The sequence below is a fragment of the Talpa europaea genome, assembly GCF_964194135.1.
Source record: "Talpa europaea genome assembly, chromosome: 11".
Taxonomy (NCBI): domain Eukaryota; kingdom Metazoa; phylum Chordata; class Mammalia; order Eulipotyphla; family Talpidae; genus Talpa; species Talpa europaea.
Window position 1 is genome coordinate 72,335,296 of NC_140078.1, and position 115,336 is coordinate 72,450,631.

Below are 115,336 nucleotides of genomic sequence, written 5' to 3' on the forward strand. Positions count from 1 at the left end.
GGACCTGCCTAGCTTTCCTCTCGCTCACGGCGCACCCATAAATTTGCATTCCCAAGTAGTGTCGAGAGCCAAGGAGATCTGGGAGTGGGCGGGCGAGCCCGTCCTTGTGAGGTGACTTGAAAACAGCCCTGAGAGTGCTGCCCGGCCTGAAGGAAAACGAGGCCTGGAGGAAAGGAAGGGTTTTCATCCCAGGGTCTTGAAGGCTTTCGAGCTTTGAAACAGGATGACTGGTGGGAGAGGCACAGTCGGGGTCTAGCCTGCAAGACAGGGCAGTAACTGACAGAGACATCTATTGTCATGATGGGAAAAGAATGCCTAGATTGAGCGTAAAGCAGAGAAATGAAGGCCCAGAGCAAAGTGGGCAGACAGGTGGGGGTAAATACCTACTGCCACCTGAGCACACAGTTGTCTCCTCTGGAGAGCGGGCGTGTTTAAATGGTGGGTTACCTAGCTTTAGAAATACCATAGCAAACAGCTTGGAGGTAATGAAGGCAGAAGTGGAAGCAGGGAAGCCAATGGGAGGCTTACATAGTCTTCCAGGAGACTGTGATGTGGTGTAGGGCAGAAGGAGGTGAAAATTATGCAGATTTGAGAAATGATTTGAAAACAAATGTCAGCACTTGGAGTGAATGGATTTTGGAGACTGAAAATGCCAAAGATAATTTCTAAGTTTCTAGCTGGTATAGCTGATGACTGCGGGGCTGTTTACCAACCTGAAAAACTGAAAGGTTTGATGGGTAAGAGCAAAGGTTCAAATCTGTCTGTGCTAAGCTGCATATAGATGCCTTTGAGTCATTCAAGAGGAGATAAGGAGAAGGTGGGATGTAGGCTCTGGGCCCAGCAAAGGTTTCACCCACACATACCAACCAGATCCCCTTTGCTGTGATATCCAAAACTCTTGAAGACTCATTCATGCCAGTTGGGAATTAGAGCAAAAGAAAACGCAAATGTACCAATGTTCATAGTGCAATATTAACAATAGCCAAAAGCTGGAAATAAACCAAATGTCCATCAGTGGATTAATGGAAAAATGAAATGTGAGATAGCCATACAATGGGATATTAAAAAGGAGAAAAATTCTGGCCTCCCTGGTGGTGCAAGGGTTTAAGCACGGCCCTATGAAGCAATCTGCAGCCTCTGCAGCAGGAGTTCAATCCCCGCAGGCCAGGGAGAAAGCACATGCGAAGCAGACCTCTCCTGTCTCCCCCGCTGCTCCTCGCAGCAGTGTATTTCAGTCAGTCTGCCTGTTCTGTTCCCCACTCTGTCTCTGGTGAATCACCTCCCACATCTATGGCCTGTACCCCAGCTCTTGTATGCATAAATAAATAAATCGTTAAAAAAAAACGAAAAAAGAAAAATTCTGATACAGGCTGCAATGTAAATGAACATTCAAGACATTATGCAAAGTGAAAATAGCCAGCCACAAAAGGACAAATTGTGTATGATTCCACTTATATCAGGTACCCAGGGTAGTCAAATTCATAAGAGACAGAAAGTAGAATGGTGCTTACAAGAGGCTGGGTAGGGGAGAATACGGAGTTATATTTAATGGGAATAGAGTTGGCATGGCATGGATTAATAAACATGTTCTGGAAAATGTGGTGATGCACAACAATGTGAATGTACTTAGTGCCACTGAACTGGACACATAAAAATGGTCAATGGTAAACTTTATATTAGATATAGCTTATCACAATAAACAAAATTTAAATGCAAGACCTTGCATATTTTTTTTTTTTAAGGAAAGAGAAAATTTTACCAGCATCTTAAAATAGCTTATTTCCGGGGGACCATTTTGGGCTCCCCTGATTAGAGAGAATAATTGATGAGAAGAGTAGGATCCCAACCATGAGGAAGTGAGAAAGTTTCCTTAACACAATTTATAGTAAATGAAATACAGAATCATAAAGCAGCCCATCCTGGTATTCTCTGATGATGAGGTCTCCCATAAGCGAGTCACTAGACATAGATACAGTAGCTAGGACTGGAGCAGGCTGGAGGGTAGGAGCATTACTGAATATGAAAGAGGCAAGAATGAAGACATGGGGCTAGGACAGCCAGGCAACTGTTATGCCATGTGGACACGAGACAGCCCAGGTCCCAAGCATGAAAGTAGGAAGGGTCAGGATTAAACACAGGTCTGTAGGGGCTGGAACAGTAAGGAAGAAAGAGAGAGTAGGAGTAGAAAACCCTAAATTGTGCCTTACAAGACATAGCAGACCTACAGAGGCAGGTGTTCCAGGTGGGTGTAAAAATGCAGGTACAAAAATGAGCCAGGCAAATGGGTCCCTATGTCATGAACTTCCCAGACCAACCCTTTTGGCCCTACTGTTTTTTCTTCCCCTAACCTCACTCTATAGAACGTGACAACCTTGGCTCCTCATGGTGTTTGTAGGGTTGAACTACAATAAACACCTTGTGAGTGTAGGGTGTAGTAATTTGCTGGGGCTGCCATAACAAAGTGCCACAGACTGAGTAGCCTACCAAGAGATATTTTGTTTTCTTAACAATTCTGGTGACGCAAGGGGTTAAGCACAGGACTGTGAAGCTATCCGCAGACTCTGCAGCACAAGTTCAATCCCCAGCAGGCCAGGGAGCTGACCCACATGGGACAGCAGACCTCTCTTGTCTTGCCCACTGCTCCCCTCAGCAGTGTATTTCATCAGTCTGCCTGTTCTGTTCCCCACTCTGTCTCTGGTGAATCCTCTCACCCCCTACACCTCCAGTCTGTACTCCAGTTCTTGTATGCATAAATAAATAAATCTTTTAAAAAAATAAAGATTTTCTCCAAATACAGTCACATTCTGAGGTGCTGGGAATTAGTACTTCAACACAGGAACTTAGGGTGACACAAAAGTCAGCCCATAACACAGGGTCCCAGTGACATGATGGGCAATTGATGTGAGAAGCCTCAAAGATCAAGAGGCCTATGAGGGGGCCTTGATCGCTTAGCCAATGGGGTAGAGATGGGCCAGTGGAGGTGAGACTGAGAAAGGGTGTCTGGGGAAAGGGGAAGCCTCCTTACGCACATATTTCCTCACAGAGACAGAGGAAGTGTTAGGGGAAGCATACTCCTGGATTGTACTGGAGAATAATAGGAGCCATCACCAGGGGGCAGTACATACCTCATTCAACTAGGCTGGTCCACCCTTTCTCAAAAGAACCCTCTTCTTGTCACACTCAGTAGAGCTAGAAAGCCTCAGAGACACACAAGCATCCTCCCCCATCTTACCAATACAGAAACTGAGGCCTGGCCTGGGGAGGGGACCACTAAAGTCTCCCAGCAAGAGAATGGAGGAGTGAGTGTAGGCTTAGCATGGGTCTCCTCCCTCCTGGTTCATTTATTCAACAAATATTTATTCACCCTGTGTCCTAGGTGCTGTTAAACAAAGCAAGTAAAGATCTCTGTCCTCATAAGGTCACAAGCTAGTGAGAGACAGGCATTAACACAATAAAGAATAAGCAGTATATTAGATAGCAAAAATTAAAGTACGGAAAGGAGGATGGGAGAAGGAAACATTTGCAGAGTCATACTGGGTGGTCATGACAGACTTCACTGAGAAATTACTGTTTGCTCAGAGAGATGAAGGAAGTGAAGGAGCAAGCCAGGGCCTAGTGGAGGGTATAAGCAGTGGGGACATTCAGAAGGTCTCAGCTGCCTGTGGTGCTGGCTCTGTCCTAGAAAGAGCGAACATAAAATGCAAAGGCCCTGAGCCAAGACAGTACTTGCATGCCTGAAGAATAGTAAGGAGGCCAGAGTGGGTGAGGCTGAGCCTGTGTGGAGAATAGCAGGAGATGGGGTGGAAAGGCAATGGGTAGGGTGAGGTTGGGGGTTGCAGATGGAATAGGGTCTCAGAAACCATGGTGAGAAAAATGAATAAACATGATAAAACCATGATAAAAATATGAGTGTTTCTCTGGATGACCTGGGGAACTGTGGTTCCTAGGACCCCCGATCAGGATCAGATGTGGATCAGATGACCAATGTTTTTGTAAGGGTTACACTGCTGTTATATTGATTAACTAGGCGTGTGTGTGTGTGTGTGTGTGTGTGTGTGTGAAAGAGAGAGAGAGAGAGAGACAGAAAGAGAGACACTAGGAAGAAAAGCCCATACCAAGGACTATGGAGTCCCAGATACTGTCCTGGGCACTATGGGGGCAGGCAGGAGGGTAGAGGTAGAAAAACTACCCTTCAGATGACTATAACATTCAGATCCTGCCTTTGGGGTCATCATATCACACTCATCAGGATATGGAAACAAACAGAAAATATGTAAGGAAGACTTGAGAAAAGAATATTTCACAGAGGCAGAGTAGGGCTGGGGTTTCGTGTGCTTAGGTCCGGAAAGCAGGCCAAATCAACTCCACAGAGTGAGGTAGGAAGAGTGTGAACCCAGAGGGAGCCCAGAGCCTAATGAGGTTAGTAGAGAGAAGGCTTCCTGGGAGAGAGGTCATCCATAGACTCAGTGCAATTCCTGCTAAACTCCCAAATCACTAATTTTTTGTGTGCAGAAGTTGACAAACTGCTTCTCAAATTTATATGAAGAAACAATGGCCTTAGAAAAGCCTAAGCAGGCTGAAAGAAGAAAAACAAAATGAGAAGACATGTTCCACGAAATATCTAGACCTATTAGAAAGCTGAATGGTTGAAGCAGTGTGGGGTTTTGTTCAGGAACATAGCCTTAGATTATCAGAACTGAATCGAGAATCTATGCACAGGCTCAGGACTTCCACGTCCACTTAAGGGGTTCCTAGAGCTTGGTAAGGGGGCTCTGAGGCAGCCCCTTCGTCTCTGTCCCACAAAGATGAGAAGCTGCTAAGTGGTATATAACCTTCTCCTTCTGTTACAGGGCAGGGAGAGGGGCACGCCAGACCCCGCAAATCTGCCTGCTCTAAATGAGTTCTGCCATCTGCCGCATCAACACAAAATGTATGAGACTTGAATGGGAAGGAACTTTAATACAATTAGGAAACAATACAGGAAGGGCAAAGAATATAGTTTCTAAATCAAGCACCCAAGTTACCCATCCCCTCATGGGTAAAAGTCCACCCAAGCAGGATTGGCCCAGAGCAAGGCCCCAAAGCCTGCCCCAAGTCGAAAGCATCTTCCAGTGGGGACTCACAGAAAAGGATCAAAAACAAGCAGACAAGTCTGGAAGGAAAAGAGCAAAATCAAAATCAAGACAAAAACCACCATTGTCACCTCGCCACGGGTCTCTCACCCACATCTGTTTCAACCAGTCCACGGCCTTTTTTTCTGTTTCAACCAGTCCACGACCAAAAGGCAAGTGTAGTTTCTTCACGTGTCTCTCAGCTCCATGTGCCTCCTCCAAGTCTCCTTCAGGCTCCATCCTGCTTTCTTTCTTTCTTTCTTTCTCAGTCTCCTCTGCAGCTTCTCTCTCTGCTCAGTTCCACCCTCCTTTTGGGTGGGGCAGGAAACCTGGAACCTCCCCCTTTCCTAGGGACCACCCTGTTACACTTCCAGAGGGTCCCAATTTTCCAGGAACCCTTAAAGCATTGGTTACTTTCTCCCTAAAAGGCTCCAACATGACCAGGTTACAAATATGCGAAAAGGCCCGAAACCAGAGGTTGTTCTCACCTACCCACTGATAACCCCTCCCTTGGGCGCGAGGTCACCCAGCCAGCAGGTGGCGCCAAAAGCCAGAATGTTGCAACAACACAACCGGTATTTCCTGGTGCCCTTGGCTGCACAAAAACCCTGTAAGTTTGAAATTGCGTCCTGTTTTTTGTTTTGCTCAGGACCAGATTTAACTTTGGGATGAGGAGCCCTCCTGTACCAGTATCTGTGAATATAAAGAAAGCAACAGAGAATATATCCCTTCTATACCTAGGACAACCCTCCGTTCTGCCCACCCCCACCCTTTTCCAGGCCATTGAGTGGGAGGGCCCATGGAGTAGATGATGCTTTTAGGATTGGCCAGATACACTCTCTTGGATTGCCTGGTGTGAGGCAGTTAGCCATTGTACAGTGGGAGAGCCTGGAGGCGGTGCAGCACCCCCTGGGATCAACTTGAGACTCTCAGATACCTGGGCCTTTCTAGTTGAGGTTTTCGTTTTTGTGGGTAGTAGGATAACTTGTGTCCACACTGCTGGTTCTGAAATATCAAGTATATGTCTTCATGGGACCAATGTGGTCACAGTCACCTTCTCCACCCTACTCGACTTGTACAACCTACTTGGGCAAGAGACAAGATTTCCTGAAATCTGTGTCCCCTCCCTGTGCAGTTCCATTACAAAAAGGGGGCTTGCCCAATGACCCACTGGGCTTTTTCACAATTCTCTTACCTTTGTGAAAGTTTTTTGCTTCAACCATCTTCCCAAGGAGTCACAGAAGCTGTAGGGACATTCAGGAGCCACAGATCTCAGCTGCCCGTGGCACTAGCTCTGAGCTGAGTGGATGGAAAGTAAATAATTGTGGAGTAGAACCTTCACCTGAATGGGATCTGTGGGCTCAGTTCCTGCACCTTGCACTTTCCAATTGCCCTTCAGAGCCACACCAAACCCCTGCCCCAACCTCATACCCCAGGGTTAAGTCACATGCTCAGTGGGTCTTGGAGAAACCTCTTGTTGGGACACTAGGAATCCTGCCCTTACCCTCAGCAGCTCAGCTTCCAGCTGATGGGTTTCAGACCCACAGCCTCCCAACCTGAAGCAGAGCAGCATGGTGGATGACCCTTCCTTGTGATGGAATCTCAGCACCTTCAATTTCCAGCTCTGTGCCTGGACCCAGTATAGAGTAAGTTAAAAAGTATCAGGCTTGGGCCTCCCCTGGTGGCTCAGTGGTTGAGTGCTGGGCTGCGAGGCTGCCCGCAGCCTCTGCAGCGCTGGTTCGATCCCCGGCCACCTGCGAGGGTCCCACATGGCGCGCAGACCTCTCCTGCTGCCCGCGCACCCCTCAGCAGTGTATTTCGTCAGTCTGCCTATTCTGCTCCCCACTCTGACTGTAACCAGTGCTTGTATAAATAAATAAATAAATCTTTAAAAAAAAAAAAAAAAAGTATCAGGCTTTTCCGGCCTCCTGCCATCAGATTGAATGCATGCCTGATGGCGGGCACCTGGAGTAGGGTATTATAGGTATTGTGGGTATTATAGGTATTTTGGGCATGTGTAAGTGGGTACACCTGGGCTAAGACTGGGCTTCTAAGGGCGGCATAACAGGGATGCCAGCGGAGCAAAAAGAATGAAAGAGAGACCAGAAGGGGAACAAGTTGGAGAGCAGCGCCAGCAGAGAAGCAGAGGCCACAGGAGACCTCCCGAGAGCTCAGGAAGAGTGAAGATTCGCCTGGGGCTGGGAGGGCTGCCGGCTCCCCCCTCCCCCCCCAGCATCCCCCCCAGCCACGGCCGCCTGCTGTGTACCTGGTATAAACTCAATAAAAGCCTGCAAAAGCCACCAAGGGCTCCAAGACTCCTACTTTACCCGTCTGCTCCTCTGCTCGGGTCATAGAGATCCTTCCCTGTGTTCTTCCTTGCACTACAGACCCTGAAGCTGAGACAGGGTTAAAGACACAGCCCTATCAAGCTATCGCCAGCCACTGCAGCACGAGTTCAATCCCTCTCAGCGTTTCTCTGGCACTCTCCTCTCCTCTCAGAGTGACGAGCCCTTTTAGCCCTCGCCACTGGACAAAGGTGTGCACATCCGTGATCTCTGGGCACAGGTGTTCATAATCGTAGGCGTGCAAGACCACAGGTGCTAGCCAGAGAGGCTCATGGTGGGAGGTTGGAAAAAAGCCCTATTTTTAACTCATTTACCCTACACTATCATTCTACATTGGATACAGCTGTGTAACCTAGAGCAGTTTCCTAAGCTTTAAAAATCTCATTTTCCTCATTATCAATGTGTTACAGGGCAGGGAGAGGGGCACCCCAGAAACCCCAAACCTGCCTGCTCTAAATAAGTTCTGCCATCCACCCCATCAACACAAAACATATGAGAATTTAATGGGAAAGAACTTTAATACAATTAGTAAACAATACAGAAAAGACAAAGAATATAGTTTCTAAATCAAGCACCCAAAGTTACCTGTCCCCTCATGGGTAAATGTCCACCCAAAAGGGATTGGCCCTGAGCAAGGCCCAAAAGCCTGCCACAAGTCTAAAGCACCTTTCAGCAGGGACCCACAGAAAAGGATTAGAAACAGCCAGACAAGTCTGGAAGGAAAAGAGCAAAATCAAAATCAAAATAAAAGGTGCCATTGTCACTTCCCCACGGGTCTCTCACCCACATCTGTTTCAGGCAGTCCAGGAACAAAAAGCAAGCGCAGTTTCTTCACATGTCTCTCTGCTCCATGTGCCTCCTTCAGGTCTCCTTCTGGCTCTGCATCCTGTTTCCTTCCTTCCCTAGTCTCTTCTCCAGCTTCTTTTTCCTGGTCAGCTCCACCCTCCTTTTGATGGGGCAGGAAACCTGAAACTTGCCCTTTTCCTGGGGGACACCCTGTTACAAATGCTGGGGACAATCTGAGCTCCTCAAAGTGGTGAGGAGTCCTGTGATGAGGGTCTGCAAAGCCCCTGGATAATTATTCTACAGAATTTTAAGCCTTAATTTCACTGGTGGTTCCCTTTCCCCAATGGAAATTTAAAACTTGAGAGGAAAGTGCCAGAGAAACGCTGAGAGGGATTGAACTCGTGCTGCAGTGGCTGGCGATAGCTTGATAGAGCTGTGTCTTTAACCCTCTCAGCTTCAGGGTCTGTAGTACAAGGAAGAACACAGGGAAGGATCTCTATGACCTGAGCAGATGGGTAAAGGAGTCCTGGAGCCCTTGGTGGCTTTTGCAGGCTTTTATTGAGTTTATACCAGGTAAACAGCAGGCAGCCAGGGCGGTGGGCAGCGGGATGTTGGGGGAGAAGTCAGGGAGCCAGCAGCCCTCCCATCCCTCTGGGAGAACCTTCACTTTTCCTGGGCTCTTGGGCATTCTCCTGTGGCCTCTGCTTCTCTGCTGGCGCTGCTCTCTCACTTGTTTCCCTTCTGGTCTCTCTTTCATTCTTTTTGCTCCGCTGGCATCCCTGTTACGCCGCCCTTAGAAGCCCAGTCTTAGCCCAGGTGTACCCACTTACACATGCCCAAAATACCTACAATACTTACAATACCCTGTTCCAGGTGCCCGCCATTTTAATGGGGCCTCCCTGGTGGTGCAAGGGGTTAAGCTTTGGGCTTAACTGTGAAGCTTTGGGCAGCCACTGTGGCACAAGTTCGATCCCTACCAGCCAGGGAGCTAACCCATGTGGCGAGCAGACATCTCCTGTCTCGCCCGCTGCTCCCCTCAGCAGTGTATTTTGTCAGTCTGCCTGTTCTGTTCCCCGCTCTGTCTCTGATGAATCCACTCACCCTCCCGCACATCTGGCCTGTACCCTGGTTCTTGTAGAAATAAAATAAATCTTAAAAAAAAAAAAAGATGGGATGTGACTGCTGATGAACACAAAGTTTATTTGGTGGTGGTGATAAAGATGTTCTGAGTTGTACACCTGAAAAGGGTAAATTTATGATATCTGAATTTTATCTCAATAAAGAGTTTCCTTGCACTTAAAACAATTAAAGACGTGTCATGGAATACAATGCAAACTTCATGTGGGTATTTAAAAATACTTACGTATTTTTTTTATTTATGCACACAAAAACTGGGGTGGAAGCCAGAGATGCAGGGGGGTAAGAGAATTCACCAGAGGAAGAGTGGGGAGCAGAACAGGCAGATCTATTTGAAGTACACTGCTGAAGGGAGCAGCGGACAAGACAGGAGACTCGAACTCACAGTGGCTGGGGATAGCTTGTCAGTGCTTAGACTTTAACCCCTGCACCACAAGGGAGGCCCTATATTGTTTTTGTAAAACTCAAACTTAAGCTTTATTGTAAAAATAATTTCAAATAATAAAAAGTGGAAATAATTTCAAATAATAAAATATGTAAAAATAAATAAAGAAATGGAAAGAGAAAAAAGTTGAAAGAAGAAAGTAAATATCCTTTGCCAATTCCATACAGAGAAAAACACAGAGATAATCATTATGAACATTTTAGTGACCATTCTCTTAGGCACCTTGCTTGTGATATTGTTAGGAAGCTGATAGATGCACCATTTTCCATATAAAGAACTACACCTTACACTGGGGTTGTATTGGCACCATTATCTTCCTTGGCTTGTGCAAGCCCCCTTTGTACTTCTCCCCCATCCTGTTTCCTACCCCCTCAACCATCAATCATGCTTACCTGCCTTTTGATGGGTGTTATAAAATGTGTACCAGCTTCAGAGATGTATTCTAAACTATAAAAACAGCATGAAGTTACATATCTCATTCTGTCTCTTCCCTTTGTTACCAAACACCATGTGTTGCCTTTGAGATTGATCCATCCAGTTGCTCTATTTCATCTGGTCTGTTGCTCTATTTCAGAATTTCTCAGTCTTAGCACTACGACATTTAGGGTTGGACCATTCTTCATAGCAGCTGCTTGTGCATTGTAGAAAGTTTAGCAGCATCTTGACCTCTAGCTATTAGATGCCTGTTGTACCCACTCTCCAAATTGTGTCAAAAATGTCTTTAAACATTGATAATTTTCCTGAGGAGCAAGGGGGAAATTGTCCCAGTTGAGGACCATGGCTTAACTCCTGCATAAAATTTATGCAGTTTCCTTATCCATGCTCCCTGCGATGGACACAAGACCAACTCCTACCAGACCAGCCACAGTAGAATCCTCATTCTTTAGCTAAGAACCTATGATGAGGGGCCTCCCTGGTGGCGCAAGGGGTTAAGCACAGCATTGTGAAGCTGTCTGCAGCCTCTGCAGCACAAGTTTGATCCCCGACTGGCCAGGGAGCCACCACATGGCACAGCAGACCTCTCCTATCTTGCCCGCTGCTCCCCTCAGCAGTGTATTTCAGTCAGTCTACCTGTTCTGCTCCCTACTCTCTCTAGTGAATCCTCTCACCTCCCATACCTCTGGCCTATACCCCGTTCTTGTATGCATAAATAAATAAATCTTTTTTCCTAAATAAATAAATCTTTAAAAAAAAAAAAAGAAAGAAACCTATGATGAACACAACCACCAATCAGTGGTAGCAGTATTTAACAGGTGGACATGCCACAAAGGTACTAACAATGCGGCCCTGCAGCAAATTTAGTTTGTTTCTAATTTTTCACCATTGTGCATCCTGCCTACAAGTATTTTAAGATGAGACTTGGTCTTTGATGACCTGTAAGTCTTGGCAGATTGTTCTTGCTCTGCCCTCCTCCCCACTTCTGGCTCTGGTCTTCTCAGCACTACCTCAACTTTTGGAGGAAGGAACATGGGCTGCTCTCTGTCTTGGTTTCTCCACTGATGGACTTTAATGGGAACAACCTATTTTTTTTTTAAGATTTTTTAATTTTTTTTAAGATTTATTTATGCAAAGCTGTGTGGAGATTTCTGGACCTACTAAACATAGAGCTTCCATATGATCCAGCAATTCCACTCCTAGGTATTTACCCAAAGGACACAGAAACATCAATTCCAAACAACACCTGCACCCCTATGTTTATAGCAGCACTGTTTACAATAGCTAAGCTTTGGAAACAACCCAAATGCCCAAAAATAGATGACTGGATCAAGAAGATGTGGTACATATACACCATGGAATATTACTCAGCATTCAAAAAAGATAAACACATGCAATTTGCAGCAACATGGATGGCGCTGGAAGGGATCATGCTCAGCGAAATAAGCCAAAAAGAAAAAGAAAAATACCGGATGGTCTCACTCATAGCAGGAATCTAGAAAACTTAAATAAGGGACCAGGAAAATGAATAACTATAAGAAAGTGAAAATCAAAATCAACAAAAAACTATGAACCAGAGACACTTTTAGGGGGGCGGGGGCGGGAGGGGAGGGATTGGGGTCAGAATGGAGGGGCTGCAATTGTATGGGGAATATAACAATAAAATTTATAAAAAAAAGATTTATTTATGCATACAAGAACTGGGGTACAGGCCAGAGGTACTGGGGTGAAAGGATTCACCAGACAGTGGGGAAGAGAACAGGCAGATCTACTGAAATACACTGCTGAGGGGAGCAGCGGGGGAGTCAGGAGAGGTCTACTGTGCCATGTGTGTTGCTCCCAGGCCAGCTGGGGATTGAACTTGTGCTGCAGAGGCTGCGGACAGCTTCACAGTGCTGTGCTTAACCCCTTGTGCCACCAGGGAGGACCTGCTCAGCTATTTAAAACAGATGAAATAGTGCCTTTTGGGACAAAATGAATTGAGGTAATTTGTTAAGTGAAATGTCAGAACATGAGAGACAGATACCAGAGAGTTTCACTTCTCTACAGAATATAAATAACCCAAAAACATACACTGGCAAAGCATGGCAACAACAATTCTTAGACTCTGGGAAAAATAGGTTACCAGAGGGAATGTGAGGGAGGGGGAGGAGGGAGAAAGGAATAGTGCACTGGCACAGGTTTGGTGGAGGGTGAGTGAAACGTAGGATACAAAAATGTAGCTAACCCCAAAGTTATACAGATATGTAAATTAATGAAAAAATGTTTTTAAAAAGGGGAGTCCTGGGAGGAAGGCGAGGCTCTGGGAGCAACTCAGAGGTCCCCTTCTGAGCTGTTGGGGCTGCCTGTTCCAGCAACCAGGAAGCTTCACCTTGACCCTGTCAGGGACAGACTCCCATCTTTGCCTTCAGGGAGTAGCCAGGGAGGTGGAGAGTGAGGCTCTCCCTAGATGGTTTGCCACCATCAGTCATGAGGCACTGTGAGCCCTGGTTGGAAAGACATTAGGGCTTTTTTCAAAGTAAGTCAAGCATCTGGATGTTTAAGGATTGACAGCCAATTTTGTCAAATATAGGTAATTTTGTGGGTGTCAACCTAAGCACTCAGTTTTGACCATCTCTTTGTACATGTGGCTGAGGAACTATCCTATACAGAGTCTGAATTCTGGCCAGTTGTTTCAGGATCAAACCAGAACAGCCTGGCAGAAATGACAGCATGCTAGATTGTCAGAGTAGAGGCAGCCTTCTCATGGCACAGTAGGGGACATTGAGGCCCATAGTGAAGGGACTTGCCTAGCCTTACACAGGTCTCCCAGGACTCTGGCCTCATTATTAGGCCTTGGCCTATTGCCTAAGCTTTCTTGCCTCTTAGCTAATGATATTTAGGAACACTGGTCAATACTGGGTGTCTAGCAAGGGAAAGGAGAGGCCCCCCTCAGGAAGGCACGGGCTTTACATATTGCCAACAGCCCTTGGGTAATGTGGCTATTGCCAATATAAAGCCCTTAAAAGGGCTGTAAGTGGCAGTGGATCAGTGAAGGAACAATGGCAGGGGCTTGGCGGGTACTAGTGCTGGTAGTAGGTTTAGCAGCGGTGGCCTGTGTGGCCCAGCGTCGTCGTCAGCTGAGCTATGACCAGATTGTCACCCTGGCCTTAAGGCGCTTCAATCAAGGGCGACGAGGACAGTCCCTCTTCCGCCTGCTGGAAGCCACTCCACCTCCTAGTTCAGTGAGTGTTTGAGGGCCCAGGCTGGGGAAGCAGGTAGCACCTGCCTTTTAGCAACCTGTGAGGGCAGGCAAGAGAGAATGCCAGGCATAGGTATGAAATGCTTGGCTAATATTAGCTATTGTTATCATTACAATGTTTTTCCATTGTAAGATAAAACACAGATTATAATCTTGGGCCTGACAGCTGGCTGACTGATAAATTCAGGGCTCTGCCTAAGGATGAAATGTGGAGTCTGGGAATCCAGCCTGCAAGCAGGTTCGGGGACTGAAGGGAAACACAGAGCTGTTTCAAAGGAGAGACAGGAACTGAAGGTGCCTTCAGTGTCCCCTCCCTGCTCCATTCCTCTCTCCAGGCAGCTGAGCATTCAAGGCAGATTTTATTGTTCCTGTATCATGGAAGAGGAAATTCAGGGACAAAGACAGGAAGTGATGCCTCAAGGTCATATAGCTACTGAATGGTATCCTTCCACTGGCTTCCCAAACCTCCCCAAAACTGAAATCTCTACTGAGTTCACTGTTTTGGGGGTGAAAAGAACAAACCTGGGCTGAGCCCCTTCTAACTTGTAACTAATTTCTTTTTGCTTTTGTTCCCTCATCTGTAAAAGGGAAATGATCAGGATTTTCTCTTGTCTCTTTAGAACTCCACCACGACCCCCATACCGCTCAACTTCAGGATTAAAGAGACTGTGTGTATTGTAAACCGGCTGAGACTGAGACGGCCCAGGCAATGTGCCTTCAAGGAGGGCGGGGTGAGTCTCCCATTCCTCTTCTCCCAGCCCCAGTGAGCAGGAGGCCCTCTCCTCTCCCCCTACCCCAGGGGGCGATGTGTGTTTGCCTGCACCCACCCCACCTGGTGATGTGAGGTTTGACTTTGGAAACCTTTTATTTAGTAAAAACTTATTTTTATTTATTTATGCATACAAGAACAAGGTGTAGGCCAGAGTTGTGTGTGTGTGTGTGAGTGTGTGTGTGAGTGTGTGTGAGAGAGGATTCACTAGAGACAGAGTGGGGAGCAGATCAGGCAGATCAATGGAGATACACTGCTGAGGAGAGCAGTGGGCGAGACAGGAGAGGTCTGTTGCGTCATATGTGGGTCACCTCCCTGGCTGGGGATCAAACTCAAGCTACAGTTGCTGGCGATAGCTTGATAGGGCTGTGTCTTTAACCCCTGCGCCACCAAGGAGCCCCCTAAAAAATCTTTTTTCCTCATTGTTCTTTCCTAGTTTAAGCTATTATAAATCCTTACTGTAAAAGCAATACATGCTAAAATATTACTAAATATAAAAAGAGACAGCACAAAGCAGGACCATAATCCGTGTAAAAATAATTGCTTTGGGCCTCCCCTGGTGGTGTAGGTGGTTGAGTGCAGCACTGTGAAGCTGTCCATGGCCTCTGACCTGGCCAGCCAGGGATATTCCCATTTGGCACCACAGACCTCTCCTGTCTCCCCCACTGCTCCCCTCAGCAGTGTATTTCGTCCACCTGCCTGTTCTGTTCCCTGCTCTGTCTCTGGTGAATCCTCTCACTCTCCAGCACATCTGGCCTGTGCCCCGGTTCTTGTACACATAAATAAGTAAATCTTTAAAAAATATATATATTAAAAAACCTAAAAAATAAAAATAATTGCTTTTATAAACCTAGGAAAATATCATTTTTTTAAAGATTTATTTTATTTATGCATACAGGAGCTGGGGTACAGGCCAGAGGTGTAGGGGGTGAGAGGGTTCACCAGAGACAAAGTGGGAAGCAGAACAGGCAGATTAACTGAAATACATTGCTGAGGGGAGCAGTAGGTGTGTCAGGAGGGGTCTGCTGTGCCATGTGGGTCCCTCCCTGGCTGGGGATAGAACTCCTGCAGTGGCTGTGGATAGCTTCATAGTGCTGACACTTAACCCCTTGCACCACCAGGGAGGCCCCATATTTGTTTAAAATATAAGGATCTCCTGCCAGGGAGCAACCCACATGGCACAGCAGACTTCTCCTGCCTCCCCCACTGCTCCCCTCAGCAGTGTCTTCTGTCAGTCTGCCTGTTCTGCTCCCCGCTCTGTCTCTGTGGAATCCTCTCAACCCTCACATCTCTGGCCTGCACCCCAGCCTTTGTATGCATAAATAAATCCGTAAAAAAATTAATATGACTTCCTCTGATGAATGTTCCTTTTCCCATTTAATATTTTACACGAGTATCCTTTCTCTTCATGGGTGCTCATGCAGTCCGCTCAATGTCCTTTCCAGCTATTGCTCTGGGAACCCTCAATTTGCATCTCTGGTTTGAGGAGGGTTAGTGGATATGCCTTGGTGGGCAGGAAGGCGGGGTCGTGGGCGCATCCTCTTAGGGCTGCTGAGGGCTCAGGCCTCAGGGAAGCCACCGAGCTGGGCGCTAGGGCGGTGCTGTGTCCTGGGGAGGGCGGCAGGAACGCTTTCAGCCCCGTGCTCCCTCCCCGGCAGGAGGAGCGAATCTGCACAGGCACCTTCTTGAAGCGACGTCGCCGCATCTCGGAGCTCGACTGTGTTCTGGTCAGAGACAGCGACCCCACCAGCGAGCCCACCCGCGAGCCAGAGGTGAGGCGCGCCACCCCCTTCTCCTGGTCCCCGGCCTGCCCGCCTCTCCCTCCACCTCTCTCCCCCTCGGCTCCCTGCGCGGGCTGCTCTCCACCAGTTTACTACCCCACAACTGAGGTGCTTCTGCCTGGGCCCTACATTCCCATGGTGAGGCCTCAGTTTATTCATATGGAAAATGGGGTTGATTAAACCCTTCTTTTTTTTTTTAAGATTTTATTTTATTTATGCAAGAACTGGGGTACAGGCCAGATGCGCGGGAGGGTGAGAGGATTCACCAGAGACAGAGCGGGGAACAGAACACGCAGACTGACAAAATACACTGCTGAGGGGAGCAGCGGGAGAGAAGGGAGAGGTCCGCGCTCGCCATGTGGGATTCTCGCTGGCTGGCTGGGATCAAACCAGCGCTACAGAGGCTGCGGACAGCTTCACAGTGCGGTGCTCAACCGCCTGCGCCACCAGGGAGGCCCGATTAAACCCTTCTTAATGCAAATTGTCGGGAAGGCAGAGGCTTATGGGGTATGAGGAGAGGTCTTCATGACAGCTAGCCATTTGGGAGGAGGAGAGGAGAGGGAACTACTGGGGCTGGGGTGGGGGGCACTTATGTTCTTAAGAGTTCTGCTGGAGATCTGAGCTTCTGCGAATCCCAACTGCTGGGGGGAGGGGGAGGGTCGTGGCGGGGTGCAGGGGTGCCCATTCTACATTTGGGAAAACTGAAGCCAGATATGGAGCCTCCTTGCAGTGAGTGGGAAAGCCTGTAATTCCCACAATCCAGACCTGCCCAGGTCTCTGGAATTCAAGGGGAAGGGGCTGATTGAGGATCACCTCTCAGCTCATCACCAACCTACTTGTCCGTGCCTCACTCTCCTCACCCGCCTGGAGAGAGGCCCAGGCAGGACAGAAAAGGGGATCAATCTTGGGCATGAGAGTGACTATTCAGTGTCACTTCTGCAGGTGCCCTCCATGAGGCCTTTTGCTGACCCTGCTGCGGGACAGTCTCTGGGGGCTGAGAGCCCCAAGCCATCATCAGTGGCCGAGGACATGTATGAGAGAGCCAAGTACAACATCATCGCCAATATCCTGAGGAATATGTAGAGCTGGAGAAAGAAGGGATGGTACTGCATCTCCACCACAAGCTCCCCTTCCGACCTGATGCCCTCAGCACCTTCTTTACTACTGTCTGAATCATCCACATGCTTCTGTATTTACACACATGCTTCCTTTGCCTGGAATTAATTCCTGTCCTATCCTGTGTTTGTCAAACCTACTCTTCTCTCAAAGCACAAATCCAAAGTCATGTCTTCCAGGAAGCTTCCCTGCTCTACCCTAGAGAGAGATCCTTTCCTCATCTGTACCTTCATGAACCTCAAATCATGCTTGTTTTACCTGCTGGGCCCAGCCAGATAACACCGTCTACTCACAGCTGGTGCCCCTGAGCCAGCTGCAGGGGGCTGTGGAATGAGTTTCTCAACAAGGTGGTCCAGGGAATCCTGAGAGGGCAATTCCTTTTGCATAGGACCCTGAGCACTGCAGCTCCCTGCCCAGTCACTGTGACAACTAAACTTCCCTTCACATATCCAGGCACCTCTAAATAGGTCAGTCCACGAGGACTGGTCCTGGTGCGAACCACGGAAAAGAGGTTCAATAAAAGCTTTCTGAAATAAATGACTAAGAGAATGAATGAGTGATTACAGTGTTAGAGGTTGTATCGGCTAGACTCGGGTGATTACACCAATGAGTTAGTTCTAGGGGCATTCCACTGGGCATCATGAGAGCTCGATTTTCTTGATGTCAGGGCACAGATGATGGGGAGAAATAGGGGATGACAGAAGGAGGCCATCCAAGGGCCACACTGAATGTTAAGGAAGGCAGAGTAATCTGTCTCAATCTCCTTATCAGCCTTTAGTTCCTTTATGCCTCCTCCTTTATCACAAAGCTCCAACTAGACCTGCACCCTAGATGTGCATTTGACTTCCTCCTGGACATCTGCTTATGGAAGTCCAAAGGGTATCAAGCACTTAGTTCTTTCTTCCAAACCTGCTATTTTACAGCCAGCCTCAGTTTCCCTGAAGGCAACTTCAACCACCCCAACACCTGAGAGTCATCCTTGATTCCTAGCCCTCTCTCACAAACTGCATCTGGTCCACTAGTAAGCCTGTTTTGGTCACTGATGAATCCCCAGCCCTGAGAACATGTGCCTGGCACATAACAAGTGCTCAGTAAATACTGGTTGCATGGATGAAGGGCCCTTCCTTTCTTTTTTTTTTTTTTTTAAAGATTTATTTTATTTATACAAGAACCAGGGTACAGGCCAGAGGCACGGGAGGATGAGAGGATTCACCAGAGACAGAGCGGGGAACAGAACAGGCAGATTGACTGAAATACACTGCTGAGGGGAGCAGCGGGAGAGACAGGAGTGGTCTGCTCGCCATGTGGGTTGCTCCGAGGCCGGCGGGGATCGAACCAGCACTGCAGAGGCTGCGGACAGCTTCACAGTGCTGTGCTCAACTGCCTGTGCCACCAGGGAGGCCCCTAAAGGCCCCTTTCTTTTCTCTACTGTGTTCCTTCTTTGCTACAGCAATATTTCAGTGAAATTCTCATTCGAGGGCTATGTAGTATAGCCCCTTGGAGAAATGATCTTTTTAGTAATAGTCAGAGAAAAGCCAAGGGCGCCTCTGCATTAATGTTACTTATAGCCATCATTTATGAATGGCACTTCCCGTACATTCTCTGTTCGCAGAACTACCTTGCGAGCTGCATGTATGATCCACAACTTTTTGGGACTCAAGTGAGGAAAGTAAGGAAATAGGCTGACTTATTTACAGTCAACATTCTAGTTCCATGGCACCTAAATCCTGGGTAACGCAGTCACACATGTGAATATATTTCTAGTAATAGCCAAGAAAACTGTGAAAAAGAACAATGAATTGGGACAAAGTGACTACAGTCCAGGAAGGGGGACAAAGACGAGCCCAGGGAACAAGGGAGAACCTGGAATCAGGTCGCTATATATATACGAGAAGGGAATATATGACTGAAATGGTAGTCACTCAGTTGGGGAAGGAGGTTTGCTACCAGGAGTAAAATGTATATCACCTCTTAACAATCCCAGGTAGATTAAAGACTCATGTGTAAAAAATAAAACAAGTAACATCTTTCAAGAAAACCAAAGCATGAAACCAAAAAGGAAACCAGCTGAGGAATGACTCAATAAAAGGGAGAGAATTTTAACTCCCTGAAACATTACACCACCTTTATTTTTTTTTAAAGATGTTTTATTTATTTATGCATACAAGAACTGGGGTGGAGGCCAAAGGTGTGGGGGAAGGGTGAGAGGATTCACTAGAAACATAGTGGGCAGCAGAACAGGAGGATTCACTGAAATACACTACTAAGGGGAGCAGCAGGAGTGACAGGAGAGGTCTCCTGCCCCATGTGGGTTAGCTCCCTGGCCTGGGATAGAACTCTTGCTGCAGTGGTTTCTGATAGCTTCATAGTGCAGAAACTTAACTCCTTGTGCCACCAGGGAGGTCCCCATACACCACCTTTTTTTTTTTTTAAAAAGATTTATTTATGCATACAAGAACTAGGGTACAGGGCAGAGGTGTGGTGGGGGGGTGAAAGGATTCACCAGAGACAGAGTGGGGAACAAAACGGGCAGAATGACTGAAATACACTGCTGAGGGGAGGAGCGGGTGAGTCAGGAGAGGTCTGCTGTGCCATGTGGGTAGCTCCCCGGCCAGGGATCGAACTTGTGTTGCAGAGACTGCGGATTGCTTCGTAGTGCGGTGCTTAACTCCTTGCGCCACCAGGGAGGCCCCTTGCCTTGGTTTTTACAGAACATTTGTCAGATGTCCCTGACAGTCTGGACGAAGAGCCAGAAGAGCTCTCCCATCTTACAGATGGGCAATAAGGCTGAGAGGGAAGAAGACCAATTCAAGGTCTCTCAATAATGAGCAACACAGGGCCTCCCTGGTAGCGCAAGGGGTGAGGACGCAGCCTATGAAGCTATCCGCAGCCATTGCAGCATGAGTTCGATCCCTGGCCAGGGAGCTACCCACATGGTGCTGCAGACCTCTCGACTCGCCCGCTGCTCCCCTCAGCAGTGTATTTCAGTGACTCTGCCTGTTCTGTTCCCTGCTCTGTCTCTGGTCAATCCTCTCACCCCCTGCATCTCTGGCCTGTACCCCAGTTCTTGTATGCATAAATAAATAAATCTTTAAAAAAAATAATGAGGGACACAATTTGCCTTAAAGTTTCACAATTTCACTCTGGCTGCTCTGCTATTTATGGACTACAGAGGGCGCAGGGTGGAAGCTGGGAGGCTACTGTAGTGATCCAGGTTCTAAGGGATATGCTGATGATTTGGACTACTTGGAGGCAGAGGAGAGAACAGAATTGAAGCAGAGTCAACAGAACTAGGTTAAGGTTTGGTTGATGGAGAAAAAGAGAAATGAACACCTCGCTTCCCTCTCCTTCCCTCCTAAACCCTGAGTTCTTTGAGTGAGCAATGGGAAGAATGAAACATGTACTAGGAGAATGGGGGAAAGCTGGGGATAATCAGGTTTAAGGTCCTGTTTCAAATATGGTCATACTGGGACATACCCAAGTGAATGTAATTTGTACAGATCCAGAGATAAGACTTCAGACACCTTCCTCTTCTATGGGAAAGGGCAGTGTCGGCTAGGTGGATTGTATAGAATGAAGTCTTTTACATGAGGAAGTTAGAAAGAGGTGGTGATGGGCAGCACAAAAGGGGAGATCAGAGATGGTCTTTGAGCTAAGGAGAAGTGAGCATACCCAGTTTAGGGTGGGAGGGAAAGTAAGGGGCTTGTGAGGGCACAGCCTGGGCTTTACTCTGGTAATCGTAATCTCTGCTAGTGGGGTAAGAACAAATGAAAGGCATCCAGATTGGAAAGAAAAAGGAAAGTCCTTAGTCACAGATGATATGATCACATATGTAGAAAATTCCTAGAAATACCACATACACACATGCACACTTTTAAAAAAGATAAAAATGAATAGATGAGTTTAAGCAAGGTCACAGGACACAAGATCAAAAAACAAAAAGCAATGGTATTTCTATACTAGCACCACAAAAATCTGAAAATAAAATCAAGCAATTCCATCCATGATAACAAAAATTAAAGAACATTTTAACAAAAGAGTGCAGGCTAGTGTGCAGAACATGACAAAATGTCACTCAGAGAAATCAAGGAATATCTAAAACAAGCAACAAACATTCTACATCCATGGATTGGAAGACCTTAGAGTGCCAGGATGGCAATTCTCCCCAAATTGATCTGTAAATTCCACATAATATCTATTAAATATCTATTAATATCCAGAAGTCTTTTCTATAGGAATTGCCAAGCTGATCATAAAAGTTCAATGGGAATGCAAAGTACCTAAAATAATTGTGGAAAAAAAAAAAGTCAGGGGACTTACATTATCCAACTGTAAGACTTACTTAAAAGATGGAGTAATCGGGCCTCCCCGGTGGCGCAGTGGTTGAGTTCTGGGTTGCGAACTGCCCGCGGCCTCTGCAGCGCCGGTTCAATCCCCAGCTGCGGTTCAATCCCCAGCTGCGGTTCAATCCCCAGCTGCGGTTCAATCCCCAGCTGCTCCCTGGCCACCGGAGGAGGGTCCCGCATGGCGCGCAGACCTCTCCTGCCGCCCACTGCTCCCCTCAGCAGTGTACTTCGGTCCTTCTGCCTGCTCTGCTCCCCGCTCTGGCGAATTCTCTCACCCTCCTTCTGACTGTACCCAGTGCATGTATAAACAAACAAACAAACAAATAAATAAATGCCTCTTTAAAAAAAAAAAAAAAGATGGAGTAATCAACACCATATTATCAGTATGGTGCTGGCTCACAGGCAGGCATATAAAGTAATGAGACAGAATTCAGAAACTAGAAATAAACCCTTATATATACATTTTTTTAAAAAGATTTATTTATTTATTTATACAAGCACTGGATACAGTCAGAAGCACGGGAGAGTGAGAGAATTCACCAGAGCCAGAGCCGGGAGCAGAGCAGGCAGACTGACAAAGTACACTGCTGAGGGGAGCAGCGGGCGGCAGGAGAGGTCTGCGCGCCATGCGGGATCCTCCTCTAGTGGCCGGGGAGCAGCCGGGGATCGAACTGGCGCAGCAGAGGCTGCAGGCACCTTCGCAACCCAGTGCTCAACTGCTGCACCACCGAGGAGGCCCTAAACCCTTATATTTTGGTCCACTGATTTCAACAAAGGTTCCAAAGCAATTTAAAAAAGGAAGAGATCGGGCCTCCCTGGTGGCGCAAGGTGTTAAGACACAACCTATGAAGCTGTCTGCAGCCACTGCATCACGAGTTCGATCCCCTGGCTGGCCAGGGAGCAACCCACATGGTGCAGCAGACCTCTCCTGACTTGCCTGCTGCTCCCCTCAGCATTTCACTGCCGTCAATCTGCCTGTTCTGTTCCCCACTCGGTCTCTGGTGAATCCTCTCACTCCCCACACCTCTGGCCTGTACCCCAGCTCTTGTGTGCATAGATAAATAAATCTTAAAAAAAAAAAAGGAAGAGATCATCTTTACAGCAAATGTGCTGGGACAAATAGATATCCATGTGCACAAAGGTAAATTAAAAAAAAAAAAGAAGCAAAATGGATCATACAACTACGTAAGAGCTAAAATTATAAAACTTCTAGAAGAATTTCTTAATAAACTTGGGTTGGGCAAAAAGTTCTTATGACATCAAAAGCATGATGTATAAAAGCAATTGATAAATTTAACTTCATCAGAATTAAAGCCTCTACAATTCAAAACCATTAATAAAATGAAAAGACAAGCCACATCTGGGAGAAAATATTTGCAAATTATATATCTGATAAAGAATTTGTATCCTGACATACATAAAGGATTCCTACAAACTCAAAAGACATGGTCCAATTCATAAGTGGGCAAAATTTGAATATATTTTCCCTAAAGATATATGAATGGTTAAAAAGTATATGAATAGAGAAATGCAAACTTACACTCAGTATAATCGATGGCTATAATCAAAAAGAGACAATTCCAAGAACTGGCAAGGATATGGAGAAACCTGAACCCTCATACATGGCTGGTGGGAATATAAAATGACACTGCTACTTTGGAAAAGCATGTCAGTTTCTTCAGAAGTTAAACATAAATTTACAAATGAAATTCCACTCTCCTAGGAATCTACCCAGAAGGAATGTATGTCCACAGCACTTGCACATAATAGCTCCAAACTGGAAATGATCTAAATATTCATCAATGGGATAGGGGCCTCCCTGGTGGTACAGTGGGTTGAGCACAGCCAGGGAGTGTGAAACTGTCCACAGCCCCTGCAGAGCAGGCTCAATTCCCGGCCAGCCAGGGAGATTCCCACAGGCCAGAGGTGTGGGAGGGTGAGAGGATTCACCAGAGACAGAGCAGGAAACAGAACAGGCAAACTGACTGAAATACACTGCTGAGGGGAGCAGCGGGTGAGACAGGAGAGGTCTGCCTCACCATGTGGGTATCTCTGAGGCCAGTCAGATTGAACTCGCACTGCAGAGCCTGCAGACAGCTTCACAGCACTGTGCTCAACCGCCTGCACCACCAAGGAGGCCCCAAGGAGGGAAGTTTTTGAAGTGATGAAAACAATCCCAAATGGGATAGTGGTAATGGGTGCACAAACTCTGTACATTTATTAAAAATAATTGATTTGCATACTTAAAATAGGTGAATGACAGTGGATATAAATTACACCTTAATATAACTATTAAAAAGTCAGTGACCTGAAATGATGACAAGGAAGTGTGATTAGGCGAACTTAAGTCTGATGATACCTGATTACCCTCAAGTTCTCCAAGAAACATTGTCTCTTCTCTGTACCCCATGTTGGGTACACAGTTACAGAGACTGCCGTCGCTTACTATCCATAGTAAGACAAGCAAACACTCCCATTGCCTTGGTGGGGTAAAGTCACCAACAAGCACAGAAGAGGGGCACCAGGCTGACCAGAGATGCTTTCCTGCCTGAGTAACATCTAAACTGAGACCCTGAAGCACTGTAGTAGAGAGGCAAAGTGGGAGGAAGTGCCAGATTATAGTAGTTTTCTATGCCATGACATAGAGTTTAGGTTTTATCCAGAACTACAAATCTAGAAAGAGAATTAAATATGGAACTAAGCTCCAATAAAGAGAAAAGAGACATGTTTACACTAGAGAGGAGATTCGTAACAGTAATTCTGGAATAATTTTTCTTTTTAAACAAATCCAGGGTCATTCATTTTTATTTTTACGTAGAACGGGGGTGTAGGCCAGAGGTGTGGGGGGTGAGAGGACTCACCAGAGAAAAGAACAGGTGGATTTACTGAAATATACTGCTAAGGGGATGAGCAGGCGAGACAGGAGAGGTCTGCTCCTCCATATGTGGGCATATCTCCCTGACCAGGGATGGAATCAGGCTGTGGCGGTGATAGCGATGAGATAAACCCATAGGCCAACAGGGAAGCCCCAAGTTTAGAATAATTTCTATGAGAGCTGTGTGACTCTCATACCATTCTTCAGTTATGTAATGTTATGATGAGCAGCAGTAAAAACCAGTAGGGCTCCTCTCTGGGGTGAAGAGGAGTGGGCTCTGCTCCCAACTGTTAGAGGAAGGTCCAAAGAACAACTGCCAAAAAAAAAAAAGAAAAAAAGAAAGAAACTGAAATGAGTCTAGTTGAAGTTCATGGGTCCCTTCTTCACCCATGGACTCACTGGTTCTGAGCAAGGGAGTGTGGCTTACATGGAAAGGGCTGTTACTACTTTATAGGCATATGGCTTTTCTCGCACAGGGGAGCCTGCATATGATCTGGCTTCCTATTTCAGCACAAAGGTACTGTTTCTGTAATGCCAACATAGCTCCTCTTGCCCTCCCTGCAGTCTGCTTCTCCAAAGCCCATCACAGTACCAGGCACCAGACCTCCACACACCAGGGTGAAGGCTGATGGGTGAGCTGCTTCAAAGGTTGAACACCCTGCTCTACTCAGGTGAATGGGCAGTGAGTACGGAAATCTGGTCTCAATTCTTTACAATATTACCAGTTAGTTGAGTCAGGTCAGTTTCTCAGACTGAGGCAATTTATGTTAAAATGAGCTACACTGCTCAGTCTGTGGTGACCATGGAGTAAACCAGCTGAGAATCAGTAGTGTTTATGTGCAAAACACATGCCGGGGAGTGACATACCCTTCTAAAACTTCAAAGATAAGGTTATCACTTGAAAGTATAATCAGTACCTAATGGATGGGACTGACTATAAGCTGACTTTTGAAGAGTGTGATTAAAGAGTTTCTTAACATCCACAAGCACAGTAACCAGGGGGTAACCTCATCAAGGCAGATCTGAAATGTGGCTGTATCTAAAGTGGACACTAAACACTTAAGTCCAACTCTCACACTATGATAAACACATACAACATCAAGGAAAGTTGCCTGCACTCTAGCGCCTGAGCAATACCCCAGCCCTCAAGAGCGCATCTCTGGGGAGGGATCTACAAATGAATGTGATTTAAAATTTTTCTAGTGGGGCCTCCCCGGTGGCGCAGCGGTTAAGCGCTGGGTTGCGAAACTGCGCGCGGCCTCTGCGGCGCCGGTTCGATCCCCGGCTGCTCCCCGGCCACCAGAGGAGGGTCCCACATGGCGTGCAGACCTCTCCTGCCGCCCGCTGCTCCCCTCAGCAGTGTACTTCGGTCCTTCTGCCTGCTCTGCTCCCCGCTCTGGCTCTGGTGAATTCTCTCACCCTCCCGCGCTTCTGACTGTACCCAGTGCATGTATAAACAAAACAAACAAACAAACCAGCAAACAAATAAATAAAGCATGCCTCTATTAAAAAAAAAAAATAAATAAATAAAATAAAATTTTTCTAGTGAACTTCATGTGTACCAAAGTTAAGCACCACTGGTTCAGGGCATGAAAAAGTAGCTGGGGGGTTTGGTTCCAGGCAAGTCACATTTCTCTGGGAATCCAGAGTTTCATGGCAGTGAGAAAAGAGAAAGAGGAATCTAAGAGAAGATGTGATGTGGTCACAGGAGCAAATATGTAACTTGCAAATGGAGTCTGGCTTTTCCCTTGTTTTCACAGGAATATTTACACTTTGCTCAATACATTTTTTCACTGAATTATAATAGAAATATTATTTACTTCTAACATTTAAAAAATAAATCAGTAAAGGGCAAGATGTGAGGAGTGCACTCTTTATTTCTCTTTGGTTTCTTAACATGAAAGACATGCATTCTATAAATAAAACCAGATTTTCTTGGGAATAATAAATTGGGGAGGGCAGAATTTCTATCTAGTCTTAGTTCTGTGGTCAAGTTAAAAGGCCGGTCTTCAGCTCCCATTCTGGCATTGATGTCAGATGTAACCCAGGACAGAAGGTTCTGTATATTTTCTAAGGGAAATGCCAAGGATAGCAAATGCCACATTCCTATGTTCAGAGCTGGGCTAGGCCCACTGAGCACATCTGTGCTACCTATTTATTACAGCCTTTTTGTAATACCCTTGGGTGATGTCTCTCTTCTTCATGGTGCTATTGGAAAGGCTCCAACACCAAAGGCCAGATTAGCCACGTGCAAAGTTACCCATATCAGTTTGGGGAGCCAAGTGCAAAGTATATGAAAATCTTGACATTTGCTCATTTTTGCTCAGAGCCCAGATTAAAACACTGACCTCTGGCGCAGCAGTGTAACTTCTATACCAGGAGGTGAGAGTGGACTTAAGGAGACTACAAGAGCAGCAGGTCATGGGAGGAGACCTGTCATCCAAATGGCAAAATCCAGGATAGTATCCTAAGGACCAGTGGAAGGCTACTCAGCCCAACTGATTCTTAACACTTTCACAACCCAGGTTCATCAGTGCTGCTTCAACTTCATACACAAAAGGGGCTCATAAGATGATACACTCCTTCTCTCTAATAGGAAATGCAGACCCCACCTCCGAGTCTACTTCTGCAGGCAAACCTAGGAGTGAGAAATGCTGGAGCGCCACCATAAGCCCAGCCTAAACTATATCAGACTATTGTCTTTCAATATAAAAACATCAATTTCAAGTGCTTGTAGCAGAGGTCCAGCTGTTAAGTGGCAGGTAATAAAGGTACTGGCCTCCAGGTACATGGCGACTACACACACTGCATCTTTCTGAATAGGCTTCCAGCTCACCCCAGGTAGGCAGTGACGGACAGGAGACCAGTCAAGTGGAGACTTGGACACTAAGACTGAGTCCTGTGTTAAAGGAATTGTATCCTCTTTTAGTCTCTAACTGAAGAATTTTAGAGAAGCAGATTTTGGCAGTAGCCATGGAAGGACAGCCCCACTGCCCAGTGTACTGGTAGCAGAATGTGTCCTCCTGTTGGGATCCTGTTGTGCTACATTAAGGTCCCATCCAAGGAGAAGGAAGGAGCACAGTCTCTTCAAGAAGTCATTTCCTAAGATCAGAGGGAGAAATATAAAATCTGTACTTTGCAGCAGCAAGAGATTCATTTTAGCCTTTAGTTCTTTACGTCAGAGAGCCAGCTTTACTTGAATGTAAAAGTCCACCTTGCTGGTTGGTCTTCCAGGGGCCAGAGGGAGGGTGGCCAGACCCCGGGAATTGGTGAGTAGATGGAGGAGAGCAGTGGACTGGTACAACAGAGGAGGTTATTGGGTCAAACAGCCCATGGCTGGTGGAAGGAACAAATCCCTGGTTAGATCTAGAGGTACAAATGGTCAATGTGCCCCAGAAGCATCACAAGGAAAGCTATCCAAGAATGATAGATGGGCAAGTGAGAATCTGGCCAGACCTGCTGTTAACCTGCTGGTCAAATAAGGAAGGATGAAAGTGAGGGTGAGGAATCTGAGTGACTGCCACAGTGGCAATGGGAGGTAACCATAGGGACAGCTGAGCCTCCAGCCACCAACTGGGAACTCTTCACCTAGAAGAGCGGCAGTAATTTAGCCAACGGGCTAAGCCTATGATTAAAAAAGTCCTCTGATAGTGGGTATGAAGACAAACCCCTTGAGCACCTTGCTACTTGTAGGACCAGTCAAGAGTGCACTGATTCCAACACGCTGGGGCTCAGAGGGAACCCCAAGTGCTAGGTGAGGCATCAGGACCCTGGGATCCGAATGTGGGAATGGATAGTGCCCTTTTTCATGTTTGGTGGCTTTCCATTTAAACACATATTTGCTTTTAGTCTTTTATGTTCTTCTTGCAAAAAATGTCTACTTAAAGTAGTTTTCTTTCCAGTTTCTTTCAAGTGTTTGTTTAAATTTCCTTCAGTTTTTTTCAAGTATCTTTATTTCTTCTTTTACTCCTGAACAAGATGAAAAAGGTCTCACTGAAATCCCCAAATTAGAGCTGGCCTTGGATGGTGCCTGCGTATGCGTGGACCAGCAGAGCAGTCCCGTGTCACCAGCTGCAGGACCCAGAGGGGCTTCTGTCCCATGCTGTGCATCTTGATGACCTGGGCCTGAAGGTCACCAGGGTAGCACAGTGAGGGAAGACTTAAGCACCTGGAAAACTGTACCTCCGGTGAGCTCACCTTTCATCCCGTCTTCTGGTCCACCACCTTCCCTTGAGAGGGACTGTCCCTGGAAGGAAGTGTCTCTGTTTGTACCAAATCCCAACCCCACCACAACCCTCACTCTGCCTTAGATGGTAAGGAGAGGGATGCAGCCCACGCCGACCCCTCCTTCATGACAAGCCATGGGGGCCATAAATGTCCAGCAGTCCAACTCTGGGTCATACATCTCCACGGAGCTTAGGTTGGACTGTCCATCATACCCGCCCACAGCGTAGAGGCGCCCACAGCTGGCCACCAGGGAGACGCGACTGCGGCGTGTGTGCATGGGAACTATCAGGCACCACTGGTCCGCCACAGAGTTGTACATCTCGGCGATGCTGAGGAAGCCAGAGCCGTCATAGCCCCCACACACAAACATCTTGCTTCCCAGGGAGGCAGCTCCATGCCGGCAACGCTTGTTGAGCATGCCAGCTGCTGGGTGCCAGGTGGCTGTGTGGTGGTTGTAGTGCTCGACCTACAGCAGGGAAAGAGGCACAAGTACAGGACAGTCAGCGCCCAAGCTCTGTCCACAGGTGACGTCACAAGGTGCCAAACTGGGGGGGGGGGGGACACGGAGAAGGGGTCAGAGCTCTGGCAGTATACGCTCTGCTGACGCTCACGTTCTCAGATGCACATATGCCCTTGGGTTTATAGGGACGGGTGAGGGGTCACCTAATCCAGCCCTCTCTGTTTACATCTAAGGAAACAAATGAAGGAGCTGCCCATGGATGCAACTGCTAAGTAGTGACAAAGCTGGGAAGAGAGCAGGGTCTCCTAAAATCTGTCCAGAGTATGTGCCACCCCAGCAATGACTGACTCTGCTGAGGTTTTTTAAAGAATGAATTTCAAACAAATTAGCCAGAAGTATAGGACTAATTGCAAATTCACACTGTATGTAACTGAGCTTACTTTGAGCAGGAATTATCACAGGTCACATGCAGCATTTGATGGAGAACTGAACAGGGTGGGGCGGTGGCAGCATGGCTACTCTCTACTCCTCCTTTGTGCACACTAGCTCCCATTCTTGGGGGAATTCCAGGGCACAGAGTAGATGGCCTGACACCTCACTAGATGATATCTTACCCAACAATGGCAGGGTTAAAGTTTTCCCAAAGAACTGTCTTTTAAAATAACTCTCAAAAATGGAAGGAGTAAGTGCCCTCAGCCCCAGAGGAGCCCAGACTTACACTGTTGAAGATTTGCAAACCGTCGTGGCCACCTGACACATAGATCCTGCCCTCAAAGACCGTAACCCCAGCAGCACTGCGATTCGAACTCATGGGGGTCACTACTGTCCACCTTTAGGAAAGAGCCAAAGCAGGAGGCAGTCATGAGATTTGGTGTTCTGTTCTCCCAAAATAGCTGAGAAAGGGTTGGGTGATTGCGCTGTTTCCTCTTGTGCTGGACAATCTCCCCACCTCTATCCCGTCTCCCACCACTGCTGCTGACAGCTCTCTGGCTGCTCCCTCTCACCGGCAGCTGGTCTCTGCTCATCTCTTTAGGCATGCAAAATCAACAAGTTCCAATAAGGTCTCTCTTACAGATAGATCGTCCACTCCCTTGCACTTGTTAATGGGACCACCAGCTGTCTAGCTGCCAAACCGATAAATTCAGCATGTTTATGGTGTCTCCTCCCTTGTAGTTACTAAGGCCCCAGTGGTATGCCTTCTAGTCACTGCTTGTTACCATCCCATTCCCACTACTGCCCTAGCTCTGGCCTCTCACCTGAACCACTACAGTGGTCTGGCCTTCAAATCATGTCCTATTCATTTTGGAAAGTTCCAGTTTATTCCTTAATCATTTTCATTAAAATAGGCTGATTTAGATAAGAGATATAAAGCATTAAATAAACATTTCCAATATGGAGGACTAGGGAGGCCAGAATCATACTCTCCCTTAAAAACAACTATAAAGAATGATTAATATGTGCTCATAGGAAAATCCAGATGCTTCATCCCAGCTATACAGCCACAACTTCCCCAAGGAGTTCAAGAAGTAAGATGGGTGGCTGCTGAGGGTAAAGAATAGGAGGAAGGCAAAAAGAGAAGGGGAGCGTGTCTGGCCTGGGGATGTACTAACCAAGCCACGACATGGGAAACCCGGGACACTGTGAAATTCCATGGAGAGATTTTGCTGACACAAGAGTGGGCCCAGGGCCTCCCAGGTGGCGCAGCGGTTGAGCACTGGGTTGCGAAGCTGCCCACAGCCTCTGCAGCGCAGGTTCGATCCCCGGCCACCGGGCGAGGGTTCCACATGGCGCGCAGACCTCTCCTGCCGCCCGCTGCTCCCCTCAGCAGTGTACTTCGTCATTCTGCCTGCTCTGCTTCTCCCCTCTGATTCTGGTGAATTCTCTCTCCCTCTCACACTTCTGACTGTACCCAGTGCTTGTATAAATAAATAAATAAACAAACAAACAAATAAATAAAATATTAAAAAAAAAAAAAAAAAAAGAGTGGGCCCAGTCCCAGCCCAAGGCAGTGGGAACTCTGCAGATTCTGACCAGGGAAATTGGGAACTCCCAACTGGGATGGCCTGGGCACTGAAAGCTCCCTTCCCTCTCTACTCCCAGACAAGATCAAAGATCAAGCATCTGGGCCTCCCCAGTGCCGCAGCGGTTGAGCGCTGGGTTACGAAGCTGCCCGCAGCCTCTGCAGCACCGGTTCGATCCCCGGCTGCTCCCCGGCTACCAGAGGAGGGTCCCACATGGCGCGCAGACCTCTCTTGCGGCCCGCTGCTCCCCTCAGCAGTGTACTTCGGTCCTTCTGCCTGCTCTGCTCCCCGCTCTGGCTCTGGAGAATTCTCTCACCCTCCCGCGCTTCTGACTGTACCCAGTGCTTGCATAAATAAATAAAAATATAAAAATAAATCTTTAAAAAAAAAAGTCAGTGTATCAAAACTGAAGATAATCTTTAAAAAAAAAAAAAGATCAAGCATCTTCACTGACCACAGTGCTTACATATAAAGCTAGAAATTTACCATAAAAGAATCCTGGAACAAACCAAAATATGTGGAAACTAAACAAAGTGCTTCTGAACAATTTTTGGGTCAATGAAGAATTAAAGAAGAGATTAAAAAAAAAAATCTAGAGACTAATGAAAAGGAGATAAGCTAACAGACCTAGTACTATGTGAGAAGTCTGTAGCAATAGAGGCCAACATTAAAAAAAAACAGAAAGATCTCAATTTAACAATCGAACGCTGTAGTTGAAGAAACTAGAAAAGAATGACAAATCACCCCAAAATCAGAAGGTAAGAAATAATAAAAATGAGAGAAGAAATAAGAGACAGAAAACAAAAGACAATCCAAAGGATGAGTGAAACAGAGATAAATCTACATAAACATGGAGAGCTCGTCTTTCACAAAGGAGTTATGGTCACACACTGGAAAAAAAAAATAGCCTTTGTGATAAATGGTGCTGGGAGGGAGGGAGGGAGGGAAGGAGGGAGGGAGGGAGGGAGGGAGGGAGGGAGGAGGAAGGAAGGAAGGAAGGAAGGAAGGAAGGAAGGAAGGAAGGAAGGAAGGAAGGAAGGAAGGAAGGACCCATGTTTAACTCCATACACAAAACTTAATTTAAAATGGATTAAAGGGGAGGGATTGGGGTCAGAATGGGGGGGCTGCAATTGTATGGGGAATATAACAATAAAATTTATAAAAAAAAATAAAATGGATTAAAGAAAAAGAAAATAAAATGGATTAAAGATTTGACTATAAGAACCAAAATCATAAAGTACTTGAAATAAAATAAATCCAGCAACAAAGAAACAAACAACCCAATTAAAAAACTGGCAAAGGACCTCAATAGACACTTCTCTAAAGAAGACATATGAAAAACTCATAAGAGATGCATTATTAAAACCACACTGAGATGCAACCTTACCCCTGTGAGAATGGGCCATATAAAAAAGAATGGAATTAACAAGTGTTGATGAGGTTGCGGTGAAAAAGGAACTCTTATCCAGAGCTGGTGGGAATGCAAGTTTGGTATAGGCCCTGAGGAAAATGGTATGGAGATTTCTCAAGAATATAAAAATGGAAATTCTATATGACCCAGCAATACTGTTATTAGGTATTTACTAAATGACATGAAAAAGCTAACAGGAAAAGATCAATCTATACCTACATTAGCAGCACTGTTTATAACTGCCAAATCATACAACCAACCCAAGTGGCCTCCAGCAGATGAATGGACAGAGAAATGGTGGAGCATATATTTAATGGAATATTACAGAGCCATGAAGAAAGATGAAACGGTGGCCTTTGGGGCACCAAATGGGACATTGAGGTGATCATGTTGAGTGAAATCAGTCAAAAAGTTAGAGATTTTGGAGGGTTTCACTCATCTGTGGAATACCCAAAAAACCAATTTTACAGAAACAAATTTGAACTGAGCAAAAAGAAGATAATGGTGCCCAAAGCGGGTCAGGGAAGGAGGTAATTGCGTATGGGCATGGGTGGTTTGGTGGGGGTAAGGTGGGGGTAAGAAACAAGAAAATAAACATACATTTCCCAATATCCATGTAGATAATTTAACTAGAGGTTATTAAGCAGCTATTATATATAAGATATTATGAAGCTAAAAAGGTAAGCTGTTCTTCATGCCCAAGAAGTTTGATCATAAAACTGAAGCTCTAACTTTTTTTTTTTTTTTTGAAGCTCTAATTTTTATACACTTTGTTTAATGAGCTCCAGTTGCCCCAAGGGAGCTCAAGTCCTTACTTGTCCGTCTCAGGTGAGTACATCTCCACAGAGTTGAGAGAAGAGTTGCCATCGTAGCCCCCACAGACATAGATCTGCCCATCCAGCACGACTGTCCCCATGGCACTGAAAGAGACAGAGCTGTCATCTCAGATGGGGCTCACACTTCATGCTCACTGAGAAATAAACCTAACCACCAACTGCCTAAATTTCATGTATGTTACTGTGAAGGTGAAAATCAAGGGGAAAGAAGCTGCCCTGAGGTTCCCTTGGCTTCCCCACCCAGGGTTACCTCCCCACTCACCCTCTTCTCAGTCCCTGATCTATCTGAAAAGCTCATCTGCCACCTTGTCAGATTCAGGATCTAATTTACTTTTTACCCCCAGGTTAAAGTCCTCCCTCTCAAAAACCCATTCCAGATCTCTCCAAAATTACTCTCTCCCAGCCCCACACTGCAGCACTTGTCAGTTATTCATTCATCAGATTTTTTTTTTAAGACAATGAAGAGGCATGCCCTCTAGGTAAAAGGTTTAAAGTGGTAGGGAGGCCAAAGCTCCTGCCCCAGGTGCTATGTTCTGGCACCATGGAGGTAATGGGGATCTACCTATCACCTCTTTAACAAGTTGAGATCTCCTCGAAAACAGCATTCTTCATCAGCGTGATCCTGACAGTACTTAGTGTGGAGCTTTGTGTGTCCCTCAACATATGTTATTGTGTTACCTATATTTTCCCATTCAATTCACTACAAAGTTCCAAATGTCTTTTCATTACATATATGGCCCTGCATGGCCCCTAATTTGCCTTATCGGCTAATGTAACATTAGCTCCTGTTTGTTGTGCAGTTATGACAGCTACCAAGTACATTATACTTGCTATTTTCTACCCTCACCACACCCTGCAAAGAAGTATCACCATCCTTACTGCATAGACAAGCCCCTCACAGCCTGGGCTCTCTTTTCAATGCTGCCCAGAGACAAGCCTCAGATTTCAATGAGAAAAGCCCGACTCCCACACTGCTCAGCATACCAAGTTCAGAGACCCAGGAGTCTGGTATAATATAAACATCTGTTCTACACAAAGCTTCATGAGAAATTAAACACAAATGCCAAGCTGCCCAATTCACTGTTTTCAAACCTGATGCTGGAGAAGATTAAACATAAATCTGATGGCTAACAAAGAAGAAAATAAAATATACTATGTTCACCACAACCTTTCAAATGCATGTAACAAATCAAACTGATCCACATACTGTCCCTTGAAGGGATGTAGTTGATAATAGACCCAGGAGCCAGCAGACCTCTTCTGTCTCACCCGCTGCTCCCCTCAGCAGTGTATTTCAGTAAATCCACCTGTCCTGCTCCCCATTCTTGGTGAATCCTCTCATCCCCCTGCACCTCTGGCATACACCCCAATCTCTCTACGCAAAAATATAAAAACAAACAAAAAAAACCAATACAACCTTCACATGTCCATGTCTTATCACCCTAAGTTCCTCAAAAACAGGTATTTCACTTTTAAGCTGATGGGGCCTTGCTCCCATGGTATGTTGGCAGTGGCTGATTGCATGAAATTCCTAGGCCAAAGCTTGTGCTTTACTTTATTATGTGCCCCTAATTGTCTAGCATGGCACTCCTCAGAAATTCAGTGCATGCTTGTGCTGCACAAATGGCTTCTAGAATACCTTCTCTTGCTATTCATGCTCCCCACTCTGGTCCACGAATCCGTCTCTGGGTTGTAGACCTCCACAGTGCTCAGCCGGAGTTGGCCATCATACCCCCCAATGGCATAAAGAAGCCCGTTCACCACAGCCACACCAACGCGGCTGCGGGCTGTTGTCATGGGATGACACTTGTCCCAGCGATTGGCGATGGGGTCGAACACTTCCACCACATTCAGGGAATCACCTGCATAAAAATTTGCTACTCAAATTAAAACAAATGAGACCACTCGTTTAGATCACAGCTGTTGATTGTAGGCATTGATTATATGGAACATTTGACTTGACTCTAATAGCTCTTCCCACAGAAGGGTCAGAAGGATCCTCTAAGAATTTTCAGCTATGATAACCTCAAATCTAATTCTTTGAGGAAAATCAGATTTAGACAGGTTGCATCTACTTTCTTGAAAAGCAGTAATAAGGTACTCTACATGCTCAAGCTAAAAATGAACATGAGGACCTCCCCGGTGGCGCAGCAGGTTGAGCGCAGCTTGTGAAGCTGTCCACAGCCTCTGCAGCGCGGGTTCGATTACCAGCCAGCCAGGGAGCAACCCACATGACACAGCAGACCTCGCCTGTCTCTCCCGTTGCAACCCTCAGCAGTGTATTTCAGTCAGTCTGCCTATTTTGCTCCCTATTTTGCCTCTGATGAATTCTCTCACCCCCCCACCTCTGGCCTGTACCCCAGTTCTTGTATAAATAAATCTTTAAAAAATAAAAATAAAAAATAAAAATGAACGTGAATGGATACACTGTTTTCCCAAGGCAGGAGGCATGACCAGAGGGAAGGCTGTGGGCTCCAATGTTGATTTCCACTTACTAGTGAGTGAACCTGGCAAGTTACTTTGTGTCCCGATCTTCTATTCTCACATATGAAATGGCAATAAGAAAGTGCGCTGGCTCAGCAATGAGGGCCTGAGTTTGAGACCTTGTTCTGCTAAAACTTGATGGAACATAATTCTCTGGGTCTCAATTCCCCCAAATGTAAAGTAGGCCTATTTAGCTTTGATAGTCTGATTCACTGGTATTAATAGCTTACGTGTACTAACTGCAGAACAACTGCATAAAATCAAGAGGGACAAGGTAGTGACACATAAAGAAGAGGAACCAGAGAGTCAGGCTAGGTCATTTAGTGCTTCCTCAACCACAGAGTCCAAGATGGGATTCTACAAAAGGGAGTTGCAAGATACCTGCTGAGTTGAGGCCTCCCACAGCATAGATAAGCCCAGCGATGGAAGTGCAGCAGCGAGGCCGAATTCTGAAAGCTGGTAGGTAGGGCCGGCGCTGCTCAGGCATAAAGTGATAGTCCTTTGCTTCATCTACCAGGTCCCTGGAATAGAGCAAGAGGTTAGGACAGGAGGTACCTTCCCCATGTAGTCCATGTTTGCATTTCCAAGTCTAACGCTACCATCGCCAGTTACAGGGGAGACCTGGGAGGAGAAGCCTGCTGGAAGTTTGTGGTCTCAAAGAACCCAGGTGAGTCCAGTGGAAACCACATACGGTTACTGAGACATACTCAAAACTGAAGGGACAGGATGAGCAGAGCTCACCTCGGCTACTGTGATCAGAATGAGTATCTTCTCACAGGCATGTACCTGACTGGAAAAAAACAGGGTTGTCACTAAAATTGCTAGCGTTGGGAGATTCAACAAGCAGCCTGCAATCCTGTGGCCACTGAGGTTCAGCTCTTCCTTTCCATCCCTATGACTCACATTGATGCAATTAACTGCCAATCACCTGGACTGTGGAAGCAAAAACCAACAGCTTCTGAAGCATTTCTCTACCTCCAGTCCTACCCTTCTATTTTCCCCTCCATATTATAGTCCAAGCTATCTTTCTAAGAATCTTTGCTAACTACCCTATAGATAAAGTCTATAAAGTTCAAACTCTTCAACAGTACCCTTGAGACTGCTCATCAGAGTTCCAGCTACCTCCAGTCATACCTCCACCCCTTCCTGACACATAATTTCTCATCCCTTGCAATAAACAACTGACATTCTCCATAACCAGTTGTGAATGACAAGCAACCTGGGGAAAGATGAACATTCTTTTCTGTTGCTCGATTTACATAATGATCCTCCTACAGGGCTTCCATCCTCTGAGCTGTTTTGGTAGCTGTGCTATGCTGACATCACTGATTTCCTCTAGGTAAGTTTCACATGTCAGTGAATGTGCTCTCGCTTGCCCATTACTGTAGATGGGCAAACCTTCCCGAGGCCAGCACACTGATCAATGAGGGCAAGGAGCCCTGCAAAGTCACTATTAAGTCAACTCTATAGACAGACACCTTACAAATTCATAGAACTCAATGAATGGAGATGCTAAAAAACCTCAGACAACTTAGAAGAGGAAGCACCTTTTGCTTTGATGCTTCTACATGGCATTTCTCTGCCCGAGGGTTAAGACTCTGGCTTTCCAGGTTCTAGGCAGAAGCAGATTAAACTATCTGCCATAAATTAAGACTGGCCACTCCAAATCCTCCCTTCCCTGAGCTTGGACAGAAATGGTCTAAGTGGCCAAGTTCTCTTCTTTTGCCAAGACCATTAGGAGGATTCTGTGAAGCCCACTCTTGCTCACCTGCATTTGTGGCAGCAACGCACCAGGTCATCCTGTTGCACTCGGTCTGACAGGAACTGGGGTCGACAGAGGGGTAAGCGGATATTGGACAACAGCTCAGGCAGGCAGGGACCCCTCTGTTCCCGGTCATATCTGACCCAGGCCAAAGCAGCTTCGAAGACCTGCACAAAGCAAAGTAGAATCTCTAGCTGCAACTTCTCTCACTCAGAGGCCGCATCCCTGTGTCCCACCCAGAACGTTAGCCCCCCACTCCCTAGGCAGTACTTTGTGTTCATCCATCTTTCCTCCTAGTTGTCTCCTGAACCCACTATTTCCTCTCTGCTTCCCCACTTAGCCTAAGCAAAAGCCTAAGAACACAAAAGCTTTCCGGCTTTTTAAATTACTTCCTAATGAAAACCTGTCAATGGCTCCTTATTCCTTTCCATATAGCAACTAAGTGCCTGTGACCTTCCGTCCTGATGCTCCTGTACCTTATTCTCAAATTCCCTCCACCACCCTCTTCTCTAGCCAAGCTGTCTATCCTCTACACCTGTGATACCCACTTCTTAACTCCTCTTCTTCATCCCAAAATCTTCTCCCCTTTCTTTAAAGTCTGGCTCCAGATCTATGTTCTCTAAGGAAACTTCCCTAATGGCTCTAGCTACAAGGATATCACCGTCTAATACCTACAGTCTTTATAGAATGTATCACACCAATAAATGTGGCCACCCAGGTCATATAGTAGAACCAGGGACAGAACTCCTTGTTCTTGGGATGAGACTCCTCAAAATTACACTGCCTACACAACCAAGTACAGGATCTACTTTTCTACTAGTAACTAATATTCAGGGGTAAGGGCTTTTCAGAGATTAAGGAAAAGATCTGAATGCCCCAGTGGCTTGTCTCCTGGAGCCTGGGACTCCTCCCATCTGAAGCACAGCTTCATGATAGTCAGAACTCTTGATTTCAAATATCCTAGGCTGCTCTGCTATGGACTATGGTTACATTCCCAACTGTCCAAATAGGCAGAGGCCTGGCAGCAGCAGGGATCCCACTGCTGTGCGGCAAGGTCCAAACTCCCCATCCCCACATTTGACACCCTTCAGTGCATGGCTTCTCGTCTCTCTGCTCAAACAGCAACTTACTATCCTCTTAAGACAACTTGCACCACAACTTTGTTGGACAGAAAGGGTCGTTTTTTTTTTCTTCTTTGCACACCAAACTAATAAAGCTCCCCTAAAACAAAAGCCTAGGGCCAGATGGCTTTACAAATAAATTTTATACAAATCTTCAAGGAAGAGTTCATGTCCATCTTATTCAAATTATTTCTAAAAATCCAAGAAAAGGAAATGCTCCCTAGTACATTCTATGATGTCAAAATCAGACAAAGCACAAGAAAACTACATAATAACATTCCGATATTGATGCAAAAATATTCAACAAAATGGACCTCCCTGGTGGCGCAGCGGTTGAGCGCTGGGTTGTGAAGCTGCCCGCAGCCTCTACAGCACCGGTTTGATCCCTAGTCGCCAGGCGAGGGTCCCACATGGTGCGCAGACCTCTCCTGCCTCCCGCTGCTCCCCTCAGCAATGTACTTCATCAGTTTGCCTGCTCTGCTCTCCCCTCTGGCTCTGGTGAATTCTCTCACCCTCCCGTGCTTCTTACTGTACCCAGTGCTTGTATAAATAAATAAATAAATAAATAAATAAAAGTAAAACTGCAAATGCTTTAATAAAAAAAATCTTCAACAAAATACTAGCAAATCAAATTCAACAATACATTGCAAAGATTATATACATCATGATCAAATGTGATTTATCCCAAGGTTTCAATGACAGTTTAATACCCATAAATCAATGTGATAAATTACATCAACAAAAGATAAAAACCATAAGGGAATATCAATAGATGCAGAGAAAAGATTCGATAAGATTCAGCATCCATTTATGATAAGTTTAAACAAGATGGGCATAGAGGTAAACTACCTCAATATGAAGGTCATACAGGGCCTCCCTGGTGGCACAAGGGTTAGGATGCAACCTATGAAGCAATCCGCAGCCACTGCAGCACGAGTTCGATACCCAGCCGACCAGGGAGCAACCCACATGGCGCAGCAGACCTCTCCTGTCTTACCCGCTGCTCCCCTCAGCAGTGTGTTTCAGTCAGTCTGCCTATTCTGTTCCCTGCTCTGTCTCTGGTGAATCCTCTAACACCCCCCCGCATCTCTGGCCTGTACCCCAGCTCTTATGAGCATAAATAAATAAATCTTTAAAAAAAAATAAAGGTCATACAGCACAAACCAATAGCCAAGATAATACTTAATGGTGAAAAACTGAGAGCTTTCCCTTTATCAGGAATAAGACAAGGATGTCCACTGTCACTTCTGTTTAGTCTTAAAGGTTTTAGCTAGAGCAATCAGGTAACAATGGGAAATAAGGAAATCCAGGCTGGGAAAGAAGTGAAATTATCATTACTTGCAGATGATATGAAATTATACATAAGAAATCCAAAAAACAGACCTCCCTGGTAGCACAAAGGGTTAAGTCTCAGCACTATCAAGCTATCACCAGCCACTGCAGTATGAATTCGATCCCCAGGCAGGCAGCTAACCCACCTCTCCTGTCTCACCTGCTGCTCCCCTCAGCAGTGTATTTCAGTAGATCCACCTGTTCTGCTCCCCACTGTGTCTCTGGTGATTCCTCTCACCCTCCCCCACACCTCTGGCCTACACCCCAGCTATTGTATGCATAAATAAATAAATATTTAAAAAAATTATAAGCTCTACAAATGTTTATTGCAGTGCTATGACCAATAGCTAGGACAGAGTGCCCACTAACAGAGGACGGGATTAAGAAGATGTGGTATATCCAACAATGGAATACTATTCAGCCATAAGGAATGATGAAATGTCATTTATAGTAAAATGGAAGGAGTTTGAGAGAATTATGTGCAGTAAACCAGGTCAGAATGACATATACTGGACACTTACATACCAAACCAATTGACAAAGCAAAATATTTAAAACAAACCTAGCAGACACTAATGAACACAGTGAGATGTAGAAGGTTAAGAGGAAAGAGGGATAAAGAGAGGGTGAAAGGAATATATGGAATGATAATAGGGAAAAAAAAGTAACAACAATATATAGTACATTTTTATAGTCAGCAGTTTTTGTTTTTTTAAAGATTTTTATTTATTTATGCATACAAGAGCTGGGGTACAGGCCAGAGGCATGGGGGGGTGAGAGGATTTACCAGAGACAGACTGTGAAACAGAACAGGAGGACTGACTGAAATACACTGCTGAGGGGAGCAGCAGGCGAGTCAGGAGAGGTCTGCCACACCATGTGGGTTGCTCCCTGGCTGGCCAGGGGATCAAACTCGTGCTGCAGAGGCTGCGGATAGCTTTATAGGTTTTGTCTTAACCCCTTGTGCCACCAGGGAGGCCCATATAGTCAGAAGTTTAAGAAAAGCCAACACACTTCATGATCCTTATAATTATTTTTTGTTGTCATACTGGTTAAGTGCCTTAGCCATTATGTATCTTAAAAAACAAACCAAAAAATCAAGATACTCACATTGATTTCATATGCCTCTATAGGGACTGCCCAAATATTCTACTCCTTTAAAATGTTACTCTTTTTAAAGTTATCTACACTTATTTCCAATTCACAACAACATTATTTTTAATAGTAAATATTGGAAATAACCCTAACATCCAAAAACAAGGGTCCCACAGTCAATAAAAACAACTTAGTATTATTTAGACACTAAAATGTATAAAGGTTTTCATGAAAAATGTACATGATAGAGTAAACCCATAATTAACAACATGTGCATACACATCATGATCTTTGTTTTATAAATAATAATAAAGACTAGGAAAAGCAGCAGTCACTAATCCACACACTGCTACTGGGCTCTACAGACCTGTTCCTCTGACTTTACATTCAGCTCATCCCGAGACACCAGTTCAAGTACGTCCTCCAAGGGCAGGGCCAGGAATTCCTCTGACATGGACACTTCCACAAAGTGTTGGTGGATAAAGCTGTTGGCCGCATCGTACAGCACAGCACACATCATTGTCTCAGCAAACTGGCGCACACCCAGGCAGTTTTTTGGATGAAGCCTTTTGGATAAGAAAAAAGAAAAACTTTAGATGAACTAAGAATGTTCCATCATCCTCATGATGGTTATGGGTAGAGTCACAGATGACAAAAATAGGCTTTGTCCTCTGCTTTGTTGGAAACTCCCTGAATGACATCAGGCATACTTCTTTGAGACTCAACTTATGAAAGCGTAAAATTGAAAAAGATTATTCTCAAAGGTCGCTGCCTCTCTGGCGTTGTGCTCCATATTTCTAGGTGGAATGAGTTCTCTGGGAAGTCCAACCAAGCAGCGATCAGAAAAGAAGAATAATGGAAAACCTGTCTGTTTTCCTTCAGCTATGGACATTCTTGGTTGAGTATACACCTATGATTACCAGAAGAGCACTGAAATTGTAGAATGAGAATTTAAATCATGTGGAGAGATGACTTCTCTAACATGGGAACCCTTATATTTTTTCCTTTCCTCAAAAACAGGGAAAGGCTTTGTAAGTATACTTATTCAAATATTTAGAAACAGTGCCTGTTGCTATTTAGCACTATCAGTGAGGTAAGCACTTTGACATGCCTTTCATACGTATTTTTCAGAATGTTTTTTTAAAGATTTATCTTTATTTATTTATACATATAAGAACTGGGGTATAGGCCGGGGGGATGGAGTGGTGGTGGTGAGACAGAGACAGAGTAGGGAACAGAACAGGCAGATCTACTGAAATACACTGCTGAGGGGAGCAGCAGGGGAGATAGGAGAGGTCTGCTGCGCTATGTGGGCTATCTCCCTGGCTGGGGATCAAACTCATGCTGCAGTGTCTAGTGATAGCTTGATAGTGCTGAAACTTTAACCCTGGTGCCACAAGGGAGTCCCCTTTTTCAGAATGTTTTTTAACAAGCCAAAAAGTAGTAACTGCTCCCATTTTTAGCTGGAAAAGTGAGGTTCAGAGAAACTAAGAAATGTGCTCACAGTCCCTCTACAAGCAAATGGTGGTACTGAGATTAAACAGCAACTTCTTGTATACATCCCCACATCCTCACTGGGAAACCAGTGTAAACCCTGGCCTTACTGCTCACTGGTGGCTCTGGCACCTTGGCTCCTCAAGTGTCAGTAAGAGCCTCACCTGGAAAAAAATAATGACAACAGCTACCCTCCTCCTAGGGCTGTGGCCAGGATTAAGTAAGAATGCAAGAAAACATACTCATCAAGGTGCCTTGTATGAAGTTACTTGCTGTTTTAATTTTTGACCAAGGTTATTTTTCTTACTACTATGACATCCAAGAAAATTCCAAACAAGCTCATATAGTTCTGAAATCTTGGTGACAGCAGCAGCCCCTCGGGGGTCATGTGACTCATAATCTATGGCAGGAGATGGTATTTATCAGATTAGAATTACCCAGTCTTAATTCTTTTTCATTCTTTCTTTCTCCTTCATGTTAATTTAAGGTTAAAGGCCCAGAATTTTACTTACTAATCAGTGTTCACCACTGTCCCCTAGCAACAGACCTGTCAACGAACTGAAAGGGTAGAGCATCGCAATAGCCTGACTTTGTGACAAATCTAAACTCTACACAGGTATTTTCATTCCAGTCTCAACTGACCCTGTTCATTGTTTTGGAAACCTATGTGAATTTCCAAAGACCAAAGACACATAAGCACTGAGCAACACACAGGCAAGGCAGCATGGCCAGTAAGGAACACAGGGATCAAGAGCACAATGTGGGCCTCCCTGGTGGCGCAGTGGTTGAGTGCTGGGTTGGGAAGCTGCCCGCGGCCTCCGCGGCACCGGTTCGATCCCCTGCTGCTACCCGGCCACAGGAGGAGGGTCCCACATGGTGCGCAGACCTCTCCTGCCGCCTGCTGCTCCCCTCAGCAGTGTACTTTGGTCCTTCTGCCTGCTCTGCTCCCTACTCTGGCTCTGGTGAATTCTCTCACCCTCCCGCGTTTCTGACTGTACCCAGTGCATGTATAAACAAAACAAACAAACAAACAAATAAAAATAAATAAAACATGCCTCTAAAAAAAAAAAAAAGAGCACAATGTCAGCTCAGTCATGTGTCAAATAACATATGTCATGGGGGAAAAAAAAACAATCAGCAGACTAAGGCTCTAGCAGACAGAATAGTCTCAAGAACTATGACATTTTTGCAGCTTCTCTTTATTTTGCTGGGGCCAGCCTTTTCCTCTACTCCTCAGAATGGTTCCCCTCAAATCATTAGTAAACAAATCTTAAGACCAAAGTGTACACACACTTGTCTTTTCAAGGGCACAGAAGAGGAGGGAGAGAGTTCCTTTGCAAAGACATCATCATACTATGCAGGCAGGCACAAGGGAGAACCACCCCAAAGGACAGACATAGTGATGGTAACTGCTGGAGGGAAAACAGAAAACAGACCAAGCCCCTGGGGCCTGTGGCAGGGAATAAGAACAGAAATCAGGTGTGAGTTTAGGCTTTAAAAGGGATCTTGAAGGGTTGAATGAAAAAATGTCAAACAACAGGTTTTGTGTGCTTAAGTATCTTTTCCCAAAATGTCACTGGTGCATATAAAAACTGCACTGGTCTAAAAAAATCACTCTTCTAAGCACCTTTAGGTGACACTTCTTTATAGGAGAGATTGAATCCAGAGTTGACAATGAAGGCCTCAAAGGCCCCTAGGTGGAGCTGTTATCCCCTTGGTGAGAATGGCCAATATAATCCTTTCCAGAATGCCTACTTAAGCATTCTCCAAAGTTCTGTGGGAACACAGAGATGAACCAAGTCGAATCTGTGTTCTTAAGAAGTTCACAAATGATGGGCCTCCCCTGGTGGCACAGCAGTTGAGCACTGGGCTGCGAAGTTGCCCACAGCCTCTGTGGCGCCGGTTCAATCCCCGGCCACTGGCAAGGGTCCCACATGGCGCGCAGACCTCTCCTGCCGTGCCCACTGCTCCCCTCAGCAGTGTATTTCAATGGATCTGCCTATTCTGCTCCCCACTCTCTGGTTAATTCTGTCACCTCCCCCCCGCACCCCTGGCTTACCCCCCAGTTCTTGTATGCATAAATAAATCTTTTTTTTTAAGTCACTGGCAAATACTAGACACAGGTAGGGGTACAATCCATGATTCTCACCCTACAAGAACAGTGAATTGTTGCCAAGAGACTGAGAGGGACAGAGAATCCCAGGGGGTGATTTGGGTGGTTTTTTAAAGAGCTAACATAAAAAGGTCAAGAAATCAAGAAGGAAGGAGGATCTAAACAGAGAGAGATGTATATGGAATAGTTAGTGAGCAAGGAATAAACTGGGTTGGTGAGAAGAGTCAGTTAATTCAGTGGCTGGTCAGACTGAAGAGAGGATTAGAAGAGGTATATGTCAGGCCAAGACACAGTGCAGGCAAAGCTCCATAAACCCTAAAATGTCAAATGTTCATCCCAAAGAGGTGGGCACTAGATACTGATTCCAAAAATATGTCATTTCTATAGAGTGACCTCAGCCCACCACCCTCAAAGAAGTCTAGGTGGCTCAAAGACTCAGCAACCAGGGATTCCAGAAAAGAAATGGTCATGCTCTGCACCACAGGTCAGGCCCATCACACCTCACCTTTCTCGGAGGAACGTGCAGCATGCATCTTTGATGCTCTGCAGTTGCAGGAAGCTCGCTCCCATCAGCAGTGACTGGACATTTTGCTGGTCAATGGCAAGATGACCATTGTAGGCAAAGTTGATGAGAGCCTCCAGCGCACTGAGGTAAAAGAAAATGATATTCTTTAGAGATGAGTCTTGGCTCATAGGAGACTCAGGCCCTAAGTGAGCTAACATTATTGCCTGGGGAATGAGTGTGCCCTACTCTAACATCCACTCAACATATGCCCTTTAAGAATTTACCTGAATGGAATAAGTGCTTCATCACAAAGACTCATGCTAGTTTGTAAGTTGTCTTTATATCAAAATAATTCTATTAAATTCTACAAGAGAAAGTAATTTTTCACAAACTTGCTATTGAATGAATCAAAGGTGGTTATTTCCCCATTTGCTTGCATCTATAAATTGTATGAATATAATCATATAAAATTTATGCTCTTTCCAGTGTTCTACACTGTCTTCATGTTTAACATTTTTAATGGCTGCTATACAGCATTCCAACATCTAAATATGCTAAAATGTATTTCCTTTATTAGTAGGCATAACAGCTATTAGTATCTTATTGCCTCATAAATAAAGCTTTTGCTTTATAAATAAAGCTGGGATAAATTTCCAGAGTGAAATTTCCAACATTTTTCCTGGCTTCTAATTCACACTGAGGATGAAATCAGTAGAACTGGATGTGGTCTGGCCTCTGACTGATGTCATCACCTCCACTCTCCTCCCCAACCCTCCCTCTATTCCAAAATACTGATCACACTCTCACCTTAGGGCCTTTGTACTGGCTGCTCTCTCTGTTTGGAGGGTTCTTTCCCCAGATGGTTCATTCCCTCACTTCAATTAAGGTCTTGACTCAAATGTCACCTCATCAAAGAGGCCTTCCCTGATCACCCTGAAATAGCACAGACCCCCACCATCATTTGCTAGATTTTACTTTGATTTACTTTTCTCATATCACTTTCACTTCCCAGTCACACCACACATGTATTTGTTTATTGTCAATTCTTTTGTACGAGAAAATCAGACCAATGAATAGAGGTGCTTTCTGTTTTATCACTGTTATACTTCAATGCCCACAGCAGCAAACTCACAGGTGTTCAGTGTATTTCTGTTAAATGAAGTACCCAGAGTGTGCATTGTGATTAGCATGGCTCCTTTAGATATAGACCTCACAGAAGAGAGTGTACAGTTGTTCCTGGAGATCCACTTCTGTGTCTTTCTTCACAAGTAGCTGACCTGAGATCCCTGCCTTACAGTAGGGATATAAATCCTCCCCATGTACTGGGGCAGATCACCTTCAATCATCCAAACGTTACCACAGTCTCCAAGCTCCTTTCCCCCTAGTTTTCACTATTATGAGATTAAGAAGTTAGGCAACAAATGCTAGGTTACTGACTAATGTTGTGGAGTCACTGGTTTGTTTATTGTTTCCGCACGCGCATACGAGACGTCACTTCCCTGAGTCACTTGGTATGTCTTACTGCTGATTTCCCAGACCTCAGAACAATGCAGGCACATAGCAGGTGAGCAGTGGACCCTGGATACAGCTTAGATTACAAACATATAGCCTCAGTTCACAGCCTTGCAGCAAAGCCTTTTAAGTTACATCAACATGCCTTTTTTCTTTCAAGGACCAAAAAGGAATACTGTGAAAAGTTTATACAAAGTCTTCATGAAGAAATAGGAAAAGTATTTCCATGAAGAAAGTCTAGCAGTAAGTGACTCTAGATGTAAGAATAGCACCTAAATGATATGATTTTTGCAGTTATGATACCACATCCTAACCAGGGCAGAATTTCCAACCTTGGTTCTACTGACATTTGGGGTTAATAATTCTTTGTCATGGAGGGCTGTTTTGGTCACTGAAAGATAATTTTGGGCTTGACCTCCCTGGGCTTCAATTTTCTTAAATAACTACAACATCTACCACCTTCTAGACCTATGTTGTAGTAGCCATTGCCCACATGCGGCTGTTTAAAATTACAATTAAATTAAAATTAAATAAAATGTGGGGGAGGGGAGAAAATGGAAATGGGGGAGACCACAATGGACTGTGCTGGTGGATCATGGGTGCTTTGGTGATGGGAGAACTAAAAAATATTAAAAAAAAAATTTGAAACAAAATGTAAAATTCAGTTTCTCAGCCCTACTAGTCACATTTAAAATATTCAATAGCTACATATGGCTAGTGGCTACTCATTTTGGAGTGAACAGAAAATTTCCATCATTGCAGAAAGTTCTAATGACAACACTGTTCTAGACTGAGGAGCAGGGTAACAAATGAAGACACTTATTTGGAAAACCTTCGCCAAATAAAATTGCTAGCATAGAAAAGTGCAGAGAACAATATATACTGCCACCTTTATGTACAGTCCTAGTTTAAGTAATTTTCTTCGATTCCAGTTCCTATTAAATGTGTTGCTCTAACAGAGTAAAATCAGCATTAAAAATCTCATCTTGGCCATTTTAGGCTACCAGGTGAGGGTCCAACTTATTTACTAATTGCCTATTATGTGTGTAGAGCTGTGCTCGACGCTATTACCTTCTGCAGGCCCTCAATGGCATTAAAGCACAAGGCTGAAGCTGTACCTGGACAGTAGCCTGTGGAACCTAATGGTGGAATTTAGTACCTTGGGTCCATTCCTTGCATTACAATCTCATCCTGCTTGCACTCCATCATGTCATTTGTAAACATTGCGTGGAAGTACGGGATTGAGGCTGCTAAGACGATCCGGTGAGCACTGAATTTGTGGTCCCCAATCTGTGGGCAAAGTAAAATACAAAGATAGGTACTGAGGAACACAAAATTTAAAAAATCCAACCTGCCCCCTCCACAGCTGAACCCTCTGGCCAACATCACAATGTTACACAAGGCATCCTAGTAAATGACAGCCAGCTTTATCATGGTGCTATGATGTATTCTAAATTCAATATACTCAGTTACAGTAATGTTTTAATGAGATATTAAAATGGTTCAAAAATATAAGCCTGAATGCTTTGAGTTGTAACTTTTACTTATAGGGCAGTTGTCACTGCATCCCTCCTCACTCAAAGAAAGACTTGATATCTTCAACCATATCCTGATTTCAGTTTTATTAGAAGGTAAATGGAATGGACAAACTGCCCAAGAACACTGAGAATCCTATCAGTAGGTTCTTCAAGAAGAGTAAATACATCGTGACACGAAGAGATAAGAACAAACACGGCTAGACTTCAATAGGGGGCACACACAGGGATAAGGAACATATCAGGTATCATAGGAACAAAAATTGGTGGGTCTCTGGGCACCATCCGGGTTGTGGTAGACCACAAGGAGCCTAGAATTGCTGTTAGGAAAATGATGCTGCAGCAGCTGTGCTGCTGTGGATTGGCCAGTGCTTTAAGTATCCATGGGGCTCAGGCCCATGGTTCTTACAGGGACAGAGGCAGTTTCTTTCTCCAATTTGTATCAAACTCTCACCAAAACATCCCTAGCGTGGGAAGTTCTATAAAGTGCTTTCCAACTATCTGCCATTTATTAAGCTTTAATATTCCCTTTAATAAACTTTGCCATTTTTAGCTCCAAGCCACATAAACATTTTCACTTAAGCACTTTGCACTCTGCAGAAAGATCAGTTTTTTTTCTTCATCCAGGATCCATAGCAGTGAAATGTCAGAAAATTCACTACCTGATGCTCACCTCTACATGCCATCTTTATTCAAGGATCCTAGCTCATGTTCCGTCACAATGCCCTCCTTTTCACGGAACTATAGGATTATTGTCTATCAACTATCCTTATCACACACACGATCTTCCAAATGCCTACTGACACATACCAGATTCAGCTGCTACTAGTTCCTCTTATAATCCAAGTGTTGCTCTACTTAAAGTTGTTCTTTAAGGCTTAAAGTGAAATCCGGTAGTTTCTGATTCCCTGATTCCTGCTCCCAGGGTCAATGTTTCTTCTCATATTTATCTCCACCTTTCTAAATAATGTAACAATAGTATTACTTCTTGAAGGTTTCACTTTTAGTTATTACCTTTGGTAGTCAGTGTCCCAATAGCCCTCAACAATTCCTGCCTTTGTGTAGTGCTTTCTCACAGTCTCAGGATTGGCTTGTGTGACCAACAGAATATAGAAGTGATGACGGTATGTCACATTCAAGGTTAGGTTATAAAATGTACTGTGAGGGCCTCCCCGGTGGCGCAGCGGTTGAGCGCTGGGTTGCGAAGCTGCCCGCGGCCTCTGCGGCGCCGGTTCGATCCCCGGCTGCTCCCCGGCCACCGGAGGAGGGTCCCACATGGCGCGCAGACCTCTCCTGCTGCCCGCTGCTCCTCTCAGCAGTGTACTTCGGTCCTTCTGCCCGCTCTGCTCCCCGCTCTGGCTCTGGTGAATTCTCTCACCCTCCCGCACTTCTGACTGTACCCAGTGCATGTATAAACAAAACAAACAAACCAGCAAACAAATAAATAAAGCATGCCTCTATAAAAAAAAAAAAATGTACTGTGAATTTTTCTTCTCTGTCCTAGATAACTTGCTCTGGGGGAAGCCAGGTAACAAATCCTGAGGACAGGCCCACATGAGAAGGAACTGAGTCCCCCTCCTACAGCTACCTGAGTGAGCTTGAAAGAGGCGGCCCCGGTGCTAGTCAAGACTTTTCATGACCTTGGCCCAAGGTGACAGGTGGACTGCAACATCATGAGAGATCTCTAAAATGTTCCTGAATCCTGAGCTACAGAAACAGTAAAATAGTAAATATTTGTCATTTTAATTTACCAAGTTTTGGAGTAATTTGTTACGTAGTAAAAGATAATATGGGGGACCTCCCTGGTGGCACAAGGCGTTGGGACACAACCTATGAGGCAATCTGTGGCCACTGCATCACGAGTTCTATCCCCAGCTGGGGGACACCCACGTGGTGTAGCAGACCTCTCCTGACTCGCCTACTGCTCCCCTCAGTGGTGTTCCCCTCAGTGGTGTGTTTCGGTCAGTTGGTCCACCTGTTCTGCTCCCCACTCTGTCTCTGGTGAATCCTCTCACCTCCCACACCTCTGGCCTATACCCCAGTTCTTGTATGCATAAATAAATCTTAAAAAAAAAAAAAAAGATAATAATGGGCCTCCCCTGGTTGGCGCAGCGGTTGAGCACTGGGTTGCGAAGCTGCCCGCAGCCTCTGCTGAGCAGGTTCGATCCCTGGACACCGGGTGAGGGTCCCACCTGGCGGGACAGACCTCTCCTGCCGCGCCTGCTGCTCCCCTCAGCAGTGTATTTCATCAGTCTGCCTGTTCTGTTTCCTGCTCTGGCTATGGTGGATTCTCTCACCCTCCTGCACTTCTGACTGTACCCAGCACTTGTATAAATAAATAAATCTTTAAAAAAGATAATAATAGTACCTATTTAATTCTTATTATGGACGATTAGGATTTTGTTGATCCTCTCTTTTTGCTCTACTTTTTCCATCTTTTTGATATAATTATATCAAATGCTGGTTAGATTAAGAGTTGCATTATTAGATCTATATGAATATTACCTGTAGCCAAGCCAGATGAACACTATGATTGTATTTCCTTTACTGTGTGATTTAAATTTTTCCTGTAGATAATAAAAAGGTTTAAAACTCCTTTTTTATGATCAAGCAGGTACCCTTTGTTATCTGCTTGTTCTTGAGATATTTATTTAGGTGATCTTTTTATTTTATACATTTTTTACATCATTTTTCATTTTTGCACAATGTATGCATTTTCATCTTGGTTAAATTCCCCACACAATTTCCACACCTCTTATTTTGACCCTAATCGCTCCTCCCCTCCCCACCTCCATAGTGTGTTTCTGGTTTATAGTTGCTTGTTGATTTTGATTTTTACTTTATTATAATTAGTCTTTTTCCTGGTCTTTTATTTAGGTTTTCTAAATGCATCCCTTCCAGCTCCATCCATGTTGCTGCAAATTGCATGAGTTTATCTTTTTTGATTGCTGAGTAATATTCCATTGTGTATACACACCACAGCTTCTTGATCCAGTCATCTAGTTTTGGGCATTTGGGTTGTTTCCATAGCTTAGCTATTGTAAATAGTGCTGCTATAAACATAGGGGTACAGGTGCCCTTTGGAATTAATGATTCTGTGTCCTTTGGGTAAATACCTAGGAGTGGAATTGCTGGATCATATGGAAGTTCCATCTTTAGCATGTTGAGGAATCTCCACACAGCTTTCCACAGTGGTTGGACCAGTTTGCACTCCCACCAGCAGTGCAAGAGAGTTCTTTTTCTCCATATCCTCACCTACATTTGTTGTTGTTTTTTTAATATGTGCCATTCTCACTGGTGTAAGATGGCATTTCGTTGTAGTTTTGATTTGCATTTCCCTGATTACAAGTGATGCTGAACATATTTTCATATGCCTGTTGGCCATTTGCATTTCCTCCTTTTTAGCTCTTCTGCCCATTTTTTGACTGGATTATTTACTTTGTTTTTGTTGAGTCTCTTCAGCTCCTTGTAGATTTTTGTGATTAATCCTTTATCATTAGTGTTTCTCCCCGTCAGGGAGATGTTGAGACATCTCTATCGGAAATCTACCTTACTGGGAGTTCCTTTCACCTTACCTATATTGGAATCCCTGTTTCCTGTATTCCACTTAATCCTTCTTGGTTTTCTCCTTGTTCTGGTGGTGTGTTCTCACAAACTATTTACTCACAGCACAACTGACAAAAGAGTATGTTTTTTTTTTCTTACAACTAATTCTCCAACTCTATAGACATCAAATGGTGTCCTACAATTTAATTTTATTCTCATGCTAACTATCTAGACTCCACAGGTTAAGAGTTTAGTCCCTGTTTCAGATGCCAATTGCAAGTCTGAGTACTAAGTGGTACTTCTGACTGACCAGCTATAAAATTAGGGTGGGAGAAGGGGTGCTCCTCACAACTACTTCCCCAGGTTAGATAATTTTCTAGAACTGCTCATAGAACTCAGGGAAGTTTACTATTGCAGATTTATTAGAAAGGATCCTATAAAGAATACAAAAGAATAGGGCCTCCCCAGTGATGCAGCAGATTTAGCAAAGTGCAGTGAAAATGTCCATAGCCTCTGCAGTGCGGGTTCAATCCCGGCCGACCAGGGAGATAACCACATGTTGGGGCAGACCTCTCCTGTCTCGCCCGCTGTTCCCCTCAGCAGTGTATTTCAGTCCGTCTGCCCGTTCTGCTCCCCTCTCTGTCTCTGGTGAATTCTCTCACCCTCCTTCGCCTCTGGCTTGTACCCCCGTTCTTGTATAAATAAATAAATCTTTAAAAAAAATACAAAAGAATAGCAGATGAAGAGATACAAAGGGTGAGGGGTAGAAAGGTCCTATAAAATTTGAGTATAGTATTTTCCTGGCACAGGGATGCATTTGCCAATGCATAAGCTCTCCAAATCCCACTGTCCTGGGTTTTTATGGCAGTCCAATTATGTAGGCTTGGCTGGTTAAATCATTGGTCACTGGGAATTAGCTTAACCTCTACAACTTTTAGCCTCTCTACCCTCCCTAGAGACTGAGAAATGGAGGTGAAAGTTTGAACCTCCTAATCACATGGTTGGTTCTTCTAATAGCCAGCCACATCCTGAAGCTATCTAGGGACTATCAAGGGTTACCTAATTAGCATAACATCAAAGATGTTGATTGTTCCTTTCATCCCTATCACTCAGAAGGTTTTTAGACACTTTTGTGTCAGGAAGCAGGATCAAACAGCAAATATTATTAGGGCTTTAACATAAAGACTTAATTTTTAGAATAGGAATAAAAGATACTCATATTACAAGATACATGCATATATGCTCAATATGTCTATAAATGTCTTTAACACCCTCAAACGTGGGTATTAGTTTAGCTGGTTATAAAATTCTAAGTTGAGAATTTTTCCATCAGAAATTTAAAGGTATTACTCCACTGACTTCCAGTTTGTTGTTTTTGAGAAAATTAATGCTACAATGAATACTAATCCTAAGTATATAGCTGTTCTCTCTAAAGGCTTTAGGAGCTTCTCTTTATTCTCAGAGATCACAAATCTCACACTCCTATACCTTGATGCTGCTTTTTTATTCATGTGCTTTATCAATTTAGATACTATTTTAGTTATGGGATTACCTTTTCATACCATTTCTTTGATAATTTTCTCCTCTATTATCTATTGTTCTCTTCCTTTATTGTTTTCCAAAAGTTCCCTTAAAAAAAATTTCATCCAGGGCCTCCCCTGGTGGCGCAGGTGGATGAGCACCGTGCTGTGAGGCTGTCCATGGCCTCTGCAGCACCGGTTCAATCCTGGCCAGCAGGCGAGGGTCCCACATGATGCAGTGGACCTCTCCTGTCGCGCCCGCTGCTCCTCTCAGTGTATTTCACCAGTCTGCCTGTTCTGTTCCCCGCTCTGTCTCTGGTGAATCATCTCACTCTCCCCTGCATCTGGCCTGTACCCCAGTTCTTATATAAAAATAAGATAAAATAAATAAATCTTTAAAAAAATTTCATCCATCTTTTATGAATGTAATACTTTCTCTAATTTATATTTCTCAAGATATTACAGTTAAAAACTTGCTATAGACCCTTAGCTATCTGCTCATATATATTTTCAAAAACTTTGTAAAGAGGGCCTCCCTGGTGTCACAAGGAATTAAGCACCGCACTATGAAGCAATCCGAAGCCTCTGTAGCACGAGTTCAATTCCCAGCCAGCCAGGAAGAAACCCACATGGCGAGGCAGACCTCTCCTGTCTCACCCGCTGCTCCTCTCAGCAGTGTATTTCAGTCAATCTGCCTATTCTATTCCCTGCTGTGTCTCTGGTAGATCCTCTCACCCCCCGCACCTCTGGCCTGTACCCCAGCTCTTGTATGCATAAATAAATAAATCTTAGGGCCTCCCTGGTGGCGCAGCGGTTGAGCGCTGGGTTGCGAAGCTGCCCGTGGTCTCTGCGGCGCCGGTTCGATCCCCGGCTGCTCCCCAGCCACTGGAGGAGGGTCCCACATGGTGCGCAGACCTCCCCTGCTGCCCGCTGCTCCCCTCAGCAGTGTACTTTGGTCCTTCTGCCTGCTCTGCTCCCCGCTCTGGCTCTGGTGAATTCTCTCACCCTCCCTCGCTTCTGACTGTACCCAGTGCTTGGATAAATAAATAAATCCTTAAAAAAAAAAATCTTAAAAAAAAACTTTTTAAAGAGTTATTTTATTTAGTTATGTATACAAGAGCCAGGGTGTAGGCCAGAGGTGCAGGGGGAGTGAGAGAATTTACCAGAGACAGAGTGGGGAGCAGAACAGGTGGATCTACTGAAATATACTGCTGATGGGAGCAGTGGGCGAGACAGGAGAGGTCTGCTGTGCCATATGGGTCAGTTCCCTGGCCAGGGATCTAACTTGTGTTGCAGTGGCTGCTGATAGCTTCATGTTGCTGAGACTTAACCTCCTGCATCACCAGGGAAGCCCTATCTGCTCATATTTTTTAAAGCCATTTGAACATTCTGTGTGTGGGGGTACGCTTGTCAACCTGTGCATTCCACATTAGGGTGATAAGGCAAGAGTCTGTCTTTTTATTGAGAATTCCTAGATAAAGTCAGTATCCTTAGGACTTTCTCTCTAAGGCTAATTTTATCAGAAAAGTCCTCTTCCAATCATTTGCATGGCAGTCTTGCTTGCAGTATCTGGAAATTGGGTGAGGGGGATGATCCTACCAATTCACTATCTAGAACTTTCTCTTAAAGTTCTTATTTTCAGTTCATTGTATATTCGATCCCCTTTTCAGTGTTTGGTGTTGAAGAATTCACAGCCTCTGGTTCAATATCTAAGACTAAAACTCCAATCTTCTGAGAGAATGGGAAGGCATCATAGATCTCTAATTGCTTTTCACACAGGCTTACAACTAATCTTTCTCGGCTTCTCCAGTTCTGGAGCTATTCCAGGATTCTACATTACAAATCCCCCTTTTTCATTTCGTCCCCACCAGGCCCTTTTTTAAAAAAAAAGATTTATTTTGGGCCTCCCCTGGTGGCACAGGCGGTTGAGCGCAGCACTGTGAAGCTGTCTGCAGCCTCTGCTGCGTGGGTTCGATCCCAGCTGGCCGGTGAGAATCCCACATGGTACGGCAGATCTGTCCTGTCTCGCCCGCTGTTTCCCTCAGCAGTATATTTCAGCCAGTCTGCCTGTTCTGGTACCTGCTCTGTCTCTGGTGAACGCTCTCACCCTCCCGTGCATCTGGCCTGTTCCCTGGTTCTTGTATGCATGAATAAATAAATCTTTAAAGGGCCTCCCCTGGTGGCGGAGCGGTTGAGCGCTGGGCAGCGAAGTTGCCTGCAGCCTCTGCAGCGCCAGTTTGATCCCTGGCCACCAGCAAGGGTCCCACATGGCACACAGACCTCTCCTGCCGCGCCCGCTGCTTCCTTCAGCTGTGTATTTCGTTGATCTGCCTGTTCTCTTCCCTGCTCTGGCTCTGGCAAATTCTCTCACCCTCCCGTGCTTCTGGCTGTATCCAGTGCTTCTATAAATAAATCTTTAAAAAATAATAAAATTTTTTTTTATTTACGCAACAAGAACTGGGGTATAGGGGCTTCCTGGTGGCACAGAGGTTGAGCACTGGGTTGTAAAGTTGCCCGTAGCCTCTGCAGCACTGGTTTGATCCCCGGCCGCCAGGCGAGGGTCCCACATGGAGTGCAGACCTCTCCTGCCACCCGCTGCTCCCCTCAGCAGTGTATGTCGTCAGTCTGCCTGCTCTGCTTTTCGCTCTGGCTCTGGTGAATTCTCTCATCCTCCTGCACTTCTGACTGTACCCAGTGCTTGTATAAATAAATCAATCTTAAAAAAAAAAAAAAGAAAGAACTGGGGTATAGCCAGAGGTGCGGGGGGGTGAGAGGATTCACCAGAGACAGAGTGGGGAGCAGAACAGGTAGACTGACTAAAATACACTTCTGAGGAGAGCAGTGGGTGAGAAGATTGCTGCACCATGTGGGTAAGCTCCCTGGCCGGGGATCAAACTCATGCTGCAGTGGCTGGCAATAGCTTGATAGTGTTGAGACTTAACCCCTGCACCACCAGGGAGGCCCCCTACCCAGCACTTTTAGTTCCTTTGTGTTACTAAATCTATCAAAAAGCATGCTTTCTGGCTTCAACATTTAATTGATGTATTATTTGCTAATATCTCTTTTCCCTCTTACAATCATTTAAATGGCATTACAGGAGGGAATGGAGATTCAAATGTATATTCAATTTGCTTTTAAATTGCTATACATTTATTTTTCATATGGAAAGTAAACAGAAGACAAAAGAATAAGCTGTGTGTGCATGAACTAGGTGACCTGATTTCCTAAAAAAGCTCAGCTACAGAGAAGCAGGCCTATCTTGGAATATGCTAGCAGGATTACATCTAAGTTTTGTGTTTAGTTTAGGGAAACAACAAATTTATCTTTAGCTAAAATCTTAGGGTCTTAACTTTGTGAAATGCCTTTAAAAACACAAATATCCTTATTGGTAATCTTGGTTTCAAAATGGCACTTAAAAAAAAAAGATGATAATTTGAGTTCCTTCTGCTAAGTACCCATTATGAATATTTTCTATTTCAGTCCTGAAACCTCGCCAGCAGGGGTGGGAGTAGGAATGCAGGGAGCCCCCAACCTCAGCATGACAACCTCTGTCATACATGTAGCTGTAACTATACCCCTCACATCATCACATGAAGACAGTCCAGCATATATATCTGGGCTTCATCTAGTCTGCAGAAGACAAACCACAGCTGAGAAGCATCTAGAAATCTCATCATGATCAGTGGCAAAGTTAAAATCTAGATGTCCCGATGGTAGTCATAAAGCATCCTCCTGGGGTTATTTATAAAGGAAGACAGACCTGAAATCACAATTTGCTATTCCCTAGTTGTCTGAGCTTGGTTTTGTTAGAACAAACTCTGATGACTCCATCCCCTGATGACTTTATGGCCTTCATTCCCACCACCACACCAAAGAGATCTCAGTTGCTGCAAGTAAAATTCCCAGCATCCCATGAACCTGACTACCTGAAAGGGGGTTTGCTTGGGACCACGGTTACAGATCAGTGGCCATGCTTGATATATATGTGTGGTCTCTTGCTACTATGACCCAATTTGTACTCTGGTACTGCTGGGGAGGAGAAGAGGAGGAGATATGTAGAGAAACTTGGAAGACATACTTGGAAAAGATATATAGGTAAGGGATGTGTGGGAGGACTACTCCTGGTCTTTGGCAGAGACATTGGCAGCTGCTGTTCTGACTTCACAGTGGATTATCTGGTACATTATGAATTCTGAATCCCCATTCAATCTCAGCTCTTTAGAATCTGCTTAGCCCTCTGCTTGTGGTTGCCTAACAGAAGGCACCTTAGACTTGTGGCAAGTTTTCAGGCCTCAGCAGCCCTTCTTTAGGCTGACCCTATTTGGTTGGGCATTTGCCCATAAGAGGGTGGATAATCTAGGGAGGTTTGTTGAGAATCTATTATTAAAAATATCCTTTCCTCTCTATTTCATCAATTCTATTAAAGATCTGTCATACTTAAAGTCAAAATGCTTGTCAATCTCTTCCTGTACCCATGCACAACCCACATGACATACAAACTGTGCCAGCTTCCACAAATCTCTTCCCATCCCTCCCATAGCCCGAATTTCTTAGTTTCTACCTCTGTAAATAAAGGACTTTAACTGGATCAGGTTTCTCAATATACTAGCTGTGCAATAATTATAGCTTAACATGAATTCAGTAAAGTTTTCTTTTTTATCATGATGGCTTCTATATATATTTGAAGAGTAATTGTACACACATGTAAAAGATATATTTTTCTGGCTTACAGATTAGTATACATGTGGATTTGAAGGCATTGTGCAATATTTCTGGGAAACCCCCATGGCATGGGACCCTACATAAGAGGTGAGATGGTCCCTCCTGTTAGTAGAATCTAACACTATGACTAAGCAAAAGGAACTAGACATGCTTTCACACACACACACACCTCCTCTCGTGCTCTTCTTAGGAGAGACTTAAGTGCATTAAGTAGTAATCCATAAAATGCAGGAAGCTCTGCATTTTAAGCCCTGCCCTGATGGTATTTTTGGGTCAACAGGAATAGTTTAGCATCAGAGGCAGGTGGAGCTCAAGATTCAACAGCTGCTTATCCAAGCAGGACAAGCAGCAGGGAAAAATGTGAGTTGGGAGTAACTGAGACAAGTGCTCCTAAAGCAAGCAAAAGATACACCCAGAATAGATTTCTCTTTGGTGGGAAACACTTTGACAGTGTTGCTTTTACCTTCAAGGAGCTTGCAATGAATATAAATAAGACAATATATGAACAGTAAAGTGTAGACAGAACAACCTTGGGATCAATGGTGTTTAAGCTTTTAGATGGCACAAGGGATTCTGAAAGTGCATTAAGTAGTAATCCATAATTTTACTAGGCACAGGGCCTCCCTGGTGGCACAGGCGGTTGAGTGTTGCACTGTGAGGCTGTCTGCAGCCTCTGCAGCGCGGGTTTGATACCGGCCGGCCGGCGAAAATCCCACATGGCGCGGCAGACCTCTCCTGTCTTGCGCTGCTCCCCTCAGCAGTGTATTTCTGTCGTCTGCCTGTTCTGTTCCCCACTCTATCTCTGGTGAATCCTCTCACCCTCCTGCACATCTGGCCTGTACTCTGGTTCTTGTATAAATAAATAAATCTTTAAAAAAAAATTTTTACTAGGCACAAATGTGAATCATAAAGGCTATGAAGCTGGTCTGTAAGAATGAGTATAAAATGGTACACAGTAGCGACAGATTAACCTCTAAAATTCCTTTAAGTTAGTTTAATTTAACTTAAATTCCTTTAAGTTATAATTGTAAATTCTTTAAGATAGCATATTTTGGTAGACAAGAAAAAGTACTCTGGAGCTAAATAACTGTTTATTAGCTGGGTAACCTTGGGCGAGTTATTTAACCTCCTTGTGTCTCAATTTGTGCATCTACAAAATGGGATAACAGAGCTTCCTCAAGGGATTTCTGTATTAAATTATCTAGTATCTGAGAGGCACTTAAATAATGCATGACACATATTAAGTGCCATATTAAGATTTCTCTTTAGGGGCCTCCCCAGTGGCGCAGCGGTTGAGTGCTGGGTTGCGAACCTGCCTGCAGCCTCTGCGGCGCCGGTTCGATCCCCGGCTGCTCCCCAGCCACCGGAGGAGGGTCCCACATGGCACGCAGACCTCTCCTGCGGCCCGCTGCTCCCCTCAGCAGTGTACTTCGGTCCTTCTGCCTGCTCTGCTCCCCGCTCTGGCTCTGGTGAATTCTCTCACCCTCCCGTGCTTCTGACTGTACCCAGTGCATGTATAAACAAAACAAACAAACAAATAAATAAATATAAACATGCCTCTATAAAAAAATTAAAAAAAAAAAAGATTTCTCTTTAGAGAACTCAAAGTATTTTTTATAAAGTAAATTTTGCCCCAGCCTCTTGTTTTTGTGTGACCCATGAGCTAAGAGTAATTTCTACATTTCTAAATGGTTGGGGGAAAAAAATCAAAGGAAGATGATTAATATTTCATGACATGAAAATTATATGAAATCCAAATTTCAGTCTCCATATAAGTTTTCCTGGAACACAGACATATCATACAATGGCAAAGTTGAGCAGTTGTGACCAATGACCCACAAATATTTACTATCTGTCTCTTTATGAAAAAGTTAGCTGCCCTCTGCTCTAGAGTTTCAGGAAACAAATATTATGAAGAAGGAAATAAGCACATTATCTATAAAGAAGATGATGCTGACCACTTTCCAAAGATACCCCTTTCCTACCAGTCCATACCAACCCTGATTTTCTGCTGGTATTCCGATCCCCACTGTTGAACTAGTATGAAATGCCCACACTATGTGGAATTCAAAACAGATAATCATAGCTAATACAAAATATTTGTTCCTTTTTGAGAGGAGAATGATTTAAGCCTGAAATAGAAGCTATTAATGGCCTGTATGGGCCTGTCACTACCAATGTGCCTTTTTAAAAAAAAACTTCAGTTTCTTAGCCATAGTTATGTAATTATTCTCTTTTCATCCCCATGGAGTTTAAATGCCAATTAACCCCAGCAAATAATGTAGACTTGTCCACCAGAAATATAGGAAGTGGACTACATAAAGATGCCTTGAAGCATCTGCGTTCCCACTTCAGCTATCAACCAATCCCCCAACTTCATTTAGTAACACCATGCACAAAGCCAGCTCAGACCAGCTTTCCACCCCCAATCAAAAGCTTAATCAGGTGTTAGATGAGTAAGGCAATTCCACACTGAAGATGGGAAGCCTCAGTCCCAAGTACTGTGCTTTTCTGTTTTAACCTAGCTCAGGGTATGTCAGACTCCTAGAGGGTAATAAGGGTCTTGTACATCCCTTAAATAGCTCAGTAAATATTCGTCAAATTAAAGTATCAACTCTGTCCTAAACAGCAGTCCAGAAAATCAGAAATTCACTGTAAAAATAAATTAATCCCATAGAAAAGATGGCAGTTTACCAACAATTAGAGTCAAAGTGGACTGTAGGTTCTCTTGCTTAAATTTAGAAAAGGATATCAAAGACTGAGCAGGAAGCATTGTGATTTTCTATTCATTTCCTACAAATTTTTCTTACAAATAAATAGGTAAAGTAAATCTAAAGTAATCAAAGTAAAAATAAAGAACATTAATGCTTGATGGCTACTGCAACAATAATCTATTGCTATTTTCACTATTAACTAGATGTATATATGTTTATACTTATTAACTATATATTAATGTCTAATTAAGACATTTATCAATTATAATATTATGATGCTGATGGTCTATTAATTATTTTAGGTTACTTGAAAGTTAATAGAAAACACTTTGGTTTTAACACAATGCCACTAAAAACCTTCCCCAAAATCTGACTAGTTATTGACTCCATCTCATGTCAGCTCTGTCCAGCACTTCTTACCTTCTGGGAAACTGTGTCTTCATTCCAACGATAATGTACTAAATAAAGTATTTTTGAATATTTGTCAAATGACTCCTATCTGACAAAGAACTCATACCTACAATATATAAAGAACTCTGAAAATTCAACAACAAAAACATTCCAAGAGAAAACATGTAAAAAAAAAAAAAAACGAAGAGGCATTTCCTCAAAAAGGATACACAGATGGCAAGTAACACATAAAAAGATGTTCAACATTACCCATCAGGGAAATGAACAAGTATCACAAAAAGATATCACATATACTGTCTAAAATAAAAAAGTGATAAGAAAAAAAAAAAGTGATAAGGCCAAATGCTGGTGAGGATGCAGAAGAACTGGGTCATTCATATTAACCAGGACTCTGCAGGAAAACTGAACTAATAGGATATAGATCTGGGTGTGTCTGTCTATAGCACAGACTGAGAGATTGAGATTGGTAAGATTTTAAGGAATTGGCTCAAGCAATTATGGGAGTCAGCAGGGTAGAGAGTCAGGTAAGATTTGATGTTGCAGCCTTGGGTCCAGAAATTTGCAGGGCAGGCCAGCTGGTAAGAAATTCAGGCTATGCTGCAATCTTGAAAAATTGTTTCTTGTTCAGGAAACCTCAGTTTCTGCTCTTAAAACTTTCACCTGTGTTGCCCTCCTCTTTTCCCTTCTCAGTATATAGTCCTCATGAAGGAGAAGATGCTGCTTGTAGTTTAATTTTTGTTTTTTAATTCAATCTGCAATTAGAAAGTATGAATTCTGGCAAATGGCTAGAGTTCTCACTAATCCTGGTCTGGTCCCGTGTTCCCTATAGCCCTTTAACCCAGCAACACCCACACAGTCTGGGGACCAGTCCCCTCTCCTGCTTATATCTCTCCCCAAATTGCTTTACATGGGGAGGGAAGAAGAGGAGGCCTGCCCTCTTCTCAGATCTGGGAGGGCCCTGCCCCATGGGCTTCACCCTTTCCACATTTTCCAGCAGCAACTGTGACTCTCCCTGACACATTTGTTACAATCAAACTAGAATAAAACTATAAATTTAATATGAAAAAAAAAGATCTTCACCTGATTGGGTATGGTTCATACACATTATGGAAGGTAACTGGCTTTGCTCAAAGTCTACTAACTTAAAATGTTAATCACCTCTTAAAAATATATTCACAGCAACATCTAGACAGGTGTTTGACCAAATAACTGGACACCAGAGTCCAGCTAAGTTGACAAATAAAGTTAGCCACTGCACTCATACATGCCAACAGAGGTACAAAATGGTATAACTACTGTGGAGAAAAGTTTGGCAATTTCTCCTAAAACTAAAAATACATTTTCCATATGACATGGCAATTGCACTCTTGGGTATTTACCCCAGAGAAATGGAAACCTACATTCATATGGAATCCTGCACATGAATGTTTATAGCAGCTTTATCTGTAATAGCCAAGGTCCTGCCCTGGTGGCACAGCGGTTGAGCGCTGGGCTGCGAAGCTGCCCACAGCCTCTGCAGTGCCAGTTCAATCCCTGGCCGCCGATGAGGGTCCCACATGGCGTGACAGACCTCTCCTGCCATGCCCGCTGCTCCCCTCAGCAGTGTATTTCTTCATCAGTCTGCCTGTTCTGCACCCGCTGTGGCTCTGGTGAATTCTCTCACCCTCCTGCGCTTCTGACTGTACCCAGTGCTTGTATAAATAAATAAATTAAAAAAATAAAATAAAATAAAACTGTTATCTGTAATAGCCAAAAAAACCTGGAAAGAACCTAAATGTCCTTCAATAGGTGAATAGTTACACAAAACATGTTACATCAAGATCATGGAATACTATTCAGAAATAAAAATACTACTCAGAAATAATATTTATTATCATATACACAGTAACATAATACCCCCAAGATATTACGTTGAGTGAAAAGAAAAAATAAATCTCAGAAGGTTACATACGCTATGATTCGATTTATATAACATTCTCAAAATGAGAGATGAAAAACAAATTAGTGGTTGCCAGAGATTAGGGATGGTGAGTGGGAGGGGGACAGGTATGATTATAAGGAGTGGCACAGAGGAGATCTTTGCGGTTATAACAGCTCTCTACTGTGGATGTCATTCTGTATGTGGAGGTCACTGGTCCTTGACAAGAACAACTAATGGTGGCCTGAAGTAATTAATTTGCCTATCTTCACTAAAACACGAGTTCCACCCAGGGACCAATCTCTGTATGTCTAGCAGCTAACTGTTTTTTAAATATTATCTTTCGGCCTCCCTGGTGGCGCAACGGGTTAAGATACAACCTGTGAAGCAATCCGCAGCCACTGCAGCACGAGTTCGATCCCTCAGCCTGCCAGGGAGCAGCCCACATGGCGCAGCAGACCTCTCCTTTCTCGCCTGTTGCTCCCCTCAGCAGTGTATTTCAGTCAATATGCCTGTTCTGTTCCCCACTCTGTCTCTGGTGAATCCTCTCACCATCCACACCTCTGGCCTGTACCCCAGTTCTTGTATGCATAAATAAATCTTTAAATAAATAAATATTGTCTTTCTTATTTATTTATATTAATGACATAGAATTATTTTACATCCTTGCTTGTTTTTTCACAGTATAGGATTTCTTTTTTTTTTTTTTTCTAAAGATCTATCCACTCATGCATACAATGAGTGGTATAGGCCACAGGTGCCGGGGTGAGAGGATTTACCAGAGACAGAGTGGGAAGCAGAACAGGCAGATGGACCGAAGTACACTGCTGAGGGGAGCAGCGGGCCAGCCAGGAGAGGTCTGCCGCGCCATGTTGGTTTTTCCCTGGCTGGGGATCGAACTCATGCTGCAGTGGCTTCGTCTCAACCCCTTGTGCCACAGTATAGGATTTCTTCCCTTAGGTGTCGTCACCATAATTTCCCCACCACCAATGCGTAGTCCTCCACCATAATCCACTGTGCTTTCCTCGCACTCTGTTTCCTCCCTTCTCACTATCACCAGCCCCCATGACTCAGATCTGTGGTCAGCTTTCAAGGATCCATTTTAAAGTCTGTCTTTGTCTGATGCTTTGTTCGGTTTCTCTATATTCCACATACAGAGGTATATATATTTCTCCTGGCTCACTTCACTTAGGACAATACCTTCCAGTACCATCATGTTGCCACAAATGGCAAGAGTTTATGTTTTTAAATTGCTGAGTAGTATTCCATTGTATATATACACATCTTCTTGAGCCACTCATCTGTTCTTGATCCACTCATCCACTCATTTAGGTTGTTCCCATATCTTGGGTATTGTAAATAGTGCTGCTCTAAACAAAGGAGTATCGGTTTCCTTTTGAATTAGTGTTTTTTGTGTCCTTTGGATAGATACCTAGGAGTGGAATTTCTGGGTCACACGGTAGAACCATTTTCAGTTTTTTTTTTTTTTAAAGATTTATTTATTTATTTATACAAGCACTGGGTACAGTCAGAAGCACGGGAGGGTGAGAGAATTCACCAGAGCCACAGTGGGGAGCAGAGCAAGCAGAAGGACCAAAGTACACTGCTGAGGGGAGCAGCGGGCGGCAGGAGAGGTCTGTGCGCCATGTGGGGCTCTCCTCCGGGGGCCAGGGAGCAGCCGGGGATCGAACCAGCGCCGCAGAGGCTTTGGGCAGCCTCGCAACCCAGCGCTCAACTGCTGCACCACCAGGGAGGCCCCATTTTCAGGTTTTTGAGGAATCTCTCCACACGTCTTTCCATAGGGGCTAAACCAGTCCATGGTCCCACCAACAGTGTCAGAGGATTCTTTTTTCTCCACACCCTTGCCAGTATTTGTTGTTTCTGGGTTTTTTGATATGGGCCATTCTCACAGGTGTGAGGTGTTATCTCATTGTGGTTTTGATTTGCATTTCCCAATGCAAATCCCAAGTTATGTTCAACATTTTTTCATATGTCTGTTGACTATCTGCAATGTCTTCTTTGGAAAAGTGCCTATTTAGTTCTTCTGCCCCTTTTTTGATTGGGTTGTTTTTGTTGAGTTGTATAAACACTTTGTATATATTCGACATCAGTCCCTTGTCTTTTGACATGGTGTGCAAATATTTTCTCCCATTCAGTAGGGCAGCTCTTTGTTTTGGTTTCTGTCTCTTTCACTGTACAGAAGCTTTTTAGTTTGACATAGTCCCAGTTTATTTTTTCCTTTATTTTCCTTGCTGCTGGAGATACGTCTGCAAAGATGTTTCTGAAGTATATGTCAAGGAATGTTTTACCTGTGTTTTCTTCTACATATTTTATGATTTCAGGTCTTACATGCAAGTCTTTTATCCATTTTGAGTTGATTTTCGCTAACAATGTTTGTTGAATGAATGAAGCTTCTGAATCAATCACCAAAATATACAATATTAAATATCAGTTTCCATTTTGTTGGGCTCCTTACTACCAAGTCAGATCCAAATCCTAAAATGGCCCTCAGTTATCCCAACCATTTTTTTCCCCCACCAAGCTTCTCTTTTCAATCTCCCTAAATTTTCCTATTTCCTCTGCTTGAATCCTTATCCTCTTTCTACCCAGTGAATTACTCCTCATCTTTAGAGATCCAGTTCAAATGCTCCAGCACCTCAAGGAGTTTGCTCCCCTGACTTCCAGGCAGTCAGCTCTCCCCTTCTTGCAGTATCTGGTTCAGCCTCAAGCACATATTATATTGTCCCTACCAAATGTCTCCCTGTCCAGTTTGAATATTCTTTCTATGCAAAGAAAAGGTTGTAGGGGCCTCCCTGGTGGCACAAGATGTTAAGAAGCAACCGCAGCCACTGCACCATGAGTTCGATCCCCGGCCAGGGAGCTACCCACCTGGTGCAGCAGACTTCTCCTGACTCGCTCACTGTTCTCCTCAGCAGTGTATTTCAGTCAATCCATCTGTTCTGTTCCCCACTCTGTCTCTGGTGAATCCTCTCACCACCCCACCCCCACACCTCTGGCCTGTACCCCAGTTCTTGTATAAGTAAATTAAAAAAAGAAAGAAAGAAAGAAAAGGTTGTATCCCAGCATTTAGAAGAGTGCTTCAATCCTGAGTCTATGTAATGAATCCTAAACCTTATTTCATCTAAAAGGTAGCTCTCAGTCCTTCATCTGAGATACAGATAAGCAACAAACTTTTGATGACATTCCTATCTTCTTTTTAACCTTTAGTCTTCTGGCTCAGGACTGGTGGAGTCAGTGGGAGGATGGCACTGGCCCTTGACTAAAACGTAGTGGTGGGAAAGCATAAAGAGTGTTACTCTAACCTCATCTGAAAATTTTGCTGGTTAAAGCAATAAACTGAAGAAAAAGATGGTAAGGTTTAGGGTCAATTATGGAGGGTTTGACTTCCAGGCTAACAGCATCCTCAGTCCTGGACGAGGATAGTCATACTGCAACTGCTCTGTTCAGATGAGTTTCTAACAAGGTGGCATATAAGAAAAAGGTAGTGCTTGTCCATCCCACCACAGAGAAAAACAATTAGTCCTTGCAAACTCATAGGGATGGGAAACAGACTAGTAAAATAAAACACACTGGGTATACATTGGAGTTTTAATCCAATTTTAAAGCATACAGTCTGAAACTTCCTACCAGAACCTGAGTTTCTCTGCTTTAGGGGGCCACACTGTATAAGTGACTCAGGAAGTAGGTGAGGGAGGAAGTGGCTGACCAGTTAGCACTTAAAGACCTAAAGTTGTGGTCCCATATGAAGAGTCAGAAAAGCGTTGGCTAAAGCATTCAGGCCTATCCACACCTCTTCCAAACTCACCACTGCCTTCTACCTATGTCCATCCAGTAAGATAGAATGGGAGGAGACGGAGATGGGAGGGTAGAGTTCTTAGAAACCACAGAATATCTAATTGTACCAACCACATGTGATTTGTAGATGTTGTTTACCAGTTAAGACATCTCACTGTGAGAATTCAGGGAGTTTGGTCTGCATCCAAACCACCTCCCCAGTCATACCTTACACCCTGCAACTCTAAGTCTAACTTGTTTAAGAAACATCCTGTATGTGTACTTTCATGCCAGGGCCCTTGAACATATTCTCTCTCAGCTTGGAATGACTTTCCCACAATGACTGCCAAAGTCCTACAGGTCTTGCAAGGCACCAGATACCATCCTCTCAATGAAACTGTCACAAACCCTCTAAAATGGAAATAACTGCTATTCCTTTGATGTTGTTTCCTTAGGCCTCTGGTTATATTGGTGCAGTGACAAAATTTATCACACACTCTTATCTCATAATAAATTGATAGGTATCTCTCTTCCCCAATGAGCTTTAAATGCCAAACACAGGGCTTAAAAAATAAAAGTACTTTTGCCACATCTTGGATATCAAGAACAAGCTAGCAGTCCTAGAATGGTCAACTAGTAGTGGTGGTAAACACCACAGGACATCCTTAAGCTTCTCTCTTCTATATGTCACAGAAGGTAGTGACAGATTTCTCTGAGCAGCTTAATCGCAGATTCAGTTAAATCAGCAGTTCTTCCCTTAATCCTACAGAAAACCAGCCACCAGCTGTTGTTCCTGCATTCCCACTACTCTGTGGCGCTCCCCAGTTGTCTTGCTGACTTAAAATGAGAGCCTATGGATACAGAAAAAAAGCCCAGCAATATGGAAAACAGCACCTTTTAAAAGCACCAAGAGCTGAGCAGCTCTGCTCTACTTCCTACTCCCCTGGCAAATTTCTAACGTCTGATTTTCACTATGTGCAGAAGAATAGAATTTCCTTCAAGAAAAGTCAGAGGTGGTCTCTGTTGCTCTGGCTGTTAATATCTTCCCTCCCAAATAAGAAAAGGGGAAAGTATAAGTGAAATTTTGTGCTCTCTTCATGAACTATGAAAAATGCATCCGGGCCTCCCCGGTGGCACAGCGGTTGAGCGCTGGGTTGCGAGGCTGCCCGTAGCCTCTGCAGCGCCAGTTCGATCCCCGGCTGCTCCCCGGCCACCAGAGGAGGGTCCCACATGGCGCGCAGACCTCTCCTGCCGCCCGCTGCTCCCCTCAGCAGTGTACTTCGGTCCTTCTGCCTGCTCTGCTCCCTACTCTGGCTCTGGTGAATTCTCTCGCCCTCCCGTGCTTCTGACTGCACCCAGTGCTTGTATAAATAAATAAATAAATAAATCTTTAAAAAAAAAAGAAAAGAAAAATGCATCCTATCTTTCTTATACACACTCCTAACAGCTTGTCCTGATTTTTTCATTCATAAATATATGAATAATTATAGTTCACTTTTATTCATTCACTCACTTAAGAAATATTTACTGAAACATATCATGCAACGAACTATGTTGAGCCTTGGGTCCTAACTCTTTGATTTCATGTCCTTTGGAAGTCTCCCTAGGAAAGAGTCCAGTCATCTGTGGCCTTAGAAACTCTTTGCTTACTTAATCACCACTTTGTAAACTTGCACCCTGAGCTTGAGCCATGTCTTGAAATTGTGAGCACATTAAATGTGACATTTCCCTAGCCTTGCATGGCTTCAACTACCCTAATTACCTCATTTTATGGAATCAGAGAATATTTGTCTTTTTGTAATTGGTTTATTTCACTCAGTGTCATGTCTTAAAGGTTCATCCATGTTGTAGCATGTGTGAGAATTTCCTTCCTTTTTAAGACTGAATAATATTCCATTTACATGTATAGATTATACAAAGAAAATGTACCACATTTTTGTTTATCCAGTTGTATCTCTGGGCTGTGTTCATCTTTTGGCAATTATGAGTAATGTTGCTGTGAATATGTTTGCACAAATATCTGTACAAATATCTTGAACTTATTTTCTGAAAAGCATATCCTGCACAGTCTGCCCAACATATTGGATCATATTTGAACTACAGATTCACTACTTTGCCTGCCAAAGACCCAAGCTCTACCCTTACCTTCATGGCCCTGAACACAGCTGGTCAGGTCCACCGGAACACAGGAGCCATCATGGTCTCCTCTGGCCTGCCATTCTGCAAGCAGTTAAGCATCCTCAGTTCCAACCGAGACAGAAAGGGAGCACGGTGTCTTTAGTTAATGCTTGGGAAGTATGTCTGCGTCAGGCTCCAACAGAGCTACAAGACTTTAAAGGTGAGATGTAAAATTTAACAGTAATTTCTCCTATGTCAGTTTTTCAGTCACCAATTAGGGCAGTTCCATGATCACCTGCAGTGAGCTAGAAAAAGAAACATTTTCCATTTCTGGTTCATCTGCACTCTTTAATTCCTAGATACTGTGTTGAAACTATGGAAGTACACACTAGAGTAAAAAAGCAATTGTAACCTACTCTAAAAGTCTAAAACTATACAAAGGCTCTAGCATTATACAATAGGGGTAGCCAACTACAGTCAATGGGTTTAGCCCACACTTATTTTTGTAAATACAGATTTATTGGAATACAGCCATACCACTTATTAATGTATTGTGTACAACTGCTTTGGTGCCACACAATCAGAGTTCAGTACTTGCAACAAACTATGTATGACCCACAAATCCTAAAATATTTACTATCTGGCTCTTCATAGAAAATGCTTGCCAACTCCTGCTTCACACATCTTGGTTCATCCTCTTCTCCCCATTTGCAAACAAGTGCTGATGTAATCAACTGTTTGGGCAGAAAAGGTCTTCCTAAGCTAACTCTGGGCAAGTTGGCTGTTTGTAATGAGGCAATGTAAGTGCCCATATTCATCAAATGAAGAATAGGAAAGTAGATGCCAAGCTTGTAATTTAAGAAAAGATCTTTAGAAAAACAATATGGTCTCATTTTCCATCAACCAGTCAACAAGCTGAAGCAGGTGTGGCCAAGAGACAAACCATGGCATCTCATGCACAAAATAAAGGAAATGCCAGCAGTTAGAAACATCTCCAAACATAGGTTTTTTTAAATTCACCCAGTAGGCCAACCTCTAGATGCCTCAGGGTGAACTCCATGAATGTGGCTTGGCTGGTAAATGATTTTCCAAGATACCGCCAACTTTCCCTCCCCACAAATCAGGCAGTGTCAAGCTCTCATATTCATCTTCTTAGTGTCAAAATTTAACAGCAGTATCCACAACATAACTTAAAGGAGAGAGCAAATTTGCCTTTTGGAAATAACAGTATTTTCTGATGAATCAGTTCATATCACAAGTGCACTCTGTGATACGTGCGAATGTATACATGTGCTCTCAAGAACCACATTCTTCCTCTTGGTTCTAAAAAGGAGAAAGTCTGAAAATGAAGACAACCACCTGAAAAAAAGTCTGTAGAAAACTCTGGAAATGAACGATACTCAGAAGCATAAATTTTCCAAAATGGTATCATTTAAAAACCAAGAATTCATACTAGAAGACTAGTAGAAAAAGCCTGTGTCTTTCTTTTCTCCTGAAATCAAATCGTGACTTTGAATCTAGGCATACACATCATTATCCTCAGTATTCAGTGATGACACTTAAGATGGTGTTTATTACCCTTCCTGCTTCCTACCAGTAGCAAGACAGGTGAGTAATCTGACAGAGGATATAAAAGCATTGCTTCTACCAATGAACAGCTGTGTTACACCTCAGATAATATAGCTTTGTGCCTTGGGCAAATCCCTTAATAGCTCTAAGCCTCAGGTTTTTCTCATCTGTAAAATGAATGGCATTGATAGATGACCTCGATGGCTCCTTTTTAATATGATTATTCTAGCTCTATAATTATAGCTGTGTAATTCACTACACTACACATAACAAAAAAATGGCATGCATCAACAAGTCTCCACTTCATTTCCTGATAGTCTTCTCCACCTATTCTTTCACCACAATATCAGTGGGACAACTAATTAGGCAAGATTCCAGATTCAAATCTGTGACTCCTGAAGTTAGTTTCATTGTGAATCGTATAACCTGAATTTAGTGGGTCAAAAGAAACAATTCTAAAATTGTGCCTTTCACCAATGGAAAAGACATTTCCTTCTGGAGACTAGTCTCAGATATGCGTTCAAAACCTCAGCAGAGACCTTAAGAAAATGCTGGGAAGACCCAAGCCCACAGATCTTTGAGAAAACATTTATTAGTGGTTGCAAAACAAAGCATGTGGGTGTGTAGGAGGCTCCTCTCTCTTCTAAGCTTATGGGTCAGCAAATAGTATGCAGGTTTAGTGACCCCATTCTCTTCTCAAACACAAGAAAAATTAAAAAGTATGTAAGGTGAGGAAGAATAAAAATACATGAATCTGGTGGGTCTAAACCTCATGAATAAAAAGCTGTGGAGAACACTCACTGAATCTGCAGAGTTGGCCCAATCACTGGTTCCACAGGAACCTGATAGAGGCAGCCTGAGCAGTTGGGCTCCTCAAAACTCAGAGGAGACCAGCTGTTCAGAAGAGGGGATACAGACTTCTCTACTCAGACCAGGTCTTATGTTCTAAATTGCCAAAAAGGCTTGTATTTTCATCCTAACATTAAAAATAAAATGATTTGCTAGCAGAAGGATCATACGCTTGAAGAATATTCAGTTGGATTCATAACCCAAGACCTAAAGATGGACTTCAGGGGAACTGCTCTCAAGACTGAATTTTACATGTACACAAGCATGTGCATTTTTCTGGGGAGAGGGTTCTTTGCTTAGAGATTTCCAAAGAGGTTCAGGTCGCCAGAAATAGAGAAGGTAATTTACAAAAAAAGAAATTCCAATATATTAACTACCCTTTTCTGTTATATTTCTATTTAACTATCCAACAAGTAACCCAGGGCTTTAAATTTCAAATATTTCCAGAAAGAAAATTAAGCAAGGTGTCGGAGTTGGCAGTAAACTTTGAGAATGTGGCATGGCTGCTTTCATGGTATTCAGATAGAAAAGACTCCATTCTAAAATTCTGGAAGATAGAAAAGATGTCAGGTTAAGGATGGGTATAATTGATCCGAGGTAGATTAATTCACATAGAAGTAGCTGAAAACAGTTCAATGTCAGTGACAGAAGAGGCAACAGGAGAGCATGAAAGAACGTTTGACCTAGAGTATAGAAAGAAAGAGCCTCGTCTCTATTCCTAGGTCTAATTCAATCTGTGATCTTGGACAAATCCTTCCCCCTTCTGTGACTGGGTCCTCATCAAAATGTAAATGAATTCAGACTACTGAAGTAGAACAGTGATTTGCAAATTCTTTTAAGACAATGAAATTACATTTAGATAAAATCATCCAGAATTCATCAGAAACTACAACAAACTCAAAATGACAGGTCAAAAATACAAATTTGTCTCTACTCCCTCTGAAAATCCCATTCAGTTACTGTTCATAAGTATCTAATACTTGCTGAGCATTTACTACATGATTGTTTTAAGTGATTAACTAATGGAATCCTCAACACTCTTATTAGGTAGATGAAGGAACTGAATCACCAGCATTTAAGAAATTTGCCCAAGGCCTCTCCGGTGGCGCAGTGGGTTTAGCGGAGCACTATGGAGCTGTCCGCAGCCTCTGCAGTGTGGATTCGATTTTCAGCCAGCCAGGGAGATGCCCACATGGCCTGGCAGACCTCTCCTGCCTCGCCTGCAGACCTCTCCTGCCTCGCCTGCTGCAGTATCTTCGGTCCGTCTGCCTGTTCTGCTTCCCACTCTGCTTCTGGTGAATTCCCGCACCTCTGGCCTATACCCCAGTTCTTATATAAATATTAAAACAAAGAAAAGAAACTTGCCCAAATCACCACAGCTAGTAAGTGGCAGAGCCCAGATTCAAACCTAGGGAGTCTGGCTCATGTCTGTGCTATATTACCTTTCAGATGGACAATGATGGAATAGCAATGCTCCCAAGAAAAAAAAATGAGACAGCAGTTTAGAAATGTTACCATATTTTGGAAGGTGAAAATCAGACAAATGAACAGTAATTAATGTAGGTGGAGAATATTGAGTACTGATACGGAAAACCACTGCAGAACCTTCTCTAAAACTCAACTTTTAGAGACACAGGCTTTTGCCGAAGGTGTGAGCATGAGGGCTAAAAATATGCAGAACTGGTCCCCATCCTCAGGCAAATAACTGCCATATCAATGCCCCTGCAGAAAGCTGGAGGTTTATTTTCTGGACAGAATGAACTAGAGATAGAGACTCCAGGTTTAGAAGACAAGGAAGTGGCACCATTTGGGGGGTGGGGGGCTAAGTGAAAGTCTGTGTACAGAACCAAGAGCCCCTAGTTTTCCCTCACCATAAGACTCCTAGAATGATAAGGGTCAGTCTGGACAAGGCCATTAACTCTGAGATAGCCCACTGAAAAGGACAGCTCCATCCTCACACAACTACACCTTTCAGAATGTGGCCCCAGACCAGAAGTAGCATTACCAGAAACTTGTACAAAATGTAAATTCTTGGGCCCATGTTAGACCTTCTGAATAAGAAATTCTGGAGTGAGGCCCAACAACCAGTGGTTAAATAAGAAAGCTGGGTGATTTTAATCTCTGCTAAAGTGTTTAAAAAACACTACCCTACAGGCAGGTTCACTAGTCAATAGACCCATCCCACACCAAAAAGCTTCCAACCAGCTTTTCAGTGTCTATTTATCTGAAAAGCAGATTAGAAATCTCTCATTTGTTTATATCCTCTGCCTCTTTTAGTCCAGCTCATTTCTCAAAATTCTTGGTTCCTTACTAAAGATTTTTTCTCTCTCGGACCACTTCATTGCTCTTCTGGAAAACTAATCTGCTTCAGGAAGAGTTGAGAGTGATGCAAAATTTATGCCAGGCATTATGCAAAGAACACTACAAATGTTCTCATTTAATCCTCAAACTAGGGAGAATTAGATAATCATCCCCATTTTTACATTTGGAAAATTGATGCTTAGGCAGATTAAGTAACTTGCACAAGGTTACCACTAAGATTATAATCCAAATCTTTCTATCTCTAAAGCCACGTTCTTCACCATTGCACTCTACTATCTCCAGAGGTCTGACTCAAATATATGGAAGAAAAGTTTCCATAACTGCAGAAAATAAAAGCAAAAAGACGTGTGATAGTTTTGTTCTTAAACAAGGTCCTCCACAGATGCTGAGAACCTTACTGCCAAAGCCCAACAGGGGACAGGGCTTACCGCAGCATCTCTTCACATTAAGGACTCCACAGTTTGGCCAAGTTGCAGCACAGCATGCCTCCTCAGCAGGAATGAATGCAGAGCACAGGGGGGAGGCTGGCTTTGTTGACCAGAATGTCAATAGGGAACAGGTGGTTAAGAGATTCCTTTCCCCGCGGAGCCCATCGGGCCAGGCTTTGGAACCATTGTGGCAGTGTGCATGGTCCCCCTCAAAAGATTTCCAGATTCGATTTTCAAAGCTCTTAAAGAACAAGGTAGTGCTCCAGCAATCAAGGGCAAACAAATGACTCCTGAGGAGAAGCCTCTACAACAGCACGGCTAACTTCCCGGGCCCAAAGAAATGTCTATGGTGACAAGAGACGATGCTTCAGTGGTGCCCCTCAGAATGCACCGTCGGCACCGTGCCCTCCTTACAGAGGGGCTACAAGTCCTTTTGCTCGTGTGTGTATGTGTGACAGAAAACGGAGGCGGGTACCTCAATGTCTCCCACTCCGGGTGCCTCAGCGGCGCACCTCTCAGCCCTTCTGAGGGATAAAAGGCTACCCCTCTCCGTCTCACCACTCAGCCCCCATCAGCCTCTCCTATTCGGCACCTCTGTCTCCCGAACACGGTCTCTCCCTCCGACCTCCCCTGTCCATCCCTCCGCCGGGTAGACCTCTCTTCCCGCTCCCCCGCCCCTCTTTCCTTCCCACCCGGCCCCGGCCCCCTAAGTCCCGTGCCGCCCCGCCCACGGTACCTTGAGGGTCACGTCGCACAGCTTGCCCTGCCGCCGGATCTCCTCCATGACGCCGTAGCCGCGACTAGGCAACTCGGACACGGAGAAGTGCACCAGGTCCTCCAGCTCCTCCGCGCCGTCCTCCACCATCTTCCCCGGCCGCCGCGACTGCGCAGGCCTTGCCGGCCGGCTCGATACTAACCAGGGCGGGGCGAGGGCATGCGCGGACGGCCGCGCTCAGGGCGGGGCTGGCATTGGACGGGCCTGCGCGGCCGCCGTAGTCGCACATTCCTCTACGCCGGAAGCCCCGCTTCCTGCTTCTAGAGCGGGTTTCGTTCCCAACGCTGGCCTCGCGTCTAAGCTGCCGCAATCTTCCTAGATTAATCGGTCTCTTTTCCCGTTTTTTCAGTTCTACCCTGATCTTACTCGTACTCAACAGAGGCTCGTGGTCTTCATTTCCCCCACCACCTCGATACTTCCGGAATCGCCGGAAACAGCCATTGCCATGGCGACTGTGTACACAGCCCTTCCCCCAAGCGTGCCGGATTTCGGTAGATGCTGTTGCAGCAGTAGCACTGCGGGAGGGCTGCCGCCTCGGGAGCGGTGAGCAGGGGCGGAAAAGGGGAGAAGGGAGGCCGGAGATGGGATGTACACCCGGGTGGCGAGCGGCAGCTTGGATCCCAACACTGGTTCATTCTGGAGTCCCCCTGCTTGGTTCTCTGGTCTGTGAAATCCAGACGAAGGAGGACGTCGTCCTTTCAGTCTGTCTGTGCCTTAGTCTATTCTGCCCCACAAGTCTCTTTTATTGCTCCTGAGGTTCAGAGGAAGTGAGGGGTCTGGGTGTGTTAGGAGGGCAGATGTCTTCCTGACTCTTCTGCATCGGCTTTCTAACTGGAGAGGGTTTCGGGATCGCCCGTCCGAGCCTTTCGCGTCTATAGATGGAGGAAACTATTGCAGAGGGAATGGAATGGTGTCAAGGCTCCACACAGGGCTTTGATATGTGGCGTGAGAAAAAGGAGAAGGGCCAGTTATGCTTGGATCGGAGTCTTGTTAAGTCCAGGGCCCGTACATTTGGATCATATTTTGAGGATTCAGAGCTGCCGTTCTGGTGGCTTTGAGGGTTTCCCAGTAAGAGCTCCTCGCCTGGCCAGGAGCTCTTTAACGTAGGGATCCTCCTGGTGCCTACCGTTCCAACAAACGTTTCCTTTCCTTTTTATCCAGCCTTCATGTATGTTTGGTTCTGTTCATTCCCACTGCTAAAACGAATAAGGAAACTGGGAGCCTGTTCCACCAGAAACATCTAAGGGTGGTGACCTTAGAGGGGACATTCCCCACAAGGTCCTGAGGGAGAAGGACCCCTACTAAAAGGGAGAGTGTGGTGAGGGACTGAACATGGTTTCTTGCAAGTGGTACCTGGAAACTCAGAAAGGGTGTGGGTTCAGGGTTGGAGGTGGTGTGGGTGGGGAGTGACATTATATGCCCTTTGGGACTCTCTCAGTAGTGACAGAAGATGGACCCACATGTGGAGAATGATCCACCCTCTGGCTTTCAGCTATGACTATGACCACTAATCACCACTTCTTGAGCATCTGCTCTGTGCTGGGCACGGTTCTGGACATTGAGGGGGGATTCAAAAGACATAAAAGTCACAGTCCTACCCCTCAATTAACTTAATTTGGGAGCTGAAGCCCACTCAAATGAAGCGGCGTAAGAACGGTAACAAGCATTATTTCAGTAAGTGCAAGATGGCATGGGGTCCCCAAATGCCTGGGTATTAAAAGGCTGTTGAGTAGCAGATTTGCTGGAGGGGTATAGAGAAAGCTTGTTTTGAGTTGGTATGGCTCCTGGTACACCTTGAGCCATCCATGGGTGTGAGCATGGGGAGGATGGTAGCAAGGGATGCAAGGAAGAATGATTGCATGTGCATGTGTATGTTGGCAAATTGCAGGACAGAGAAGGGGCAGACTCTACAGGAGAACAATGCTTGCAGCTGGCATGTGCTGCCTTTGTGCTGTCAGTGGATGGGAGCGGATGGCAAGTAGACCTGGGCACCTGCCCCAGAGCTGCCCTACTTCACAGTCCCTTTTAGTGGGCACCCTGGGCAACACTGTAACCTTACTGGGCAGAAGGATGGACCCTTGGTATGATATGGGGAATAGTTCCCAGAACTTTTAAGATTGAGGGTAAGTTCTTGCTTGAGTCAAAACACATCTCCACTTTCAACTTTCCGACATCCTAGGTCAAAGTGAACTTGAGGGAATGAGAGGGAATGTCCTCTTTAGTTTCTTCATTTTGGGGTTCATGCTAGAGCTACTTGTCCCTCTGTATTTCTAGAGCTCAATTTTGCAGACCAAAAAATTAGTACATACATAAAAAACGTTTAGTACATAAATTAGACAAGCCATTATCCTTGCTCACCTGAATACTTTTCAGATTCATTTTCTAAATATTAAAAAGTCAGAATGATCCCATTGTGGTTGGAAAAAAACTTTCATGAAATAATTACTTGAGGAATGTTGGAAGTGGACAAACACTCAGGAGAAGACAAAGATGAAAGTAGCATGATTGCCAGGGGTTAAAGTCTTATTTTTTCCACATCATTGAAGCAATAACTGAAAGCACATGACATGTCTTTAATGAGATATTTAATGCCACTTCTTGATTCTAAAGATAATTGTAAGAGGCAATCAAGTGGTCATCACAAGTTATATCTAGAAATGTGGAGGAATATTATATTTTTCAAATCTGGAATCACTTTTATCAGGTATTATTCAACCTCTCTTAGATAATATATGTAGAGTGCTAATATTCTTTATTTAGTGTACTTTTTTTAAAAGTGAAATAATTATAATTAAAAGAAGAAACTTCCTGTCATGTATGACTTTTTTAATAGTAAATTTCTTGAAAATTAGTTTTTTAAAAAACACTAAATACCTTGTCAGTTTAATCATTAGTGTGCTTTGCAGTGGCACAAACTTTTGTTTCCTTAATAACCATTGATACTGCAATTTCCTATTTGGAGATAAAATTGAGTCAGTTCCCTCTGCCTCATATTTCTCTTAACTCTTCATAAATTCAGCAAATTCCTTTGCAGTTTATCTTACTCAACTGTCCAGGAGTTTGATTTTGCCTCAGTTCCTCTATCCTGCCCCATGAAAATACAGTCATCTTAGGGGCAAATGCCTCATTTCTTAATGAACTTCTCCAGCTCTGACAGGGAGATCAAAAGAGATGTGCCTGTGTAGCACAAGTCCCGCGCTCCATTCAGTGTCTGTTTTGTTGGAGCATTAATTCTATTTTTTTTTCCAGTGGCTCCAATGAACAGCATGGAGCATTAATTCTAAATGAATTTTTGTTGTTTTTTGTTTGTTTGCTTTGTTTAAGATTTATTTATTTATTTATATAAGGCCAGATGCGCAGGAGGGTGAGAGGATTCACCAGAGACAGAGCAGGGAACAGAACAGGCAGATTGACGAAACACATTGCTGAGAGTAGCAGCAGGTGAGGCAGGAGAGGTCTGCCGCACCATGTGGGACCCTCGCCTGCCAGCTGGGATTGAACCAGCGCTACAGAAGAGGCTGCAGACAGCTTCACAGCGCGGTGCTCAACCGCATGTTCCACCAGGGGAGGCCCTCTAAATGAATTTTTAACATTCTTTATATTCATGGTTCTGGAATAATGAAATTATTGAAATTTCAGAGTTCAGTCTTAAGACTACTTGACCATAAAGTACCCAATTATATTGTACAAATTACAAAAATAATAAGGTAAAAGAAGGAAAGAAAAAATGGTAGATAAATCTCAGAATATGTAAAATTGGAAATGTTTCACCTCAGAGTAACTTAACATTGAAATGTGTACCTTTGCTGAATATTTTTGAACAATGAAGTTATTTAGTATATTTTCATCTTTTTTTCTAGTATTAGCTAGATTTAACAAAACTGATGAAATTACAGATATATTTTACTTAGCTTTTTTTTAGTGCTCTTGAGATTTTCTCAGTATTTTTTCTCTCAATATTTAATCCTTTGTCATCAGTCTATAAGGCATCTAAAACATTGATTAACTTGTAAGTTCCCCTTAAAGCATAAACATCAACACTTTTATCACTTCTACTTAATAACCCTCTTTGCTTCTCCACTCTATGTCAATGCCAGGACCAAATTTTGCTAATTAGTATTTAAATATTTTCACACAAATATTCTCAGGAGAGGGCCTAGTGTTATTTGACCAATGAGACTAATATTCTATGAAATATGAAGTGGCTTAGTTATCATTTAGAGAGTTGTATAATTCCACTTCAAAATATTTTTATAAAATGCTTTGTTGGGCAGGATAGTAAAGATCTATGAATCATCCCCTCAATGCAGCAGTCTCCTTGTGGAATCTCTGCTGGCTGCCATCCTGACTTTCCTTGACTGTTAATGGTCCTTACCTTGAGACAGTCTTTTCCATTGTAAGACAACTCTACATAATAGAAAGGTCATTGACCTGAATCTGCCTCTCTATCTTTTACATTTGTAAGCTTTCATCTTGTTCCATGAAGCCACATCAAACATCAGTTTTAATATTCTATGTGGTAATGATTTGTGATAGTATAAATGAAAGAATTAAAATATATGTGTATCTGAAAGAAAATGATGAGAATATAGTTAGGTTTTAGTAGAGGAAGAGGAGATCATAGGAGACTGATTTTTCTCTCCGTGGAATGCCAGAGAAGAAAGAATATTTGATTATAGGATAGATTAGATGTACTTTTAGGGGATCCATTTCTGATTCAAATTAGTATAGTGGAGGTAGTGGAGGAGGTGCTGCATCTGAAATTATGTTAATGATGAAAAGAAAATTCATTTTAGTGCATTTTATAATAAGTATTTTAGAGGAAAATATAATGAATGATGCTACACATAGGCGCACTCAATAGAGAACATTTCTAGAAACCACACTAGAAGACTAATGCATGAACTGCACACCAAGTTTTTCTGATCCTAATGTGTGACATTTCCTCTCTAATTGTTGTTTGATAATGCTTAATTTCACCGTTTTCTTCTTTTTAGCTAGAATGAGTACTAGGAAAAAAGTTCATGCATTTGTCCGTGTCAGACCCACTGATGACTTTGCTCATGAAATGATCAAATATGGAGATGACAACAAAGTAAGTACTTGTACTTACTTACACAGTACCTGCCTGTGGGCCATTCTCGCCTACCTCACTACAGGTGACTCTGTTTCCAAATGATCTTTTTTTTTTTTTTAAAGATTTATTTATTTTTATACAAGAATTGGTGTTGAGAGGATTCACCAGAGACAGAGCAGGGAACAGAACAGGCAGACGGACCGAAGGACACTGCTGAGGGGAGCAGCGGGCGAGACAGGAGAGTTCTGTCCCACCATGTGGGTTTCTCCCTGGCGGGCCCGGAATCAAACTTGGGCTGCAGTGGCTGTGGATTGCTTCATAGGTTGCGTCTTCACCCCTGCGCCACCAGGGAGGCCCCCAAATAATCTTTTAAGCACCAAGGCAGAATTGGTCAAATTCAGATGGACTCTAGAATTCAAGTCCAAATCACAAACTCAGTGCTATTGAGGAGGAAACTCATAAAACTCCTGTTTTAAAAATGTCTCTTTGGTTAATGAGTTTACCTTTATCCCGTGTCTGACACAGAAAAAGAGACATTTATGCACACTTATGAAAGTTTCTGGTGACCAGATCTGCCATAAAATAATCTCCCAGGGAATACAGTTAGAATATCCTAAGCTTAAACTTACCTACGCATTGATAACTTAAACTTACCCACACAGTGGAAGAAACTCTTACTGAGAGAGCTGGAAAGATCTATCTATCCTTGTGTCCTCACCTCTGTCCTGAGCACCTTTCTGAAGCCTATGACAGGCTTAGAGCAGTTTGAGAGTGTTAGATGTTTGAATTATGAAAACATGTGGGTCTACTATGGGCAGCACTGAGACATTCTTTAAGAGAAGAATTCAAGGGCAATTCAAGCAATTGAAAGCCCTAGCAGTCAGAAAAAGTTCCCTTGAAGTCCTGTGATGTTTACTCTCTGGACTTGGTTTCAATGAATCAGAAGCACCGAGCATTTAACATGTGAATGAAACAAACCTTTCTCTCTTGATCTTTCTTTGTCTGTGTGTGGATTAGAGCAACCAGTATAAGATTTCAATGGGAGTCAGCTTACATCAGAAGTCCCCATTGCAAAGATTGGAATCTATCATTGACTTAATCCAATATATTCCTAAACCAGCTGCTGCCACAGTAGGTTACTATGGAAGGATCTAAAGATCCTAAAATTTTGGGGCCTCCCTGGTGGCGCAGTGGTTGAGCGCTGGGTTGCGAAGCTGCCCACAGCCTCTGCGGCACCGGTTCTAGGGTCCCACATGGAGCGCAGACCTCTCCTGCCTTCTGCTGCTCCCCTCAGCAGTGTGTTTCGTCAGTCTGCCTGCTCTGCTCTCCCCTCTGGCTCTGGCAAATTCTCTCACCCTCCTGTGCTTCTGACTGTACCCAGTGCTTGTATAAATAAATAAATAAATCTTAAAAAAAAAAAAATCCTAAAATTTTTTTTAGAAATCTTTGCATCTTTGCATCAAAAAAATCCACTGATGACAAGTAAGTGGACACCCCCCATATACTCTGATACCAATGAGAAACTGGGTAAGAAATCCAGAACCTCTTCTGCGGTTATTTCATCATTATTCACATTGGTGCATAGGGTGTGTGTGGGAGTATATTCTCACCACAGAACCCACGGAGGCCTCACCACCGGTAACCAGAGAGATGGGGCTCAAGCCCAGCCCTCTGCCACCAAGCCCACTATTCTCTCTGACCTAATTCAAGCCCTCCCTGTATTTATTGAATGCACCTGAAGCTTATTTAATAAGAACGTGATAAGTGTACTTGATGCCCTATCACACATGGGGCACAAAGACGATTACCCTGTAAACTAGACTGAGATATACTTAAGCTATTTGTACTCCAGTCTTGCCCCTGATTCTACCACTTGAGGGTCATCTGACCTCCCTGCAAGAGCTTCCTTCTCCCACACCAAAGAAATCACCCAGAATATCAGCCCAGCCAACAGGTGGGAGTTCCTGTTTTTCCTAAAATTCACTTGCTCTGTTTTCTCACATCCTTCCTTGACTGCCAGTGATATTTTTTTAATACCAATTTCCTAATGAATATCTTGCTCCCTCTTTCTCTTCTTCCCACCTCTTTCTCCCTTTCCCTTTATCTTTTCCTAGAGCATTGATATTCACTTAAAAAAAGATACTCGGAGAGGAGTTGTCAATAACCAGCAGACAGACTGGTCGTTCAAGTTGGATGGAGTTCTCCATGATGCCTCCCAAGACATGGTTTATGAGACAGTCGCAAAGGATGTGGTTTCTCAGGCCCTCAATGGCTATAATGGTAATTTAGTTCATTAACTGTTATCTTACCTAAGAACCTGTGGACCCCCTCCTGGAGAAAGAGGTGCAAGTATTTTATGGTGAATAAAATAAATTATAACCTCACTTACTAACATTTGTTTGCTTATTGTCTCCATGTTCTTATGTTATTATTTGCTTGGTGACATTGTGGGCATGGTGACATTCTTCATAGGAAGATAAACTCACTCCAACTCTGTGTAGGTCATAGGGATTTAACTATTATCTTGTTTCAAATCTCTTAAATATTAGTTTTGAAGATAATATCCTTATGATGAATTTGAAGGAATCCAAATATTTTTCTCTTGCTTACCTACTAAGCTATTTCCATTCATTCTACCAGTATAATCAATGTATTGTTCATATTCTAGTATAGGATTATTTATGTATATGTCATGAGAAACAAGTAGAATTTGATTTTTTTAACAAATTAAAGCAGGTTTATTGGGAAATATTTATACACTTGTTCAGTCTAAAATTGTTTTAAAATCTTAAAAATATATTAAAGTCCATAGACCATCAAAGTTTGCAGACTTTGCCTTTCTTGTGGCTGTTGACTAGAATGTTCCCTGTTTGCAAGCTTCAAGTTTTCTGTTTAAAAGTCCATTAAGTGTAGATACACAACTTTGTAATGGATCCTGTATATGATACATAAGTATGGTTCCTCTCTGACCCAGAGGGAATATGGGCCTGATGAGGTAGAGACAGAGAAACCTAGGCCCAGAGAGGTTGAGGGTCTTGGGCACTGGGTGTTCTGGAACCACAGATAGATTCTGAGTGGACATGAGTTCTTTCTGCTTATTTGTATTGGGTTAATAGACACCATTTCTGGCTCCCTTTCAGATGCTGAATTAGGGACCCTGACTAAAACCTACCTATCCTAGGATTCTCTAGTGACCAAGCATTGTCCAGGCAGTTCTGCTGTGTAAACACCCAGAAGCAACTTTTGGGGTGGGGAAGGCTCAGGCTGCCCAAACCACAAGAAATAGCAGAGAGAAACTGGAGCCCAGGGTGACTGTGAGGTTTGTATCCTAGAGCATGGTGGCGATGATCGACCTAAAGGATGTGAGAGGTGCAAGTAAAAGTGCCTCCCAGAGAGGGCAATGGGACCAGATCCGGACCTGTTTCTAGTGGTCTGTTTCCAGAAGTGGTAAGGGACCAACTAGCATTCTTGTTGGTCCTGTGGAAACTTGCAAAAAAATTGTCACCTTTGACAGGAAATATCCTTCCCAGTACCATCTCTTCTCTCGGTTTTTGAAAGCCCTTCTTGCCTGCTGACCAACCAACCCTACAGGAAGGTAGGGTTGAGACCACAGCAGTTCATGGCCTTGTTAACAAAGGGCTAGAGTTTGATGCTCAGATCTTCCTCATTTTTCTTAGATAATTCCCAGTGACTCTATTTCTAAGATTTCCTGCTGTTCTCAGAAGCCCTCACCTTAGATCATCTCTTGGTAGAGGGAACACTAAATGGACTACAGATTCAGAGCAGCTGTTTGTTTTGACCATTTAACTTTCTGTTTCCCTGCCCACCACTCTCACTGGCAGGAATTCCTGATGTCCTTGGCTGATCCTGATGGCCACCTCCATGCCAGATTCCTGGCAGGCACTAGGCATGCTGGGGATGGGACAACTATCCTTGGATCTTTTTTTCCCCTGGATGTCACCGAGATGTGTTTTGAAATGTTTGCAGGCACCATCATGTGTTATGGGCAGACAGGAGCTGGCAAGACGTACACCATGACGGGGGCAACTGAGAATTACAAACACCGGGGGATCCTCCCTCGTGCCTTACAGCAGGTAGAGAGTGGGCCCAAGGGTGGGATGCCACACACATCCTCTCTACCATAGATGTGACCAGTGCCATGCCAGTTATTGGAGACAGTGGGGACAAATGAGTTTCATGCTGTCTAGGATTCTGGATATGTGGGGGGGGGGGGGCTGGTAATGGGTGTGTGTGCGTGTGCATGTGTGTGTGTGTCAGAGGCCTCAAAAAACTAGGAGTTCAGGTTTCAGACTCTGACTCACACGCAGGCTGAGCCTGTTTCCTCATTTGTGAAAGAGGGAGTTGGACGTGGTGATTGACTTCTTGCTGCTCTTAGGGTCTGTAATGCTATAATTGAGCACTTGTTCCCTATCTTGTTCTGTTTTGTTTTTCTTTAAATTTTGAAAGGGCAGGTTTATTAGGAAAAGGAGAAAGGAAAAAAGAGATAAGCCTGCATAGACAAGTGGTCAGGGAGGAGAGCTGCCCTTTCTTGGTTTTAATGAAGGGGATACGAACCCTTGCAGACCTTTCTTACTGGCCTGCCCTGGCTTCCTCCACCACCTCAGTCCCAGAAGGAACAAAAGGAAGAAGCAGAACATGGCGTGAGCTTTAAGGACTGAGAGTGAGGCTAAAGACAGACAGAAGGACCTTCCTTTGGGGTATGCTAGTCTGCATTCTGTGAGGACCTTCTCTGTTTGGAGAGAGGAGGCACAGGGCTTTCCCCCACAAACACCTTGGGGTTTGATAGCCCTGTATTGTAAGAAGTATAGATGTCCCTCTAGTGTATAAACCATTCATGCTTTAATTTTTGAAGCAGTATCCTTTAAGTTCCACTGTCAAAGCATCACTGTCTTTGCATCTTAGACTTTAATAGCCTAGCAGGACACCGCCTTATAGAAATAGAATGTAAGTCATATGTGCAATTTTTTTTCAAAGATTTATTTATTTATACAAGAACCAGGGTACAGGCCAGATGTGCGGGAGGGTCAGAGGACTTACCAAAGACAGAGTGGGGAACAGAACAGGCAGACTGACTGAAATACACTGCTGAGGGGAACAGCGGGTGAGACAGGAGAGGTCTACTCACCATGTGGGTTTCTCCACGGCTAGCGGGGATCAAACCAGCACTGCAGAGGCTGCAAACAGCTTCACAGCACAGTGCTCAACCACCTGCACCACCAGAAAGGCCCCTATATGTGCAATTTTTAATTTTCCTGTAACCACTGTTTAAAAAGTAAAACTGGTGAAATGAATTTTAATAATATATTTAACTTGGGCCTCTCCAGTGGCACAGCAATTGAGTGCTGGGTTGTGAAGCTGCCCACAGCCTCTGCAGTGCCAGTTCGATCCCCAGCCACCGGGTGAGGGTCCCACATGGTGCGCAGACCTCTCCTGCCGCCCGCTGCTTCCCTCAGCAGTGTACTTCGTCAGTCTGCCTGTTCTGTTCCCTGCTCTGGCTCTGGTGAATTCTCTCACCCTTCCACGCTTCTGACTGTACCCAGTGCTTGTTATAAATAAATAAATAAATAAATCTTTAAAAAAAAATACATTTAACTCAATATATCCAAAATGTCATTTTTACTTATAATCAATATAAAAATTATTAAGCTATTTTGCCTTCTTTTTCTCATACAGTCTTTGAAATCTGTTGTATATTTTACTCTTATGGCACATTTGAATTCAGACACTAGCTATTCTCAAGAAATACTTGATCTATATTTAAATTTCATAAAATTTGCAGTTGAAAAAATAGTTTTATACACACAAGTTGTTTCAAATATTGTTAAAAGTTAACCAATAATTGGATTTAATGTTTTTACATTTATATTTAAATTAAAATGAAATAAAATTTAAAATTCAGCCCCCATGTGCATGAGCCACATTTCAAGTGCTCAGCAGCCACAACTAGCATCTACCATGTTGGATGGTGCAGATCTAGACTATTAGAGCAAGTGGGGGCCTCAGGCATCATCCATCCCAACTCCCCATTTGATAAATGAGAAAATTAGGTGCAGAGAGGGAGGGTATTAGAAATAGAGAAGACTGAGTTCTGGCCTGGCTTCTACACATAGTTATATTGCATGGAACTTTCCACAAATAAGTATTATACCTGCCCTGCTTCAATCACAGGGGAGTTACAAGGATGGAATTTAATAATGGCTATGAATGAGGCTTATGTACAGCAAGAAACTATAAAATGAGACGCTCATTCCAGAGTCCTTTCCTTTCATCCTGCCTTTACTTCTTGGGACTGTACAAGTATTAGCCAATCTGTAAGTGAGGCTTCAAAAAATATCATCCAACAGATTAAAAGTAATATTTGTTGTTGATGCTGATTGTCACACCAACTGGGTTGTAAATTCTTTTAACTAGGACAGGGTTTTTAGGATTTTTCTATTGTACTTTTTGATGTTCTCTCCTGAGGTAAGAATGCCTAATACGAGTTTGTCACTGGAGTTTTGCTCTTGGTCACGACTGTCCAATCTCCCATCTAGGTTTTTAGGATGATTGAAGAGCGCCCCACACATGCCATCACTGTGCGTGTGTCCTACCTGGAAATCTATAATGAGAGTCTGTTTGATCTCCTGTCTACTCTGCCCTATGTTGGGCCCTCAGTCACACCAATGACCATTGTTGAAAACCCTCAAGGGGTCTTCATTAAGGGCCTGTCTGTCCACCTCACAAGTCAGGAGGAGGATGCATTCAGTCTCCTTTTTGAGGTGAGATGATCAAGTCTAAGGGTTCCTTCCTTTCTTTTCCTCCCTCCCTCCTTCTTAGGTTTTTTTTTTCTTCTTCTTAGTTTTTAACTTACTTTGATAACCAGAATGAAAATTATCAAATGCTCATTTAGCACATTCAGATAGTATTAAAAGAATGCAGAAACAAAAAAAGAATTCACTCAATCTGTTTTCTACGTAAGGTCACAATAATGTATACTTTGGCTTATTTCCTTCCAGTCTTTTTCCCTTGCAATTTTTCCTTTATATAGTTGAAATGGTCCTTCCTTCCTTCATTTTTTCTTTCCCTTCTTCACTTTCTTTCCTTTTTCTTTTTTTTAAAAAAAGGTTTATTTATTTATGCATACAAGACCTGGGGTACAGGCCAGAGGTGCGGTGAGAGGATTCACCAGAGACAGAGAGGGGAACAGAACAGGCAGACTGACTGAAATACACTGCTGAGGGGAGCAGTGGGGCAAGGCAGGAGAGAGAGGTCTGCTGTGCCATGTGGGTAGCTCCCTGGCTGGCTGGGGATCAAACTCGTGCTGCAGTGGCTGCGGATAGCTTAATAGCACTGCTTTAACCCCTGTGCCACCAGGGAGGCCCCCATATACACACATAAGTGGGTGCTTGAATAATGGTAAAATGATTATGCTCTATGTACCAGTATTAATTTCCTGATTTTGATAGCATTCTATAGTTTTACAAGTTATCATGGGGAAAGACTGAGTGAAGGATACAAAGAACCTCCCTATACATTTTTTGGCAACTTCCTATGAATCTATAATTATTTCAAAACAAAATGTTTAAAAATAAATATTTCTAAAAGTCTAAAGTTAATTGAAGCGTTTCCCCCCACCCCCGATTCTATAAGCAGCTTAGGATTGTTGCTTTAATTTTTTTTTTCTCTCTCTCTTTTTTTTTTTTTATAGAGGCATTTTTTTTTTATTTATTTGTTTGTTTGTTTGTTTTGTTTATACATGCACTGGGTACAGTCAGAAGCGCGGGAGGGTGAGAGAACTCACCAGAGCCAGAGCGGGGAGCAGAGCAGGCAGAAGGACCGAAGTACACTGCTGAGGGGAGCAGCGGGCGGCAGGAGAGGTCTGCACGCCATGTGGGACCCTCCTCTGGTGGCCAGGGAGCAGCCGGGGATCGAACCGGCGCTGCAGAGGCTGCGGGCAGCTTCGCAACCCAGCGCTCTACCGCTGCGCCACCGGGGAGGCCCTGTTGCTTTAATTTTTAACCCCCAACAAGATTTTATTTTTACTGTCTTATATAATCAGCATTCTTTTACATTTATCTGCAAATTTACAACTTTCTTTGCTTTTCCTTTCCTCCTTAACCTTAACCTGGATTCCTGCTGCAACCTCCTATCCTGCCCCAGGCTACTTTCCTTACTTCTAGACAATCACAGCTACATATTCAAAAAGAAGTTTTAAATATTCCATTATCTTTAGGTGTTTTGCAATAGGACAGTTTTTGAATATTTAGTTCATTTTATTGCTCAAAACACCCTTCATATTTTGAGCTGAGATACAGTGCAAAAGACATAGGATTTGTAATTGGGCACTTGGGCTTAAATCCAGACTTCTTTCAAGCTTAAGTTAAGCCTTAGAGATGAACAAATCATCATTGTCTCCAAGCCTCTTTGCTCATCTGTGAAAGTGGAGACACTAATAGTACCAATCAGATGGGATTGGGCATTTGAACAAATATTTACTGCAGGGCCTTGCTAATCCTATGAGTTAGAGGGAAGGGCCCACTGTGCCTTTGAAAACAAAATTATTAAATATAAATAAATAACAAAATTTTTTATTTTTCCTATTTTAAAAAGTAGCACAGTTTCACTGTAAGAAAAACTATGAAAAAACAAAACTGTATAGGAAAGAGAAAGTGACCCATAAACCCCAGCCCAGAAAGACCATTATTAACAAACATCTTAGTAACAGCATCTGTTTATCCTATTTTGTATGAATACTTTTGCATACCCTAGATTGCAGCAGCATATGATTTTGTCCTTCATTCTGCCTATGTGGTATGTTACACGGATTAACTTGTTTATGTTGAACGATCCTGCAGCCCAGGGATTAATCTCACTTGATCATAGTGTATGATTCTTTTAGTGTGCTATGAAAGTCAGTTTGCTATGAATTTGGAATCTGTATTTCTGTTATGAAAAGATACTTATTAACATGGTCCTGGCTATGTAATATTCCAAGGTAGATAGGTCATTCCCTTATTGTTGGATATGTAGGTTATGATTCATTATTCATGCATATTTTTAGGATTTTTAATTTTTATTGCTACTTTGTTTATTAGAAAACTATACCAATTCACATGTCCCTAGCAGTGGTATAAGTGTAGATATGGACTTCAGTTTGTTTACTTTTGTATTAATTTATAAATAAGTATTGCCTGGAACTCCAGTTGATTGCAGTGATTAAGATCACTTATATAACTATCGATGTAGTTGAAAAATGACCCAAATAAATGCCTTGTTATTTTAATTTTTCAAAATGTCTACATTTCCCTACTTTTTCAGGGAGAGACCAATAGGATTATAGCCTCTCACACGATGAACAAAAACTCTTCCAGGTCACACTGCATTTTCACCATCTACGTGGAGGTAAGTGCAAGTTCTTTAAAAAGCCTGGGAAAGGCAGTCACTTCCCATGGGATCTACTCATCAGCAAATTCTTCCTGTGACAATCTAACCTCTGCATGTTTTGTAGGCCCATTCTCGGACGCTATCAGATGAAAAGTACATCACTTCCAAAATTAACTTGGTGGATCTAGCAGGATCGGAGAGGCTGGGGAAGTCTGGAGTAAGTGGGGGAAGTGGAAGGTTTCTTCTCCACAAGCCATGGTCTGTTTTCGGCACAGTGCACCTGGGCCCACCCTCCCTAGGTGTTCATGAGCACAGACCTGACCTAGGTGCAGTGAGACAAGCGGCTTGACCCGAGGAGCTGGAGGGATGGAATTAGCATAGATGGAATAACTGCTGCACAGAGGCATTCCTACTTGACAGGATTTTTTATTTATTTAAAATTTTTTAAAAGTTGGTAGCTTTATTTTTTTTGCATAGAAGAACTGCAGTGTAGGCCAGAGGTGTGGGGGATGAGAGGACTCACCAGAGACACAGTGGGGAGCAGAACAGGTGGCTCTACTGAAGTAGACTGTTGAGGGGGCAGCAAGCAAGACAGGAGAGGTCTGCTGTGCCATGTGGGTAGCTCCTTGGCTGGAGGTCAGACTCAGGCCATAGTGGTGATAATGCTGAGACTTAACTCCTAGGCCACCGGAAAGCCCCAAATTGACAGGATTTTTGTAAATATTAAAGGAGATGATGGCCCCTAATTTCTTAGTAAGGTGCCTGGCATTTAGTAAGCGCTCAGTAAATGCTAGTGTTGGCATCTCTGTGTATGCGTCTAAGTATTCACATGAGTATTTTATTTCAAACAAATATTCACATGAGTGTGAGGATGAGCACAAGTATTCACAAGAGTATTCAGATCACATTCCCATATGCATTAGTGTGAGCGTTTCTATTTGTGTGAATATTGCCCAGTATCTGCACAACTATTCCTCTGTGTACTCAGTTTAGTGAGAATCTAAAGTGAATTCCTGTAAAGTCGTATTAAATATTCATGTTCACATGAGCATTCACATGAATATTCATATAAATATTCTTGTGAGTATTAGTATTACCGTTATTAGCCCAAGATGGAATAGAATATATCCCATAATGTTGAGGAAAGGCCCTGTTCCTGGGAAGGGGGCTCTGGCCTGGCCACCAGTGTTCTTAGTTGGGCAGCCTCTCCCCTTGGCCAAAGTGAACCTGACCTTTGGTTTGCAGTCCGAGGGCCGAGTCCTAAAGGAAGCCACCTACATCAACAAGTCGCTGTCGTTCCTGGAGCAGGCCATCATTGCCCTCGGGGACCAGAAGCGGGACCACATCCCCTTCAGGCAGTGCAAGCTCACCCATGCCTTGAAGGACTCCTTAGGTAAGTGTGGTTTGCATGAGGAGGAAGGACAGGCACATCTGCTGCCGGTGATGATGGAATTGCTCCCTCCTGGTGGCGTCGACTTAGATTTACCTGGAGTCTTTTCATGTAATCTGACATACCTGAAAGGCAGAATCAAGCATATCATCCTCTTCTTTCCCCCACAAAGTGCTTTCTTCACTCCTCAGTATCTTTGTTTAAGTTTTTGCCACTACTGTAAATACCTTCTCCTTTCCCCCACATCCCTAAATCAGCTGGCAGAATACTTCGTTGCCTTAAAGACATAGATGGGAAGTTTCTCCATGGTGTTTCCCCTGCAGCCTCCTCTACAGAGGAGCAGGAGCAGTCTTTTCATGCTGTGTCTCCAGGCGCTCATGTTGGGTTGATGATACAGTCATTGGTGTCTGATTATAAATTGGGTACCACCTTGAGCAAAGCCCTGGCCCAAAGCCCTCTCCCCAACCCTGCCCCTCCCTGCTCCACACCCTCTCACCTCTGTTGTTCCCAGGCTCTTCTTTTAGGTATATCTGGTGCCCTCTCTCCCCTCTCACTTTTCCCTCTACCTCCCAGCATCATGCATGCTTTGGCATTGTCCTTTCTGACCCTGTCTTTGTCAACTCAGGTTGCTGTGACAAAATCCATGGCCTGGGTGACTTAAATAACACACGTTTATTTCTCATAGTTCTGGAGTTGGATGCTCCAGATCAAGGTCTAGCAGGGAGAGTTCCTGGTGAGAATCCCTTCCTGACTTGCAGATGGCCTCCTTCTCATTGTGTTTTCACATAGGGGAAAGAGATTGAGGCCAGAAATGGAGAGAGCTCAAGTTCTGGGTTCCTTCTTTTTCCCTAAGGGCACTAATCCCAACATGGGTGGCTCCAGTGTTTGCTTTGGCAGCGCATGTACTGACATGGGGGCTTCACCCTTAGGGCCTCATCTAAACCTAATTACTTCCCACAGGCCACACCTCCAAATATCATCCTATTTGGGGGTTAGGATTTCAACATGAGTTTGGGGGGAACACATTCAGTCCATAACAGATCTCCATTAGCCTCAAAGAAATCCTTTGGCAGAAAACACACATGGTTCATGGTCCTTCTGTGTCCTGCTTCCTGTAGGGGGAAACTGCAATATGGTCCTTGTGACAAACATCTATGGAGAAGCCGCCCAATTGGAAGAGACGGTATGTAAAGACTGCCAATGCGGATAGGTTGGAATCCCTCCTCATGGGTGCCAGGGCTAGTAAGGCTTGTGCTGGGCTGGCTCAGCAGGCACACTAGCATAGACATAGTCAAGAGTGGAGGATTCAGGGCAGGAATCTGAGCCAAAATTGCTGAGGGGGGCCCAGTTCATTTTGAGGGCCTGAGAGGAGGTCTGAGAGCCAGCTTTGTGGGGACAAAGGCCATGCCTCCCAGGGTGCTTCTTCTTGTGAATTGGGCTGGAGAACAGCTGATTCCTTGTTCTTTATAATCACATGTTTTAAAATCTTAAAAAATTCCAGATTCCAGGCTGATATTGTAAGGCCAGAGTGAGCAGCAAATAGGTGGTAAGCACCTGCCATGTATAAGGTCTTGGGTTGCGGGTGGAGAGGTGGGGAGCAGCTCAGTAGAGTTAAGTGATTCCTGGCCTTGGGCCTCAGCATTCCCAGTCATGGCTTTTAGTAATGTGAGAGACCTGGATAGAGGATCTTTTGGCGGGGGTTGGGGGGGAGTGGTGTTTCCTAAAACTGGGGTGAGGAAGGTGAGCACTGAACTAGGTGGGCTTGAGGAGTTGGTGCAGGGAAGCAGAGATGTTTCTGGCAGAGGAAATCCTGAAGGTGTGGCCCATGCCAGTAACATCTGGCTACCACAGGGGCTGAGTGGGTCCTGATGGCAGAGACTTTGGCCATTCTGCAGGTGGCTGGGGTTGTCACAGGTGTGAGTAGGGGAGGGTTGTGACTCATAGAGGTTAACCCAGTGGTAGAATACAGGTGACCTGGGGAATAGAAAAGTGTATGAGAATGAGGAGAAGGAATACTGGCCTGACAGAGCAAAGGTAGTGACACAGGTAAGCCCACGCAGGTTGGCAACCAGGCTGGGGTTCCCTTCTTCCTCTGAAGGGCCACCCGCTAGTAAGTAAGCTTACTTAGTAAGCTTAGAAAGCTCTCCTTAGACATTTTGGTTTTCAACTGTGGGTGTTTAGGACATGCTTCAGTCATCTGGAGACTCCACTTAGATGAAATGTCATTTCCAGGAACCCAAGATGCTGTAGGCACAAGGTTCCTCTGGGGCCTCCCAGTTTGTGCTTTGGGGACATTGCAGGTCTCCAGGGAGAGCTCTCCTGCCACATACCCAGTGCTCTGGGACCTGGGAGGCCAGGTAGGGGAGCTCCATCTGACGTTCAGGCTGCTTCCCCAGAGGAGGGTTCAGGAACATTCTGTTCTCAGAGCATAACAAAGCTGGGTTAACCCCAAGAGGATCCAGAAGAAAACTGGACCTCTTGGCTGCCTTGTTAAGAAAGATGTCCTCCAAGATGGTGGAAGGTCCCTTTCTCCCCTTACCCTCACCCCTGAGCACACAGGAAGCAGCTCTTATGGTATCTGCTGTCCCCAGAGGCTGGGGCCTACACCACACTGGATCTCTGCCCAGGATTGAGCCAACAGGGCCTGGTGGAAATGTTTGAAAGGCCTCAGAGATTTGGGCCAAGGGCATATTGGGGGTTTGGAAGCTAATGATTCTCTTTGGCAAGTATTTCAAAACTTCCCATTGTGAATGATGTTTTGTGTGGTGATACTACATGTGTGTGCAGGAGAAACCACAGTGGGGGCTTGTGGCCACACCTGCTGCTCCCCTTGGAGCAGAAGAGTCTGATTTTATCCTACACAGAAACAACTCGAACTGTATGTCAGGCCTGCCCTGAAAGCTCGCTGTGTGCCAGCACTGCTCAGAACACATCATGTACCTCATCACTAAGTCTACCCAAGACCTTGCAAGTCAGGTCTTCCTTATCGCCAGAAAAGTTCCAAGACCTGTCTCAGCTTATACAGTTTGTCAGTGTCCAAGCTCTTAACCACCAGACCAGACTGCCCAAAGAATAGCCTCTTCTGTCCATCCCTTTTAAAGTCGGCTTCCCAGCCAGCCCAGCCTGATGTGATTGGGTCTCAGGACCTGCCTCTTGCCACCTCTGGCTACTGCTCACAGTTACTTGTCATGTAATATCAATGCAGGGGGGCACAGTGTCAAGACTATTTCCCAAGTGCCTGCTTACCTGGCTGTCTCCTGGCCCTGTAGCCATATTACCATGACTACCTCTCCAGAAGAACTGGGGCAGGACCTCCAGACTTCACTCCAGTGACCCAAGGGACCCTATAGTACATTTTAGAGTTGCCTTTATGCAGGGATTCGTCTTTCCTAGTGACCTGATTTGCAAATGTCTCTACTCACAATAATTGGTCAAAGATGTAAAAGTCAAGCAGCACGTGTATGCACGTGCACACATGCACACGTGCACGCGCGCACACACACACACTTTAGGATTCTGCTGAGTCAAATTTTTTATTTTGTCACCAGGTAGCAAAGGTTTACTAGTGCATTCCAATGCCTCCCTCCATTCAGTTTCAACATTTACCACTCACATGCTGGCAGTGTAAGAAACTGATTCCCTAGGCATTCAGGCCCTTCCATTCGCCCCCACGGTGCCTTCTTTTGTGTTACTCCTTCATTTTTGCCTCAGTTCTCACCAGATCATCTGGCTCTCACCTCCCTCCACTTGGGTCACACTGTCTCTCTATTAGAATGTCCCTCCCCCACGACCAGGCAAATCACTGCTCTGGCCCTTCCCAGACCCTCCTTCAGTTCCCATGCAAGGGTACAGAAGTGGGTTCCTACACATTCTGTTCCTCTCAGCAGTTAGGAACACGGACTCAGGAGCCTCAGTATTTGGACTGAATTCCTGCACTACCTCTGACTAGCTCTGTGGTCTTGGGCAGTTTGCTTGACCTCTCTGTTTCAATGTTCTCATCTATAAAATGAGGTTGACCACATTCCTACTTCATAGGGAGTTGTGAGATAAAACATGTAGTAGAGGTGTGATGCGTGTAACTGTATAGTGGTGGAACATGGTAACATGCAGAGGTAGAACATGAATAGACCAGCGTGTATCCTGATAGTGTAGGAGATGAGGACACTCAGTCAACTTCTTCCTTGCCTGGGGAACCTCACTGTTAAGTGCCCTTTTGACCAATACTCCTTCAAGAAAGTGAACCAACACTGGTTGGCCAGGCAGTCTGAAGGACCAGGAGAGGCAGGCAAGGTCTCTGAAAAGGCTGGTGTCTTGGGCTCTCGTTAGTGGGGAGTCATCGGATGTCTTATCTGGTTTATTTTTCAGCTTTCTTCACTGCGGTTTGCCAGCAGGATGAAGCTGGTCACCACTGAGCCTGCCATCAATGAAAAGTATGACGCTGAGGTACATAGGGCTTGTGGGCAGGTGTCTCACTGCAGGGAAGGTGTGTGGGTTTGCTGCTTAGGTCACATGAGCCTGGCTTCCCTTCTTGTCTCAACCAAAGATACGCATGCAATCCTGGGCCAGTCCCTCTCCACTCTGGGACAGACCAGAATCTTTAGCTTCCCTAGAGACCCCTTTGGGGTCACTACAAAGGTCAAAGGGCTAGTCAGACTACTACCCAGTTCACTTGTGGGGCCCAGGGCCTCTAAGTGCCTCTAAGTATATGGGTGTCTATATAGCTAACTGTTTCAGACCAGAGCTGAATCAGTGGGCACCTTCTCTCAGACTCATCAGAACCTCTTTCCTCCCAATCTGAGTGACCCCTCCCAGCAAGCAGAGATAATTAGTCACAAGGAATGTTCAATTTCATCACTAACCAAGTGGTTAATGCAAATTCCCTGGAAACCTTAGTAGGATTCCATCCTCAGACTAGTACAAATTATTATTTTTATGACAGTACAAAATGATGGTTAGGGTGTGTAGAAATGGGAACACTTAACCTAATTATGATCAGAGTGCAATTGATACAACTACTTTGGCGAGCATTTTGGCAATAGCTAGTAAAGTAAAAACACATTTACCAATCAATAAGTTGGCTTTCCTTTTTAAGATGCTTGTGGAATCATAGTTACTGGAGACAGGAGACTGCGCATGCCCTAAATTCATGACAAACCAGTTCAACTTTCCAGATTCTAAATAATGGACCCTGTGGTTCTGTGGAACTACCTATGATTAGCAAGTTGAGGGGGTGGAAAGCTTAGGGGCAAAGATTCTTAAACTTGATGAGGCACCAGAATCACCTGGTAGGCTTGCTAAACTATAGGCCATGGGACACATTCTGAGAATTCCTAATTCCATTTGCCTGGGGTCTGGGATATGGCATGAGGGGATTTATTATTTCTAAGTTCCAGGTGATACAGCTGCTGTTATTCTGGGACCATGCTTGACTGGGATGTCTGGTTCCAAACCCCGTACTTGTCTTCATTAGCTCTGTAACTTCAGCCTGACACCCTTTCTAAGCCTCAGTTTCTTCATTTGTAAGTCAGGGAACTAACAATCCACTCTCAAAGAGCTATTGTGAAAAATAAGATAATGGGTAGAAATGTCTTAGCACGGTGCTGTTATAGAGTAAATACCTGTAAATATTTGCTAGCACTCTACTCACCTCTGCAGTTAGTGGGTATATTATATAACTTCTGGTATATTACATAACTTCCAGGTATCAAGTCCGGAGGTATTGTCTTGTATATAAGGAGACTTAAGAAAGAACTGGGCTGGTGGTGCTTATTATAACAATGAAACATTAGGAACATGACCTGCAGCCTTTAACAGGAGAATAGCTGAGTTATGGAGGGAGGAGCCAGAGCTAGAACCACCAGCGTGAATGTCTAAGTGAGAAAACAACTTGGGCATTGTGAGAACAGAATTGTAGCAGCTGTCCTTTACACCAAGTGTGAAAACCTGCAAGGTATGCTGGCTATCATTAAATGGTTATATGTGTGTGCAATGAAAGAAAAAATGTGTGGGAGTGAAAAGATTGAAAACCCCAATACCTCTGGGGTGGGGTTGCGGTAGGAGGGCAGGAAATGGACTTGGAGTGGAGAGGTGCAGGGGATTCACATTTATCTTAAATGTTTTACTTAAAAAGAAATAACTGAAGTCAGCATGGCATCGTGGGTTGGTCATCTCAGATTTTGTGGCTTTGTTTTCTGTATTTTCCACAGCTTGAAGCTTTTTGTATCTTTTTTTTTTTTTAATTTCTTTTGTGGTGTCCTCTTAGATCAGGACAATCACACTGCCACCTCTCAACCCAGCTGGGTGGGTATTGCAACTGATGGTAAGGATTTCATGATATTTAGTGTAATTTCTCTCTGGAAATCTGCATTACAGGTCCTGGACAGGTCAGTCTCCCTATCACTGAATGTGAATGTGTTTATAATCCTAAGCAATTTCCTTCACAGACATGAGTTCTTTTTTTTTTTTTTAAAGATTTATTTACACATACAAGAACTGGGGTACAGGCCAGAGGTGTGGGGGGAGGTTAGAGGAGTCACCAGAGTGGGGAACAGAACAGGCAGATTGACTGAAATACACTTCTGAGGGGAGCAGCGAGAGAGTCAGGAGAGGTCTGCTGTGCCATATGGATATCTCCCTGGTCGGGAATCGAACTCATGCTGCAGTGGCTGTGTACAGCTTCATAGGTTGCTTCTTAACCCCTTGTGCCACCAGGGAGGCCCTCAGACATGAGTTCTTGAGAGAGGTGCAGACAGTTATTTGGTCCTGCTTTCCCTGGACCGTAGCCAGTCTCTGCAGGTTGTTTCCAGCACCGTTTTCAGAACTGCTGCCTGTTTTCATTGGGGTAGAAAAGCTTCCGCAGGATCTCTGTGGCTAGCACGGCTGATCGTAAGGCTGGAGACTGGGTGGCTAGCCATCTCTGCCACCTGCTGTCTGTGCTGAGTTGCTCAGACTGAGACTCAGGGTATCATCTGTGACCAGGGAGCTTGAACTGCTGACCTCCAGTGACCCTCAGCTTTGTCAGTTCAGTCTAATTCTGTGAGGTGGTGTCAGAGTGAGCTGCACGCATAGATAGCAGAGAGACACTTGGGTATTCCACCCTGCCAAGAAAAAAATGCACCTGCAGATGGCAGTGGGGTCAAAATAGGGACACTTCTTAGAGAGCTACTCTCGGCCTGATGCGGATTTAAACAGAACTCTCCAAATTATATCATTATCATCATGATGGAAACATCTGACTGTTCAGGGAACATATATGCTTCCAAGGCATTGTCTTCCATCCAGAAGATGCTCCTGATTTTTGTAAAGGAGATGATCAACCAGAAGGTGCTGCCAGACCCTGTTCTATGGGGTTTGCTGTTCCAGCCCTATGTTTCCAAGCAGCTTCTCTCCAGTCAGTAGAAGTTGGAGCCACTAATCCTCCCTGTCATTAGGCAAGCCTCATCCATGCTCTTGTGGTGCACGATATGAAGGCTGATGAACTGTGAGGGCATATGGCCCATTTCCCCACATTGCCTGATTGACCAGAGGTTTAAACCTGGCTCCCCATGCCAGACTGGACAGTATCATCCAGCAAGAGGTCCCCAAAATCTCAGTCAGACTTTCCCTCACTGGCCAATGGTGTATTTTCTCGAGCTGAGATCCCTGACCTGGGAGGAGATGCAGGGGTTAAATAGGGGCTGAATTTTTCCTATTCACCACATAGGGAGACCACCTGGAGGAGACCGTCTTGGGATGCTCAGAGTGGCAAGAGCAAGGATTCAGACCCTTGTCATGTGCTTTGAGTTCAGGCTTTGTGCCTGAATTGCCACCGAGCCACCAGGGTGACAGGGTTTTGTCACCCTTTGCTGTAGACCAGTCATAGCCTTGGTCATGAGTCCCAGGATGCAGTTTATCAAGGGCTCCCCCCAGTGGTCATTTAAAAATGTTTATTCTTTTAGGCTGGGAACCACTTTTATTGGCTTGACTCTGTTAATACCTGCATAACTTTTGAAAATAAAATCTCATTGATTTGTTTAAAAAATATAAAATTTTGGGAGTACAGCTTCTCACACATAAGAAATAGGTAAGCTCTAGGACCCTCCCATCTGTGGATGAAGCTGGAGGACATGATGCTAAGTGAATAATACACACAAAGAAAAATACTACATGATCTCACATGTATGTGGAAACTAGAAAAGTCAAATTCATAGAGGTGGAAAGTAGAGCCATGCTTACTGAGAGTAGAGGCAATGTGGGGGACTGAGAGATGGGGAGATTTTGGTCAAAGGGTAGACATTTTCATATATAAGATGAGTAAGTATGAAGCTCTGATGTATAGCATGGTTGTATGTTATAGTTACTGTTAATAACTTGGTATTGTATATTAGAAATTTGCTAACAATAGCTCTCAGATACTCTTACCACCACATAGAAAAAGTAGCATCTAGGTGAGGAGGAGGGAATGTTGATGAGCATGACTCTGGTAATCATTACACTATACATCAGTATATCAAAACATCATGTCATAAGTATATACAATTTTTCTTGAATAAAAATTATAAAAAAGAGGAAATAGGTAAGTTCTGGAGCTTCACTGACAGTAACCACTACTCACAGTAAATTTACCCAGTTAAAATTAAATAAAATTTAAAATTCACTCTCTTGGTCGTACTGGTCACATTTCAGGTATTCAATAACTATATTTGACCTGAGGCACAGATAGAATGTTTCAAACATTACAGAAAGTTTTATTAGACATCACTGGTCTAGAGTATATTGGTGACATGTGCTATAAAAATGTTTAACATCACTTGTAGTCAGGGAAATGCAAATCAAAACTAACTACAATGAGATACCATCTTACGCCAGAGAGGATGGCACATATTAAAAAAAACTAGCAACAACAAATGTTGGGAAGATGTGGAGAAAAAGGAACTCTCCTGCACTGCTGGTAGGAGTGCAAACTGGTCCAACCACTGTGGAAAGCTCTGTGGAGATTCCTCAACCTGCTAAAGATGGAGCTTCCATATGATCCAGCAATTCCACTCCTAGGTATTTACCCAAAAGGACACAGAATCATTAATTCCAAAGGGCACCTGCACCCCTATGTTTATAGCAGCACTATTTACAATAGCTAAGCTATGGAACAACCCAAATGCCCAAAAATAGATGACTGGATCAAGAAGCTGTGGTACATATACACAGTGGAATATTACTCAGCAATCAAAAAAGATAAAAATAAAGATTTTTTTTTTTAAAAGACTGGGGTGGGTTGGGGAGAGGGCTGAAGTTTTACATGGGGTGACTGATGTGTGCTTAATTTAGAAAGCTTTTGAGCAACGGCTTAAAATTAAAAGCACTAAGGGAGTGGAACTAGCCATGGAACTACCTGAGAGAAGAATTTCCTCGGGCAGATTAGACATGCAATGCCGAGGTGAGAGGATGTCATTTTGGTGGGAGTGTGAGGTGGAAGAGAGGAGTAGAAAAGTAAGAGGTGATGAGGCAGGTCACACAAAGCCTCACAGATCTCTGTGTTATCCTACAGAAGCTTATAAGGTTTCAATTCAAAGATATAAATAAAATGTTCTTACAGCTTTGTTTGTAGCAGCTGAAAATAGGAGGTGACATACGTGACTGTCAGTGGGGAATGTTGATACATTTTGTGGTTGGGGAGGATGAGTGTAAAAGGTACACAGTTCCTGGAAAGCATCCTGGAGCTGTGGGCTGCACTGGAACAATGGGAAATACCTAGAGCTCCTGGGAGTTGGGATTTAAGGTGGCCCTCTGGGTGCCTGTGCTCACTGTGGTATCAGTCTCCTCCTCAGCTTTAAGAGGGAAAGGTCAGGGGATTCCTCCTTAAACCCTAAATTCACCCCAGTTGGGGAAAAGTCACTAGAGATCAGGTATCATCAGATGCTGAGATCACAGTCCATAGATTACCAGGAAGGACCAGGATATCTGGCCATAAGGAATGGGAATTGTGGACTTGATCTGACAGAGGCAGGGTGGCTTCTCTGACCCCTCCCCACCCAACTATATTTCACTGACAGCGAATGGTCAAGAATCTGGAGAAGGAGCTGGCACTACTCAAGCAGGAGCTAGCCATTCATGACAGCCTGGTAAGGGGCTAGAGATGGGGGGAAGGGATGTCTGGAGTGCTTGAGGGGCTGGAGTCAGGGTACCAGGTGGGCAGAGGGACTAGGATAAAGGGGGGCCAAGTAGGCAGAGAGACTGGGAAATCAGAGACTGGGGAAGGGGCCAGAGGAGCTGGGGGCCAGGGATGCCTGTGGGCAGGGGCATTGGGAGAGCAGGAGGATGTAGGCAGGATTGTCAGAAAGTCAGAGAACTAAGGCAGGCAGAGTCAGGGGAACCAGGGGAAGGGGGCTTAAAGGTCTGGTAGGTAGGGATACAGGAGCAAAGAGTATGATGGGTCAAGGTCAGAGGAGATGGGGATGGGGGGAGCAGGGTAGCATAAGGTCAGGGGAGGCCATCTACATAGTATGGTGGCCATCTAGAATGATGTTTATTATCCAGAGGGGCCTCCAGGCAGAGGCAACCCCTTTCTGTGGCCCTCATACTATAGGCTGCCAAGTCTCAGCCAGCAGAATCCCTTTGCTTGGAGTAGCAGGACCCATGCTGAGCAGCCTTTCCTTACTCCCTCATCCAGTGATCCCTTAACAACTTAAGCACCTAGTGAGTCAGGCCCTCTTCTCCAGGACCTGATAGTGTAGGGAATGGAGCCAGTGTGGGCAGCCAGCCAAGGCCTGTGCCCAACCTCCCCACTTGGTTCTCAGAATGACCCCTGTTGTCCCTATTTGGGATCAGGTGCTTGGAACCTATTAACATGTTCTTCATTTTCCTTCAAGGCCAACCGAACCCTTGTGAACTATGACCCCCTGGATGAGATTCAGATTGCAGAGATCAACTCCCAGGTGCGGAGGTACTTGGACGGCACACTGGATGAGATTGATGTAAGGACCCCCTTCTTGGGACCACCATGGCCAGCAGGCCTGGGCACCCTGTGTTAGGCTTGCCTCAACTTGTGCTATGCAGGCCTCAGAATTTCATACTCAGTGGGTACAGTGGGCATAGGGTGAGGAGTGCCAAATCCCTGGCCTCAGGGGCCCTTCAGCCCACCAGGCTTCAGCTTCCATATTTAGGATTACAAGACTGTGGGTACCCACGGAATAGTCAACTGCCTTGAACAGCCTTGATCACACAGGAGGTGGTCCATCACTGGGAACATAAAGAAAGGCCCTGGAGTTAGGCTTCTTGGTTTGAATCTCAGCTCAGCTGTCTCTTTGCTAGTGACCTTAGCCAGCTGTCTCTTTGCTAGTGACCTAAAGTACTTAACCTCAGGTACTGTGATGGCCTCACTTATTCAGTGGGGTGGGAATCCAAGCTGGGATTATAATTGAGCTCATCTCAGGTGCTTAGCTGTACCAGGCAAAGTGAAGCCTTTAAGCGATGATGGGCAAGAAGGAGACACAGGGAAGGCCTCTCAGGGGAAAAGATAGATTCTGTTTTTATAGCACAGGCCATCAACCCCTCATCTGGGAGCTACATGGTGGATCCCTTGGCATGTTACTGTGGGCAGCTCCAAGAGGCAGGCCTGGGACAACTAAGGGGTGGGTTCTTCTGGTCTTCCCAGCAGGGGTAGCCCCAGATAGACCTAGAGCCAAGGAGGCTGATGACCTTCCTCCAACCATAGATGTGTCTGAGTCTGTACCCACACAGAAAGGTTCACAATGGAAACTTTTGGAATCAGAAAAGAGCCAAGGACAATATGTTTTATTAAAATATTTTTCTTAGTATTTTCAAGCACTAGAGTTATTTCAATTTTATACAGATCTTCACTAAGGAAAGGTGATTGTTTTTATGGCCCAAGTAAGTACTTAGTTTTAAAATTATTGATCAGCCATTTCTCTGTTCTTGAGGGCTTGCTCTGTTCTTGAGGAGAAGCGGTTTGCAGATGTCCCATTCTCAAGACAGATGGTCCAAGGGATGAGCCAAGGGATTCTGGTTTCTCAGCTAACATAGACACAGGCTCAGTCCCAGGGTGTCTAAGGTTTAACCTCTGCCTTGTTTTCTTCCCTCCAGATTATCAACCTCAGACAGATCCAGGAGGTGTTTAACCAGTTCCGAGTGGTTTTGAGGTAATGGACCCTCCTCACTCCAATATCAGGCTGTCATTTCACTGTCAATGGCTTGGACATCCTCCTCAAGCGCACTGCCCTGGCTCTCATCTGAGGGGCCAGATGTGTCCTTGGAGCATGCTCAGGCTCTGCAGTCCCTGACAGTCTCTGCCCCTGAGCTCTCAGATCCTCCTGCCCTGTCCTTTCCCTGGGGGAAGCAGGGAGGATAGCCCTCCAATTAATGGCTACTCGAGGAGGAGGTGATCCCTGGTGGATGTTTCCTGAGTTCACTAATTGGACAGGAGTCTATGGAGTGCCAGCCCTGCATGTGGCTGATGCAGGGCGTGGTGAATACTCCCTGCCCCCATCTCCCTCTTCGGGAGGCATTTGAGATTTACTTGGGTACAGACATAGCCTAAGTGACTCACGCTGTTTTCACAGAAGCTGGTTCAATGATTTTGAAGGGGCTGTTAGAGACAGAACCTAGACAGGGAATCGTGATCCATGGCAGGTTTATAGTCCTTGTTAAAGGTCATCTTGGGGCGATGTACTTGGCACATAAGGGTGGCCCCTGCAGATTCTTTGGCTTTGGGGCTGGACAGTGGTGTGTATATTGGGGAGTCCTGGGCTGGACAGTGGGCGCAAAGTGGAGTGGTGGACATGGAATGAGCTTGTTTTGTCTGACCCGGTTCATGATGAGGGCATAGCTCAATCACAAGGGGCCATGCCCAAATGACTTCTAATTCCAGTGCTTGGTTCTTTTTTTTTTTTTTTTTTTTGGGGGGGGGGTGGGACCCTCACTGGTGGCCAGGGATCGAACTGGCGCCGCAGAGGCTGCGGGCAGCCTCGCAACCCAGCACTCAACCGCTGCGCCACCAGGGGAGGCCCACTTGGTTCTTGCCTTGGTGGGTTTATGGCTCCAGGTGAAAGGTGTTCTCTCATTCTCTCTCCCAAGCCACCAGGAACGGGAAATAGAATCCACTTTACGCAGGAAGTACACCCTCATAGACAGGAATGACTTTGCAGCAATTTCTGCTGTCCAGAAGGTAAGCACAGTCGCCTCCTGTTGACAGTTTTCGATTGAAATTTTTCCATCCCCAGACCTTTCCAGAGGTAACAGTGTCCTGCATTAAAGCAGATCTAGCATTACAACAGATAAAGTTAACACCAAGATGAACATGGGGTGACTCATATGAATTCAAGATGGTCTTCATAAGTTAAAGACAGAGCTAATAGGAAACGATTCCTGGAGTTAGTCCAATTAGTTAGGCCTAATAAAGATATTAGGCCTTAATATCTTCAGGGAATGAGACACCGAACCAGTGTGAGGAGTTGACATGGGAAAACAGACATTTGATAAGGTGATCAGAGACAGTTCTGTCGGGGATAGCCTGAAGCTGACAGCAGCAGCAGATATAGCCCAGTGTGTTGGATGAACATGTCTGTCTAAGCCTTTGACCCTATACTCTTGGGGACTCAAACCCTTAGTCTAACCCACAGCCCTGTGTCTGGCCTCTATCCAGGCAGGGCTCATGGATGCTGACGGGCACCTAGTGGGAGAGCCTGATGGACAAGGCTTTGGACTTGGGGCCGTCCCTTTCTCTTCCAAACCTGGGAAGAAATCAAAGTCCAAAAGGACGCCTAAAGACCAGCTCAGGTGAGTGAACTGTGGCTGCTCTACCTGCTTAGCACCTGGCTTTTCTTGGCTGGTGAAAGGACACAAGCTGTCCCCCTGGTGCCATAGCTACTGAGTAGTCACAGTGGACGTCACTACTGCCAATACTAGCAACATCTGTGGGGCTCAGACTGGGTCCTGTCACGTCTCATCACTTTTTAGGCAAGACCTGTTTGTGTATGCAAAGTGGGAAGAGTGTCAGGGTTCACTTTATGAGCTGCCCTCCTTGGGAGTTGTGTGTAGCAGTGAAGAGCACAGGCCCTGGAGGTGACACTTGGACTCATCTCTAAACTTCTTTCACCCCAGGGGTTCCCTTGTGTGAGGTATGAAGGCCTATCTGTGCCTCCCCTTCCTAATCCCTAAAATGGTAATAATAGCTTCAAAGTCATTGAGGTTGTTGTGAGGATGAGCAAGGAAATGCAGACCCTATCCGTGGACGTTATCTGTTGTTACTGTACTGTTATCACTGGTAAAAACACAGGTCAAAGCTGATTATAGAAGACTGTCACATGCTGGACAGTTGCCCCTGGCCTCCTCTGCCTCTTCAGGAAGGGCAGTCATGCCCTAGCCCTCTCTGTGCTGCCTCTGGGTAATCAATGCAATAGTAGATGAGTTGAGGCTTGCAAGAAGAAAGGAGGAAACAGTGGAAAGAGCTGTGGGAATCCTCCTGCTCAGATGTGCCTCTGGAAGGGAGGACCCTTTGGTGCCATCATTCAGAGAGGGAGGCTGGCTGCTTTCCTGACAACTGCTGTGGGCCCTGACGTAGGCAGGGAGAGCAGGCCATGGACTGGTCAAGCAGCAGCCAGACCAGCTTTACCATTACCAGACAGACCCACCTGAGAGGGGCTCTGCCACTCCTTCCCAGGTAGTAGCCTACTGACAAATATCTCAGCAGGGCCTCCCCAGTGGCGCAGAGGTTGAGCGCTGGGTTGCGAAGCTGCCTGCAGCCTCCGCGGCGCAGGTTCAATCCCCGGCTGCTCCCCGGCCACTGGAGGAGGGTCCCACATGGCGTGCAGACCTCTCCTGCCGCCCGCTGCTCCCCTCAGCAGTGTCCTTCGGTCCTTCTGCCTGCTCTGCTCCCCGCTCTGGCTCTGGTGAAGTCTCTCACCCTCCCGCGCTTCTGACTGTACTCAGTGCATGTATAAACAAAGCAAGCAAACAAATAAACAAATAAATAAAAACATGCCTCTATTAAAAAAAAAAAAAACACAAAACAACCAAATATCTCAGCAGCTATGGTTTTCCTGAAAGCCTTGAAGCCCAGCTTAGAGGTCCACATGTTTTCTAAACCTGGAGACTACCCATTCTTCCCAGGAGTCTCCTGCTGAGACTGCTAAAGGGAGGGCTCCCTGTTCTGATAGGAGAGAGAAAAAATGCTCTCCTCTTCCTCCCTACCACAGGGCTTTAGGCTGTGCACTTTCCTTTCTGACCTGGGTATGTGACCAAGATAGGATCTGAGTGGGATGGGGCTTCTGGTACATTAGGGCTAGGAAAGGTCACTCCTCACAGCACCTGAGACATCTCCTAGCCATGACTGAGCTCTAAGGTCTCCTTGCTTTCTTCCAGCTCCTCAACAAGAAAAGAAGGTGCCAGCAGCCCTGTGAGTGGCAAGGACTTGGATGTGACCATCTCTAAGACCCAGCTGACTTTACCCTCCAAAGATGGAGATGTCAAAGACATGCTTCTGCGGGACAGGGAGACTTCCAGCACTGAGCCGCTGCCCTCAGATTCCCCAAAGGAGGAATTACGCCCACCCAGGTGACCATTTAATGTTAGCTCTTTTACCAGATCAACCCAAGTCAGAGTGTGATCCTCAGCATGTAATGAGTGACTGCAAATAGGAGAGAAATGAAATTTGGGATGATGGGCAAATACTAGGGGCACAGCCCAAACAGAATCATGATGGCTTTCACACATGCCAAATGGCCCCACCTCAGGAGTCATGTAAGACAATACAATTACACATGGATTCATTTTGATCTTGCAGATAACAATTATTTAAATCATTACATTTTTTTGTTTTAAAGATTCATTTATTTATGCATACAAGAGCTGGGGTGTAGGCAGAGGTGCGGGGATAAGAGGATTCACCAGAGACAGAGTTGGGAGCAGAACAAGCGGATCTACTGAAACACACTGCTGAGGGGAGCAGTGGGCAAGACAGGAGAGATCTGCTGCGCCATGTGGGTCACCTCCCTGGGCAGGGATCGATTCATGCTGTATTGGATGTGGATTGCTTTATAGTGCTGACACTTAACCCCTTTAGGGCCAGGGAGGCCCCTAAATCATTACATTTATATATTTAAAAAAAAAACTAATTCAATTTAAAGGTGCAGGATTCTCCAGGTGGAACACCCCTTTCCCCAGCAACTAGCTCTTCTCTCTGGAGAGTCAGTAATTGAGTTTCGGTTTTTATTAAAGATTTAATTATTGGGGCCTCCCCGGTGGCGCAGCGGTTGAGTGCTGGGCTGTGAAGCTGCCTGCAGCGTCTGCAGCGCCGGTTCGATCCTGGCCATGGGGCGAGGGTCCCACATGGTGCGCAGATCTCTCCTGCCGCCTGCTGCTCCCCTCAGCAGTGTATTGTCAGTCTGCCTGTTCTGTTTCCCGCTCTGGCGAATTATCTCACCCTCTCGCACTTCTGACTTTACCCAGTGCCTGCATAAACATTTAAATAAATAAAATCTTAAAAAAAAAAAAAGATTTAATTATGCACAAAAGAGCTGGGGTGTAGGCCAGAGGTATGGGGGTGTGTGAGAAGATTCATCAGAGACAGAGTGGGGAGCAGAACAGGCAGATTGAATGAAATACAATGCTGAGGGGAGCAGTGGGCGAGACAGGAGAGGTCTGCTCTGCCATGTAGGTTAGCTCCCTGGCTGGGGATCGAACTCGTGCTGTAGTGGTTGGTGATAGCTTTATAGTGCTGAGACTTACCCACTGCACCACCAGGGAGGCCCCAGTAATTGAGTTGTTAGGACTCTATTCTGAGGAAATAATTATATAGACCAAGATTTATATAAAAAGATGTTCAGGGGCTCCCTGGTGGCACAAGGGGTTAAGAGTCAGCACTGTTGTGCCCAAGATCAGCAGACTCGGCAAGCATAGCCTCCAAGAATCCAAAGACAGCTAATGCAAATGCAAAAGGGAGTTTATTACGGGCTCGAGTCCGGACACCTACCAACGCAGTGGCAGATAGCGAGAGCCCCGAACAGAGGAAGCAGGGGTCTATTATAGGGTCATGAGCGGCGCGAATTTTGAAAGAAGCTGGCAATTACTCATTGGCTACTACAAAGGCATTTTGGCGCGCACGGTTATAGTTTCAAACTGATTGGATGGTTAGTGATGCTGTCCCATTTATGGATAGGACTGCCCTCATTGGCGGCTGGGGTGGTCTGCTTTTTCGTCACCAAGTGGAGTGAGGGTTGTGACTATTGAACCTATCTCCGGAATGTGGCTGTACAAGGACTAACATATCAAGGTGGAGGATATACAAAATGGCAGAACCTTGGCTAAGCTTGGTTCCACAAGCACTATGAAGCAATCCACATGAATTTGATCCCTACCCAGGGAAGTGACCCACATGGTGCAGCAGATCTCTCCTGTCTCGCCCGCTGCTCCCCTCAGCAGTGTATTTCAGTCAATCTGCCTGTTCTACTCCCCATTCTGTCTCTGGTGAATCCTCTCACCACCCTCACACCTCTGGCCTGTACCCCAGTTCTTATATGCATAAATAAATCTTTAAAAAATTAAAAAATAAACAAAAAGATGTTCACTGCATCATGAATTTAAAAAGCAAAAAAAATTTGGGGGGGAAACACCTTCAAAAGCCACATTCTAGAGAGACACTATGAATTCTTTCTGCCCCTAGAATATACAGGGATGTGCATGATGAATCCTTCGCCCCCGCCAAAAACATTTTTAAACATTCAGAGAAGTTGATAAAATTGTGCAGGGAATATTCTTGATTCTACAGTTAACATGTTACTGTACTTGTTTCATCATGTGTCCATCATTCTCTCCCTCCCTTTATCTAGGTTTTGGATGCATTTCAAAGTAGTTGCACACAGCCCACTTCTCCCTGCCTCAACACTTCATCTTGCACCCCATTCACTAGTGTTGGTAAAGAGTTTTTAGTAGCATGAAATAGTATAAAACTGAATTAGTATAAACCTTTTTCACTTTTGTGAAAAAAATTATACTGCTTGACCTCAAACATTTAAAAATCTATCAAAGTGTCGAAGGAGATACACCACTGTGTGGTTGTCAACAGGTACTGAGTGGTTTCTTTTGTGTTGTTTTCCTGATTTTTAAACTTTTCCTTGCTTTCCATAATGGCCATGTGCCTTTGTGGGCGGAGTGAAACAGAAATGAAGGTGTAATTCCTACACGGGCTTAGCTCCTGTCTGGGGTGGTGGTACCTAGGAAGGTCACCAGGGAGCAAAGATGAAATGCCTGGTGACTCAAGAACAGCTGCTCCTTTTTCTCCTGCTCCCCTGTCTTCAGGCCCAGCACCCCACCCTCCAAGCCTGTGGCCTTTGAGGACTTTAAGAATGAGCGAGGTAGTGAGATCAACCGCATTTTCAAAGAAAACAAATCCATCTTGAATGAGCGGAGGAAAAGGGCCAGTGAGACTACACAGCGAATCAATGCCATCAAGCGGGAAATGGATGTGACCAAGGAGGCACTAAATTTCCAGAAGTCACTTCGGGAGAAACAAGGTAAATGTAATGGGAAGAGACTAGGGGACAGTGGTATATGGGTCCTCTTGCTCCAAATGGAGTACCCCTGGTGCAGAAGGACTGAGATGAGTGGGGACCGCCCAAGGATGCTGAGGTACAGCTCTCCTCCCTGGGTTATCATTTGGCTCTAGTCAGCCCTGGAAAGCCACAGAGTCCTCCTCTGTCACCCAGCTTCTGCCTGTGAATCCCCCGTTGCTGTGTAATCCCAGGCTTAGATGCCGGGCCTCCTCCTGATATGCTGATCTCCGAGGAGAAACAGGTCTGATTGTGGTGGGGTGCTGGTGGAGACCATGAAACTGAAAGACCTTAAAAGGTCTGTGCAGAGAGATCATGACCGGAGGAGATAGCTAACAGCACAGCTGACTCCTGCCCTCCTGGAGCCCTCTGACAGTCCCATAGCATGATACAGATCTCTGATTGTCTAACAAGAAGGTAGCTGGCAACTGTTGAAATCTTCAAGAAGACAATTTGAAATGTGAATTTACATCCATTGTTATGGATAAGGAACCTTGACCAAGTGACTGGTGGTACTAGCCAGTGATGGCAGTTCATGGACATAACTTACAAAAAAAGGAAATGTCATAATAGAGGTGCTTACTGAATGTCTTTAGCTGATGAGGTTTAAGATCAAAATAAGCATGGAGCATGGACCCTCTCTATCCTCTCCTCTGTCCCCCCTCCTGTTTGTCCTAAAAACTCCAGTATGGACTCTCTGACCTGAGTTCCCTTTCTCCATAAGATATATATTGGCAGGCTGTCTCCTTGTACTTTGCACAGCGCCATGCCAAGCCCAAGTCCGTCCTATGGTCTCTGGTCTGTGTGCTTTGCCAGCACTCTCTCCGGAATGTCTTCTTCCCCGCACCCAGGTGAACACTACATTCCCTGATCTCTCCGTCACCCTGCAGGTGAGTATGAGAACAAGGGGCTGATGATCATTGATGAGGAGGAATTCCTGCTGATCCTGAAGCTCAAAGATCTCAAGAAGCAGTACCGAGCTGAGTACCAAGACCTTCGAGACCTCAGGGCTGAAATCCAGTACTGTCAGCACCTGGTGGATCAGTGTCGCCACCGCCTGCTCACAGGTATGCCATTTGGGAAGGCTGACTAGCAATCTCAGATCCTGGGAGGCATAGGGCAGAGTCATAGCCTGGGTTCTAGATGTGACTTCAGAGCCTCTTTCTGCAGAGGCAGGGGCCAGGCAGGGGCTTCAAATGTGTGTCTTCCAGGACTCTTAGGGTGGGAGGAGATGGGGACAGGAAGTGAACAGAGCATGACACTGTGACAGGCACACAGTGCCTTGACCTGCTTCCTCAAAGACTCCCCCATACCTCATAGTACCATCCCCCTGCCTCTCTGCAGAATTTGACATCTGGTACAATGAATCCTTCTTCATCCCTGAGGATGTACAGGTGGCACTGAAGCCAGGTGGCAGCATCCGGCCAGGCATGGTGCCTGTTAGCAGGATCGTGTCTCTGGTGAGTGGCACAAGGGCAGGAATGAGGACAGTGGATAAGCATGGAGCAGTTGGCAATGCCCCTTGTGTTCTCCCCACAAATGAGCAGTGTCTGGACTGCTTGCAGCCTCTCCTGTGGCTGGCCTGGGCAGGTGGGCAGGTACAGGTCTCTAGCTATCAAGAATGGGGACAAAGAAAACACCACTTGCTGCTACCACCTTTCTGGGGTGGCTCATCCTGCCCAGATGGCAGTTAAAGGATGCTGTGATGACAGTGGCAAGCACAGCTGGGCAGTTTGGCTGCTCCGGGTGGAGATTCGTGAACCCAGCCAGTGGCTGCCCTGATGCCCTATAGGCCCCACCTGCTGCATCCCAACACTGCCAAACTGAAGGGACTGTGCTGAGTTGGGCCTCTCCTAGGGAGAAGATGACCAGGACAAGTTCAGCCAACTACAGCAGAACATGCTTCCTGAGGGCCCTGATTCCGTCTCCTTCTACAATGCCAAAGTAAAGACAGAACAGAAGGTAATAAAGGGGTTCATGTCTCTAAGAAGGCAAGGCTTTAGGGACCTCATTATTGGGACACCCAGGATCACACTCCCCACTACAGAGAGGTGAAGGAAGACTGTGTCTGGAGAAACTAAAAGTTAGTGGTTATCTTCTGCCAACTCCAAGGTCCTGGCACTAGGCTAGAACCAACAGGGGTCCCACAGACCATGGCCAGATGCTAAGTTGACCCTTGTGTGATTCACAACCCAGGACAGAGTCTGGGGATCTCCTGAGGACACTGTCCATCACGGGGGACCTCTCCAATGGTGACAGGGTACAGAGGACCACATGAAGCTAAGGCAAAGCTAGATATGGAGTTGGCTGTGAGCTGGAGTAGAGAGTTTCCACTCTGCAGAGGCCCAGCATGGAGCCAGAACACAGAAGACCTGTGTGCTGTGCGCGTCTCTGAGTTCAAAGATAATTCTTACACAGCAGATAGCATCTACACATGGAGGGACTCTCCAAGTGAGCTCAATCTTTTGAAAGCATTTTTGTGGTATTTATTTACATTTATTTACATTTTTGTACATTTTACAGGTGATACATTCTGTTTAAACACAACTTGAAAGTACAAACACCAGGACCCAACCCCCTCTGGCAGGGTACCCATCACTTGTTTCTAGAGTTCCCCCTATATCTTGCTTTTCCCACTTAAAAGTACACCCTGTAGATTGCTCCATCTCAACTCACAGGTGCTTCTATGTTCTGTTTTACAGTTGCACAATAGCTGGAGAGTGTATCAAAATTTATTCAAGGGATAAACTGAGGGATATTTAGGAGGTTCCATTTTTTTACTATTATAAATATTTCTGTGATAACTTGATAATTTGTGTGAATGCAAATTCACACAGGTGAATATACATGAAAGGCTAGTTTGTAGAAATTAATTTCTTGGTCAGAAGGATATTTGCAATTTTGGATGGTGCCAAATTGCCTTACTAGAGCTAGACCCCACAGCAGCATATGTGGGATTGTTCCCCTACAGTCTCACCCACATGTATAATTCCACTTTTTAATTTTATTTATTTATTTATTTAAATATTTATTTATTCATGCCTACAAGAACTGGGCTACAGGCCAGATGCGTGGGAGGGTGAGAGGATTCACCAGAGACAGAGCAGGGAACAGAACAGGCAGACTGATGAAATACACTGCTGAGGGGAGCAGCGGGTGAGACGAGAGGTCTGTGGCTCCATGTGGGACCCTCGCCGGCTGGCTGGGATCGAACCCTCACTGCAGAGGCTGCGGACAGCTTCACAGTACTGCAATCAACCGCCTGTGCCACCAGGGGAGGCCCGACATTTTTATTTTTATTTATTTATTTTTTTAAGATTTATTTATTTATTTATACAAGAACTGGGGTACAGGTCAGAAGACTAGGAGGGTGAAAGAATTCACCAGAGACAGAGCGGGGAGCAGAACAGGCAGACGGACCAAAGACACTGCTGAGGGGAGCAGTGGGCGAGGCAGGAGAGGTGTGCCCCGACATGTGGGTATCTCCCTGGCCTGCGGGGAATCGAACTGGCGCTGGGGATGCTGCGGAAAGCTTCATAGCACGGCGCTCAACCGGCTGCGCCACTGGGGAGGCCCTGTTTTTATTTTTAATCTGAAAGGTGAAAAATGGTCTCTTAGTGTAACTTTAATTTGCATTTCTCTTACTAAAGTCAAGTTTCTTTTCATGTGCTTAAAGACTTTATTTCCCGTAAATTCCTCGTATTTTTTACCTGTTTTTCTATTGGTAATAGGTTTTTTCTTTTTAATGTGTAGAAACTTTTTAAATATTGGGGAGATTAACTCTTTATGAATTGCAAATATTTTTCCTTTTTTTGGGTAATTTTCTTTTTTTTTTTAAGATTTATTTATTTATTTATGCATAGAAGAACTGGGGTGTAGGCCAGAGGTGCCAGGAGTAAGAGAATTCACTAGAGATAGCGTGGGGAGCAGAACAGGCAGATCCATTGAAATACACTGTTGAGGGGAGCAGCGGGAGAGACAGGAGAGGTCTGCTGCATCATGTGGGTCAGCTCCTTGGCCGGGGATAGAACTCAGGTTGCAGTGGCTGGTGATAGCTTGATAGAGCTGAGACTTTAACCCTTGTGCCACCAGGGTGGCCCTTTTTTGCTAATTATCTTATTGATTTTTATGAAGGCAAGTTTATTAGTCTTTCCTTTCCTGGTTTCTAGATTCTGTGTCATAATTAGAAAGCCCTGGGGCCTCCCCGGTGGCGCAGTGGTTGAGCGCTGGGTTGCGAAGCTGCCTGTGGTCTCTGCGGCGCCAGTTCGATCCCCAGCTGCTCCCCGGCCACCGGAGGAGGGTCCCACATGGCGCGCAGACCTCTCCTGCCGCCCGCTGCTCCCCTCAGCAGTGTACTTTGGTCCTTCTGCCTGCTCTGCTCCCCGCTCTGGCTCTGGTGAATTCTCTCACCCTCCCGCGCTTCTGACTGTACCCAGTGCATGTATAAACAAAACAAAACAAACAAACAAACAAACAAATAAATAAATAAATAAAACATGTCTCTCTAAAAAAAAAAAAAATTAAATTCCTTTAAAAAAAAAAATGAAAGGGCCTCCCCTGGTGGCGCAGCAGTTGAGCGCTGGGCTGCGAAGCTCTGCAGCGCTGGTTCGATCCCCGGCCACTGGCGAGGGTCCCACATGGTGCGACAGACCTCTCCTGCCGCTCCTGCTGCTCCCCTCAGCAGTGTATTTCATCAGTCTGCCTGTTCTGTTCCCTGCTCTGGCTCTGGTGAATTCTCTCACCCTCCCGCATTTCTGACTGTACCCAGTGGTTGCATAAATAAAATAAATAATAAATAAATCTTTAAAAAAAAAAAAAATGAAAGCCCTGACTGAGTGGACCCTTGGAATATGTATCCCTCCTTCCAAGTAAGCTTGCCATAACATTTTAAAATACTTTTACACACTTTGTTTAGGGTGAAAGAATGAAAGAATTGAATGGAACATTATTCCTCATCAAATTGGGACTAGTCAAGAGAGAATCCTGTGCCCAAACTGTGATATTTGCAGGAAAAATGATGGACTGAACAGGTGTGGTGTGATTTCTCAGTCCTTTTTAAGTTTGTGCCCTTTACTCAATCACTGTTTTCTCCCCTTTCCTATGTCCAGCACAATTACTTGAAAACCATGATGGGCCTCCAGCAGGCACATAGAAAATAAGGATTTATCGCCAGTGCCTTGAAGGACAAATCTCCCAGCAATACCTGCCTGCTAAACCACCTGCCCAGAGCTCCAGCAACTCTGCCCCAAGGCTGGGGCCCAGCCAAGAGAACACACAATGGCCTGTCTGCCAGGAAGAACATCCTTGAAGGCATCTTTACAGAGCATTTCAGTTTCAATTCATTGTCTTATATGCAGGGGCAGGATAAAATAACTTTCTAGTTTGGACTTTAGTGCTTATCTAAGAACTTTATTTTATTTCCTGTATGTACAGGTTGGGTCATAACCGAGGAGTCTCTAGTAAGAAAGTGAAAAAGTCGCTCAGCCACGCTCTTCCTAGTAGGCTTTTGTCCCACTGGCAAACTGTTTCCTTTCCTGGTGGACATCCTGGGGGTAAGAGGGGTCTGAGGAAACTTGGTGGTCACAGCTCCCTCAGACCATAAGTTTTCTCATGGCATCTCTATGTTCTTGAGCTGGTGAAGGCAAGAGAAGGCCCTCCTCCTCAGTACCACGGGAGGATTAGGTCAAGGTGGAACAGATATTTATCTCAAATTAAGAAGAGGCTTAAAATAAGAGGGGTCCTACCATGATGTTAGCCGTGAGAGCCCATAGTGGGAGGCTGATTGATAAAGAGGTTACAGAACATGTACTTCATCGAAGTTTGAACTGGATGGCATCCATCCAATCAAAGACCCTATGATTCTGTTCTTCTGCCCATCACTGAACAAATGAAGAAGTGCTTCATTGAACAGAAAAAGCAAAAATGCTTTCCTTGAGGTCTCTGCACTCTCTCCTCTCCAGCTCCT

General features: G+C 44.7%; 3 protein-coding genes across 7 annotated transcripts; 2 read left to right on the plus strand and 1 right to left on the minus strand.

Annotated features, from left to right (window-relative positions):
* Positions 1-13,300: 13,300 nt before the first annotated feature.
* On the plus strand, positions 13,301-14,289 carry LOC311180105 (15 kDa protein A-like; the record flags this gene model as incomplete). The annotated part of the gene is made up of 2 exons (XM_084247768.1): positions 13,301-13,483; positions 14,121-14,289. 2 exons carry the CDS (start codon positions 13,301-13,303, stop codon positions 14,265-14,267), a joined length of 330 nt encoding a protein of 109 aa, XP_084103894.1. The 3' UTR covers positions 14,268-14,289.
* A 14,404-nt stretch (positions 14,290-28,693) lies between these two features.
* KLHL18 (kelch like family member 18) lies at positions 28,694-75,086 on the minus strand (the record flags this gene model as incomplete). Of its 2 annotated transcripts, none has more annotated exons than XM_084247496.1 (10): positions 28,694-29,080; positions 29,793-29,904; positions 33,322-33,426; positions 34,982-35,219; positions 36,208-36,347; positions 37,595-37,755; positions 41,503-41,701; positions 45,248-45,388; positions 47,919-48,049; positions 74,943-75,086. In XM_084247496.1, 10 exons carry the CDS (start codon positions 75,069-75,071, stop codon positions 28,694-28,696), a joined length of 1,743 nt encoding a protein of 580 aa, XP_084103622.1. The 2 variants fall into 2 exon arrangements, with proteins under 2 accessions (XP_084103622.1, XP_084103621.1); XM_084247495.1 differs by having other exon boundaries at positions 34,982-35,204; positions 74,943-75,071.
* A 1,389-nt stretch (positions 75,087-76,475) lies between these two features.
* Positions 76,476-114,530, plus strand: KIF9 (kinesin family member 9; the record flags this gene model as incomplete). Of its 4 annotated transcripts, XM_084247084.1 has the most annotated exons (21): positions 76,476-76,655; positions 79,979-80,076; positions 82,173-82,338; positions 84,046-84,152; positions 86,613-86,837; positions 89,377-89,460; positions 89,567-89,659; positions 90,688-90,835; positions 91,951-92,015; positions 95,198-95,275; positions 100,861-100,929; positions 101,677-101,781; positions 102,911-102,966; positions 103,901-103,991; positions 104,469-104,602; positions 106,187-106,378; positions 109,121-109,335; positions 110,262-110,438; positions 110,716-110,831; positions 111,229-111,333; positions 114,480-114,530. In XM_084247084.1, the coding sequence occupies 21 exons, from the start codon at positions 76,619-76,621 to the stop codon at positions 114,528-114,530; spliced, it is 2,412 nt and encodes an 803-aa protein (XP_084103210.1). The 4 variants fall into 4 exon arrangements, with proteins under 4 accessions (XP_084103210.1, XP_084103211.1, XP_084103212.1 ...); XM_084247085.1 differs by lacking the exon at positions 106,187-106,378 and having other exon boundaries at positions 76,476-76,637; XM_084247086.1 differs by lacking the exons at positions 76,476-76,655; positions 86,613-86,837 and having other exon boundaries at positions 79,984-80,076.
* Positions 114,531-115,336: the final 806 nt, after the last annotated feature.